At 44.8% G+C, this 121896-nt stretch overlaps 3 protein-coding genes across 3 annotated transcripts; all 3 read right to left on the reverse strand.

The window, feature by feature from the left end:
* Nucleotides 1-22125: 22125 nt before the first annotated feature.
* KBTBD13 (kelch repeat and BTB domain containing 13) lies at nt 22126-23768 on the reverse strand. The gene has a single exon (XM_044283174.1). The coding sequence runs from the start codon at nt 23716-23718 to the stop codon at nt 22192-22194; it is 1527 nt and encodes a 508-aa protein (XP_044139109.1). The 5' UTR covers nt 23719-23768; the 3' UTR covers nt 22126-22191.
* Nucleotides 23769-79035: 55267 nt separating this feature from the next.
* On the reverse strand, nt 79036-101695 carry UBAP1L (ubiquitin associated protein 1 like). Its single transcript, XM_044277538.1, has 5 exons — nt 101564-101695; nt 97608-98342; nt 95580-95762; nt 86560-86661; nt 79036-79243 (listed from the first exon to the last, which is right to left on the reverse strand). Exons 1-5 carry the CDS (start codon nt 101693-101695, stop codon nt 79109-79111), a joined length of 1287 nt encoding a protein of 428 aa, XP_044133473.1. The 3' UTR covers nt 79036-79108.
* Nucleotides 101696-114305: 12610 nt separating this feature from the next.
* PDCD7 (programmed cell death 7) lies at nt 114306-121058 on the reverse strand. The gene is made up of 5 exons (XM_044283175.1): nt 119198-121058; nt 117382-117520; nt 116047-116283; nt 115069-115156; nt 114306-114582 (listed from the first exon to the last, which is right to left on the reverse strand). The coding sequence occupies exons 1-5, from the start codon at nt 121043-121045 to the stop codon at nt 114456-114458; spliced, it is 2439 nt and encodes an 812-aa protein (XP_044139110.1). The 5' UTR covers nt 121046-121058; the 3' UTR covers nt 114306-114455.
* Nucleotides 121059-121896: the final 838 nt, after the last annotated feature.

The raw sequence follows: 121896 nt of genomic DNA on the forward strand, positions 1-121896 counted from the left end.
TGTACAGATTTCTTTAGCTTTTTACTATAGAATTATGCATGAAAACACATAAAACTGTATATTTTAGCTCAGCTTCTCTCCCTCTACCATATTTTGTTCTTAGATAGGCAGAAATCTTCTTTTTATTAGAGATTTGTAAATCATTGGTAGGAGGAGCTTAGTGGCGTTCCTAGGGGGGCGGTCCACCCCTGGTGTCAGGATGTCAGCTATACAGGGGGGTCCTGCCGTGCCTGCCTGTGAGAGAAATTCAGAAACTCAGAGTTCAGAAATCAGAGGCAGGCGGCAGCCTCTGACTGAGAGTCTAGCAGCGCTAGCGCATCCTGCCATTGCCATTCATTGAATCATTTAATGAATGGCTCAGTCAGGATGAGCAGCGCCCGGCCCAATGTCTCTGCAAGAAAGGAGAGCTGTGATTCTCTTAGGAGAAAGGACCTTTGATGACATCATCACCATGTGACCAGTAACATATCGATATTACTTGTCACATGGCTATGAGATAATCAAGGGTCCTTTCTCTCTACCAGGAGTGTTGCTGCAGAAGTTTGCCATAATTGTGGAGCTTTTTTTTTTTGTGTGAAGATTACATCAGGAAAAGGTGACAGGAGCTGTTATGCTATTATACTCTAAGCTACTGTATAGTGTGGGGTGCTGTATATTGTGGAGTGCTATACTGTTCTACTATATACTGTGGGGTACTGTATACTGTGGGGTGCCATATACTGTATACTGTGGGGTGCTGTAAACTGTATACTGTGGGGTGCTGTATACTGAGGGGTACTGTATACAGTGGGGTGCTGTATACTGTGGAGTGCTGTATATTGTGTGGTGCTATACTGCTCTACTGTATACTGTGGGGTGCTATATTATGTGTATGTATTAGGTACTGCGCGACATGTACCCCCTTTTGTTCTCCCTGCAGGGAGAACAAAAGGGGGTACATGTCACGCAGTACCTAATACATACAGATTACACATCATTCACTTGATCTTCAACGGGGGCGATACCATTGCGGTACCGCTGCGTCAGTTCATTTTTAGTGCAAGCGCCGGTGTATCACTAGTGTGTTATATTATGTATTGCATACTGTGGGGTACTATATACCGTGGGGTACTATATACTGTGGGGCGCTGTGTACTGTAGAGTGATTGACTGCTCTACTATATACTGTGGGGTGCTGTATACTGTGGGTTGCTGTATACTGTGGAGTACCGTATACTGTATACTGGAACTGTATACTGTGGGGTGCTGTATACTGTGGGGTACTGTATATTGTGGGGTGCTGTATACTGTGGGCTGCTATACTGCTCTACTGTATAATGTGGGGTGCTATACTGTATGCTATAGGATGCTATACTGCATACTGTGGGGTGTTATATTATGTATTGCATACTGTGGGGTACTATATACAGTGGGGTACTATATACTGTGGGGCGCTGTATACTGTGGGGTGCTGTATATTGTAGGGTGCTATACTGCTCTACTGTATACTGTGGGGTGCTATACTGCATTGTGTGGGGTGCTGTATACTGGGTGATGTTATATACTGTATAATGTGAGGTATTACACTGTATACTGCGAAGTGTTGTACGCTATACACTATGAGGGGCTGGGGGTGTTATATGATAGACGTCAATTCAACAAATCTGACCTAGATAAATGAAGGGTATTAGGTTCTCCTAAATAAAAACTGCCCCCCCCCTTCCACAGCTGACAGCGCCCAATTTACATTCATCCTATAATCTGTAAGAATAATTCCACTCTATTTAATTAAAAAAGTCCTCCGACCACTAAACACTGGCGAGCTATCGTAGTGTATTATTCTGTGTTCACTCCTGCACCAGGGATGTGGTTCTGTCACCACTCGTCCCTCTATTGCTACCTTTTTATTGATTAATCGCATTGATTATATGGTTTAGGGTCAGCACTGACGATAGCCATCTCTAAAATCGCTTGGTACGCTGCTCCCATAATGTTTGCCAGATTCCTGGGATCCTCAGGGGTAATGGGCAACGACACTATAAACGTGGCATCGTTTTCTTTAATATTTAACAGAAAAAAATTAAAATGGGGCACAACGCGAAAGAGGGGACGGTCAGGGCAAAAGGACAGAGGAGGCCCAAGATGGGTAAACAGCCCCCGGCCTATGATATACTTAATCCGCCCCTGCGTGCGCGCTCTCACGCCTATCTCACTTGTATGCTCTCTACCGGCCGCCGCTCACCTTCCAGGCGGGAAAACCTTATAGCCGCTTGCTCCAGTGCTCCTGTGTGGCAGTTAGGAGTGGTGCAGACAGTGGCACTGTGGCAGAACAGTGTGCAGGCAAGAGGCAGCAGACTAGACAGACTAGAGAGGTATTTTTTCAGTTAAGGCTCTTGCTGCGTTGTATTTTCAATGGGGGGGGGGGGGGTTGAGGAGTCACAAGGCTGCTGCCAGCCAGTGCCAGTGCAGAAATTTACAAGGGGCCCAAATATGGATGGGAAAGGACCAGGCTTATTAACCTGTAGGATACCAATGTCGTACCTATACGGCGCTGCAGGACGTGACTTGAGTCCCAGCGCTGTACAGGTATGGCGGGCTGATCGGGCAGGAGCTGTGCCCGTCCGATCAGCGGCACAGGTCCTGCTGTCACTGACAGCTGAGCCCCTACTATCAGAGCAGTGAAAACTCTAGCCCGCTCTATAAAATATAACATGATCAGGCCCTATCAGGTGAACCTGTAAAAAAAAATATATAAAAGCTGTGCAAAAACAGGAGTTTTTTTCTTCACCTTCCCTCACAAAATGTGTAATACCAAGCTTACGTTGTATGTTCATGGTGACAGATTCCCTTAAAATTTTCATTTACGAGCAATTTTCTGTTTACGAGTGCTAACATTTTTTATTTCAAACAAAATAAATATTTCAGTATATTTAAATGTAAAAAATAAAGTTTCTTATGGTTTTGGCAGGGGGAAGGGGGGTGCCAAATACCCTAGGCACGCCACTGCTTAGAAGTACATTGCAAACTGTTGCATCTTCCTTCTCTGGATATAAAGGATATGTGGAACACTGTGGCAGAAAAAGTCAAGCTCTAAACACTATAAAGATATCAGAATAGAATTATGGACCTAAAAATAACACACTAAAATGTATTTAGCTATATTTTTGCCTATAATAACAAGCAAGAAGGCACATATAAAAGAATGCATATACTGTAGCTAAGAGAACAATATAAAACCCAAGGAGAGTGGGTGCTTTCTCAGGTTGGTACCTTACCCATGGGCCATGCTGGTACCTCACACATGGGTTCCATCTGTACATATGCACTATGGAGAGTTGGGATCGTCCTGTGAAAGCCCAGACGTCCACATTTCCTACAAAGGAACACCAAGGAGATGGGTTCAACAAACACAAGACCCTGCTTCCTGCTATGTGTGCCTCTGGTCAACATCTACCAGTGCCCCATGGTCTAGGTATTTTAAGTATCATGTAAATCTCCCCAAGCACCACATCCAAAAGCAGGAAGGTTGAATTCAGGCTCGGACTGGCCCACAGGGGTACAGGGGAATCTCCCGGTGGGCCCCTAAGCAAGGTGGGCCCCTAGTCTTCCACCCCCTGCACAAGTGGCACATAACACATTAGATTTACTGAACTACATACATATATTCAATGTACAGCACCTCAACCAGCCTATGCTTATATAAAAAACTTAAATTATTTATTATATTCAAATGTATCCGTATAGTGGGCTCCCAAAATAAATTTTGCTGGTGGGCCCTAGGTACCCCAGTCCGACACTGGTTGAGTTTATACATGTAGCGCTAGGTTTATGTCTTTACGTGTCTTATAGGAACTGCATATGTTTTTAAGTGCGTGTCAGTAATCCTGCATCTGTGCCTGAGCGTCTGTGTATTTGAGCATGTCAGACAGCGAATGTGATAGAATGCAAAGTAATAATTAGCGGCGGATAAATTTAGCATTTGTCATTAATCACTGGAACAAGTAGCTGCAGATGTGGCTCAATCAGCAGAGACTTGCGTTCCTAATGACTTTTGTACTGGACGGAAAAGCAGAGCAGCCCTGAGAGAGGAGAAAGTATGTAAATGTTTATATCGTTTAAGTGTTTCTCATAAACAGCTCTTAAAAAATCCGAGCCAGGGTGTTCTGGGCATGTCCGCGGCCTTTATTTGGGTACCTCGATGCACCCTGGGAATTTATCAGTAGAAGGCACTAAGTTACTATGCCTGACATGTGGAAGCAACAATCTCAACAGTTTGGGTCAATATACGTCATACGTGGCAGTAGGGGTTCATTCACACTCAGATTTTTTGCAAAAATGTCAGCAACTCTCCCATTTAGCTGAATGGGCCTGCAAAAATCCACGTGCGTTCCACCAAAGCAATCCCATTACCATTACACGACCTATGTGACTGATTTCATTGCTGTCAACAGTCCTGAATTTGAGGGGACTGTCCCTAAATTTCAGAGGCAGTCCCTGCAAATTTGGGCTGTCCAAGCCTGAAAATGGGTGGGGCTTTGGCAAGTCCTGTTTATAAATGGGAATTCTTGGGTGGATTTGGGCATTCCCAGGTGGGTCTAATATGCAACTACAATGTTGGTAAGTATATGATTTACAGTCACAGGCACCTCTGTAACAAATCTGAATATACATTATATACAGGTAACACTCGAAAAATTGTGCAAAGTTCATTTATTTCAGTAATCCAACTTAAAAGGTGAAACTAACATATGAGACTCATTACATGCAAAGCGAGATATTTCAAGCCTTTATTTGTTATGATTTGGATGATTATGGCTTACAGCTTATGAAACCCCAAAGTCACACTTTTGAGGTACCCTTTGCTCAGGAGGTATGGATTAATTACCTGACTACTGTGTGACACTTTGAGCTTAGAATATTGAGCCTTTTCACAAAATTCTAATTTTAAGCTGCATTAATGCAATTCCTTTTCATTTGCATTACTGAAATACAGTAAATGGACTTTTGCACAATATTCAAATTTTTCGAGTTTCACCTGTATAGTGTTGAGTAAACTTCAATCCGAATTTCATGGAAAATTTGATTCGCTGTGTGGAGACTGCTTAATGGCACCTAGTACATGTGGTACACCCTCTAGCACTGCCACATCTATCCCAATGGGTTCCCTCAGCTGTGTGCCCTCAACATTTATCAGCATTTTTACATCAGACACATTTTTACCAACATGGAGAGCTTCTTCCCCAATCACAGCCTACAATGGAAAAGGGTTGGCATCATCATCACACATTTAACAGAAATCTACATTGTCATTATGCCTTTCCGATACCTTGGCATATTCACTTTGCACCTTATCGGCACTATTGTTTCCAATAGTCACTGTGGCAGGCTCAGCACTATGAAGTGCCTTTTGCGCTGTGGCATTAGAAGAATGTTGATATCTCTAACCTTTTAGTCTAACCAGACTGTCTATTACTCTGTAATTCCTCTAGCGCCGTTCTATGTAAACAGTAGGTTTAAAGAACACACCAAATGCTTGAAATAACTTATTTATTAACTTCAACTTTTCTTTATATATAACACTGCCCCCTCCGCAGCAGATAATCCATTTACAAAAAACTTGTTGAATAAAGTATCATAAAATGGCGGCATGTATAAAATGGGGTTCAATCTTGTCATTCAACATAAAATGGTGGATATATTTCTCTCTTTAGTATCTATACTCTCACTTTAAGTGATTTAAGCACTTTATGATCTCTCTGAGAGATATATCTGAGGTTAACCAATAGTTCACTTGCTCTACTTGGTTTGCAGTTTGCTTTATACAATTGCTTATGATCTGGTATGAGCAGTTCGCATTTGTATGCAATTTGTTTGGATTGTATGATTGTATGGTTGTGATTTGTATGCAATTGGTGGAACTGTAAGTAAACACACACACACATATAACTGGTTCAGTATACAGTTCTAATCACTATATTAACAGTAGGAACATTATATAATTGTTTTAAATACCTATTTTGGCCTCTTGCTTCCATAAAACACAGCCCTTAGTGGAGTGAATGTCTGTTCAGCTTCTCTCTCTGGTGAATAATAATTTCTAGCAGCTGCTGCTAGGAAATTTCCCACCCAGGCTGTGTGTGAGGCAGGCTGTGATTGGTCTAGACTCCTGCCCAGCAACAACTGTTTAACTCTATGCTTTCTGTTGTTTTTGCTGTGTCATTGAGCTTACTTCACATCCATATAATGAATCTTAAAGTTATATTATCTTTTCTGCTTCTGTAAACACAATATATATAACAGTTATATGAAATCCAAACATAAAGTCACTGTAAATAACTCTGCTTTTGTCTTTAACACACAAACATAGGAACTGTATTAAGGTTATTGGCAGGTCTAGCTGTATAAACATATAAGCTATGTTAGTAACCTAGGACAGGTCTTAGCTGGCCAGCTACACTCCCACCAAAATTACCTATAATTCTATGTTCTTAGCGGTAGGACTTGAACATGAATTTGAGGAATTTTCCATCAGGTTCTCAACTTCCAGTGTCTTTTATGACTCTCAAGTAGAACAACTAACTTCTGTATAGGACGTTCCAACTTGAGTGGCGTAGTGAGCCGTTTTCCTTTTTTGTCAAGTTTTGAGTCTCCTATCCAACTCTCCTACCTTGGCCTCAAATTTTCTGATATGGCCTTGTCCCATCCTAACTTCTGTCTGCATAATTCTTGTAGTATTTATTTTGCTCTGAGGATTACTTGGGCCAAGAATCTCAATGGATCATATATGGAAGCCACTGCGGAAAGAATGGTGCATCTAATTGCAACTTTCTCTTCAATTAGATACTTCAAAGAAGAACCTTTTATTCTCTACAGTTTTGAACTTGAAGATGATCATAATTGAGAGCTACGTTCTTCATTGTTGATGCACGTTCAGAGTCACTGATGGATTCCAGTACCTTTCTGTTGTTTGAGATAAATTTCTGAAGGTGCAGGTTTCCTCTTGCGCATAACTCTTGGCTTTCTTTCACTAGTTTGATTGCAGATTATGTGGATTCTAGACTTCATCTACACAAAAGTTTTTCTTCAGAAAATTTGCTGCTGATGGGCAATCCTTTTCATTCTGATTGGCCAGGTACTTCATACCATAATTTGCGCAACCTGGAGATGATTATGCTCCAAACAAGTGTACTTTCATTCTGTATTCTGCTGGCTCTGAATCTGTATCTCCGTCCTCCCACCAGAGGAACCTCAGGAAGTCTCTATCTTCATTCTTCACATGAAACTGGTGGAACATCTTTTCAACGTCACACATGACCGCTATGGGATACTTTCTGAATGCACTTGGGCACACAAATTATCAAGATCCACTGATGCAATTGCTGTCCAATGATGTACCTGATGTGCACAAGAGAAGACCAATCCAGAGACGATGCAGACTATGATAGCCTTTGAGAGTGTTGACATGAGGTCAGTGGAACACCTGTAGCTGGACTTCTGGCTTGTAGCCCAATGTCCTACAAATGTCTTCTGATGGTTTGTGTAGACACTATTTGCCGCCCTAGGCTTGGGATTTGATGTCCAAATTCACTTACAGTACAAAATGGATCACTATGCGCCATTTTTCTAATCAGACGACCGTCCATGCAGAAGTTCGCCTCTGTACACCTCTTCCTGACATTCAAATTTGTTGTTCTTCCAACCACCAGGATACGTAACATTGAGCAGTGCTCACATCTTAACCTAGGTGTGTACCAATCTGCCAGAGCGATAAACCAAGGTCTCTCAGTTCAAGTATTCTGTCCCTATCATTTTGTGACAAGTGGCGATAACTTGAAATTCAACGAACAAGAGGCATTGAACAATCATCCCACATGACTTGATCTGATTTTTGAGGTTTCATTGGCTAAAAAACTTTCAATTGGATTTTATTTATTGAAAGCTTTCAATCTGGATTTTATGCCCCTCCCACATGCCACAGATTGTAGCTAGGTGCTTTAAAATTTGATCATTTTCAGATCTTAGTAACTCCTGCTACTTCTTTGATTTCCATAAACTTACGGCTTGTCCTTCTTGGCTGCAGTTTCAGTGTTGAGGAGTATATTATTTCTTCATATAAATACACAATAAAAAACCTCTGTATGTCGTAGGAAATCGAAGGTACAGAGCACTACAGTATTGCCCATGCTGTATATGAGCACACATTTATTAAGAGTCTTTACACCCGCAAGATCCCGTTTTGTGACTTTTGAAACACCTGTGCAACAAATGTTGTCGTATATGGCATTTTTAGACTGTTCCCACAACTGGGGAGTGGTGGAGGCTGGACCATCGTTCCCAGCAAATTCACTACCATTTATGTCTTGAAACAGGTGTGACAATTGAAAACTACTATCAATCTAAGTGCACGGACTGCTGGAGGATGTGCCTAATTTATGGCGAGGCATCCTGCAGCAGCGAAGAGACTATCAAACACTGGCGTAAAATGCCAGGCTTTGATAAATGACCTCCAATGTCTTGTAGGGCTAGCTCAGCTGAATGTAGTATCGTTCACTCAGTGATCCGTTGCTTCATTCTGGGGAAAAAGTACTTGTAATCCATTTTCAAATGTGCAGTTAAATGCACTGCGGGTGCAGCCAAATCCACTCTGTGCACCCATGCTCCTCCTGCTATCCTCTCCATTTCTGTTTTTAATTGACAGGGCCAAGTTCCTGCATAGTCATCTTGTCTGGTCCAGTCAATCAAGAAGGAGGGGGAGTGATTGGCAGAGGAAGTAGGAGGAGCAAGGGTGCACAGAGTGGCTTTGGCCCGCATTTACGTTACTGTAGCCAACCAAACCCATGATGCGTTTCTCTTTTCTCTGCCACAGCTCCACCAGAACGGGAGCTCGGAGCAATCAAGTTAAAAGAAATACATTACAAAATTACAGCTACCTTCATAAATTATTATTTTAAGGATGTTGATGGAAACCCCCTTTAAAGGGAACCTATCACAAAATCTTTTATTTAAAAAAAAATTATAGGTTTTAGTAAAAAACTTACTTATGTAAGTGATCTGACAGGAAGCCTCACGGGCAGCTCCAGGTATTCTTAGTGCTAAGAGGTCATTCCCTACCCCCGCTGCACTGTATGATGAAGTTCGGAGTAGGACCGCTGGATGACTGCTATAGAGCCTCATACGGAAAGGTTAAAAATTCAGCCACCCAGGATCCTACCCTAAACTTCACTACATAATGCATGCCTCCCAACTTTTGAAAATGACAAAGAGGGACAACGGCGGTGGCAAATGTTATAATACTAAGCCATGCCTCTAACTCCGTCCAATGCATATCTATACACACCCAATCCCACCTAGTCCCCTTAGTGCCCCCACACAGAAGTTATATCTACATTGTTCCCCCTCATGGTAGTTCTGCCCACACTGTGCCCCTAGACAGTAGTAATACCTACATTGTGCCCCCTCACAGTAGTTATGCCCACATTGTACCCCCTTTTCAGTAGTTATGTCCAAATCTTTCCCCCGTTATGCCCACATTGTGTCCCCCTTTCATTAGTTATGCCCACATTGTGCCCCCTCACAGTAGTAATGCCCACATTGTGAGAGGTCTGGACCCTGGCTGTCCAGAGGCCAGGTGTGCATATCTGCATGACCTCCCTCACCTCAACAGATAACTTCAGCATGCCCCCAACCATCAATTTAGAGCCACTAACAATGATAAGTACTGTATATACAGTATGTCTTTCATGGCTATGTATATACAGAATGGCTGTTTGTGTGCATAAGTGTTAATATGGATGTACAGCTGTGTATGTATATGGGTGCATATATAGATGTGTCTGTGTGTATCTATCTATATGTGTATATCTAGCTCATGGTGCCATAACCCCTTAAACACATCACTATGCCTCCTTAATATATGTTTGGTGCCAGGGCTGCATACCATTGAAGTGCATGGAGTGCTGTTTTCTGGGATAAAGCAGTTCTCCATGCAAAGCCTGGGAGATTTGCCAGCTCTTCCGGGAATCCGGTGGGTCTCTGCTTTTTTAACGAGTCTCACAGAGATTCCGGGAGAGCTGGCAATTGTGATGTGTGTATGGATGCATACATGTGTTTGTATATGAAAACATTCCCAAAGTGCGGGGTTATTTTGCTATTTCCACATTTTTGAATGTGCTCTTGCTGATAAGATGAGAAGCAGCATTAGCAGCTTTAAAATATGGCAGGTAGAATCACAAAAAAGCCATATTTACAGATCGCTGTAGAGTGAGGGAATCCCCCAGTGTTAGTCTACAGCTTAGGAGTCCCTGCTCTGACTCCATATATAGCTATGTCCACATATGGAGTCAGTGCTTGGGGACACTCAGTGTATTTAAATCTAATTTAGCCTCTATTTCTGAAAAGTTTCTGCTGGGATTTGAACTCACAACCTTCTACATTAGAGACAAGAATCTTAACCACTACACTATACAACTACATGTTAACCTGCAGTGAAATATGAAATAATACTTCTGCTGTATAGGAATACTTACTACATGACAAACTACTCTGAGGTTTTTCTGACACAGTATATCATTCAGCTTTATAGCTGAGTGGTTAAAGTCCTTGCCTCTAATGTAGAAGGTTGTGAGTTCAAATCCTGGTAGAAACTTTTCAGAAATAGAGTCTAAATTGGATTTAAATACAATGAGTCGATCATCGCGCTCGGGCACACAAGGTATTCCGCCTAGAATCGCGATGCTCGAGCCGAACTAGTGTTTGGTGGAGCATGCTCGCTCAACACTACTATAGACGTGTGTTACTTATAATTATCATTCATTATGGTTTTCCAATTTGCCTGTAAAAACAATGTTGGCTGTCTGTGATTTTGGGATAAGTTGTCCAGTAAAAAGAAAAATTCTAGTTAGCCACCCCGATCTCATCCATAGCATCATTACAGGTCCTTTTACACAGACCAAGGTTGCAGGTAATTATTGGGAGCCAATTAAACATTCCTAATATTTGCCTGATCATCAATGGAGCTGATCACCTCCACTGTATGGGGGCAGGCGATCCATACAGTAATCGCTTGTCCTCATAGAAAATTATTGTTCCTGGGCAGCGGATCACTGATTAGACAGCATGATCTGCTACACAGAAACAATGATTTTTGGTGGCCTTTTTACACAGGCCAATTATCGGGAATGAGCGTTTATACAAATGCTGATCCCCGATAATTGGCCTGATTATCGTTCTGTGTAAAATAATCAGATTATCTTTATAGTAAAGGTTAGGCTACGTTTACATCTGCGTATAGTATTCCAGTATTGTGTTCTGGCAAAATTCACTGTCGGGTTTTCAGCATGAATGCTGGCTTTCTGACAGAAAAATACTGCATAGTATCGACTTAAAGAGGTATTCCAGTTTTAATGGTTACATTTATTTTTTTAGATAATAGACATTTATACAATTTTCTAATCTATATGTATTTGCTTGCAGGCCTTTATTATATCCGCACAATAGCCTGTGTCTCTAAGAAATGGTATGACCCATTTTAGTTCTATAAAATCCTTCTGCAGAAGTTTGAATAGGTCAGTCATGTGACCCTCAACCATGTCATGTGACGCACCTAGGGTTTAGAGAAGGAAAAAAATTAAAAAGGTGTGCTAAAATATGTGCAGTACATGTTCCCTGGACAATTACAGTACAATCCCTGGACAGTGCTTTCCCACACTGGTGCGCTCCTGGTTTTCAGCCAGCAATGTGCCTCCAGCCTGCCTGCCATCTTTTTCAACAGTGGGCCAGGCACCGCCTCTTGATATGTGCGGTGCAGTGCCTGCGAGTCCTCACTCAGCCCGTCCATACTGCAGCTATGTTTCTGGGCAGGTTCGCTGTTATGCAAGCGGGTGTGGACCCACTGCGCCACTGACTGGCTATACTCTGGAGGGGCGTCACTAAGCAACTACCTGGTCTTCATTTCTTTTACACAGTGGGCCAGGCACCGCCTCTTGATATGTGCGGTGCAGTGCCTGCGAGTCCTCACTCAGCCCGTCCATACTGCAGCCATGTTTCTGGGCAGGTTCGTTGTTATGCAAGCGGGTGTGGACCCACTGCACCACTGACTGGCTATAATCTGTAGGGGCGTGACTAAGCAACTACCTGGTCTTCACTAGAGCCTCTGATGGTGAGGATAGGATTGGGCTGTTAGGGTACTTGTCAGGTTCTACTCCAGAGCAGTTTCCGAGGCAATGGCAGCTGGCCGGGGGGTCAGAGATACAGGTGCGAGCACCGTGGGGAAGGACGTGGTCAGGAAGTCCGAGGTCAGGGCAGGCAGCGATCAAGAAAGGTCCGTAAACGAAGTCCAAGGTCAGGGGCAGGCTGCAAACAAGCAAAGTCTGATAATTCCAAAGCAGCGTCCAGTACACAGCAAAGCAGAACTTCAAAAACACCTCTACACTTGGAACTAGACAAGCTAGTGACTATGAGTTGCTCAGACATCTTCCTGGGGTAGGAAGCGCCTTTAAATACTTCCTGCAATCCATCTATACGCTGGGGTGACAGAGGGCGTGTATGTGCTACCTCACAAGGGAGGATAGACACACCCATGCAAGCCCTAACAAACAGTTCAGATCTCCAGCAGGAAGTAAACTCTGGCATGGAGCACAGATGCAACCAGGGCCGGCGCCACCTGTAAGGCAACCTAGGCAGCCGCCTAGGGTGCAATTTAGCAGGGGGCGCCGGAACTGTGCGGTTAAAAAAAAAACTAAAAACGTTGGTTATAACTTAAGTGGTGGCCGGCCGGCGGCGCCCCTCATGCTGCACCGCCTGAGCGGCTGAAGGCTCTAAAGAATACCAGCCTCAGGCGACACAGCACAGCACTGAGCCGGCGGCCGGAGATCATGAATGATGTATGACCGACTCCAGTCTCCAGAGGGCAGAGGCTGAGCCTCAGTGAAGCCGTGGGGGTGGGGGCGCACTGGCGCAGCAGCAAACCAGAGAGACTGACACCGCTGTCTCTCTGGTCTCTGACTGAGTGACTAAACTTACCTTCAGGCCGCTGAGGGTGGAGCGGACGCGGAGCTCTGCCGACTTGAAGAAGGCTGGCCGGGTTGGTACTTGGCAGCTTAAGCTCAAGGGCGCCCTGATGATCCTGATCTGAACTCTACGTTTACCCCTCCCACCCTGCCCTGACCCCTCCCACCCTTGAGCACGTGACACAGAGAGAGGGGTAGAGCGAAGAACTTAGGAAGGGAAGGCCGCACACTGAGCAGCCAAGCAGCCAGCCACCACCAGCAATTTGCCTCCCAGTGCCTAGAAGTTCTGAATTTCTGCGACAGAAGTGGGCTCCTGGATTGGAGTGCAGCCTGCAGGTGCAGCTGCTTTCTTCTTCCCCAGGGCGACATTGGTGAATGGTGTACCGTATTTGTCTCCAGTCCCCAGAGCCAGACTGCAGGGAGCCAGAGACCAGATCATCTTATTGTCCTGGTGGTAAGTAGACAATGCAATATGTTTATTATTTACTGTATTTTTTGCTTTATAAGACGCACTTTTCCCCCCCAAAAGTGGAGGGGGGAAATGGCCGTGCGTCTTATAAAGCGGATACTTCGCTGGCCGCTATGCTGCACAGCTCAGCCAGCGAAGTATCAATGTGGAGGGAGGAGGCGGAGACACTCATGGTGGGGCCCGGTGCAGTGACTCTACTCTAATACACCGAGCCCCGCAGGTGTTAAGTACATTCAATCCGAATGGGTCTGCAATTACTGTACTGTACTTAATATAGCACCTTATGTATAGCATTAAGACAGCGCAGACCGGCAACTCCCTCGGTCATGCTCCGCCTGCCACAGCTCCCTCCTCATGCGCCGCCTGCCCTGTCTGCCTTTTTATTCATAAAGTGAGATAAGCAGGCAGGCGGCGCATGAGGAGGGAGCTGCGGCAGGCGGCGCATGTGCCATCTTAATGCTAAGGTACTACAGTAAGTACAGTACAGTAATTGCGGACCCATTCGGATTGAATGTACTTAACAGCTGCGGCGGGGCCCGGTGTATTAGAGTAGAATCACTGCACTGGGCCCCACCATGAGTGTCTCCGCCTCCTCCCTCCACACTGATGCATCTGATGGGGGATCTGTAGATGACACTTATGGGGATCTATGGATGACATAAGTGTCATCCACAGAGCCCCATAAGTGTCATCCACAGAGTACCATAAGTGTCATCCACAGAGCCCCATAAGTGTCATCCACAGAGCCCCCATCAGTGTAATCCACAGATCCTCCCATAACAGTGCGTCATCCACAGATCCTCCCATAACAGTGTGTCATCCACAGATCCTCCCATAATAGTGCATCATCCACAGATCCTCCCATAACAGTGCGTCATCCACAGATCCTCCCATAACAGTGCAGTCTTTTAATTTAAATGCTGAGAAAGGGGTGGAACATATGTCATGTCATGATATGGGCAGATCATCTGATAAGGGGGGGGGGGGTGTCAATTTTTATCTTGCCTAGGGCGGCAAAAATCCTTGCACTGGCCCTGGATGCAACAGTTAAGCTACCTGCTGCCCGCGCTTGTCAGCACGGCGCATGGCAGCAGGAGGCCAGGCTGAGGTGATGTATAAAGTTGGTGGTGATCACAACCCAGAGCAGAAAACCACCCGGGACCTTAAAAATACATTAAAGAATTTACTCCACCGACGTACAAAAATTTGGTGAAATAAAATATCTATGGAACAATATTTGGCACAAGATATGATACCCAGGGGACTGCGCATCCAAGTGTTCCCATCCTTTGGTCTGGACTCCAGACTCGGAGAACCTCAAGAAAAAATGGGAGCAGTCCTGCCAAATGTGCTCAATTTTTTTTATACCGATACTGATTACTGAAAGTCAAACCACATTGATGGGGATAGTGGAATAAATAACTGATGTACAGACTCGGCTGGAGCAGGTCATGACCCAAATAGAGAAGGAGATATTTAAAAAGGAATTGGACAATGCATACAATAATTGGGTCAAATCGATTGGTGAACGTAAACAGCATAAGTACCAACGGGATAGACGTGATATGGAGACAAATCAGATGTATAAATGGCAAAGATCGGGATTGAGACCTCGTGGTAGGACTTTGTCGATGTCTTCACAATCCTCGGTAAATACGGAACACAGGAATTCTGATGTTGAGCACAGTGCTTACCCTATCAGGAACTGGAAGAGAAAGAACGATCATGCAAAGAAACCTAGCATTCACAAATACTCAAGATTTACAGGTAATAAATATAGCAACACGCCATTTAATACTCCAGAGGAACAGGAAGCTTTATCTATACTTCAGCAATTGCTTGATGAACAAGAAACCAGGCCAAGTAAATTGCCACAACAATTAATCCCTAAGTTCAAAAGATTTCCCCCTTTGTTTATTTTTTCTAACATTGAAATTTTTGTGAACTTAAGAAAGTACCAAGTAGTATCCAGCAGGATAACCTCACATATACACAGCGGCGGGCCCTGAAAGAGCTGACGCAACTGGAGGGGGTTGTCATCAAGCCCTCTGACAAGGGAGGAAATGTAGTTGCTAATTATTTGGCAGGGCACTGTGGGCGAGTTGAGAACATTCATGGACACCCTGAATTACAATAATTTGAACATCAGATTGACTTATAAGATGGGCAGGACGGAAATGGACTTCCTTGACCTTCTCCTGGATATTGATGATAAAGGTTTTATACAGACCAATCTATACCGGAAGAAAACCTCAGTTAATAGCTTATTACAAGCTCAGTCGGCACACTCCAAAAAGTTAATTTCAAGTATTCCCATGGGGTAGTTCCTGTGTGTTTGCAGGATATGCTCAAGAGAAGATTTCCAAGTACAGGCAAGTGACTTAGGTAACCGGTTTAGAAGCAGAGGATATCAAGAACACTCCATTAGACAGGGATACTTAAGGGTCAATAACACTAAACAAGAACATCTAATCTATACCCTGGGCAAACAGCAAACAGGGGTGGAGAGGAATCTAATGAGGTTTATCACCACCTATTCCCAAGGCCATCAGGACGTTAGGAGGGCCCTGACTAAATATTGGAGTATTCTTAATATGGACACCACTCTTCAGAGCTATCTATCAAAGACACCTAGAATTACATTCAGGAAAAACAAAAGTTTGAAGGATCTACTGACCAAGAGTCACTATGTGGGAATAAAACCCGAAAGAGCCTTCGGCTCTAAGGGACCTAAGTGGGGTTGCCGACCATGTGGTGACTGTGTGGGGTCAAATCATGATTTGTCAAATCATGTATTAACACAATCAGAACAGGAAGTCCTGGGTTTGGGTCTAACATTCGTGCCACAATCTAAATTTGATTTGTTTTCAACAGTAAAGGATGTCCACCTGTTCGCACGGCATCTGATGTTTAAGAAATTCCATAATAAAAATAGCAACTCGCCATTTAATACTCCAGAGGAACAGGAAACTTTATCTATACTTCAGCAATTGCTTGATGAACAAGAAACCAGGCCAAGTAAGTTGCCACAACAATTAATCCCTAGGTCCAAAAGATTTCCCACTTTGTCTATTTTTTCTAACATTGAAATTTTTGTGAAATTGGTAAAGAACTTAAGAAAGTACCAAGTAGTATCCAGCAGAATAACCTCACATATACACAGCAGCGGGCCCTAAAAGAGCTGACACAACTGGAGGGGGTTGTCATCAAGCCCTCTGACAAGGGAGGAAATGTAGTAGTCTGGCCAACAGCAATGTATGAGAGGGAGGCATTTAAGCAGCTGCGGGACAATGAGTGCTATCGGCGACTAACATACAATCCTTTGACATCTTTTCAGTCTTCTCTTTAGACGATTGTACAGAGAGCAGTGGAAACTCGGATCATTACGAATAAAAAATGGAGTATTTGATCGAGAAAAACCCTACAGTGCCCACATTTTACCCATTACCTAAAGTTCCCAAAAATGATAAAATTCCTCCCGGACGTCCAATAGTTTCCGGAATTAATGGTATGTGTGCACCGGTGGGCAAATTGATAGCTCTTGTCCTAAGCTTTCTAGTTACCAGCTTTCCTTCATATTTGAAGGATACTGGTGACGTCTTGAGGAAGATTGACGGCATAAATTTGGAAAATGACATGATGTTAGTGACATGTGATGTCGAATCTCTTTATATGTCTATTCGTCATCAAGACGATTGGAGGCAGCACGTTTCTTTTTACCAACTTCAAGGTGGCATGGTGAGTTTGGAGATTTAATATTGGAGTTATTACATTTTGTCCTACACCATAATTTCTTTATCTTCAAGGAGACCTTCTACCTGCAGCTCCAGGGAACTGCTATGGGGGCAGCCTGTGCACCCTCATATGCTAATTTGTTCCTGGGGCTGTGGGAGAGAGGGATCTTCTTGACAGAACCTGTGAAATTGTGCAAACGAGTTTAATCATGGTATCGTTACATCGACGATATTCAAATTATTTGGCAGGGCACTATGGGCGAGTTGAGAACATTCATGGACACCCTGAATTACAATAATTTGAACATCAGATTGACATATAAGATGGGCAGGACATATAGAATGGACTTCCTTGACCTTCTCCTGGATATTGATGATAAAGGTTTTATACAGACTAATCTATACTGGAAGAAAACCTCCGTTAATAGCTTATTACAAGCTCAGTCGGCACACTCCAAAAAGTTAATCTCAAGTATTCCATGGGGCAGTTCCTGTGTGTTCGCAGGATATGCTCAAGAGAAGATTTCCAAGTACAGGCAAGGGACTTAGGTAACCGTTTTAGAAGCAGAGGATATCAAGAACACTCCATTAGACAGGGATACTTAAGGGCCAATAACACTAAACAAGAACATCTAATCTATACCCCGGGCAAACAGCAAACAGGGGTGGAGAGGAATCTAGTGAAGTTTATCACGACCTATTCCCAAGGACATCAGGACATTAGGAGGGCCCTGACTAAATATTGGAGTATTCTTAATATGGACACCACTCTTCAGAGCTATCTATCAGACACCTAGAATTACATTCAGGAAAAACAAAAGTTTGAAGGATCTACTGACCAAGAGTCACTATGTGGGAATAAAACCCGAAAGATCCTTCGGCTCTAAGGGACCTAAGTGGGGTTTCCGACCATGTGGTGACTGTGTGGGGTGTCCCAACGTGGTCAGAACCACGGTTTTCACTAACTCAAGAGGAGACAAGCAGTACACAATCGCACAGTCCATCACATGTAACACCATCCGAGTTATTTATGTGGCAAGTTGCCCATGTGATCTCCTATATATGGGTCTAACGACACGAGAAATAAAAAGAAGAGTATGGGAACATGTGCTGGGTATACAGGCAGCAAAAGAAGAACAAGATGTCTACATACTGAAGACCATCCCCAGGCATTTCATACAATACCATAACAGTGATGGCTGTCTACTGCAGGTGAGAGGGATTGATATTCCTTTTTTAATGACGGGGGAAGGGGGGGGGCAATTGGAAGTGCTTTCTGGCACAACGAGAAGCACACTGGATATTCAGTAGCTTCTTCCTGAAGTAAAAAATAATGATATGGCCCATTTTCATCCTGTCAAAAGCATCCATGGGAGAGCTGGATAGGACTAAATACAGTGTCAGTCATGTGATCCTCATAAGTATCATGTGACCTGACTTGCAGTTAACTGGCCAGGTAACTAACAAGTGAATAGTAGTATATTGAGAAGCAGAACATATACAGTACTACTACTTGCAGCATCTCATCATTTTTTACCAACATGACAACATCAGCACATGTATGCCATTTAACACTGTTGCTTACCGAATTTCAGGGGTTATATGATGAGAAGGACTGATACGTGGGCTATACCATTCTACTGCATATAGGGGTCACCTGCCTAATATTAGAAAGGTATGTATGAATATACACATATATATTTATTTTATATATATATATATATATATATATATATATATATATAATATACACATGTATATTAGAAAACTATGTTTTCCTACTATATAAACAAATAAAAAGTAAAATTTGGAATACCCCTTTAACTGTCCAGCTATCTAGTCTAGTATTGAGATGCAGGACATATGTATACAGTATATACGTATATACATTATTACTGCCTGCAGCAGCACTTCATCATATCTGTTAGTGTCAAAGCACATCTAAAGGAGAGTTAACATCACCGTTATTTTTCCATTCTTCTGATCTGTCAGAAGAACATAAAAAAAAAGAAAAAACGTATCCTGTAAAAAATGAATCCTGTGCATTAGTTATGCACATCCGTTGGAGCCATTTCCATTAGAGATCCGTTTATTTAGACTGCATGCAGTACTTTTTTCTGTCTAAAAACAACAGATCTCATACAGAAATGGCTCAAACTGATGCCAAATGTGCATAACTGATGCACAGGATCCGTTTTTACAGGATCTGTTTTTTGTTCTTCTGACGGATCAGAAGAACAGAAAAATAACGATGAGGTGAACTCTCCCTAACATTGTTCTCCCTGTCTTTCTTGTATGTGTTATGTTTTATTAGATTTTTTTGCAGGTAACTTTATTAACAACATCACCTAGAGACAGGCAGTCATTTAACAAAATCACCTGGAAACAGGCAGCCATGTAAACACACATACCACCACCATTAGTCCTATGTAGTTACACCATGGAAGTATCCTATGTGCTGACCCAGTACATATACAGTATGTCATGTAACACTGTTGCTTACTGAATGTCAGTGGGGTGTCACATGATTGATGCCATGTTTCAGTTAGGCCATGGATGCATTACACAGGACTAACTGATTCATGGGCTATACCATTCTACTGTGCAGATAGGGGTCAACTTGACATAAGAAAGGTATAATTTCAAACACATGTATATTTGAAAATTTGAAAATTTCCTATTATATACAGAAATAAAATTAAAAAATGCAAAACCCCTTTAAATGGATAGGATTTTTACAGGATGCACCTGGATAGCACTCTGCTACACTATTTCATTCAGAAAAAGAAACAACAGCTCTGACCTATACCAACCAAACAGGGAATGGGTGGTTCATCAGTTCATTTCATGTATGTGGTGCATATGGTAAATGTCACTGCTGGCGATGCAGTTTGAAAAGACCCTTGATGATTTTAGGGAAATAATTATATGTATTGAGGTTTCCTAACTGGACAGCATATATACTATATATAGTACCGTATTTTTCGCCGTATAAGACGCACTTTTTCTTCCCCCAAAATGGGGGAGAAATGCCCCTGCGTCTTATACGGGGAATGCAGTCAGTTTTACATCGCTGGCAGCGATGTAAAGAGAGCGAGGACTCGGGGAGGGACTGGGAGGAGGAGCTGGGGCCGGCATTAGCGGCGGGGCGGTGCAGTCACTGTACTAAAGGCCCGCCCCGCCGCTCCGGTGTACTAATAAAATATGTCATATTCAATGAATGGTTATTAAATATGCCCCTTTATGCCTAATAGTACCTTAAATCCTAAGCTCATCCGTACAATGCAGGCCGGGCGGGCAGCAGCGTAACTCCCTGATGTCACGTGCCTGCGCCGCCTACTTTATGAATGAAGCAGGCGGCGCAGGCAAGTGACATCAGTGAGTGACGCGCCGCGCCGGCTGCCCGGCCTGCCGGCATTGTACTGAAGCGCTTAGGATTTAAGGTACTTTTAGGAATAAAGAGGCATATTTAATAACTATTAATTGAATAAGACATATTATATTAGTATACAGGAGCGGCGGGGGATCTGTGGATGGCACAGTTATGGGCTGGGAGGGTCTGTGGATGACACATGTATAACAGTGCCATCCACAGATCCCCCCCTGTAACAGTGCCAGCCACAGATCCCCCTGTAACAGTGAAAGCCACAGATCCCCCCATAACAGTGTCTGTCATCCACAGTTCCCCCCTAACAGTGTCCGTCATCCACAGTTCCCCCCATAATAGTGTCCGTCATCCACAGATCCCCCCATAAGTGTCCGTCATCCACAGATCCCCCCATAACAGTGTCAGTCATCCACAGATCCCCCCATAACAGTGTCCGTCATCTACAGATCCCCCCATAACAGTGTCCGTCATCCACAGATCCCCCCATAACAGTGTCCGTCATCCACAGATCCCCAGTAATAGTGCCATCCACAGACCACCTAGTTCCAAACCCACCAAACCCACAGCACACCTTTTGGTTAAAAATATTTTTTTTCTTATTTTCCTCCCCAAAAACCTAGGTGCGTCTTATACGCCGGTGCGTCTTATACGGCGAAAAATACGGTATATATCATTTTTTTCTGAGTAAGATATATATATATATATATATATATACACACACACACACAGTATATATAGTGGCATCTATGCAGACACATGAATATGCATGATTACTACTATGTGGTTATGTGATTATGCAAACTATGTGGCTTTGTGAAGTAATTAGCACAATGTATGTAACATATATACACAGAAATTGGAGACATATACAGTTTATTCCCAAAACCGCACAGAAATGAACCGAATGGAGCCAGAACAGACCCTATTGAATATAATGAGGTCCATTTGGGAGTCACTTTTGGCATAATCTGTTATGGGTTGGTTTACCATGCGGGAAACTACACATAGACAATAGGCACTGATGCAATAGAGTATCTGCTGTGCTATATGTATTACTAAATCATTGATTGCACTAATATGTACATTACATATACAACATCATTTTCCAGAATCTCCATCTGTTTTAAAACATTATTCCCACAATGCTCAGCCAGTCTACAGCCCTCCCGGTGTGCTGGAAGTTGTACGTTTGTACTGGTGACTAGCCACAAGTTGAGGGAGAATAATGCTGTAAAATACTAGGGTATTTTTAATTAGATGTACCTCTTTCCTACTGTAATATAACTAATGCTAGGCAATAAGGAGACTGAGACCTCAAAATGTAACAGGGGATATATGCTAAATAATGTGTTTAAAGCACTATGGAATATGTCAGCGCTATAGAGGTGAGTAAAATAAATCTATACAATTAAAAAGGAAAAAATAGCACTGTATTACTTTGGAAGCTGTATGCTTATACATAGTGACACTATAGAAATGTCTTACAGAGAGGCTATTTTTATACATTCTGCCCTTAATATTACTTTTGGACAAATACAAGAATCATAATGCCAAAATTAAGAAACATTGTATTTAAGAATGTGATAACGTATAAAATAAGACCCCTAGAAACAATTATAAATAGCTCTGGTAAGGATTCTTGTACAATTTGCAGGCCATTAGCTTTGTCTTGGTAGGAATTCTCAGGAAGAATGTATGCATAGACCCTCCTTTATTGAATCCACACTTCTCTTTCATGGGCTTCCAGGTGCAAGTATCGATCTTGTAGAGCAAGGTCGTCACCCTGTTGAGAGTAAAGACGGTGTCTCCTCGGATAACAGCAGTGAAAAGGGCTCCCTTGCTGTTGACATATTGTCCAGAGAGGGTTGTCCACTGCTGAGTGCTGAGGTTAAAGTTCTCAATTGTGCAACGCAAAAAGTCATCAGATGGGCCATTTCTCATGATGTACAGGTTATCTCTGTGTCCCACCATGCAGTGACCATAGCTCTGGGGTCGCCTTATTGACGAGATAGGAATTAGCTCTTCTTTGTCAGTATCATATTCATAAATTATAGTTGTATCTTGTGGCTTCCAGAGGGAGACGAAAATTCTTCCCATGGCCTTTGTAGCAGGAGGGCCTGCCATAGGTTGTGGTAACTCCTTCCCAAAGGACCAAATCTGGGAGGATAAAGAATATTTCTCCACATAAGCCACAGGAACCCTCTCATACTCCCCCCCAAAGGCGTATAAATATCCTTCATGTCCTACTAGTGTCAATTCATAGCGGAGCTGTTGTGGGCAGGCAAACTCACTCCAGGTGTGGTTGTCTGGATCGTAACAGAAGCTTTTGTCCACTACTTGCTTGTTTGCTCCTCGAGCTCCACCTACAATGAAAACTTTATTGTTTAGAGTGGTAACACCAGCCAGAAATGTGCTGGCATTTTCTGGGATACACCCAAGACTCACCCATTGATTATCTTTCTCATTTAAGAAGCACATTGTTCTTGATGAATCTTCAAGGAACTCTATGGTAGGAGTGTGAGCACCCACTGCAACAAAGGTGCTGGGCATAAGAGAATCAATGTATTGAATGAGGTCTTTGGGCAAGCACTGTATCTCTTTTTCCAAAAGCTCATAAATATCTCTGATGTACAAGGCAGCTTCATGGAACAGGTCGAGCAGTCCATAGGTGGCAGCTGCTTCAAACATTACCAGACAATTGTCAGAGTCAATCAGATTGACCAAATGCTTCATAAGAAGTTCAACCTGTAAGAAGGCTGCACACTCCACAGCTTCCAAGATCTCGTCACAACTCAAGAGAGGCCTCTCACCTTCCAATATCCTTAATGTTATCAAGAAGCCCATTGCACCTAAATTGCATAATTGGATTTCATCTTGGGAACTCTCCCGCATTCCAGACTGGAAGAGAGCACGAAAATATTCACTGTGCCTTATCAACAATTCCTTGTCTGCGGTAAAAACCGTCCCATCTACGATAACACGAAGCGTGGCCATTATAACATCCGATAAAAAGCATAGGTATCCCAAGGCCGCTGTGTCTTTCTCCTCCTGATGGGTTTCTGTATGAATCTGTGCTGTGAAGGAGCTAACATGTCTTTTGCTAAAGATAGCATTGCCCATGTGATGGTATGCGCCAAGCATAGCAGACCTCCTGTTACTTCTGACAAAGCAGTTAATAGTGCCAGCTTTCTCTTAGCAGAGATCTGCCCTGTAATTCACATACATGATTACAAAGGTAAGACAAAACCTTCATACAATATAAATGTATGTATAGTGGTCATCTAACCGCACTGTGCTGTCATAGGATCTGGCCACGACATAACTGTATAATTTCTATTAAGAAGCCATATTCTGTTCCCTACTCTTAAATAAATTAGAACAAAAGTTTGTAAACGTTTTCCTAGTCCTATCTGCTGAAATATATTCCTATTTTGGTTTAAATAAGTATATAAGAGCCTAATTCTAAAATCATGGTTGCCAAACTTCAATAGTTTTCAGAAGAGATTAGGCATAAAAGCCCCACATTTAAGTAATGACCACAACAACCAGAAAACAACCTATTAATAATAACCAGATCCCCACATTTAGGCCCCATTCACACGTCCCCAATTCCGTTCCGCATTTTGCGGAACAGAATTGCGGACCCATACATTTCTATGGTGCCGCACGATGTGCGGCCCAGCTCCGGAAATGCGGACCTGCACTTCCGGGTCCGCATTTCTGTTCCCGAAAAAAATAGAACATGTCCTATTCTTGTCCGCAATAGGCATATTCTATTATTGCCGGCGGTGTGCGGTCCGCAAAATGTGGAACGCACATTGCTGTGTCCGTGCTTTGCGGATCCGTGGATCCGCAAAACACGTTACGGACGTGTGAATGGACCCTTACAGTGTCAGGATGTCCCCATACAAAGCAGTAAAACAAATAAAAGAGACAACACCCATGATGGTCCCCCTATTTTGCCACCAGTAGAGTCAGGCCTGGTATTAGTTTCCCCGTCCGTGCCCTTTTCTATGCCCTTGGGTGAGTTCCTAGGAAGAGGGATATTCTCACCACTCAATAATAATCCTATCTCAAAGGGCTCGACCTGAAGCACACAGCCAGGATAACCAAGGAGTGGCTCCGTAAGAAGCATATCAAGGTTCTGGAGTGGCCTAGCCAGTCTCCAGACCTAAATCCAATAGAACATCTTTGGAGGAAGCTGAAACTCTGTGTTGCTCAGGGACAGCCCCGAAACCTGACAGATCTAGAGGAGATCTGTGTGGAGGAGTGGGCCAAAATCCCTGTTGCAGTGTGTGCAAACCTGGTCAAGAACTACAGGAAACGTTTGACCTCTGTAATTGCAAACAAAGGCTTCTGTACCAAATATTAACATTGATTTTCTTAGGTGGTCAAACAATGCCACATTGGACAAATACCTGTACTGAGAACAAAGTAATTAATTTTTGAAAGTTGCGGGAAATATTGATTTCTATGACTTGCCTAAGGGTACTTTCACACTTGCGGCAGGACAGATCCGACAGGCTATTCACCATGTCGGATCCGTCCTGCGGCTATTTCGCCGTGCCCGCGGACCGCCGCTCCGTCCCCATTGACTATAATAGGCATGGGGCGGAGCTCCGGCGCAGCACGGCGGTGCACGGAGAAAGGGTGCCGGACTAAAATTACTGCATGTCAGGCTTTTTAGTCCAGCGGCTTTCTCCGTGCACCGCCGTGCTGCGCCGGAGCTCCACCCCCGTCCCCATTATAGTCAATGGGGAGGGAGCGGCGGTCCGCGTGCACGGCGAAATAGCCGCAGGACGGATCCGACATAGTGAACAGCCTGTCGGATCCGTCCTGCTGCAAGTGTGAAAGTAGCCTTAAAGGAGTTTTCTGGAATTAATATAGTGTCATGTAGTTGTTTAACTCATGTACTGTACATCTTTTTTCTAATTTGGACTCTCCTGACTCGTTTTCACTACATAAACTAATCCTTGTGGTTTGTTTCCATCCTGTATGTAGCACTTCCTGTTGCTGTATTCAACCAAACCCATGATGCACTTCTCCTATCTCTGCCACAACTTTACTACTGCCCCTAAGACCACCCAATTAGTTTATAGCTCCTCCCACCCAGCTAGTTACATAGCCTCTCCCCTATCACTGCCCCTTGTTGCTGCTTTGAAACGCCCCTGGACATAACATCACAGGAAATAAGAATGAGTTGCATGGACAAGGTCATGTGACCACAGCCCAGAACGGAAGATAGGAACAATAAAGGTAAAATAAATACATTACCAGATTACATCTACCTTCATAAATAATTTTATTATTTTAAAGGATTTTGAGCGTTTAGGTTTCCTCATGGAGTTTTCGAAGCCAAAATCAAGAGCGGATCAAAGCGGAGAAAGTATTAAGGACAGATACAACTTCTCCTCTTTTTTTTTCAATTCACCTCTGATTTTGGCTTTCAAAACTGCATCAGGAAAACTGATCCCGAGGCCGTACCCTTAAACATGTAAAAAAAAACGTCTGGCTTGTGTCATTGACTGGCAGAGAAAGCTGAGAGAGGTGAAGAGTTTTTGGGTAACCAGTTGACTGATAAGGTACCTCTGAGAGCTAATATAGGTGATAATTGTAGTGTCCCCTGCTACATGATGGCAGAAGAAGTCTGGAGGGCAAAGAGCTAACCTACAGGTGAGAGCCTGCACAGCTTTAATAAAGATTTAGGTGGACAGTGAAATTAATGTACTTTGCATGTCTTACTTTCTGCATAATTTTTATTTTATTTTTTTGCTCTGATAACTATGTGTGTGCTTGTATTATTCATACACCCTATGTTATCTAGGGGTGCCTTCACAGATTTTTATTTGCTGCAAAAAAGGCAAGCAGTGAAAACATCATCAACGCCTGGCCCTGTCAATCAAAGTGTAGAGTGTTTGGAAGTTGCAGAGAGAGCAGAGCGTCTAGGTGTAACGGCAACGCCCCCGTTGCTCCTCTGGGCTCATTTGCATATAGTATAATATAATTGTTCTCAGCAATGCGGGCACATATGAACATGGGGCCAAGTGCACATGTAACAGGTCAGCCAGTTTCATAGGTACAAATCTGCTGATAGATGGGGGCATATCACTAGGATTTGCCCCCATTGTCTAATAGGTGCGGATCCCACCTCTAGGACCTGCACCTACACCGAGAATGGAGCGGGGAAGGTGGTGGCCGGAGTACCCTGGGTTTTCCAGGGTCCAGCCACCTCCAAGCACTCTCCCTATAGAAGTTAATGGGAGCACACCGCGCTTGCGCAGCCACCGCTCCCATTCATTTCCATAGGGCTAATGAAAATAGCCGAGCTAGTGCTCAGCTATTTCCAGAGGCCCCATAGAAATGAATGGAGGGCGGCTGCGCATGCGCAGTGCGCACTCTACAACCTCCATTCTGGATGTAGGTGCGGGTCCCAGAGGTGGGACCCGCAACCTTTCAGACAATGGGGGCATATCCTAGCGATATGCCCACATTGTATCAGATGGGAATACCCCTTTAAAGTTTAGCACTTACTGTATATCTGTAATAAAAAGCAAAACTACACTGTGGGAACAAGAAAACCCAAAAAGTAGAACCACACATGTAGTATAGAAAATTATCTCTGGTTCCCCTCTGTATATTAGAGCCAGTCTTTTATATTATTTTATTATTTGATGCAATTTGTATTTTTAGAAATTTTTATATTGAGGTAATTTTTGCACTATTGTGCGCTAAGAAAATTATTAAAGTGTAAGAGTAACAAGAAAAATTGACTTTTACTTAATTAATCATAAGTGTCCCTCTTTAACCGTCTAAAAGGTTTGGAGGTATGTGCATTGTAGTCTATAGGAGCTATGGAAAGAGCTGAGTGGCGCTGAGTTTATGACCGCAATACCGCTTTAAAAGGGTTTACTATTACAGATGCCATCTCTTTCCCCCTCTTACAACTTGATCCCATAGAGCTCCTTGGATTCGGCCATCAAGGTCACTACTCTGAGTGCTGGATTCCTTACTACAGCGTATGAAATCTAATATCACGCGTTCAGAAGGAAGTGTCGGACATCATCCCTCTACAAACAGACTGTAAACTCGCACGTGACAGTGCCTCACTCTGCTCATAACCTATAAGTCAGATTACTGGCAACCATCGTGTGAGTTTGTATTACTGCAGGCAGCTCATGAAGAGGTCACCACCTGCTTTCCATTTGCGCTGGTACGGCGCATGCGCGGTGCGTCCGATCATGTGACCGGTCACATGAGGTGTGATGTGACAGGGTCATGTGGCCGGAACTGTGCGTTCGGCTGGTGCCGCGTCCCTTGCGCCCCATTAATGGATACCGTGTGCTCTGTCGGTGCTGCGCCTCCCGCATTCAGGGGTATACACATGGTGAGTTAAGTGGGCGGGATGATAGCGATGGGAGGTCTGGTCCGCTGGGCACACCCCCTTTTTTTTCCTCTCCTGGACGGTTATTGATTGGAGTATACTAATTACTGTTGAATGATCCCAGCTGGGTACCTGGTTTATACTGTGGGTAGGAACTCAGTGATTTCATTCCCTTGGACAAAGCTAAGTCGAAACGTACGTCAGGGAGTTGTCCCCTTCCTCCCTCCCCACGGATAGTAGGGTCAGAATACTGTTTGTCTGTGTCGGTCAGTGATTGTCCATATCACTTTAACTGCTGCCAGTTACACTTATCGGGATGTCCCTGAGTTGGAGCCACCGGAGTTTGGACTATACTTAGGGGGGAACCTGGGTGTGTTCTGACTATGTGAGAGGAGTTCTGGATTCTCTTTTGTTGTACCGGCTAAAGATGATTACACTATATTTTATAGTAGGTAGAAGCACTTTACATGTGCCACTCATTGATGTGGTTCAACTTTTTGGGTTTTCTTGTTCCCTTGTAGTTTTGCTTTTTATTACAGATATACAGTAAGTGCTTAAAAAAAAAAAAAAAAAAAAAAAAAAAAAAAAGGGTTACACTTTAAAGGTATGTCCACATGGGGTATACAAACAGTGGATTTGCATGCAAGACAATAAATCTGCATAGTTTTAGAGTACCAGCAAAGTGGATTTTAATAAATCTCATCCACAACCGGTGAAAAAAGCTGTAGATGTCAATTTATGCTGCTGATTTCCACTGCAGATTTCACAGGTTGAAATCCGATACAAAGCATTCAGGTTTTTCAGCAGCTTTGTCACAGATTTTTTTTTTACTTTTATCCAGCAATTCTTCCGCTAAAAGTCCATCAGCAGGTGGCTGCACTTGTGTCACTAGTAGAGTTGAACGGACACCTGGATGTTCGGATTCGGCAGGTTCGGCCAAACTTAAAAAAAAAAGTTTGGGTTCGGGACCCGAACTTGACCCCGAACCCTATTAAAGTCAATGGGGACCCAAACTTTTGGCCACTAAAATGGCTCTAAAATAGCCCTGGAAAGAGCTAGAGTGCTGCAAAAGGCAGCAAAATGTGCTTAAGAGCATGGCAAATGCTCTGCAAACAAATGTGGATAGGGAAATTAATTAAAATAGCATAAAAGACCTTAAAAAAAAGTAAAAATTAGGAATAATCTAGGAGTAGGAGGTTGAGGAGACGGTGAATGGGTGGATGTGGCGGTGTAGGCTCACGTGGCGGTCTTGGTGGAAGCGGCGGAGAAGGAGGAATAGGTAGCCAACACAGATGTGTGTTATTTTGCATTTTTACTAAGGAATATCCCCCAAAATATTGGGACATATAAAAAAAAAAGGAATAAGTGCACTTGAGTACAAGCATGGATGGATGAGTCTGTTAGAACTGTCTATTCTGCACAAGATACAGACAAGTCATTTGGGACCCAGGCCTGGTTCATTTTAATGAACGTCAGCTTGTCCACATTGGCTGTGATCAGGCGGCTGCGTCTGTCTGTAATGACGCCTCCTGCCGTGCTAAATACACGTTCAGAGAGTACACTGGCTGCAGGGCAGGCCAGCACCTCCAAAGCATACAGGGCAAGCTCTGGCCATGTGGACAATTTGGAGACCCAGAAGTTGAATGGGGCAGAACCATCAGTCCGTATGTGTAGTCGTGTGCACAGGTACTGTTCCACCATGTTGGTCAAATGCTGCATCCTGCTAACACGCTCCATATCAGCAGTTGGAGCCGGTTGTTGCAGCCAGGTGACAAAGCTTTTCCACATGTCGGCCATGCTAACCCTGCCTTCTGAGGTGCTGGCGCTGACACAGCTGTGTTGGCGACCTCTTCCTCCTCCCCAGCCTTCACCTTGTGCTTCCACTTGTCCCCCGGCGTCAGTCGGGAATGCTCTCAGGAGCGCCTCTACCAGCGTGCGCCTGTAGTCGCGCATCTTCCGATCACGCTCCAGTGTGGGAACTAAGCACGGCACATTGTCTTTGTAACTGGGATCCAGCAGGGTGGCCACCCAGTAGTCAGCACACGTTAAAATGTGGGCAACTCTGCAGTCGTTGCGCAGGCACTGCAGCACGTATTCACTCATGTGTGCCAGGCTGCCAAGAGGTAAGGACAAGCTGTCCTCTGTGGGAGGCGTATCATCTGCGTCCTCCGTTTCCCCCAGCCACGCACCAGTGATAGGCACGAGCTGCGTTGGGTGCCACCCTGCTTGTGAATATGCTTCATCCTCCTCCTCCTTGTCCCCCAGTAGTGGGCCCTGGCTGGCCAAATTTGTACCTGGCCTCTGCTGTTGCAAAAAAACTCCCTCTGAGGCACTTCTAAAAGACTGGCCTGAAAGTCTTAGAAATGACTCCACTTCTTCCTCCTCCACCTGGCCCACATCCTTTTCCATCATCGCTCTAAGTGTTTTCTTAAGGAGACATAGAAGTGGTATTGTAACGCTGATAACGGTGTCATCGCCACTGGCCATGTTGGTGGAGTACTCGAAACAGCGCAACAGGGCACACAGGTCTCGCATAGAGGCCCAGTCATTGGTGGTGAAGTGGTGCTGTTCCGCAGTGCGACTCACCAGTGCGTGCTGCAGCTGAAACTCAACTATGGCCCGCTGCTGCTCGCACAGTCTCTCCAGCATGTGCAAGGTGGAGTTCCACCTGGTGGGCACGTCGCATATGAGGCGGTGAGCGGGAAGGCCGAAGTTACGCTGTAGCACAGACAGGCGAGCGGCGGCAGGATGAGAACGCCGGAAACGCGCACAGATGGCCCGCACTTTATGCAGCAGCTCAAACATCTCGGGGTAGTTGTGAATGAATTTCTGCACCACCAAATTCAGCACATGCCCGAGGCAAGGGATGTGTGTCAAACCGGCTAGTCCCAGAGCTGCAACGAGATTTCGCCCATTATCGCACACCACCAGGCCGGGCTTGAGGCTCACTGGCAGCAACCACTCGTCAGTCTGTTGTTCTATACCCCGCCACAACTCCTGCGCGGTGTGGGGCCTGTCCCCTAAACACATCAGTTTCAGAACAGCCTGATGACGTTTACCCCTGGCTGTGCTGAAGTTGGTGGTGAAGGTCTGTCGCTGACTGGATGAGGAGGTGGTAGAAGAGGAGGAGGAAGCCGAGTAGCAGGCAACAGGAGGCAAAGAATGATGCCCTGCGATCCTTGGCGGCAGAAGGACGTGGGCCAAACAGCTCTCCGCCTGGGGTCCAGCCGCCACTACCTTTACCCAGTGTGCAGTTAGGGAGATAAAGCGTCCCTGACCGTGCTTACTGGTCTATGTATCTGTGGTCAGGTGGACCTTGCCACAGATGGAGTTGTGCAGTGCACACTTGATTTTATCCGATACTTGGTTGTGCAAGGAAGGCACGGCTCTCCTGGAGAAGTAGTGGCGGCTGGGAACGACGTACTGTGGGACAGCAAGCGACATGAGCTGTTTGAAGCTGTCCATCTCCACCAGCCTGAATGACAGCATTTTAAAGGCCAGTAGTTTAGAAATGCTGTCATTCAGGGCAAGAGATCGGGGGTGGCTAGGTGGAAATTTACGCTTTCTCGCCAAGGTTTGGGAGATGCTGAACGCTTCCGTGTGACATGGTGAAGATGATTGGTGACGGAGGTGGTGGTGTTGGTGGCACACCCTCTGTTTGCTGGGTGGCAGGTGCCAACGTTCCTCCAGAGGTGGAGGAAGAGGCCGAGGCAGCAGCAGAAGAGGGAGCAGGAGGAGCCTGAGCCCTTTCTTGGTTTTGAAGGTGCTTACTCCACAGCCATGTCTCGCATGAAGATGCCTGGTCATGCAGGTTGTGCTAAGGTTAAGAACGTTAATGCCTTCCTTCAGGCTCTGATGGCACAGCGTGCAAACCACTCGGGTCTTGTTCTAAGCACATTGTGTGAAGAAGTGCCATGCCAGGGAACTCCTTGAAGCTGCCTTTGGTGTGATCGGTCCCTGGTGGCGGCGGTGGCCAGTGGCAAGCGAACTGTCTTTGCCACGGCTGCTCTGCTTTTGGACCCTGCTCCCTCTTTTGCTACGCTGTTGGCTTGGTCTCACCACTGCCTCTTCCTCCGAACTCTTAAAGTCAGTGGCACGACCTTCATTCCATATGGGGTCTGGGACCTCATCGTCCCCTGCATCGTCTTACACCCAGTCTTCCTTCCCGACCTCCTTTTCGGTCTGCACACTGCAGAAAGACGCAGCAGTTGGCACCTGTGTTTCGTCATCATCAGAGACGTGCTGAGGTGGTATTCCCATGCCTCATCAGGAAACATAAGTGGTTGTGCGTCAGTGCATTCTATGTCTTTCACCCCTGGGGAAGGGCTAGGTGGATGCCCTTGGGAAACCCTGCCAGCAGAGTCTTCAAACAGCATAAGAGACTGCTGCATGACTTGAGGCTCAGACAGGTTCCCTAATATGCACGGGGTGATGTGACAGACTGATGGGCATGGGTTTCAGGCGCCACCTGTGTGCTTTCTGCAGAAGACTAGGTGGGAGATAATGTTGACGTGCTGGATCCACTGTCGGCCACCCAATCGACTATCGCCTGTACTTGCTCAGGCCTTACCATCCTTTGAACGGCATTAGGCCCGACCAAATATCTCTGGAGATTCTGGCGCCTACTGGGACCCAAAATAATTGGTTCACTAGGACGTGTAGCTGGGCTCGAACGGCCACGTCCTCTCCCTGCAGCAGTGGCTCCACCAACACCACGACCATGACCGCGTCCCTTATTAGAATTTTTCCTCATGGTTAGCGTTCCGCCAAGAAATAAAAAAATAAAGGGAACGGTATATATGGGCTGGTTAATATGACAGATTCCCAGCAAAATAGATTTATTTCAGCTACTTCTAAATGGGTTCAGTCACACACAGATAGTGTCACAGCGGTGTATATGGGATGGTTAATATGACAGATTCTCAGCAAAATAGCTTTAGTTCAGCTACTTCTAAATAGGTTCGGTGACACACAGATAGTGTCACAGCGGTGTATATGGGCTGGTAATTATGACAGATTCTCAGCAAAATAGCTTTAGTTCAGCTAATTCTAAATGGGCTCGGTCACACACAGATAGTGTCACAGCGGTGTATATGGGCTGGTTAATATGACAGATTCCCAGCAAAAAAGATTTATTTCAGCTACTTCTAAATAGGTTCGATCACAGACAGATAGTGTCACAGCGGTGTATATGGGCTGGTAATTATGACAGATTCTCAGCAAAATAGCTTTAGTTCAGCTAATTCTAAATGGGCTCGGTCACACACAGATAGTGTCACAGCGGTGTATATGGGCTGGTTAAAATGACAGATTCCCAGCAAAATAGCTTTAGTTCAGCTACTTCAAAATTGGTTCTGTTACACACAGATTGGGTCAGAGCGGTATGGCCTGAAGACAAGCGTAAGATCATGCAATGCTGTGCTGGTGCCGTCGATGACCACTGAAAAAAGTGTCTGAAAAAAACGCTCAGGGCAGGCACAAAACCTGTGTGCGCTGCACCCACAAAAGATCGATGATTCTCAGCTGTAGATGTGCAGAATTTCAGGACTTCGTTGTATTTCTCCCTGCCTAATCTCTCCCTTACAGCAGCAGCAACCTATCCCTACACTAGTGAAGAGCAGAGTAACGTGCAGTGCTACGTGACTCCAGCTTTTAAGGAGGCTAGGTCACATGGTGCACTTGGCCAATCACAGCCATGCCAATAGTAGGCATGGCTGTGATGGCCTCTTGGGGCAAGTAGTATGACGCTTGTTGATTGGCTGCTTTGCAGCCTTTCAAAAAGCGCCATAGAAATCGCCGAACACCGAACCCAAACCGGAACTTTTATGTAAATGTTCGGGTTTGGGTGGAAAAAATCGTACAGTTCGGGTTCGCTCAACTCTAGTCACTAGGCATTCAGATCTCCGAAGTGTCCCTCTTTTGGAGGGACAGTCCCTATTTTTGACCCAAGTCTCTCTGTCCCTCTTTTCTTCTTAAATGTCCCTCTTTTTGATCTGAGGGATAAATCTGCATTATTACATTCACAATATTGATTCAGAAAGTGTTTCTCTGGTCCCCCTCTGTATATTAGAGCCAGTCTTTTATATTATTTTATTATTTGATGCAATTTGGATTTTAGAAATTTTTATATTCAGGTCATTTTTGCACTATTGTGCGCTAAGAAAATTGTTAAAGTGTATGAGTAACAAGAAAAATTGACTTTTACTTAATCATAAGTGTCCCTCTTTAACAGTCTAAAGGGTTTGGAGGTATGTGCATTGTAGTCTATAGAGGCTATGGAAAGAGCTGAGTGGCGCACCTATAAAGAGTTTATGACGGCAATACTGCTTTAAAACGGTTTACTATTACAGATGCCATCTCTTTTCCCCTCTTACAACTTGATCCCATAGAGCTCCTTGGATTCGGCCATCAAGGTCACTACTCTGAGTGCTGGATTCCTTACTACAGCGTACGAAATCTAATATCACGCGTTCACAAGGAAGTGTCGGACATCAACCCTCTACAAACAGACTGTAAACTCGCACGTGACAGTGCCTCACTCTGCTCATAACCTATAAGTCAGATTACTGGCAACCATCGTGTGAGTTTGTATTACTGCAGGCAGCTCATGAAGAGGTCACCACCTGCTTTCCATTTGCGCTGGTACGGCGCATGCGCGGTGCGTCCGATCATGTGACCGGTCACATGAGGTGTGATGTGACAGGGTCATGTGGCCGGAACTGTGCGTTCGGCTGGTGCCGCGTCCCTTGCGCCCCATTAATGGATACCGTGTGCTCTGTCGGTGCTGCGCCTCCCGCATTCAGGGGTATACACATGGTGAGTTAAGTGGGCGGGATGATAGCGATGGGAGGTCTGGTCCGCTGGGCACACCCCCTTTTTTTTCCTCTCCTGGACGGTTATTGATTGGAGTATACTAATTACTGTTGAATGATCCCAGCTGGGTACCTGGTTTATACTGTGGGTAGGAACTCAGTGATTTCATTCCCTTGGACAAAGCTAAGTCGAAACGTACGTCAGGGAGTTGTCCCCTTCCTCCCTCCCCACGGATAGTAGGGTCAGAATACTGTTTGTCTGTGTCGGTCAGTGATTGTCCATATCACTTTAACTGCTGCCAGTTACACTTATCGGGATGTCCCTGAGTTGGAGCCACCGAGTTTGGACTATACTTAGGGGGGAACCTGGGTGTGTTCTGACTATGTGAGAGGAGTTCTGGATTCTCTTTTGTTGTACCGGCTAAAGATGATTACACTATATTTTATAGTAGGTAGAAGCACTTTACATGTGCCACTCATTGATGTGGTTCAACTTTTTGGGTTTTCTTGTTCCCTTGTAGTTTTGCTTTTTATTACAGATATACAGTAAGTGCTAAAAAAAAAAAAAAAAAAAAAAAAAAAAAAAAGGGTTACACTTTAAAGGTATGTCCACATGGGGTATACAAACAGTGGATTTGCATGCAAGACAATAAATCTGCATAGTTTTAGAGTACCAGCAAAGTGGATTTTAATAAATCTCATCCACAACCGGTGAAAAAAGCTGTAGATGTCAATTTATGCTGCTGATTTCCACTGCAGATTTCACAGGTTGAAATCCGATACAAAGCATTCAGGTTTTTCAGCAGCTTTGTCACAGATTTTTTTTTTACTTTTATCCAGCAATTCTTCCGCTAAAAGTCCATCAGCAGGTGGCTGCACTTGTGTCACTAGTAGAGTTGAACGGACACCTGGATGTTCGGATTCGGCAGGTTCGGCCAAACTTAAAAAAAAAAGTTTGGGTTCGGGACCCGAACTTGACCCCGAACCCTATTAAAGTCAATGGGGACCCAAACTTTTGGCCACTAAAATGGCTCTAAAATAGCCCTGGAAAGAGCTAGAGTGCTGCAAAAGGCAGCAAAATGTGCTTAAGAGCATGGCAAATGCTCTGCAAACAAATGTGGATAGGGAAATTAATTAAAATAGCATAAAAGACCTTAAAAAAAAGTAAAAATTAGGAATAATCTAGGAGTAGGAGGTTGAGGAGACGGTGAATGGGTGGATGTGGCGGTGTAGGCTCACGTGGCGGTCTTGGTGGAAGCGGCGGAGAAGGAGGAATAGGTAGCCAACACAGATGTGTGTTATTTTGCATTTTTACTAAGGAATATCCCCCAAAATATTGGGACATATAAAAAAAAAAGGAATAAGTGCACTTGAGTACAAGCATGGATGGATGAGTCTGTTAGAACTGTCTATTCTGCACAAGATACAGACAAGTCATTTGGGACCCAGGCCTGGTTCATTTTAATGAACGTCAGCTTGTCCACATTGGCTGTGATCAGGCGGCTGCGTCTGTCTGTAATGACGCCTCCTGCCGTGCTAAATACACGTTCAGAGAGTACACTGGCTGCAGGGCAGGCCAGCACCTCCAAAGCATACAGGGCAAGCTCTGGCCATGTGGACAATTTGGAGACCCAGAAGTTGAATGGGGCAGAACCATCAGTCCGTATGTGTAGTCGTGTGCACAGGTACTGTTCCACCATGTTGGTCAAATGCTGCATCCTGCTAACACGCTCCATATCAGCAGTTGGAGCCGGTTGTTGCAGCCAGGTGACAAAGCTTTTCCACATGTCGGCCATGCTAACCCTGCCTTCTGAGGTGCTGGCGCTGACACAGCTGTGTTGGCGACCTCTTCCTCCTCCCCAGCCTTCACCTTGTGCTTCCACTTGTCCCCCGGCGTCAGTCGGGAATGCTCTCAGGAGCGCCTCTACCAGCGTGCGCCTGTAGTCGCGCATCTTCCGATCACGCTCCAGTGTGGGAACTAAGCACGGCACATTGTCTTTGTAACTGGGATCCAGCAGGGTGGCCACCCAGTAGTCAGCACACGTTAAAATGTGGGCAACTCTGCAGTCGTTGCGCAGGCACTGCAGCACGTATTCACTCATGTGTGCCAGGCTGCCAAGAGGTAAGGACAAGCTGTCCTCTGTGGGAGGCGTATCATCTGCGTCCTCCGTTTCCCCCAGCCACGCACCAGTGATAGGCACGAGCTGCGTTGGGTGCCACCCTGCTTGTGAATATGCTTCATCCTCCTCCTCCTTGTCCCCCAGTAGTGGGCCCTGGCTGGCCAAATTTGTACCTGGCCTCTGCTGTTGCAAAAAAACTCCCTCTGAGGCACTTCTAAAAGACTGGCCTGAAAGTCTTAGAAATGACTCCACTTCTTCCTCCTCCACCTGGCCCACATCCTTTTCCATCATCGCTCTAAGTGTTTTCTTAAGGAGACATAGAAGTGGTATTGTAACGCTGATAACGGTGTCATCGCCACTGGCCATGTTGGTGGAGTACTCGAAACAGCGCAACAGGGCACACAGGTCTCGCATAGAGGCCCAGTCATTGGTGGTGAAGTGGTGCTGTTCCGCAGTGCGACTCACCAGTGCGTGCTGCAGCTGAAACTCAACTATGGCCCGCTGCTGCTCGCACAGTCTCTCCAGCATGTGCAAGGTGGAGTTCCACCTGGTGGGCACGTCGCATATGAGGCGGTGAGCGGGAAGGCCGAAGTTACGCTGTAGCACAGACAGGCGAGCGGCGGCAGGATGAGAACGCCGGAAACGCGCACAGATGGCCCGCACTTTATGCAGCAGCTCAAACATCTCGGGGTAGTTGTGAATGAATTTCTGCACCACCAAATTCAGCACATGCCCGAGGCAAGGGATGTGTGTCAAACCGGCTAGTCCCAGAGCTGCAACGAGATTTCGCCCATTATCGCACACCACCAGGCCGGGCTTGAGGCTCACTGGCAGCAACCACTCGTCAGTCTGTTGTTCTATACCCCGCCACAACTCCTGCGCGGTGTGGGGCCTGTCCCCTAAACACATCAGTTTCAGAACAGCCTGATGACGTTTACCCCTGGCTGTGCTGAAGTTGGTGGTGAAGGTCTGTCGCTGACTGGATGAGGAGGTGGTAGAAGAGGAGGAGGAAGCCGAGTAGCAGGCAACAGGAGGCAAAGAATGATGCCCTGCGATCCTTGGCGGCAGAAGGACGTGGGCCAAACAGCTCTCCGCCTGGGGTCCAGCCGCCACTACCTTTACCCAGTGTGCAGTTAGGGAGATAAAGCGTCCCTGACCGTGCTTACTGGTCTATGTATCTGTGGTCAGGTGGACCTTGCCACAGATGGAGTTGTGCAGTGCACACTTGATTTTATCCGATACTTGGTTGTGCAAGGAAGGCACGGCTCTCCTGGAGAAGTAGTGGCGGCTGGGAACGACGTACTGTGGGACAGCAAGCGACATGAGCTGTTTGAAGCTGTCCATCTCCACCAGCCTGAATGACAGCATTTTAAAGGCCAGTAGTTTAGAAATGCTGTCATTCAGGGCAAGAGATCGGGGGTGGCTAGGTGGAAATTTACGCTTTCTCGCCAAGGTTTGGGAGATGCTGAACGCTTCCGTGTGACATGGTGAAGATGATTGGTGACGGAGGTGGTGGTGTTGGTGGCACACCCTCTGTTTGCTGGGTGGCAGGTGCCAACGTTCCTCCAGAGGTGGAGGAAGAGGCCGAGGCAGCAGCAGAAGAGGGAGCAGGAGGAGCCTGAGCCCTTTCTTGGTTTTGAAGGTGCTTACTCCACAGCCATGTCTCGCATGAAGATGCCTGGTCATGCAGGTTGTGCTAAGGTTAAGAACGTTAATGCCTTCCTTCAGGCTCTGATGGCACAGCGTGCAAACCACTCGGGTCTTGTTCTAAGCACATTGTGTGAAGAAGTGCCATGCCAGGGAACTCCTTGAAGCTGCCTTTGGTGTGATCGGTCCCTGGTGGCGGCGGTGGCCAGTGGCAAGCGAACTGTCTTTGCCACGGCTGCTCTGCTTTTGGACCCTGCTCCCTCTTTTGCTACGCTGTTGGCTTGGTCTCACCACTGCCTCTTCCTCCGAACTCTTAAAGTCAGTGGCACGACCTTCATTCCATATGGGGTCTGGGACCTCATCGTCCCCTGCATCGTCTTACACCCAGTCTTCCTTCCCGACCTCCTTTTCGGTCTGCACACTGCAGAAAGACGCAGCAGTTGGCACCTGTGTTTCGTCATCATCAGAGACGTGCTGAGGTGGTATTCCCATGCCTCATCAGGAAACATAAGTGGTTGTGCGTCAGTGCATTCTATGTCTTTCACCCCTGGGGAAGGGCTAGGTGGATGCCCTTGGGAAACCCTGCCAGCAGAGTCTTCAAACAGCATAAGAGACTGCTGCATGACTTGAGGCTCAGACAGGTTCCCTAATATGCACGGGGTGATGTGACAGACTGATGGGCATGGGTTTCAGGCGCCACCTGTGTGCTTTCTGCAGAAGACTAGGTGGGAGATAATGTTGACGTGCTGGATCCACTGTCGGCCACCCAATCGACTATCGCCTGTACTTGCTCAGGCCTTACCATCCTTTGAACGGCATTAGGCCCGACCAAATATCTCTGGAGATTCTGGCGCCTACTGGGACCCAAAATAATTGGTTCACTAGGACGTGTAGCTGGGCTCGAACGGCCACGTCCTCTCCCTGCAGCAGTGGCTCCACCAACACCACGACCATGACCGCGTCCCTTATTAGAATTTTTCCTCATGGTTAGCGTTCCGCCAAGAAATAAAAAAATAAAGGGAACGGTATATATGGGCTGGTTAATATGACAGATTCCCAGCAAAATAGATTTATTTCAGCTACTTCTAAATGGGTTCAGTCACACACAGATAGTGTCACAGCGGTGTATATGGGATGGTTAATATGACAGATTCTCAGCAAAATAGCTTTAGTTCAGCTACTTCTAAATAGGTTCGGTGACACACAGATAGTGTCACAGCGGTGTATATGGGCTGGTAATTATGACAGATTCTCAGCAAAATAGCTTTAGTTCAGCTAATTCTAAATGGGCTCGGTCACACACAGATAGTGTCACAGCGGTGTATATGGGCTGGTTAATATGACAGATTCCCAGCAAAAAAGATTTATTTCAGCTACTTCTAAATAGGTTCGATCACAGACAGATAGTGTCACAGCGGTGTATATGGGCTGGTAATTATGACAGATTCTCAGCAAAATAGCTTTAGTTCAGCTAATTCTAAATGGGCTCGGTCACACACAGATAGTGTCACAGCGGTGTATATGGGCTGGTTAAAATGACAGATTCCCAGCAAAATAGCTTTAGTTCAGCTACTTCAAAATTGGTTCTGTTACACACAGATTGGGTCAGAGCGGTATGGCCTGAAGACAAGCGTAAGATCATGCAATGCTGTGCTGGTGCCGTCGATGACCACTGAAAAAAGTGTCTGAAAAAAACGCTCAGGGCAGGCACAAAACCTGTGTGCGCTGCACCCACAAAAGATCGATGATTCTCAGCTGTAGATGTGCAGAATTTCAGGACTTCGTTGTATTTCTCCCTGCCTAATCTCTCCCTTACAGCAGCAGCAACCTATCCCTACACTAGTGAAGAGCAGAGTAACGTGCAGTGCTACGTGACTCCAGCTTTTAAGGAGGCTAGGTCACATGGTGCACTTGGCCAATCACAGCCATGCCAATAGTAGGCATGGCTGTGATGGCCTCTTGGGGCAAGTAGTATGACGCTTGTTGATTGGCTGCTTTGCAGCCTTTCAAAAAGCGCCATAGAAATCGCCGAACACCGAACCCAAACCGGAACTTTTATGTAAATGTTCGGGTTTGGGTGGAAAAAATCGTACAGTTCGGGTTCGCTCAACTCTAGTCACTAGGCATTCAGATCTCCGAAGTGTCCCTCTTTTGGAGGGACAGTCCCTATTTTTGACCCAAGTCTCTCTGTCCCTCTTTTCTTCTTAAATGTCCCTCTTTTTGATCTGAGGGATAAATCTGCATTATTACATTCACAATATTGATTCAGAAAGTGTTTCTCTGGTCCCCCTCTGTATATTAGAGCCAGTCTTTTATATTATTTTATTATTTGATGCAATTTGGATTTTAGAAATTTTTATATTCAGGTCATTTTTGCACTATTGTGCGCTAAGAAAATTGTTAAAGTGTATGAGTAACAAGAAAAATTGACTTTTACTTAATCATAAGTGTCCCTCTTTAACAGTCTAAAGGGTTTGGAGGTATGTGCATTGTAGTCTATAGAGGCTATGGAAAGAGCTGAGTGGCGCACCTATAAAGAGTTTATGACGGCAATACTGCTTTAAAACGGTTTACTATTACAGATGCCATCTCTTTTCCCCTCTTACAACTTGATCCCATAGAGCTCCTTGGATTCGGCCATCAAGGTCACTACTCTGAGTGCTGGATTCCTTACTACAGCGTACGAAATCTAATATCACGCGTTCACAAGGAAGTGTCGGACATCAACCCTCTACAAACAGACTGTAAACTCGCACGTGACAGTGCCTCACTCTGCTCATAACCTATAAGTCAGATTACTGGCAACCATCGTGTGAGTTTGTATTACTGCAGGCAGCTCGTGAAGAGGTCACCATCTGCTTTCCATTAAACAGTGGGGACTGCATGCTTGCGAAGGGTTAATGAGTATAATGTCAGTGATACGGGTTTCCCAGGCTCCCAGTGCACATAACAAACAAACCATATCTAAGGACACCCCATGTGACGCCATCACTCACCCAGTGGTGCACACATGTTGTAGGTTAGATGACATTTCCTATCTGCAATGCTTACTGTACCAATACTAAATGTGTATATTATTAAGCCGATATTTGAATTATAATGTGTGGGTACTGAGACTTTATTCCATTGTGCATAGATGGAGATCTGTGCTTGTGACATTGCTATCCTCAAACCCCTGGATGTAAAAACAGCAAATGTTGGGAAGAAATTACTGGTGGGTCAGTCCGCAGGATGGAGGTCATGGGAATTATCTTCTGGATACCATCTTTGTTTAACTTTGAGAAGCATGAGCATATATTGTAATCACAGTTGAATAATACACGAGGACATCTCATTTTCCCCCCCAAAAAATCCAAGACAGCATTTAACATAGGCTCCAATGTAATTATCAAGGACTCTTGATATAGTAACATAATAGTTACTTTACATACGAGTTTAAAACGACCCTTCGGTTCAAGAAAGAAATTCTCATGAACTAGGGAACGAACAGAACATGTCCCTGGTGCCCTCCTTTTCATCTATTCAGCTGCAGATCTGCCGATTCCCAGGCTCCTCTTCTGTCATTCAAGATGGCCGCACCGCATCTCACACTTCCTGATGTATACTGTGCATTTGGTAGTCCAAGACACCTCCTGCTGCTCTTGGATTGGCCAGCACTGCTGATGTGAATAGTGCTGGCCAATCCAAGAGCAGGGCTGGACAAGTAGGAAGTGTCTTGGACTACCGATGTAGAGTGTCTATCAGGTAGTGAGAGAAGCGGGCCATTTTGGATGACAGAAGAAGAGTCTAAGAACTGGCAGATCTGCAGCTGAAAAGAAAGTGTTCTATTCGTTCCCAGCTGATATGATATTTTTTTGCTTAAAGTGTAACTGTCATTCATTTTTTATTTTTTTTTGTAATGTATAGGGGCAGTGGTACTGACCATTTTTGTAATATAATAACAATACAGATAAGGAAGCTCATAGGAATATAGCTCAGCCTGCTATACCACCTAGCTGTTATAATTAAATTTTCAATAATTGGCCGGCTCTAAAGTACTGTATAATACCTTTTAATCCCTTACAAAACAGTATACATATAGTTATACAACATACATAAACTGCGATGAATCCCTATATCATAAAACACCATAAGCTAATAAAAATGATAAAAAAATAATAATATTAACTTTGTGTGTATTGACACTTATTATACCATAAAATATAGTCACTGTCCCACTACTCGCTATTAGTGCGGAGCTCACGCACTAACAGAAAACGTTTGTCTTCCACAGCAAAACTATAAATGTAGGCAAAAATGTCTTATTGATGTTGATTCATTTAAGGTAATAGTCACAGTTAGTTAAAGGGAACTTGTCACCGGGATTTTGTGTATAGAGCTGAGGACATGGGCTGCTGGATCGCCTCTAGCACATCCGCAATACCCAGTCCCCATAGCTCTGTGTGCTTTTATTGTGTATAAAAACCGATTTGATACATATGCAAATTAGCCTGAGATGAGTCAGGGACAGGACTCATCTCAAGTTAATTTGCATATGTATTAAATCGATTTTGTTTAACACAATAAAAGCACACAGAGCTATGGGGACTGGGTATTGCGGATGTGTTAGCGGCCATCTAGCAGCCCATGTCCTCAGCTCTATACACAAAATCCTGGTGACAGGTTCCCTTTAAGTCTAATCTTATTGTGGCCACTTTGTATCTTACACAGTCAAGGTTAATTTGATCCTGGGATTGTCGCTCAATGGTTAATATCCATATAGATCACACGGTTGTTATTGCAAATTCGTATGGTTGTTACTTAATAACCCGAGTCCATAAATAGTGCAAACGATGACGCATAGTGGTTTGATGAATAGTATTACTGTCCGCTTACCGGGTTTCCACTGTCGGTATGAGTAACAGTTAATACATACGTGACTTGGTTTGTCCGAATCGCTCTGCTGATTAGATTGCTTGTGTTCGAGCTCTGTATGCGCGTTGGTGCCAGCACCTAGTTTTGGCGCATGCGAGTTGTAAGTCTTTGGAAAGCAGATCGTGCTCCGTGGTCACAAGATTGCTGCTTGTTATAGAGCCTTGTCTTTACTAGTTTTTTTTTTGTTAAACTCGTTTTATTGAAGCTTAACAACAAGCATGGTTCATCACATTCCGGAGCAGTGGCCGCCCACGCAGGGGAGCCACCAACTCCACACAATACAGTCATGATACATAGTGCGTTAGGTAAGTACCGACAATATTACCACAACGTAGCATCCATAAGTGCTACTGACCTGCAGACCAGTATTCAGACACCCGGCGCATTGGGATCCTCCGATACGGAATGCAAATGCATAGACTGTAAGGAGTGATTCGAAGAACACCACTCCCCCCACACTTTCTGGAATTTCCCTGGACACTTTCTATGTATATACACTATTTTTTCCATATTCATTGCATGGTTCATCAGGGTCTTCCATTGGCCCACCGTCGGAAGTCTTTCCGCCATCCACCTCATCGCTACCGCCTTCCTAGCCAAGAAGAGAGCCTCCCCCAAAAATATTCTCTGGTAATGAGTCCACTGTTCCTCCTCCAATATCCCCAGGATACATATTTTAGGGCAGACTCCTATCGAGACAGGCACCATTGCGGAGAAAATTTCTAGAACATTACCCCAAAAAACTTGCAAATATCTGCACCCCCACATTAAATGCCAGAAATCGGCACCCTCCTCTTGACATCTATGGCACCTGCTGCTGGGCAATCTCCCCATCCTGTACAACCTAAGAGGGGACAGATAGCTCCTATGCAATATGAACAATTGTATCAGTTTATTATTTACCGATGGAGAAACCTTTGTGGGTACCAACATAGCCTCCTTCCATTCCTCAGCATCAAGAGTTGGAATATTGACCTTCCATTTCGCTTCTACCTCCAATGGTTGAAGAATCATGCGATCACCCAATAAGTATGTATACAGTATAGAAATAATGCCCTTGGGTCCCTGTGATCTCAGCACCCCTATCAAAGGGTATTTAGAAATACTGCGGCCCGTCCCCCTAAACTGAGCATTCAGGGCGTGCCGCAATTGAAGGTACCTATAAAACATAGAGTGGGGAATCTCAAATTTCTCCTGTAGTTGCTGCAAAGTCCGCAGTACCCCCCGTCATACAGCTCAGCGAGTGTCCGCACCCCGCATCCCTTCCATGTCTCGGCCCCCCCCAAGGATATCAAGTGCGGCATCGTGGGATTATCCCAGAGCGGAGTTGCATCTGGAATATCTACATACGAGTTGAATTTGGCTGCTTTCCATACTTGGTTAGCCAATCTATGAGCAGGAAGTAACCTCCCGGGGACTAAACCTGGAGACTCCAGTACAGGCCATAGAGTAGAAAGGTTAAGATGTTCCCTCAGCCAATATTCCGGCCCTGGCAGTTCTCCCTGCCTAACCCATGCCGCTACATACTTCAACTGGCCAGCCAAATAATACAGAAAAAAATCCGGTAAAGCCGCCCCCCCCCCCCCCCCCCCCTTGTCTTAGACCTCTGTAGCACTTTCTATGAAAGCTTCCTCCTAGCTTTACCCCACACAAAAGCCGTAACCAGGGAATGCAACCTATCAAAAAAGGCCTTAGGAACCGGGGCGCATGCATGCGACAGGAGATACAGACCCTTGGGGAGCAAAATCATTTTAACCAAATTCAGTCTCCCCATTACCGATATCGGCAATGCCTTCCATGTTCTAAATTTATCAAGAGTCTTTACTAGTTTTTGCTGCGTTTTTTCTTGGTCAGACGCGTTTCGAAACCTTTATAGGTTTCTTCCTCAGTGGTCAGAAAGGTAATGAAAGGATTACCTACCTACAAAGATCTACCTACATGTTTTGCCAAGTTACAATGTATTTTTTCCTGATGTGATTTTACAGGAAGCCATACTCATTCATTTCCTCTATTAGGATGCTCAGTCTACTTTCATCCCTAATTGTGTAATTCCACGATGAGTCCACACAAGGCGGACATTTTGCTGTTTCATTAATAAGTTATGTTATTGTTAGGAACAATATCAAGCTCAGATTTAAGACCATAAAAAATACTTATAGGTGGCAACTGCACGAATTATAGTATTAGTACATGCTGGCCCAGAAACTGAAGTCTGCAACAGCCAGGGGCTGGAGTATACTTCAGCAGTAACTTACAATTTTTTATTTAACTTTACCTTTTTAATTTTTGGCAAAAATTATAGTAAATCTGGTGGGCACTTCTAACCCCCGCACCTCCAGCTAAGGCTACTTTCACATTGGCGTTTTCAATTCCGTTATTGAGATCCATCATAGAATCTCAATAGCGGAAGAAAACGCTTCAGTTTTGTCGCCTTTCATTGTCAATGGGGACAAAACTGAACTGAACGAAACGGAATGCACCAAAATGCATTCCGTTACATTTGGTTGTGTCCCCATCACGGACAGAAAAACGATGCAAGTGTAACACCCCAGAGTGGTGTTACCAATTCTGCACCTTGCTACTGTCTTTATTGGTGTAACCTCATATCATCTTGTGTATTTATTCCAGGTCCTCCACAATGTGCATTACTATTTTGTTATGCAACTGTTATGTTCACATGTAATGTGCCTGGTTCACCAGCAGGTGGCAGAAAACACGGCAGAGCTGTATATAGGCTCTGCAGGCCATGGAGTTCAAAGCTTAAAGCCTCAGGAGCCAGGAGGAAAGTTCCCTGACATAACCTAGAGTCAGACTGCAGAGAAGGAGTGCAGCATACAGAAGAAGCTGAGTTATACAGTCAGCCTGTCAGTACAGCAGAGAGAAAGATATAGCAGAGTTGAGTTTGCCTGCCAGTTTAATGCTAAAGCCTGCTGGAACCAAGACAAAGCCTGAAACTATTTGGAGAAACGTTTATTTAAATAAAGCTGCCATTGAACTTCATCTCAAGGTCTGGACTCAAGTTCTTTAAAATCACTCAATTATTCCCCCTATTTATTGCTTCGGAGCCAAAGTCTGGGGTCCATCCATATCCAGGTAGGAGCACCGTGACACACATAAAGAGACATTTTAGGCCGCAACATACCACTCTGAATTTCCTACACCTGGGACAAGGGCCAGCTCCAGGTTCACGTGGACCCTTGAGCGATAAAGTCTCAGTGGGCCCCCTTATGGCATTTTGCACGGCGCTTACAGCAATGAAACTGCATGTATTATACAGTACATTAAATACCTTACACAGGGTATGCTACAGAGCGAATATATGTGAATCAGTCCTATATGTGAATCAGTTTGACACCTTGCTATTTAGTATGGCTGTAAATAGCTGATCCGGGATGGCTCTTACTGGGAGTATTCAAAGTGCTGGGTGGGTGACTACTCCCCACGGTCCAGACCGGGTTTTGACAGGCATATAAAAAACAGCCAGCAGTGTCAGGTGGGTGGATTACTCCTCTCTGACACTGGAGCTGTGTGAAACTCTGCTGAGGTGTGGATTAAACACCCAGGATCAAAGGTGAATGTTTTTTCTGTATGAACTGTTTTGGGTGTGAGCTAACACCAATACTGAAAATGGACTGTCATACTGTGAACCTGCAACTAGTGTGAATAAACACTGCAGTTTTTGAGTTACAAACATGTCTTTGCACCCGCTTATCCTGTCTACCAGAGCGAATCCTAACAATTGGTGGAGGATGCGGGCAAAGCAGTGAGGCTGGCGTGAACGCCGATATTTTTGGTTTCTGCATTTTTTCAGGCACGGTTGTATGTCGTACATTAAACCAGCTGTATTACAACCTGTGCTCAACGACAACATGGAGGCTGTTGTGAAGGCTATCATAAAGGTTAATCTGCAGCAGCGGGAGACAAACCTGCACCAACACGAGGCTAATAAGCAGCAGCAAGAGACCAACCAGGAAGGCAGTTTGTGCAGCGATTCCTAAGATAACACCCGCAGACGACATCGAAACCTACCTGGCGATGTACGAGAAAGTAGCCATAAGGGATAAGCTACCCCGAGACCAGTGGGCCGAGGTCGTCGCTCCGTTCCTGGCATCCGATTCCCAGCAGGTGTATTTCGACTCGCCGGACGATCAAGCGGCCAACTACCAAAAAGTAAAGGGTGAGATTTTGGCCAGACTGGGGGTGATTCTGTAGGTCCGGGCCCAGCGGGTAAATCAGTGGGGGGTTTAAGCCGGCTGAGCCCCCGAGACCCCAATATTATGACTTACTCCACCTTTTGCAAAAGTGGCTACAGCCTGATGTGCTGAGTCCCACGGCTATGCTGGATAGACTATTGCCCGATATCTTCTGGAGGGGTCTTCCACCCCCTCTCCAGCACTGGATCGGCCAGGTGTCTCCCGGCAATGCCCTGGAGATGGTGGACTTGGTGGATAGCTACAAGGCTACTAAGAATCTTAAGGGGGGTTCTTTCGGGAGGGGGGATGTCAAACCCCATAAATCTCCACCCCAGATCCGAGGACTTGTGCCAATCAAGCCCACCCGAGATGTACCCCCTATGGACCCGGCTCCGATAGTCTGCTGCGGGGTCGGGAGCCTGGCCATGTACGAGCTGACTGTCCACATCAGGTGGAACCCATGGACACGAACTATGGCTTCCGTCAGTCGTTATATGCCAAGAAGCTGTGTGCAGCAGGTACTCCAGAAACTCTAAACCACTTGTGCAGGGTGGAAGTGGGAGACACTCCAGCGGAGGCCCTGCTAGACTGGTGTCCCGAGAATACTGGCTGGAAAGTCGGGGTCATGTGCATTGATGGGGACTTAAAAGACTATCCTACTGCCCTGGTGTCTCTAACCACGGGGGCCGGCAGGTGAACTCACGAGGTGGCAGTTGACACAAACTTACACTACGAACTTAGGGGGAGACTTCCCGGCACTGTGGCCTGGCTCGAGAGTGACTGATACACATGAGACAGGGGTAACCCCTGCAGAGTGGCCTTGCTCCGGGGGGAAGCCAGAACCCTGGGAACCCGAGGCCAAAGGGCCAGCGGTAGGGGTGACCACCACTTTGGTGGAAGAGAGGGAGACAACCCCACTGAGTGCCAGGTGGGTGGATTACTCCTCTCTGACACTGGAGCTGTGTGAAACTTTGCTGAGATCTGAGGCCTGTGTGTGGGCTGAAAGCTGAAGACAGTGTGTCAGGCGAGCAGGCCGCCTAAAGCCTGCAGGTGGACTTTCTGAGGCTGAGCATTCAGCCGGGTGTGGATTAAACACACAGTATCAAAGGTGAATGTTTTTTCTGTATGAACTGTTTTGGGTGTGAACTAACACTAATACTGAAAATGGACTGTCATACTGTGAACCTGCAACTAGTGTGAATAAACACTGCAGTTTTTGAGTTACAAACATGTCTTTGCCTCTATACTGCACCCGCTTGTCTTGTCTACCAGAGCGAATCCCCACAGTGCCTACTTTTATTTTCTACCCAGGGTTTTAGTCCCTCAGGTCTACTCACAGATATGTGCCCCTTCATAGTAGATATGCCAAGATATGCCCCCTTCATAGTAGATATGCCAAGATATGTGCCCCCTCACAGTAGATATGCCAAAATATGTGCCCCCCTCACAGTAAATATACCAAGATATGTGCCCCTCACAGTAGATATGCCAAAAGATGCCCCCTTCATAGTAAATATGCCAAGATATGTGTCCCCTCACAGTAGATATGCCAAGATATGTGCCCCTCACAGTAGATATGCCAAGATATGTGCCCCTTCACAGTAGATATGCCAAGATATGTGCACCCTTCACAGTAGATATCCCAAAATATGTGCTCCCTCACAGTTGATATGCCAAGATATGTGCCCCTTTACAGTAGATATGCCAAGATATGTGCCCCCTCACAGTAGATATGCCAAGATATGTTCCCCTCACAGTACATATATCAAGATATATATCCCCTTCACAGTAGATATCCCAAAATATATGCCCCCTTACAGTTGATATGCCAAGATGTATGCTGCCTTCACAGTAGATATGCCAAGATATATGCCCTCTTACGGTGAATGTGCCAAGATATGTGCCCAGTGCCCCCTTCACAGTGGTTATGCCTAGATGTGCCCCCTCCATAGGAAGTGAAAAAAAAAAAACAATAAATACTCCTCGCTTCAATCACCTGGCTTCTCCCATGACCTGCGCTCCCCAGCAGCAGCAGCAGCAGCAGGATACTGTGACACTTCGTGCTGCTGTGTAAGAGGAGCAGAGGCTGATTCCCAGTCTGCCCCACTCCTCCTCCTACACAGATCAGCAGGATGATGTGTGAGAACATTGTGCTGCTGCTGCTGCTGTGGAGCGCTAGCGGCTCAATGGGGGAGCGGGGAGCAAATAGTTCCCTGCTTACTTTTTCTGGCAGTCCACCCCCCCCCCCCCCCCCAATACTTTAAAAAAAATTGTACCCCCTCACAGTAGTATTGCCCTCATTGTACAACATTCACAGTAGTTTTGGACAGAAGTGTGCCCCCTTCACAGTAATAATTCCTATTGTGCCCCCTTCACAGTAATAATCCCCATTGTGCCCCCTTCACAGTAATAGTCCTTATTGTGCTCCCTTCATAGTAATAATCCCCATTGTGCCCCCTTTATAGTAGAAATACCTATTGTGCCCCCTTCACAGTAATAATGCCCACTGTGCCTCCTTCATTGTAGTAATGCCCTCTGGCTCTCTGCCCCCTCCATAGTAGAAATGCCTATTGTGCCCCTTCACATTAGTAATGCCCTCTGTGCCCCCTCCATAGTAATAAAGACCTCTGTGCCCCCTCCATAGTGATAAAGTCCTCTGTGCCCCCTGCATGGTAATAAAGACCTATGTGCACCGTCCATAGTAATAAAGTCCTCTGTACTCCCTCCATAGTAATAAAGTCCTCTGTAACTCCTCCATAGTAATAAAGTCCTTTGTACCCCCTCCATAGTAATAAAGTCCTGTGTAACCCCTCCATAGTAATAAAGTCCTCTGTGACCTCTCCATAGTAATAAAGTCCTTTGTGACCCCTCTGTATTAAAAAAAAAAAAAACACAATAACTACTCATCTTGTTCCGCTCTTGAAGCTCACTTCCCTGCAGGCACACATCGCTGTGCAGCACGGTGTGGGCGGAGCCTATGCAGATTACCAGGCTGCCGGCTCCTCCCACACAGGCCAGCAGTGTGATCCGTGCCTGCAGGCTGAATATTGGAGCAGGGAGAAGTCTTCCTGCTTCACCATTCAGGGTGTGGCTGGCCTGAAGGAGGGGAGGAGCGCTGGGAACTGAGTGGTGAATGACAGGACCCAGCTCCCTGCGCTCCAGCAATGAGTGTTTCCATCAGTAATGATGGAATCGCTCATTGCTTCTGGCCTCTGGCAGCTGTGCTGTGGGCCCCTGCAGGAGCTGTGGGCCCTGGTACTTGCCCGGGTATGCCAGGTGCTGAATCCGGCCTTGCCTGGGATGCGTTATAGAGAGGGCCCTGGGGGGAGGTGCCCATTGCAAATTGTGGCGTCACGAACAGGATTTACCTTTGTGTCTTTATACTACAAGGCCTAAAACCCCCTAAAACTATGTATTGCAGAGCGAAAGGCATAGGAGGGGTTTATCCGCCATCTTTCCCAGTGATGGGGTATGTTCTTCTTGTACCACAAGAGCGGGAAAACGGGGAACCGCCCATCCCAAGAGCGGGAAACGGTAGCCCTGCCCACCGGGAACTGCCCAATGCTCCTCCAAGAGTACGCCCTTTTTACCAGTGTGTGCCGGAGAGACAGAGGAAGACAAAATGGAGCGACCTCTGCGGGCCAACTGGGGTGAAATGGTCTGCGGTAGTGACCCTGAAGTACAAGTTGCCCCAGAGACAATCTTGCTGTTGCAAGTACAGCGAAATCCAAAGCGTGGATCGGAGGTGCCCGCTACTCCGGCTGGCGTGCTGGAGGCGCCTGGAGTGTTCACTCCACCGCCCAGGAAGAGCGATTTGTTCTCCCAGTTGAACCCGTTGGTCCCGCCGGAAGTTACAGCCCATGCCCAGACGATGTGGGACTACAAAAAAAGCATCGAGGACTGGATGATCCACATCCTTGACCACCCACGGCCGGGGGATCCGAGGCTGGAGCAGCACCAATGGAACATCTTGTGGTTCTCTGTGGCACGCGGCTCCTGTTTCCTGGTGGATGACAAGAGCATCGAAGAAATCTTTGTGCAACGCAGGTCGGTGAAACGCCCCTACCTGCCCCAGGCCCGTCATAGCTTATATGCGGGGGACCAGATGGAATGTACCACCACAAACTCCCTCAAGGGACCATTTGCCACCAGGGTGATCCTCCTGTCCAAACCCATTGTCCCCCTGCCAGTAGCTGAGTGCTGGCAGGAGGATCCAGCCGCTGCGTGTGCTGCCCCCAAGAGACCGCAGAGGGAGTCCTCTGCTTCCAAGAAAAGGCACAGCCCCAGCCGGACATTCTGATCCGGGGTCTACCCCCGCCTCCAACTTTCCAGCTGGGATGCTTGTCAACCGCCGCCTTCTCCTATAATCTGACGGTGGTTAACTACCTGCTGCCCTGGAAAATGGCGTCCGCTGCAGCAGGAGGTTCCAGGGGCTTCATCACCACCGTTGGAGATTCCTTGGCCACAGCCCCTACAGCCGGAGATCCCAAGCTCCCCTGCCCCGGCAGGAGGTTCCGGCACTTCAAATGAAAATGTGGCTGCCACCATAGCCAGCGTGACCACCCGGTCACTACCGAAGTCCTCCACTAGAGGTCAGCGGAGCACCACCATGGCAGTGAGTTTTTTGGCCTACAAGAGGCAGGAGTGCCCTCTAATGTCATTCAGCAGCTCCAGCAGCAAGGAGGATTTTAAGTACCTCTTTTATAGACTAAGCCCTCTTGCACACGACCGTATGTATTTTGCGGTCCGCAAAAACAAAACGGATCCGCAAAAAATACAGATGACATCCATGTGCATTCCATATTTTGAGGAACAGAACAGCTGGCCCCTAATAGAGCAGTACTATCCTTGTCCATAATGCGGACAATAATAGGACATGTTCTATTTTTTTGCGGAACGGAAATATGGACATACGGAAACGGAATGCACGGAGAATCTTCAGTTTTTTATTTGCGGACCCATTGAAGTGAATGGTTCCACATACGGTCTGCAAAAAAAACGGAAAGAAAATACGTTTGTGTGCAAGAGGCCTAAGGCCAACTAATTGGTTGGAACAGAAAGCAATCTACTCCAGGGATTCACCTTGGTCCTGTTGGTCTAGTCATCTGTATGGCTGTGGCCACTGTTGGCTTGTCTGACAGCCCGTGCTGCATGATATGTGGACAGTGAAGATATAAAATGTATGGATCCTAAATGCAAAGTGATGGTCAATAAAACCTCCAGATCTGCAGTTGAAACTCTGATTCCCTTCCTTGCACATATATCCTAGAAGTGACGTTCTGTCTCATGAATGTGCTACTTTGATTTTCCTCTGTATATAATCTCTCTGTCTCTGTATATATAAATCAGGACGCTATGTATACTTAGATTAGCTGAGCTGTACATGGAGGATAAGAGCTAGATTTAAGGGATTTCCTGATGTGATTTTACAGGAAGCCATACTCATTCATTTCCTCTATTAGGATGCTCAGTCTACTTTCATCCCTATTTGTGTAATTCCACGATGAGTCCACACAAGACTGACATTTTGCTGTTTCATTAATAAATTATGTTATTGTGAGGATTTGGGGTTGTGGGTCGTATTAATCACATAGGCAGGATAACAATGCAACTGGCTTTATTCTTTCGTCCACAATTATACAGCAAATGAGCTGTGCTCGACTCTCGGGCAGACATCCCCTGAGACCCAGTCCACGATATCCCAAGCTGGAACCAATAGTTCCAGAGATTCAGCACTGGAGAATTCAGTTTGTGTGACCCTACCCTTACCCTGGGTTCACACCTAAGCGTTCCTCAAACGCGCGTTTTACGCGCGTTTTTGTCGCGCGTTTTTATGCGCGTTTTTTGTAATAGTAAACGCGCGTTTGACGCGCGTTTGTGTCATTGACTGCAGTGTCCTATGGCCACAAACGCGCGTCAAAACGCCCCAAAGAAGCTCAAGTACTTGTTTGAGCGTCGGGCGTTTTACAGCGCGTTCGTACGCGCTGTAAAACGCCCAGGTGTGAACCCTTCCCATAGGGAAGCATTGGTTTTCATGTCTTAAGCGTTTTACAGCGCGTTTGAACGCGCTGTAAAACGCTCAGGTGTGAACCCAGGGTTAATGTTCCATTGTCTGCATTTTGATGTTTTAACCCCTTAGGGACCGGGCTCATTTTCACCTTAAGGATCAGGCCATTTTTTGCTAATTTGACCAGTGTCACTTTATGTGGCGATAACTTTAAACCGCTTTGACTTATCCAGGCCGTTCTGAGATTGTTTTTTCGTCACATATTGTACTTCATGACACTGGTAAAATGGAGTCATAAAAAAATACCAAATTTAAATACTTGTATAATACATAGTAATAACTCCAAAAATAGTTATTACTTTACATTCCCCATATGTCTACTTCATGTTTGGATCATTTGGGAATGACATTTTATTTTTTGGGGATGTTACAAGGCTTAGAAGTTTAGAAGCAAATCTTAAAATTTTTCCGAAATGTTCAAAAACCCACTTTTTAGGACCAGTTCAGGTCTGAAGTCACTTTGTGAGGCTTATATAATACAAACCACCCAAAAATGACCTCATTCTAGAAACTACACCCCTCAAGGTTTTCAAAACTGATTTTACAAACTTTGTTAACCCTTTAGGTGTTCCACAAGAATTAATGGAAAATAGAGATACAATTTCAAAATTTCACTTTTTTGGCAGATTTTACATTTTAATATTTTTTTTCCAGTTACAAAGCAAGGGTTAATAGCCAAACAAAACTCAATATTTATGGCCCTGATTCTATAGTTTACAGAAGCACCCCATATGTGGTCGTAAACTGCTGTACGGGGCACAGAAGGAAAGGAATGCCATACGGTTTTTGGAAGGCTGATTTTGCTGGACTGGTTTTTTGACACCATGTTCCATTTGAAGCCCCCCTGATGCACCCCTAGAGTAGAAAATCCAAAAAAGTGACCCCATTTTAGAAACTACGGGATAGGGTGGCAGTTTTGTTGGTACTAGTTTAGGGTACATATGATTTTTGGTTGCTCTATATTACACTTTTTGTGAGGCAAGGTAACAAGAAAAAGCTGTTTTGGCACCGTTTGGCACAGGTTAGATCATGTGGTATTTTTATAGAGCATGTTGTCACGGACGCGGCGATACCTAATATGTATACTATTTTTTTATTTATGTAAGTTTTACACAATGATTTCATTTTTGAAACTAAAAAAATCATGTTTTAGTGTCTCCATAGTCTGAGAGCCATAGTTTTTTCAGTTTTTGGGTGATTATCTTGGGTAGGGTATGATTTTTGCGGGATGAGATGACAGTTTGATTGGCACTATTTTTGATCGCTTGCTATTACACGTTTTTATTTTTGTGTGTTCACCTGAGGTCATGTGATATTTTTATAGAGCAGGCTATTACGGATGCGGCGATACCTAATATGTATACTTTTTTAAATTTACTTAAGTTTTACAAAATAACAGCTTTTTTAAAACAATAAAAATTATGTTTTAATGTCTCCATATTCTGAGCCATAGTTTTTTTGGGGGCGATTGTCTTAGGTAGGGGCTCATTTTTTGTGGGATGAGGTGATACATAATATGCCTACTTTTTTTCCCTATTTTTTACCATTTTTTTTACTTTATTTGGGGGGAAATTACGTTTTGTTTTTTACGTGAAACTTTTAATTTGGGTCAGCGGTAAACAGTGAGAAGGCCGCGGCGCTACTGGAGAGCTGCTTCCTTCTCAAACAGCTGATCGGCAGGGGTCCTGGGTGTCGGACCCCCACCGGTCAGATGTTGATGATCTATCCACTGGATAGATCATCAGTTAAAACAAACTGCAGAACCCCTTTAAGCTTAAGGTACCTTCTTGGAAGTTGGGCCCAAGATTTATTGGTCCATATAAGATCACTGTGATTGTTAACCCTGTAGCCTTCCATCTTGAACTTCCTCAGGCTTTGAAAATGTATAATGTATTTCATAAGTCGTTGGAAAAATGTGTCGAACCTGTTGAGCCGTCCTCCTGCTCCTGTCATGGTGGACGGTAATTTAGAATTTCAAATCAGCAGGATTGTGGACTCCCGAGTTCTCTGTAGATCCCTCCAGTATCTCGTACACTGGAAGGGTTACTGTCTCTGTAGGAGAGGGAAGGGAAACAAACCAAATATAACAAAAGCAACAACACACCAGGCTAGGCCCCAAAGCTAGGGAATAGGGAAAGGTCACCACCTGACAAACCCTGAGCCTTTCCCTGACTGCTGACAACATGAGCAAATCCTTAGGGTGGAAGTGCTCATGCGCTGAAAGAAGACAACCGGTTCATAGCGCAAGGTGCAGGTACCAGCGTCTTCCTGAGGCCTAGCCAGAACACACAACAAAAGGGAAGGAGTAGAACTTAGCTTAAGACGGAGGAGAGCAGGAGATCCACCAAACACCAGCTGAGAACTCCAAATATAAACCGCAAGAACTATAGTGAGAGGCGGGTATAATTAGCACCACTAAATAGCTAATGAGCAGAACCTGTGGGGAGGTGGGATCCTGCCCAAAACCACAACAAAGAGAAACAAAACAATCTGTCAGATAGACTCATTTGTAGCAAGTCTGTCAGATCTTTTTAGGCTTGTCACAGGGCAGGGCCTGACAGTTACGGACCAGAGGAGAGGATGTGGTCTCCAGCGGCCGATGTTAATGCAAATCGTCTGGTGAAGGCCTTTCACAGAGCCCACCCTGATAAGGTCGGTCCTGGGTGCCCAGAGGTCACCCGTAGAAGGGGGGGGGGGGGTAGTACTGTCACAGTCCCTCAGGTGACTGATGTCAGGAATTAAAGGAGATTGGCTGAGCGTGGAGGAATCTAAAAGCCTCCTTGATTTCTCTTGATTCAGTGTTGATAGGGTTAATGACCGCTTCCCTTTTCTCAGCTGTTGCTCAGTGGTCATCACTTATACTCTTTATAGTCTCACCCCACCCTTCCAACTATGCGGTTGATAGCTTAATTTGGGTTTGGCTGAGCCGATGTTCTGGTGTTCCTGTTCTTCCATCTGTACAGAAGTTAAGCGTCGCGTTTGTTTGTATTTGTAATATTCCCTGTTGTTGTATCTGGGCCTGAGACAGAGACTTCCATTCGTCCATCTGGGGAGGAATGGGTTGTCTCTGGTCCTATACTTATTCCAGGGCCTTATAGGAAAATTAGGGCCTAGGTATACTACTTATGAATATTTCTACCTTTAGGGTCTATTCATATTGATAGGTAGTCAAGGCCCGGATTACGGTTGTCTAGAAGGTGACCTGTTTCTTCCCTAGTTTCTAGGCCCAGTTACTGTTCCCCTTTCCTCCTATGTTCAGTGTGGAGTTTCCCCCCCCCCCCCCCCACACTGATCGTGACAATGTGTCAGGGAGGTCTATTTTTTTTGGACCTGCACCCCTTTTTATTACATTTCTGATCTATAGATAAAGCCATCCAATCTGCCTGGACAACATCTCATGTTACTATACTGTAAGCAACCATGAATATATTACAGCAAGGGGCATGTCATGCCCTGCTCGGGCTATGTGTGGAGGTCTGCCAGGTTAGCAGCATGTGAGTAGCCTTTTTGTTTTGGAATTGAGCTATATCCGCCTCCCTTCAGGTGCACTGGGTGGGGTGGTTGTTTTGAGTTTACATTACGCCCACTCCCACTGTCCTGTGCGGGTTATAGCTTCTGTCTGGCTCAGAGGAAGGAAGGATTTGCTGTTCCTGCTCAGTAAAGATAAGTTGGTATTGTTTTCTTGTGGTTGTCTGTCTAGGCCGTTAGAAAGACGCCTGCCCCCTCCAGGTCCTGAGGGAGCAGGCTGCCTCTTTCCCCCTTTCACCATCTTAGGGATTCTAGGGAATCTTCAGCCTAGGCATGAGGACACGTTTTTCCCCACCTTCAGGGTCTGAACGTGGGTATAGAAGTCTAGAGAGAGCTGGTAGGGATTTGTCAGGAGGTGACCTCTATTCCCAGCTTGTTGCCTAGACACTTGTTTGTTTATATCCTGTGTATCTTGTATCCTGTCTGCCGTGACATTATAACCCGCCAATACTTTGACTGTCATTTCTCAGCTGTTTTGAGATGGAGTCAATTGATGCGCTAGTTGATCGCATGCAGGGATTATCCCTAGAGATTGCGGATCTGCGTAATTCGGACACACGGTGTCAGAATGCTATGGCATCAGGTGCAATAGGAGGAAGTCAAATTTATGGGGAGCCTGAAGTCGCTCTCCCTGATAGATTTGCAGGGGGTGTGGATGACTTTATCCGCTTTAAAGAGTCATGCAAGTTGTATTTTTGGCTGCGTCTATCTTTGTCTGGTGATGAGAGTCAGAGGGTAGGTATAATCATTTCCCTGCTTGAAGGGGACGTGCAATCCTGGGCCTTTTCTCTGTCGTCCGGTTCTCTGGCCCTCCGGTCGGTGGAAGAATTTTTTAAAGCCTTGGGATTAATTTATGATGATCCAGATCGGGTCTCGATGGTGGAATCTAAATTGCGTAATTTACTACAAGGTGAACATACTGCAGAGGCTTACTCCGTTGAGTTTAGGAGATGGGCTACCGAGTCAGAGTGGAATGACCCCGCGTTACGTAGTCAGTTTTGTCAGGGGTTATCTGAGAGATTGAAAGATGCCCTAGCTTTTCATGAGTATCCGGATACATTGGAGAATGCTATGTCTTTGGCAGTACGGTTAGATAGACGTATTAGACAGAGGTGTAAGGTTCCCTCCGAGCAAGGGATCCCTTCTGTGAGTGGTTTTGTCTCACCTGCTCCCCAGGGTGATATGATATGTAACTCTGGGGAAGGGGTGGAACCCATGCAGTTGGGTCAGGTATCTATCCATTCTGGTAGTAGGAACTTTAGGAGGTTGCATAAACTATGTTATTACTGTGGAAAAAGTGGTCATTTTATTTTTGCTTGTCCTTTTGTTAAACCGCATGTTGATGAGAAAGAATTACAAAGAGGTTTACTTAAAGAGAAAAAAGAAACATCCCTAACTCTTGGTAGTGTGAATGGGGTGGTGGAGCAAGCAGGTATGCAAGCTCCCTGTAATACTCGTTTTCTCCTTCCAGCTATGGTGGCGCTAGACTCAAGATTTTTTTTGGTTGAAGTGTTCATTGACTGCGGTGCTGGGGTAAACCTTATTGATTTTCTTTTTCTTCAAAATATGGGTCTAAGTACTTGCACTTTAGAAAGAGAGATTCTGGTTTTCGCAATTGATTCTTCCCCTCTTTCTCAAAGGAGTCTCACTCATATTGCTCATGGTATTCTGTTAAGGGTGGGTGATTCACATGCTGAGATCATGTCTTGTTTTGTCATGAAGGACTTGCCCGCTCCTATAGTCTTAGGGTTACCGTGGTTGACAAAACATAACCCAATTATAGATTGGCAAGCAAGACAGATCATTGGTTGGAGTGAATTTTGTTCGGACAATTTTCTTGGCACTTCTATCTCTGGTGTGTCTACTACGGCTTTACCTCAGTATCTCTCAGATTTTGCAGTCATCGTGACTATGATTGTCATCCCAGGGGTTAAGTTGCCAAAGTCTCGACTTTACAATCTTTCTCAACCTGAAAGAGAGGTCATGCGGAAGTATATTGCCGAGAGTTTGGCAAAAGGTCATATTAGGCCATCTAAGTCTCCGGTGGCAGTGGGTTTATTCTTTGTAAAGAAAAAGGATGGATCACTGAGACCTTGTTCGGATTTCCGGGAATTGAACCGTATTACGGTCCGTGATCCATATCCCCTTCTTTTGATCTCTGATCTTTTTGATTAGATTGTTGGAGCCAAGGTGTTCTCCAAGTTGGATTTAAGAGGGGCCTACAATCTGATCAGAATCAAGGAAGAGGATGAATTTAAAACGGCCTTCAACACGCACGAGGGTCATTTCGAGAATCTGATTATGCCTTTTGGGTTAACTAACGCGCCAGCGGTATTTCAGCGATTCGTCAATGACATTTTCCATCATTTTGTGGGGAGGTTCGTGGTAGTTTACTTGGATGACATTGTAATTTACTCTCCTGATCTGAAGACCCATCGGGATCACGTGAGACAGGTTTTGACGATCCTTCGGGAGAATAAATTATATGCCAAATTGGAGAAATGTGTGTTTTCTGTGCAGGAGCTTCCGTTTCTGGGATATCTGCTTTCGGACTCTGGTTTTCGTATGGATCCCGAAAAGGTCCGGGTGGTTCTGGAATGGGACCGACCGGAGAATCAGAAAGCTTTGATGCGGTTTTTGGGGTTTACTAATTATTATAGAAAATTTATCTTGAACTATTCTACCATTGTGAAACCTCTGACCGATATGACTAAGAAGGGGGCCAATGTCTTTGTCTGGTCGGATGAGGCATTGCAGGCCTTTTCGTCTATTAAGGAATGTTTTGCGTCTGCTCCCATTCTGGTGCAGCCCGATGTGTCTCAGCCATTCGTGGTGGAGGTTGATGCATCAGAGGTGGGGGTTGGAGTAGTGCTGTCGCAGGGTTCATCCCCTGGCAAATGGGTTCTGTGTGCTTTTTTTTCCCAAGAAGCTCTCGGTCACCGAGAGGAATTATGATGTAGGAGATAGGGAATTGCTGGCCATTAAATTGGCCTTTGAGGAATGGCGTCACTGGTTGGAGGGGGCGTCTCATCCCGTTACAGTATATACGGATCATAAGAATTTGGCTTACCTGCAATCTGCCAAGCGTCTGAATCCTAGACAGGCCAGATGGTCACTGTTCTTTACTAGGTTCAATTTTGTGGTTACTTTTCGCCCGGGGGTTAAAAACGTCAAGGCTGATGCGTTGTCTCGCAGTTTTCCTGAGGGATGTGATTCAGAGGATCCTGCTCCGATTTTGGCTGATGGGGTGGTGGTCTCCGCTCTGTATCCCGAATTGGAGATGGAGGTGTTGGGAGCCCAGGAGGGGGCTCCTGGTTCTTGTCAACAGGGAGGTTGTTTGTTCCTGATGGACTGCGATACAAGGTATTCAAGGAACATCACAATACTGTCCTTGCTGGACATCCTGCTGGTAAGTCCACCTTTGATCTTGTGTCCCGGAGGTTCTGGTGGCCCGGGTTACATAAGAATGTTGAGGATTACATAGCAGCTTGTGAAACCTGTGCACGGTCAAAGGTTGCTCATACTCGTCCTGCTGGTTCACTTCTTCCTTTGTCTATTCCGTCTCATCCTTGGACACACCTGTCTATGGACTTTATTACGGATCTGCAGAGTTCCTCCGGGAAAACAGTAATTTTGGTGGTTGTTGATCATTTTCGTAAAATGGCTCACTTTGTATCGTTAGTCAGTCTGCCCAATGCCAAGACTCTTGCTCGGATTTTTGTTGATAATATCGTGAAATTGCATGGCATTCCCTCGGATGTGGTTTCTGATAGGGGCACGCAGTTTGTCTCCAGGTTTTGGAGGGCGTTTTGCTCTCGGCTTGGCATTCAAATTTCATCCGCAGTCGAATGGGCAGACAGAGCATACTAATCAAAACCTGGAGACCTACTTGAGGTGCTTTGTGGCTGAGAATCAGGAGGACTGATCCTCATTCTTGTCCCTAGCAGAGTTTGCTTTGAATAACCGTAGGCAGGAGTCCACGGGTAAGTCGCCATTTTTTGGCGCATAGGGTTTTCATCCGCAGTTTGGTACCTTTTCTGGGACTAGTTCCTCTGGGATGCCAGAGGAGGAGAGATTTTCCTCTGCCCTGTCTTCTATCTGGCGGAGGATCCAGGTGAATTTGAAGAAGATGGGTGAGAGGTATAAGCGAATCGCTGACAAGAGACGTATGACTGGTCCGGACCTGTGTGTGGGTGATCTGGTGTGGTTATCTACTAAAAATATTAAACTGAGAGTACCATCTTGGAAACAAGATTTATTGGACCTTACAAAATATCTGTGGTGGTCAATCCAGTAGCATTTCCTCTGGATCGTTCCACAAGTCTTTACTAAATAAATATGTGAAACCGGTGGAACCATCGCCATTGCCTCCTCCCCCTGTTCTGGTTGATGGAAATTTAGAGTTCGAGATCTCCAGGGTTCTCGACTCAAGAGTTATTCGGGGCTCCCTTCAGTATCTGGTACACTGGAGGGGATACGGCCCTGAGGAGAGGATGTGGGTTCCGGCTGTGGATGTTAGTGCCAGCCGACTGGTGAGGGCTTTTTACAGATCCCACCTGGATAAAGTTGGGCCAGGGTGTCCGGAGGTCACCCGTAGAAGGGGGGTACTGTCATGCCCTGCTCAGGCTATGTGCGGAGGTCTGCCAGGTTAGCAGCATGTGTGTAGCCTTTTTGATTTTGTTTTGAAATTGAGCTATATCTGCCTCCCTTCAGGTGCACTGGGTGGGGTCGTTGGGTTGAGTTTAAATTACGCCCACTCCCAGTGTCCTGTGCGGGTTATAGCTTCTGTCTGGCTCAGAGGAAGGAAGGAAGGATTTGCTGTTCCTGCTCAGTAAAGAAAAATTGGTTTTGTTTTCTTGTGGTTGTCTGTCTAGGCTGTTAGAGAGACGCCTGCCCCCTCCAGGTCCTGAGGGAGCAGGCTGCCTTTTTTCCCCTTTCATCATCTTAGGGATTCTAGGGAATCTTCAGCCTAGGCACGAGGACATGTTTTTCCCATCTTCAGGGTCTGAACGTGGGCATAGAAGTCTAGGGAGAGCTGGTAGGGATTTGTCAGGAGGTGACCTCTATCCCCAGCTTGTTGCCTAGACACTTGTTTGTTTATATCCTGTGTATCTTGTATCCTGTCTGCTGTGACAGGGCATCTGTCAACAGATTTGTACTTATGACACTGGCTGACCTGTTGCATGTGCGCTTGGCAGCTGAAAGCATCTGCGTTGATCCTATGTTCATATGTGCCCGCATCGCTGAGAAAAATTATGTTTTAATATATGGAAATGAGCCTCTAGGAGCAAGGAGGGGCGTTTCCATTACACTTAAATGCTCTGCTCTCTTTGCAACTGCCGCACCCTCTGCACTTTGATTGACAGGGCCAGGCAGTGTAAATATCATGATACCTGGCCCTGTCAATCAAAGTGCAGAGGGCGCGGCAGTTGCAAAGAAAGCAGAGTCTCTAGGTGTAACAGCAACGCCCCCGTTGCTCCTAGAGGCTCAATTAAAACATCATTTTTCTCAGCAATGCGGACACATATGAACATGGGACCAACACAGATGCCTTCAGCAGCCAAGAGCACATGTAACAGGTAAGCCAGTTTCATAGCTACAAATCCTACAGATGTCCTTTAATGATTAGAGATAGCATACCACATAGACTATTCAGAGGAATGTATTTCAAAATGAGCCATGTACATTTTCGGAAGATCTATACAACATTTTTTGTGAATTAATACTTTAGGTGATCACTGGAAAATAGTGCATGGGACATCTGGTGACCCGCAGATGTTATCGCTGCTCTGGGACTTCCTCTCAGCCCTGGGAATCGCTTATGTTAACCCCTGAATGACTGCCGATATGTGTTTTTATGGCGGTCATTGACGGGAACCTGTCACCATGAAAATGCAATGTAAGCTACAGGTGCCAGTGTCCAGAGCAGGAGTAGCTGAGCAGACTGGTATATAGTATTGCTGGAAGAGATTCAGTAAAACTTGTCTTTTATGGGCAGGAATTTAAATGAATGAAATACACTTTAAAAAAAATAGCCCAGATCTGCCGAAGCCCCGATCCAGGCCGTTTAACCCCTTAGATGCCATGGTCAATAGCAAGCATGGCAACTAAGTAGTTAAGAAGTAGGGAGCTCCTACTCTCATGCATCGGCATCCCCACAAATAAGATTGCGGGATGCCTATGTACAGTCGTGGCCAAAAGTTTTGAGAATTACATAAATATTGGAAATTGGAAAAGTTGATGCTTAAGTTTTTATAATAGCAATTTGCATATACTCCAGAATGTTATGAAGAGTGATCAGATGAATTGCATAGTTCTTCTTTGCCATGAAAATTAACTTAATCCCAAAAAAAAACTTTCCACTGCATTTCATTGCTGTCATTAAAGGACCTGCTGAGATCATTTCAGTAATCGTCTTGTTAACTCAGGTAAGAATGTTGACGAGCACAAGGCTGGAGATCATTATGTCAGGCTGATTGGGTTAAAATGGCAGACTTGACCTGTTAAAAGGAGGGTGATGCTTGAAATCATTGTTCTTCCATTGTTAACCATGGTGACCTGCAAAGAAAGCATTCAGCCATCATTGTGTTGCATAAAAATAGCTTCACAGGCAAGGATATTGTGGCTACTAAGATTGCACCTCAATCAACAATTTATAGGATCATCAAGAACTTCAAGGAAAGAGGTTCAATTCTTGTTAAGAAGGCTTCAGGGCATCCAAGCAAGCGCCAGGATCGTCTCCTAAAGAGGATTCAGCGACGGGATCAGAGTGCCACCAGTGCAGCAGGCAGATGTGAGCGCATCTGCACGCACAGTGAGGCGAAGACTTTTGGAAGATGGCCTGGTGTCAAGAAGGGCAGCAAAGAAGCCACTTCTCTCAAAAAAAAACATTAGGGACAGATTGATCTTCTGCAGAAAATATGGTGAATGGACTGCTGAGGACTGGGGCAAAGTCATATTCTCAGATGAAAGCGTTTCTTGTGATTGGACCGCGCTGCCTCAGAAGTCACAGGAGATCCACAATCGAAGCCAGCAAGATAATCACGGACATGGGGAAGCAAACAGGCCAGTCAAAGCCTCTCCTCTCCTTTCCAAGCTTCTATGGAACACCAAAATTGCATCCAATAGTGAAGTACCAATAAAATGGTTTTATTATACTCACAATGTACAAGTATATACAGGCAGTATACAATGGATCAATGGATCAATCACCCGACCCGGGTTTTGATCAGTCGAGCTTCGTCAGGGGTATTCGAATACCCCTGACGAAGCTCGACTGAGCGAAACCCGGGTCGGGTGATTGATCCATTGTATACTGCCTGTATATACTTGTACATTGTGAGTATAATAAAACCATTTTCTACTCCAATCTGTATGACGGTACTTCACTATTGGATGCAATTTTGGTGTTCCATAGAAGCTTGGAAAGGAGAGGAGAGGCTTTGACTGGCTGTTTGCTTCCCCATGTCCGTGATTATCTTGCTGGCTTAGATTGTGGATCTCCTGTGACTTCTGAGGCAGCGCGGTCCAATCACAAGAAACGCTTTCACCTGTGTGAACTGTACCCACTTCACCATTGGGACCTGCGACGCCACTAAGCAACGTACTTTTTTGAGGCTTATTTATTATTTATAAATATTCTCAGATGAAGCCTCTTTCCGATTTTTTGGGGCATCAGGAAAAAGGCTTGTCCGGAGAAGAAAAGGTGAGCGCTACCATCAGTCCTGTGTCATGCCAACAGTAAAGCATCCTGAGACCATTCATGTGTGGGGTTGCTTCTCATCCAAGGGAGTGGGCTCACTCACAATTTTGCCCCAAAACACAGCCATGAATAAAGAATGGTACCAAAACACCCTCCAACAGCAACTTCTTCCAACAATCCAACAACAGTTTGGTGAAGAACAATGCATTTTCCAGCACGATGGAGCAGCATGCCATAAGGCAAAAGTGATAACTAAGTGGCTCGGGGACCAAAACGTTGACATTTTGGGTCCATGGCCTGGAAACTCCCCAAAACGTAATCCCATTGAGAACTTGTGGTCAATCCTCAAGAGGCGGGTGGACAAACAAAAACCCACTAATTCTGACAAACTCCAAGAAGTGATTATGAAAGAATAGGTTGCTATCAGTCAGGAATTGGCCCAGAAGTTGATTTAGAGCATGCCCAGTCAAATTGCAGAGGTCCTGAAAAAGAAGGGCCAACACTGCAAATACTGACTCTTTGCATAAATGTCATGTAATTGTCGATAAAAGCCTTTGAAACGTATCAAGTGCGTGTAATTATATTTCACTACATCACAGAAACAACTGAAACAAAGATCTAAAAGCAGTTTAGCAGCAAACTTTGTGAAAACTAATATTTGTGTCATTCTCAAAACTTTTGGCCACGACCGTATATACACTGCAGCCCAGGGCCTAATGAAGGCCTCAGGCATGCTTACAGTGTATGCATGCTACTGAAGAAGCCTGATAGTTCCTTTTAGTATGCTACTGAGAGTATAATACACTGTACTACATAAGTAGTACAGTGTGTTATAGAAGCAATCAAAGGATCACACGTCCAAGTCCCATTGTGGGACTAATAAGTGGTTAAAAAAAGAGTTAAAGTTTTATGGGGAAAACTCTCCAAATTAAAAGCACACCTTTTCTTTTGAAATAACTTATTTTCAATGGAAAAATTGGAAAAAATAACATTGTTAAACATATTTGGTATTGCTGCCTCTGAAACACTGCAAAATTATAATTTTATAGACTTTTTTTTAGTGAAATAACTATTACCATATATATAATGCTACGTACAGAAATGGATGGTGTGATTTCATGATTGATCCATTACTTCTTTAGCTCTTTGGTCTGCAGTTAGTATATTTGATTGGACTTGTTCAGCCTAAGTTATCACATTTTACTTTTCTGGTTTATCTTATTGTAATTCCTAATTATTATTTCTCATCCTCTTGTTTTATTTATTTATTTGTCTTACTTGACATACAATTGGCCTTACCTTTTCCCTTTCCTTCAGGTCCCTGTTTTTTGCCCGGCGGCACCAGACTGGTAAGTGCACTAGACATACACTCACATAAAGAATTATTAGGAACACCATACTAATACGGTGTTGAACCCCCTTTTGCCTTCAGAACTGCCTTAATTCTATGTGGCATTGATTCAACAAGGTGCTGATAGCATTTTTTAGAAATGTTGGCCCATATTGATAGGATAGCATCTTGCAGTTGATGGAGATTTGAGGGATGCACATCCAGGGCACGAAGCTCCCGTTCCACCACATCCCAAAGATGCTCTATTGGGTTGAGATCTGTTGACTGTGGGGGCCATTTTAGTACAGTGAACTCATTGTCATGTTCAAGAAACCAATTTGAAATGATTCGAGCTTTGAGACATGGTGCATTATCCTGCTGGAAGTAGCCATCAGAGGATGGGTACATGGTGGTCATGAAGGGATGGACATGGTCAGAAACAATGCTCAGGTAGCCCGTGGTATTTAAACAATGGCCAATTGGCACTAAGGGGCCTAAAGTGTGCCCAGAAAACATCCCCCAAACCATTGCACCACCACCACCAGCCTGCACAGTGGTAACAAGGCATGATGGATACATGTTCTCATTCTGTTTACACCAAATTCCGACTCTACCATTTGAATGTCTCAACAGAAATCGAGACTCATCAGACCAGGCAACATTTTTCCAGTCTTCAACAGTCCAATTTTGGTGAGCTCGTGCAAATTGTAGCCTCTTTTTCCTATTTGTAGTGGAGATGAGTGGTACCCGGTGGGGTCTTCTGCTGTTGTAGCCCACCTTTCTTTCCCATTCTGACATTCAGTTTGGAGTTCAGGAGATTGTCTTGACCAGGACCACAACCCTACATGGATTGAAGCAACTGCCATGTGATTGGTTGACTAGATAATCGCATTAATGAGAAATAGAACAGGTGTTCCTAATAATTCTTTAGGTGAGTGTATATTGATCTACAGGGTGGGCCATTTATATGGATACACCTTAATAAAATGGGAATGGCATATGCTGTGAAGATACGAGATGTGCAGCACCTAAAACTACGGATACTGGAAGCCTGTGCTAGCATTTCTCCTGCGGTGTTGCTATCAGTGTGTGAAGAGTGGGAGAAGAGGGTTGCATTGACAATCCAACACAATGGGCAGCACATTGAACACATTTTAGAAGTGGTCAGAAACTTGTAAATAACTCATGAAAGAATAAAGTTACGTTAAAACCAAGCACGCCATTGTTTTTCTTGTGAAATTCCCAATAAGTTTGATGTGTCACATGACCCTCTTCTTATTGAAAAAACAAAAGTTGGATTCAAAATGTCCGACTTCAAAATGGCCGCCATGGTCACCACCCATCTTCAAAAGTTTCCCCCCTCACATATACTAATGTGCCACAAACACGAAGTTTATATCACCAACCATTCCCATTTTATTAAGGTGTATCCATATAAATGGCCGACCATGTATATTTTTTACATCCATTCATACTGTAATTTATCCTGCACGGTAAACGCTGTAAAAAAGAAAAAAAAAAAGCTGGAATTGCTGTTTTTTGTGTATTAAACACCCAAAAAATTGAGTGAAAGACAATCAAAAAATGTGATGTACCCCCAAAATGATACCAATAGAAATTGTCAGTCGTCCATCAAAAATCAAGCCTTCACACAGCTCTACAGAATTCTCAGTTTCCAAACCTTGGTTGGGTAGGCTTAGCAGAACTAGGACACGCTATAGTTATACACCATAGACTGAATGATGTTTATAATACAGGATTATCACATAAGGTATCATTAATGGCATGTCTAATAACACGTTACTGAACTACTTTTATTTATTTTTTTAACTCGTTTTATTGAGAAAAGCAACCAAAATTGGTACATTTATACATATGCCAGTATCTTGAATCATACATATTATCAAACATACAACGCCATGAATTTGTGCAATACAATCGGAATGCAATACAGTTCCATCTTGAGGACAATAAAAGCAGCCAAAATAAAACATGTGGCATCACTTGGCAAAGTACATATCATGCATCGTGACATATTGAAACATGCATTACTATGTATTTTGCACTGAGTGCATGTGGGATGGCATTTCAGTGGTTGGTGAGGAGCACCAAGAACCCCATACTTTTTCAAATTTCTGAGGACATTTGCTATTACCATACATCACTTTTTCATAGGGTAAAATTTGGTTCACCAGCGCCTTCCACTGGCCTATTGTCGGCGGTCTGTCCGCCATCCATCGCAAAGCTATAGCTTTCCTTGCCAGGAATACTGAACTACTTTAAATATAATATTGTATTATTAGCAATATTGGCAATAAGCAGTAAGCAGATAGAGGACATCATTATCAATATAACTATTTTCATGAAGATTTATGCCCTTTCTGGACCAGGATACACCGAATCTGATATTATAACTGTGTTTTCTGGTGCTGCGTATAATAGTTTTTTTTATATATTTCTGGGTAGTATAGCTCCAGTGTAGGTGAGTGGATGGGAGAGGGCATTTAAGGTGTCTTACATATAGACTACAACACAGGGATCATTGTGGGGAATGTATCACTTACTATATACTGCAGCTATACAGAGGCGGCTTCCATTGTAGAGACACATGCAGTGAAGTTCTGAAAATGGCATCTCTATATTTAGACTGAGAGACTGTGCCAGGGTGGGGGAAAATCTCTTCTGAATTGAATAATCCCTTAACCCTATCACTGGTGCAAAGTACTGTGTGATACACAAGGCTGTGTGCACCAGGTTTACCATCTTATATAGGCAGAATACGTGAGCCTTGTATACAAAGGGGGTGTTTATGGTTACTGCTAGAGACCACGGACCATAACGCAATTCTATGACGGAATGCCTTTAAAGGCATTCCGTTATTCATTCCGTGATAATAGAAGTCTATGGCCTGCATAATGGATCCTTCCCGGACTCCCCTGCATCACGAAAATAGGACGGATCCATTTTGCAGCCAATAGACTTCTATTATGATGGAATGAATAACGGAATGCCTTTAAAGGCATTCCGTTATGCATTCCGCCATAGAATTGCGTTACGGTCCGTGGTAACGGAATCCATAACGCAATTCTGCTTTTACCACCAAATGAAGTGTGAACGAATTTCATAATATGAAATTCGCTCATCTCTAGTTACTGCACATAAAATCCTGTGATGTATGATTTTTTTTTATCTATAGAAAACTTTCATAATACTTTGTGTAGACATAGTGGCCCAGATTTACTAATCCTATAAATGAAGTAAATTTAGAGCGGCTGTCTAGACCTGCACCAGATTTATCACAAGGCCTGTGGCTGGATGATAATGTGGTTCTGCTGTATACCAACTAATGTTCGGTTTAGGGCTCATGCACACGACCGTATGTATTTTATGGCCCGCAAAAAATACGGATGACGTCGGTGTGCATTCTGTATTTTGTGGAACGGAACAGCCGCCCCTAATAGAACATCCCTATCTTAGTCCGTAATGTGGACAATAATAGGACATGTTCTACTTTTTTTGCGGAACGAACATATGGAAATAGAATGCACACAGAGTAACTTCCGTTTTTTTGAGGACCCATTAAAATAAATAGTTCGGCATACGGTCTGCAAAAAAACAGAACGGAAAGAAAATACATTCATGTGCATAAGCCCTTACTTTGAGATATTTTTATGCCAGAATTGCAGCGCAGTTTTGGTAAAAAATGGCCCATTTTAAATCACACCCCTTTCCCATAAAGCTTTGCCCCCCTTCAGTTAAACCCCACCCCTTTTTTTAGCAAGTCGGGAAAAGTGTGCCCCAGTTGCACCAAATTGCACTAAAATTGCACCAATTTGTGTCTCTTTTTTTTGGATAGATTTCAGGCGCAGGCACATTAGTAAATCTGGGCCACTGTAGGCTTGTTATAAATGCTCTGATGCTGCCAGTAAAACTGGCCAAACACATCATTGATAGATTAAAACTGATGGGATTGGGGGTGGGGAGATTCTGGAGTATCTTCCAGAATCTCCCCACCTCCAAAATAGTGCATATTCAGCTCAGCTAAATGTTCATTTTAAACTGTATAGGGCAAGAAGAGAAACCAGTTGTGTAATTGACACAACAATAAGGATTGTCTCCTTTAAAGGAACACTAAACACAAAAAATTCACACAAAAAAATAAAAAAATTCTACCACTTCATCCCTTAATCTCCTCCCTTCTTTTTATCCAAATTTGTCTGATATTGCAATTAAAACTGAGAAATATCGTATATAAAGAAATGTTTGCTTTATCCCATGAGATCAGCAATGTCACCCTCCTCCTCCTCACTGTCCTGTGTATGGCTGTAAAACAACTGGCTGGAGCAGGAGACTCCCCGTCCTGTCCTCTCTAAAGTATTGAAGTAAGACAAAAAGATTAAGGTCCACTCCCTCAGTCAGTCCCCAACCAAACACATACGGTCGTGTGAATGTACCCTAAGGCCTCCTGCACACGACAGTATTTTTTAACGTCCTGCAAAACGTGGTTTCGTTGTACCGTGATCCGTGCCCGTTTTTTCTTCCGTGGGTCTTCCGTGATTTTTGGAGGATCCATGGACATGAAAAATGAAAAAAAAATCTAAGTCAAGTTTGCCATTGAAATGATAGGAAAAAACGGACACGGATCACGGACGCGGATGACAATCTTGTGTGCATCCGTGATTTTTCACGGACCCATTGACTTGAATGGGTCCGTGAACCGTTGGCCGTAAAAAAAATAGGACAGGTCATATTTTTTTCACGCCCAGGAAACATGGATCATGCGGCTGCCAAACGGTGCATTTTCCGATTTTTCCACTGACCCATTGAAAGTCAATGGGACCGCAGAAAAACACCTTAAACGGGACAACGGCCACGGGTGCACACAACGGTCGTGTGCAGGAGGCCTAACCCTGTTCTCTGCAGGATTTCTACAAACCTGTCTGTTGCAGGAACATGCAGAAAATTCTACCGACTACACAAAACAATGTGGGCAATATTAGGTTTTGGCTATTTTATAATGAATTTATACACTCACCTAAAGAATTATTAGGAACACCTGTTCTATTTCTCATTAATGCGATTATCTAGTCAACCAATCACATGGCAGTTGCTTCAATGCATGTAGGGTTGTGGTCCTGGTCAAGACAATCTCCTGAACTCCAAACTGAATGTCAGAATGGGAAAGAAAGGTGGGCTACAACAGCAGAAGACCCCACCGGGTACCACTCGTCTCCACTACAAATAGGAAAAAGAGGCTACAATTTGCACGAGCTCACCAAAATTGGACTGTTGAAGACTGGAAAAATGTTGCCTGGTCTGATGAGTCTCAATTTCTGTTGAGACATTCAAATGGTAGAGTCCGAATTTGGCGTAAACAGAATGAGAACAAATATCCATCATGACTTGTTACCACTGTGCAGGCTGGTGGTGTAATGGTGTGGGGATGTTTTCTGGGCACACTTTAGGCCTCTAAGTGCCAATTGGCCATCGTTTAAATGCCACGGGCTACCTGAGCATTGTTTCTGACCATGTCCATCCCTTCATGACCACCATGTACCCATCCTCTAAAGGCTACTTCCATCAGGATAATGCACCATGTCACAAAGCTCGAATCATTTCAAATTGGTTTCTTGAACATGACAATGAGTTCACTGTACTAAAATGGCCCCCACAGTCACCAGATCTCAACCCAATAGAGCATCTTTGGGATGTGGTGGAACGGGAGCTTCGTCCCCTGGATGTGCATCCCTCAAATCTCCATCAACTGCAAGATGCTATCCTATCAATATGGGCCAACATTTCTAAAGAATGCTATCAGCACCTTGTTGAATCAATGCCACGTAGAATTAAGGCAGTTCTGAAGGCAAAAGGGGGTCCAACACCGTATTAGTATGATGTTCCTAAAAATTCTTTAGGTGAGTGTATTTACATTGGGTCCCATTTACATTGGCTGAAACAAATGCCAGAATCTTTCAGCTGCAGTAGAGTTGCACTGACATTCAAACTCCAGTATTAAGATCCCAGATTAAACCCCTTTAATTACTCACCTCTCCTCGCTTTCGGAAGGAGAGGTGAAGCAGGCTGGCCTCTTGTCAAATCTTGGCAGCACCACACATGACATCCTGATGTTACCCAATGCCAAGGCATTGTGTGAATAGAACATCCTAACATGTGTCATCATATATGGCAGTATGGATATTACCACACAGTGCGGTCGTGATCCATTTGGGTTGTGGCCAGCTGCGGTCAAAGGCCGCGCAGGCAATTAGGCTGCATTTAACTAATGAAGACCACAATGTATAGGCGGTATGAATTCTTAATGGCTGCGCGGCACCTTCAATACTGCGTGGCCATTAAGAATTCAGACTGCCTATACAGTGTGGTCTTCATTACTTAAATATCAGACAGCTGCAGCCTAATTTGCTGTGCGGATCCTGACTGCGGCTCACCGCGACCGAACAGATCACGGCCGTGCTGTGTGGTTGTAAGTAGAGCCAAGGAGTGAGGAGAGGTTAGTAATTATTCCCATAGATAAATGGCCAACCTGCCGTCCCATGCACTTGCAGGACAAACCTTTGCCGGAATATCAAATACAGTGTAAGTAGGTTACAGATTCCCTTTGCTTTACCCATCTTTGCAAAGGGATTATTACAGCCATTCTTTTTCCAGAAAGTTATGTTCCGCACGTGTATGCATGATATGTAGAAATGAGCGAATTTCATGTTATGAAATTCGTTCATGCTTCGTTTGGTGGTAAAAGCAGAATTGCGTTATGAATTCTGTTACCACGGACCATAACGCAATTCTATGACGGAATGCATAACGGAATGCCTTTAGAGGAATTCCGTCATAATAGAAGTCTATGGCCTGCATAACGGATCCATCCCGTTTCCATTATGCAGGAGAGGACTCCCCTGGATAACGGAAACGGGACGGATCCGATTTGCAGCCCATAGACTTCTATTAAGACGGAATGAATAACGGAATGCCTCTAAAGGCATTCCATTATAGAATTGCGTCATGGTCCGTTGTAACGGAATCCATAACGCAGATCTGCTTTTACCACCAAACGAAGTGTGAATGAATTTCCAAATATGAAATTCGCTCATCTCTAATGATATGTATTAAAGGGGTAATATTTTTTAGATAAGGGGTGGAATGGTTTAATAAAATATTCCGTTTACATGCTTACCGAGCCCTGGATGGACTATGCTTCCTGGTCTGGGCTCAACGCACAGGAAATGGCAGATGTTCACTCTGCCAATCACTGACTTTGGTTCGCCAATGCGGTTAGTTATCATCTCCTGCATTTCCTGTGTGTCAAGCCCGAACCAGGAAGCGGAGACAAAGAGGGACTCGGTAAAGTTTGGAACGGCAGCAGCAGGGAATCAGTGAGGTGAGTAATGCTGCCTTTATTTTTTTTACACCCCTTGGCCTCTTATCAGAAGAAAAGTCTGGTTTGGTTACAGGGGACCTATCCTACATGGCAGTATACTGCTTTGAGACCCTTGTCGCGCCCAAGTATCGCAGTGCAGCAGGACAGCCATAGGAATGAATAAAGTCACAGAGCAACTCGCATGCTTGCTGCAACCGTAACACTTGAAAGACAAAAAACCCAGCACTTTTGTGTTTTTTTTTTTGCAAATGTGCGAGTAACGCTGTGACCCCATTCATTCCTATAGCAGCCATGCTACACTGAGACGCTTCCCAAAATTATTGTGTAGCCATTCCTTTAATCATATGCTTTGTAGCAAGCTACACCAGCACATGGGCTATAATAATCAGCATCTGATCAGATTCCATTTGGACTGATGACAAATATGGTCTCTTACCAGGGGCAGACTGGGAACTTAAAGTGGCTCTGGAAAAAATACTAAAACTGGCCCCGTTTTGTAGTCGGGTCCAAACTGATGGAAGACAGAGCCAGCCATACCATATTGTGATGCATTATATCAAACCAACAGAGCCAAATACCATAGTCCATCATAAAATACTGCCAGCAGCACAAAATACAGCCCCAAAAACTTCCACTGGCCAGCCATGAGGAGGCCGCAGGCAGAAATCCCAAATACAAGTGATAACAGAACCTTACCACTGCCCTTTATTTCAATCTGTCCAGTTGTATATTTCTTTTTTTTTTATAATAAAGATGTCTATACTCATGGGACACATTTACTAATAGACTTGGGACACTTTTAGACGTAAAATGTGTCGCAAGTCCCCTTTTCTCTTTGGCCATGCGACACGATTTTGGTGCAGGGCCGGTTTTGCGCCTTGCATGGCAGTTGGGAGTGACAGGGCCCGGGTAAATTTACTTACAGTTGCAGGCGCAAATGTAAGCCAAAAAACTACAGACTGTCACAGATGCGCCTAATTTATGACAAGACGCACGCATCTATGACGTATCTAGCAGCAGCCCACAGGGGGAAACCAAGACCAGCGTAAAAAGCTGGTCTTAGTAAATGTGCCCCAATGTGGTTTCAACCCTGCAGCACAGGTAGTATTAGCAGACAAGCCTGAGGGTGGTCACATTGATGTCTGCTCTACATCTGGTTTGCACAGGAGATGTTGGTAGGACATTGCCGGCTGTTTTACTGGAGACTCTTGGGCTGTAGGAAGAAGTTAATGTGCCGGTAAATAGGTCAGACTGTGCTGCCGTGTAGAGCTGGCTACCTCCAACCTGCCGGCTACTTTTATCTTGTAGCTCAAACACTGGAAGTATAAAGCAGTGACCTCATCTTGGCCAGAGGTATGAGGAGGCTTTACTGGCCATATAAGGTGCCATTCAATTCAGACATGGAGGAAGATAAACAGTCTTATCTGGGATAGTAGAGTGTATATAGTAGCAGCTATGGTGAAGACCCAGTTATATCACTATAGTCCTCCGGCTTTCACGATAGCGCTCAGATGTGGCTGCCTGCTGTAATTGTAGTGACTGCTGTTACATTCTGTATGACTAAGGTCCATTTTATCTAAATTAGTACAAGAATCAGCAACCTCCAGCACTCCATCTGTTCTGAAACTACAACCCCCATTCACTTGTATGGGAGTTACAAGAACAGCAAAGCAAGTTTTCATGCTGGGAGTTGTAGTTTCTCAGCGGCTGGAGGGCCAAAGGTTGCTGACCCCTGCACTAGTACAAGAAGAAAGGGGGGGGGGATTATAAAAACTGGTGTAAAGGAAAACTGGCTTAGTTTCTCCTAGCAACCAATCAGATTCCACCTTTCATTTTCCAAAGAAGCTCTGAAAAATGAAAGGTGAAATCTGATTGGTTGCTATGGGCAACTAAGGCAGTTTTCCTTTACACCGGTTTTGATAACTCTCCCCCAAAGAGTTGTTAGAGGGCATCATCTTTGTATATTAGCACTAGGCCCCTGTGACTCTAAGGGTCCATTCACACGTCCGTTGTTTCTTTCCTGATCTGTTCCGTTTTTTGCGGAACAGATCTGGACCAGTTCTGTACCCATTCATTTTCAATGGGTCCTGAAAAAAAATCAGACATTGAGCTTTCCGATTTTTTTCAGGACCCATTGAAAATGAATGGGTACAGAACTGGTCCAGATCTGTTCTGCAAAAAACGGAACAGATCAGGAAAGAAACAATGGACGTGTGAATGGACCCTTATTAAATGTATTACTAAAACATCATACATAAATGACTATGTTGGTAAAATCAGGGCATACAAAACCCTGCCCACGGACTACCCACGTGTGGGTGGGGTTATCATTAGTCACGCCCATTATAGTAGCCAGGACAGCCTGAATTTGCCGGGACTGTCTCAGGGACGCTCCCTGCAAATTCAGGACAGTTGACAACTATGCTGATGACGAGCTTGGAACATGTCCTTTTGTCTCTTTTTAGCATTGAGATGTCACCCTAAGAGTATTTTGGGGCATCCACGAATAAGACCCACTTCTTCCCCTTCTGTACTAGTCATAGTGCTGAGTGACTGTACTCAGGACATAAGAAGAAGTGTAATATGAAGTCACTGGGCCCCAGTGCAAAATCTCCTTTCCTTCGAATATCAAATGCCATTAAAAGCCCTGGTCTCCTCTTATCGGGTAGTAGGACCTTTTGAGCCCCCACAAACTTGAGGGCCCAAATGCAGCCTCAACATCTGCATCCCAGGGGTGTAGCTAAAGGCTCATGGGCCCTGGTGCAAGAGTTCAGCTTGGGCCCCCCTTCCCTCAGTGCTTTGTGGCCAGGGGCAGGGAAGCACATAGCCTTTCTACTGGCTGAGGCAAACATTGAAACGGCAACACCTTCTCCGCCAAATTCTTGACCCTAACCCCAGCAAGAGGGGTAACTTGACCAGAATGCACTTTCTCTAATACCAGTGTCTTCTTATGTGGCACCTCAGGCTTCTGGGCCCGGTAACGACTGCTACCTCTGCACCCCCTATAGCTACGCCCCTGTTGCACCCCCTAAAGTTTTGTGATTATTTTAGTTAGCATCGGACTGCACCTGACAGGCACAATATCACTGTGATTCAGGAAATGGAACCACAGACAAGGTGAAACATGAAACCTTTGAAAAAGAATGAAAATGTGTTGCTGAATCCTTAGGGTGTATTCACATGGCCGTGGATCTGCAACTCTACCTACACAGACACTGGCTGTGCGCACCCCACATCGTGGTGCGGACCCATTGACTTCACTGGATCTGGATCTGCATGTTACTGCCAAATATAGGACATGTCCTATCTGCAGAATGGACGCACGGACCCAGAAGCACACATAAGTGTTTCCACGTGTTTCTGGTTCCTTTAAAGTCAATAGGTCTGCACTGCAATGTGGGGTGAACGCGGCCAGTGTCTGTGTTTTGTGGTCTGCGGTCTGCAAAATGGACACAGCGTGTGACTACACCCTTATTACACTACCACAGTCAGCCATATTTGCAGTCATGACGTTATTTTCTATCACCTAGTCACTGAAAGGGTCCGTCTTCCTCCAACCCTCAGCAATTACCGTGGGGCACTCTCACATCTCCGTAGTGCATGAAACATGGTATTAGTGGCTAAACGTTCATTAGTGGCCAACTGTTTATTTGTCCACCACAGATGTGCCATAAAGACCTTACCCCAATTTATTACCAAAGGTATATTCGTTTTTAAATGGAATGCCTCAGCAGTTTTGACTCCCTCAAAATTGCTGACAGCACTAGGTTTTGGTCCGCATCCGATCTGACGTGGACCCATTCAACAGAATAGAAACCCGGCAGCTATCCTTAAAGACCCGACTTTCGCTGTACATGTACTGAGGAGATCGGGAAGGGGTTATTTCAGTAAAAATGTTGTGGAAGGACCTGAAGTGAGTTTTGTATGGAGGAATGGGCTAAAAATCCTCCGAGTTAAAGTGTAGGACTAATCAAAGGTGACCATGAACATTTAACTGCAGTTATTGCTGCACAAGGGGGGGGTCACTTCAGATACTGAAAGCAAAGGGCCACATACTTTTGTGATATTGCATCGTTTTCTTCAATAAGCAAAGTATAATAATTTTGACTTGTTTGTTTGATTTGGTTCTTTATCTACTTTTAGGACTTGTGTGATGTAGTTTTAAGTCAATCAAGAGAAAGACCAAACCAGGGCCAGAGAACAGTGCAGGAGAAGAGATAAGTACTGTCTGGTCCACTCTTAAGTCTCATGCACACGGCCATTGCTTGTCCGTTTTATGCATTGGGGACAACGGGCAATGTCCGTGCAGCTGCCGCAGACGGATCCAGACCCATTCAACTCGTTCTATTTTTTTGAAGGGTGGAGGCACGGAGAGAAACCCCACGAAAGCACTCCGTAGTGCTTCTGTGCCTCCATTCCGCACCACACCTTCCCGATTGCGGACCCATTCGAATAAATGGGTCCGCATCCGTGATGCAGTGTGCACACGGCCAGTGCCCGTATATAGTGAACCCACTGTTTGCGGGCTGCAATATGCCGTGTGCACGAGGCCTTAGTCAGATGAGTATCTTAGCTGATAAGATCACGCATTCTTCATACCACACAGTATGTTGTAAGAATATGTTCACACATAGAGTATGAGGCAAGGTTAAGACCACATCAAACAAAATGCTATGCAGTTTTGGATGTGATTGTGGTTTTTACAGGTTAAACGCATTAATTTAACATTTTACATGTAAAAAAATAAAAAATAAAATGTGTATTAAAAACCACTTGAAAATTGCATTGCGGTTTTCCCAACGTGCTGCGAATTTAACCACACCACAAGGTGTGACCCCTTACAATTTCATTCCTATTAACTTCACTTTTACCATTTCCCCTCCAGTTTTCAGTTCACGGAATTGTCTTTTTACTGACATCTGTTTTGAATATGGAAAGCTCATAAAAGTTTGTCTAAAGCGCAAACTAAATATTCATACTTTTAATAAAAACAGGCATCTGAAAATAATAAATGGATCATCCATAATTGTATCCTTTGCCTAAGGGAAACTGTCATTCTGATCTCTCAGAGTTGTGAAGAAAATAAAAGACTTAACACTCATTACTTACTATAGAGACATTTACACCTGCTATATCCTCAGCACAGCCCTTCTGTAACTGAATCACCACCATGTAGCATCCCAGGACTGGGCTGGGCATGGTGTTAGGCTATATAGACTCCACTCCAGATGAAGGACAAAGTGCTCTACAGCTGATCTATGACACGTCTGTTTTTGGTGCAGGCAGTTTCTGAGCACTCCTCTCCCAAGTGTCTGCTAATAAGTCAATACATATGAATGAGGATCTAAAAGCCATATATATTCATTATGACAAATGTATCAGAGTTATGAGTCTCTCCTCTCAGCTCATGGCTAGCAGTCAACAGGTTGGATGCTTGGCGGTTACTGAGCCCTCATCATGAGTTCCTCCAGGGATTGATCCCTATGATTGTCATAAATTAGGAGAACTTCTTTGATGTCATCTTGTTGGAAACCCATGTCGTTGAACTGAAGTGAGAGACGGAGATATTCTGCGGCCTGGACAAGACGGAGAACAAAAGTTAAGGATACTTGAGCGTTTACCCAGATACATTCTTACAAATGTCACTTATATTCATGTGGCACTGTATGCATTTGGTGACATGCAGGGCAGGTGGATTCCTTGGTCTCCACTTCCACAATTGGTTTATGTAGCTTGGTGTCACATACTCCAAGTCTGCTGAGATTATATCTTGTTTATATTTATTTCTATTACTCCACCCAATTGTATATCACCATCATCTTCTGTGGCACTGTGCACCATAGTACAAAACAGGGGAGCACAAACGTATCAAACATACCAGTAATAAAATAGAGGAGACATGCTGGTTTAGGACAAGAGGTAGGTGTTGAATAAACTGTATTTAGCTTTTCGGTGATAGTTCTGGGATAAAGCAAATTCTATATCTCAGGATGTGCGCTTTAGCTTCAGTTTGAACACTACTGGATCTATAGTCTCTATTGTCACTTACCTTACAAATTGTGTATAAATCAATAGTACAAGTATATATACGAAACTTTGTAATATATCATATCAAAGAAAATGGCCTCTTATTCCACTTATCAGGTTTCCCTACAAACTAAACATTTCTGTCTTGAGAGAGCAAGACAGACTTAACTCACAAAAGGATCAGGTTGTGTGCTACCAATAGATGTCTAAGGTGCAGAAAGACACATTTTTTTCTTACAACATTTCTTAGGCTACTTTCACACCTGCGTTCGGGGTTCCGCTTGTGAGTTCCGTTTGAAGGCTCTCACAAGCGGCCCCGAACGCATCCGTACGGCCCCAATGCATTCTGAGTGGATGCGGATCCGCTCCGAACGCAGGCGGATGCCCGAACGCTGCTTGCAGCTTGGGCGTTCGGATGTCCGCCTGGCCGTGCAGAGCCAAACGGATCCGTCCAGACTTACAATGTAAGTCAATGGGGACGGATCCGTTTGAAGTTGACACAATATGGCTCAATTTCAAACGGATCAGTCCCCCATTGACTCCAGACACCAGATGGATCAGCTCTGAACGCAAGTGTGAAAGTAGCCTTATATTTGCTTGTACTACTGAATTATGCAAAGTTGTGCGAAAACCTAGTGACCATTTAAGTGCTGGCATTAAATTATCCCAGACATTTAAGTAGATAGTACGTATTACAACATTCCCTCAGCAGGGACCACTGCAATGGAAATGTGCACCATACCACAGCTTCTCCTGGCAATAAATGATGGCCTGGGCAGCTTGCTTTGGAAAAGGAGTTGTCCAGTTAGGAGAACCTGTTTAACACGGATGTAGTGTTGCTGTTATGTGCACGTTTACTATGGAACCTAGTAAAGTGAATGCTTATAACTAGGGATGGGCACCATTTCAGATTCTGGGTTCCTTTGCCAGATACAGTATTAATACAATAAGGGGAGTGAAAAGTGGCCCCCTGTTATGATAAAAGGATTGCTAAATTCGTAAGCTAACAATTTATGCCTCATAGGTTCAAGCATATTAAACTTGCGAAATGTTCTTGAAATCAACCGGTTCAGATAGCAAACACTGCACTCTAGGGAACCATGCTCTAATATATCCTCGCTTATTTCCATCTTAAGACATTAGACTCTTAGATGGGAGCTTTGCTTCATAGTTGAACATGGCCCAAACTACCCCCTCCACCCCCTACTCTCGTGCACTATTTTAAGGCACCCTGTTAAAAGCCTGGTCTGGAAGGATTTCAGAGAAATTATCCGCTTTCTTGTGGAATTTATTAAATCAAGATGAGGACAAAGAACTTCAGTATTAACTCCTTCCAGGCAGGGGTACCAGAACTCGCAGATACCAGCGAGCAATTTCCTGTAAGGGTTAATCTCTTTGGTTATGATTTAACCCTCTAGTGTTTGGATGACCTTCAACAACGAATGGTGCCAGTATTGCCAGACCGCTCTAACCCTGACAGATGAGGATAGAGTAGGTCCCCCCTGGATAATGTTCTTGGTATTAGCTGTAATGATTTTCCTGATTGATGGCGTCTTTATAATATGTTAAATCCAGTTCTAATAACAGCGCCCTAACGGAGGAATGCCAAATGTATGACTCACCCCCCAACGCTGTTCACTCACAGCCTACAAAATCCCAATTATCTCAGTGGTATTATGCAAAGAAGTAATTAGAAAGTTTTCCCATAAATCTAGACGTTTGTGGTGTATGAAAACACCAAATGTTCACAGGGGGACAGCAGCCTATCATTTCATCGATCAGAGATACTGGGCCATATTAGCATATAGGTTAATTTGGCACGTTCCATGTCTACGTGCAGGAATACAATGCCAAGGGCAACATGGGGTGATGGGAATTGCAATGTCCAGCAACTCTATATAGGAGGACACAACTATCTTTAGTTTAGTTTAGTATCACTGTACTTTCACACAATTTCATTTCATTTAAGAGAATGGTGTAACTAGCAAATTTCTAAATTACGTCATTTAAAAATTCTGCCTGCATCCACCTGAAAAAAAGCTCATGGCCGCTAGGACTATCTAGAGCTGGCCACCTCACTAAACTATTTGAGGGAGAAGGGCCCAAGAACCCAAAAGCTGAGCTTCAAAGATCCAGTGTGCAGAAACTTCCACAAGGTCAACCACCACTGTAGCACTCCACCAATCTGTGCTTTATAGGAGAGTGGCCAGAAAGAAGCCACTCTCCACCCAGTAACACATGAAAGCCTGGAGTTTGCCAAAAAGCACCTAAAGGACTCGCAGACTGTGAGAAACAAGATTCCCCGGTCTCATAAAAACAATTTTAAACTTCTTGGCCTCAATTCTAATCATTATTTTTGGAGGAAACCAGATACTGCTCATCACCTGCCCAATACCATACCTACAATGAAGCATGGGGGTGGCAGCATCATACTGTTGGGGTGTTTTTGGGTGGCTGGAAAAGGGAGACTGGTCAGGGCTGAGGGCAGGGCGTTGCTAGGGTCTGAAAACACCCGGGGCACAAGCCCACTGTGTTGAAATTGCACATTAAAGGCATGCTTAAAGGGGTGTTCTGGTTTACGCAAATGAAGTGAAGTACTGCAGACTGCAGTCATTATATAATACAACAATCGATAACTTTCCAATATCTATTATGTTTCATTTCCTCACCACTGCAGAAATCTTTGCTTGGGCCCTTTAATATTGATGGGAGTGGACCTTGGGCAACCCCACAGATCATCTGCCCACCCCCCTTGTACTTGTTCCGCTACTTGCGGGCTGCGCGGGCATGAGTTCAGTGGCGAGTGATCCCGCGAGACCCATGACCTCCCGTGGTGGGTCTCGCGGGATTACGCGCCGCAGGACGGGATTGCGCACCGAAGTGGCTGAACTCATGCCCGCGCAGCCCACAAGTAGCGGATCAGCGGGACAAGTACAAGGGGGGTGGGGGGATGATCTGTGGTGGGTTGCCCAGGTCCAATCAATATTAAAGGGCCCTGGGATAGCCAAATAAAAAAAAAATCCTACTAGACCAGCATAACATTCGGGGCACTGGACAAAACATCCAGGGCTCCCGAATGTTTTGACCTAACGACGCCCCTGGCTGAGGGAAAGCTGAATGGAGCAAAGTACAGAGATACTCATAATGAAAATCTGATCCAGAGCACTCTGGACCTCAGATTGGGCTGAAGGTTCATATTCCAACAAGACATTGACCCTAAGCACACAATGGCTTGGGACAACGCTGTGAATGTCCTTAAGTGGCCCAGCCAGAGCCCTGAATGAACAAAATGGCTGTCCTCCGACCTGACACAGCTTGAGAGGGTTTGCAGAGAAGAATTGCAGAAAGTCCCCAAATAAAGGTGTGCAAACCTTGTGGTATCATACCTAAGACTGGAGGCTTCAACTAAGTAATGAGTAAAGGGTCTGAATACTTAATGTCAATGCAAGATTTTAGTTTTTTCTTTTCAATAAATTAACAAAGATTTCTAACATTCTATTTTCACCTTCTCATTATGATATAATGAGTGCAGAATGATGGGGGAAAACTTAAAGGGGTTGTCCGGGTTCAGAGCTGAACCCGGACATATCTCTATTTTCACCCAGGCAGCCCCCCTGACTTGAGCATCGGAGCAGTTCATGCCGTACCTGAGGGGCTAACTGCCGCTGATCGCAGCTCCCTGTCAGAGGCAGGGTGTCGGCTATGTGAGTCTGCTGCTGGCACCTGCCTCTTGTATTAAAAGTTAAAGACAACCTTTCATGGGTCCAGACTTTGTTAAGTTATCAGGCTACATAGAGCGGCGCCCAGGGATCTCCCTGCACTTACTATTATTCCTGGGCGCCGCCCCGTTCGCCTGCTGTGGCCCAGTTACCATCTCCTGCTCCATATGCTAATTACTACTATTGGAGCGATGGGGAGGAGACATCAGCTTCTCTCCTAGGCGTTCCTTCTCCCTGGGCCGCCGTTCCTTCTCCGTTCTGCGCTGCGATTGGACAGCACTACAGCCAGGGAGAAGGAATGCCCAGGAGAAAAGCTGATGTCTCCACCCCATAGGTCCGATAGTAGTAATTAGCATACGGAGAAGGAGACGGTAACTGGGCCACAGCGGGCAAACGGAGCGGCGCCCAGGAATAATTGTAAGTGGAGGGAGATCCCTGGGCGCCGCTCTATGTTGCCTGCTAACTTAACAAAGTCCGGACCCATGAAAGGTCCTCCTATCATTGGTGGCGCAGTGCGTCCGCCCCTCTCTCCTCATTGGTGGCAGCAGCACAGGGGGGAGGGAGAGACTGCTTCCTTCTCCCCTGTGCTGCTGAAGGAACATGAGCGCGCTGACAGCAGCGCGCTTATGTTCTGTGATACTAGACCGCGCAGCAGCGTAGCCCAGTATCGAAAAAAAGGAAATCCTGTTATCATATCGATACCGGGACAAACGTATCGATTGGGTAACGAAATTTCGATACCCGCAACAATCCTACTAAGCATAGAGCCCAAGCACAGCAAACAGATTCATCTCTGCAATAGCAGGGTAAATAGGATGCAGGTATAAGTTCTATAATACTTAGCAAATCATAAATTATACATATAAGAATTATTCTTTAGGGAAACGGAAGCAGTCCATTATGTATAACTATGAATAGCAACTCTAAAACTCCCTGTTGTGAGCACCACACAAAATAACCCTACATTTATTCATCACACTTCAAACCAGGACGTGAAATTCAGTTTCAGCTGAAAGTCCATCTTTTAGGTCAGATGCATGTTGTACAGAGTAGTAAGTATATTTCACAGGGTTACACCCTGAGCGAGGCCCATGTGATACTCTGACCTTATGACGAGGGCTCTCAGGAGCTGGCTGGAGACTTTCTCACAGTCTCTGTCTGATCTCTGATTTGGCGTCCTACAAACAGGATATGAACAGTTTTCCCAGACAAGTCATTGTACAGAACTGCTATGAAGAATTGGGACACCGCTGCCTATTGACACCAACCACCGGAAGAATGACTATAATCTCAGAGGGCCCCATTAACATTATATACATTTTATTATTTACTTGCATTTTCTTCAAATATCAGTCTTTTAATGATATTTTCTGCAATATAAAGTTAACTATCTGATGGAATAAGGCAAGCACCATTGTAACACTTGTCATCATGTTATTTTTGTTGCAGAGGTTGCATTTTAGGGTACATACACACGACCGTATGTGTTTTGTGGCATTTTGCAGAACGGAACAGCTGGCCTATAATAGAACAGTGCTATCCTTGTCCGTAATGTGGACAATAACAAGACATGTTCTATCTTTTGCAGAACGGACATGCGCACAAGGAATTCGCATTTTTTGCAGCCCTATTGAAGAGAATGGTTCCGCATACGGGCCACTAAAAAACGGAACAGACACAGACTAATAATACGTTCATGTGCATGAGCCCTAAATGGGTTTTCCAAGATTCAGATATTGATGGCTTATCCTCAGGACAAGTTATTAATATCAGAGCAGTCCTCAGCTGTTAGAGGAGGCCGTAGCTTTCCACTGAGCCAGTGACCTCATGTTCATTGGTCACATGGCTAAGGCGCAGCTTCCATTGAAGTGAATGGGGATGAACAGCGATACCAAGCACAGCCGCTATACAATGAATGGCGCTGTGCTTGGTAATCTGCAAAAAGGCTGTAGTGCTCCCATGAGCCTCAAACATCTGATCAGCGGGGGTACTGTGGGTCAGACCCAAGTCAATATGATATTGATGACCTATATCTGAGGATAGATCATCAACTATCAGTTTCTGAGAAGCTACGTCAAGAGTGACAACTAATATGGCGGCACAACAAAATAGAAAGATGCTGAAATGTTAAAAAAAAAATCATTAAAAGGAGGATTCCAGACAGAAGCATTTATCACCAATCTAGCAGATTATAAATACTGTAACAGCAGCTGCTGTGCGCCGCTGTCCCCCTGCTTACCGCCGCGGTCCCGAGCGCCGCGTTCAGCGGTGATCTGCTGCCAGTGTTTCCTTTCAGCCCTGGCCACAGCAGGCTCGCTGCTTGTTTCCTGCAGCATTTCCTTAAGGGCTGGCGCGCGTTACTTCCTGTGCTTTTTGGGTTGGATCATGTGACCTCGCTGACCAATCCTAGCCCTCCTGCACATATATAAGTGGCTTAGCCCCCTTCCCAGATGCCTCAGTGTCAAGGTCCTTGTGTCCTGTTAAGGTTCCTGATAGCTGCTTGTGTTCCTGACTCGTGCTTGTATTCCTGAACTCTACTACCTGTTTGATCCCTGCCTGCTTGCCTTGACTCTCCTGCTGCCGACCCGGATTGCCTGACCTGTACCTGTGCCACCTGCCCTGACCTGTTTGACGACACCTGTACCTCTGGTACCTCGCTCAGGTACCTCCTGGTCTGCCTGGGCCAGCTGCCTTGTGTGCCAATCCTCCTCAAGAGGTAGCAACCTGGTGTTCCCCTTGGGAAAGTCTATCCCCAACATCAAAAGATTGAGGGGTTCACTTAGACAACACCCTTAGAGGAGGTAGGACACGTGGCACAGTGGGTACACACCCGCTGGTTCGTGACAAATACTAGATTGGTAAGGGCCCAACTGCTGGGACCTACACCAATTACCAGCTTATGTCAGTGCCATAGACTCTTAATAGAGAAGCAGGATGCTTGCTCAACAACATCCCCATTCAAACTCCTCCTAACTGTGGTTCTGCAGCTAGGTGGGGCTGTAATCCCTCATTCCAGTGATTGGTAGAGTCCCAGCATTTGGACCCCCAACGATCTAGCACGTATGGTATCAGTATGGGCAAGTGTATGGGGGGCTGGCAGAACAGCTGTCAGCTATCTAAAGTGGATGGCCAGATTTACTCTTTACCTTTATCTCAGAATTCTGGAACATTTCCATTGCTTCTTCCACTTGTGCTTCCTCATACCCAAGTTTACAGAGGTGATCTGTGGCTCCGAGGTAAGCCAGAACCTATTAAAGTAAAAAATATGATGAGCAAGTATTTACTTATTACTGGATTAACTAGGTACACTGGTTTTCTCTCACTATCCAAAAAACATATAGGGAGTTATTTATTAAGACCGGTGTTTTAGACGCCGGTCTTAATAACTCCTGCGCTGCTGGTGGATCACCGGAGTTATGAAGAAGCGTCGGCCTCTATATAACACCACTGCTTCTAAATCTATACCAGCTCCCTCTCTAGTGTGTGTTTAAGACATTGGGGACAGGGACTAATGTGAAAAGTAATGATTACTGTACAGCATCTCGGAATATGTTACATAGCTTGAAAAAGGCACATTTCTATCAAGCTAAACCCTTGTCAGATCAATCATACACAATAACGGCTAACCCTCAATGCCATTAGATAAGCATCTAGCCTTTTTCTTTCTTTTTAATATGACATAGTATCTGCCATAACTACCTCTTTGGGTAGGGCATTCCACAATGTGACTACTGTTACTGTAAAGAATCCTTTCCTGTATTGATATGTAATTCACCTTCCCTCCACATGTAATGAATGTCCCTAGTAGGATAAAACATATTTCTGAAGTCACACACATTATTTGAATATTAAATTAAGAAATGGTAACATTTAAGAGTTGTATACTAGCAATTCAGTTCTGTTACTAGGAAACCCCCCAAACCCCTTACATGTCCCTATTTTTGTACCACAGCATTAAAGGAAGTCTTTTCTAATACAATTGTCTGGCCAAATGGAAGAAGAAAACAATGATATCTTCACAGGAAAATCTATTATGTCTGCATTAGGCTTGTTCACGTCACCGTTCAGACTTTCCGTTCTCCTGCTCTGTTTAGTAGAAGGAGAATGGAAAAGACGGATTCGGCACATAACTGAGCCGAACGGAACCTAAGGACCGCATAGACTGTAATGGAGTCCGTTAGGTTTCCGCTCAGAGAAAGATTTTTGAAGCGGCGACAAAAGTCCTGCATGCACGACTTTTGTCTCTGCCCCATAATCATCTTCTGAGCAGAAAAATAACGGACCCCATTATAGTCTATGGGGTCCATAGGATCCGTCCTTTCAGAGCGGAAAGGCTGAACGGTAATGTGAACGAAGCCTTTACGGCACTGTTCTCAGAATAAGACCTGCATGGAAATATCCACAAGTTTACGTATGCCTTACAGATAAAACAACAATAGCGTAGAAGTTCTCTAAATCAAGGGTCCACAACCCACAGTCTGCAATGCCATTCTATCTTCTCACAACCTTTGGGGGCACAGACCTGCTTGTATAGAAAGCTGCAGCTGTCAAAACTTTAATTTGATGGCAGCGCCACTCTTTCTTCGCTAAAGTGATCAGTGCAGGACTTGGGAGACGTATGTGAGCTGAGAAAGGGTCTTCCAGGCCCCGCAATTCTTTGGTTGGAGGAGCAGTGCATACTGATGGAGGGCACTGTAACTGGCACTACATGTACTCTTACAATGCAGGCCTCAGATGTAGCAGAATGTGGGCCTTGGACCAGAAAAGATTGTGTGTCCATGTTCTAAACTGTTCACAGTTCATTTATCAACACAGAGAGTCAACAGTGGGTGTCAGCAGCCCGAGCCAGGTTTATTTTTGGAGTTTCTTGCGGTGCTGACAGACGAGATCTCATAGTCATAATTCATTATCTAAAAACCTCATTCTAACAGAGTAGAATACACACCAGCACTGGTTAATGGAATATCAAATTTAGGAAAGATTTTTAAAGCAATTCATATGTAAAGGTCTAAAAGGAAAGCTCGGAGAAGGTAATGGCATCAGGAGCAGAAACTGAAGACAGACAACGCTATAAAAGTTGAAAAACAAAGTGGGTTGTCCGGGATTTTTTTTTTTCCCAACACCCAGCCAGACCTGTGAAAATATCTATACTTATCTGCTCCCCACTGGATGTCATTAGGGGAACTGTGGATGGCACATGGGGGCACTGTGGATGGCACTGTTGTGGGGAACTGTAGATAACATCTAGAGTGACCCCATAAAAGTGATACTGTTATGGGGGGGCTGTGGATGTCCCAGTTATGGGTGCACTGTGGATGTCACTGTTATGGGGGCACTGTGGATGTCACTGTTATGGGGGCCTGTGGATGTCATTGTTATGGGGGCCTGTGGATGTCACTGTTATGGGGGATCTGTCGATGTCACTGTTATGGGGGCACTGTGGATGTCACTGTTATGGGGGCCTGTGGATGTCATTGTTATGGGGGCCTGTGGATGTCACTGTTATGGGGGATCTGTCGATGTCACTGTTATGGATACACTGTGGATGACACTGTTGTGGGGCACTGTAGATAACATCTAGAGTAACCCCATAACAGTGATATCCACAGTGCTCCCATAACAGTGACACTGTTATGGGGGCACTGTGGATGTCACTGTTATGGGGGCCCTGTGGATGTCACTGTTATGGGGGCCCTGTGGATGTCACTGTTATGGGGGCCCTGTGGATGTCACTGTTATGGGGGCCCTGTGGATGTCACTGTTATGGGGGCCCTGTGGATGTCACTGTTATGGGGGCACTGTGGATGTCACTGTTATAGGGGCCCTGTGGATGTCACTGTTATGGGGGCACTGTGGATGTCACTGTTATAGGGGCCCTGTGGATGTCACTGTTATGGGGGCCCTGTGGATGTCACTGTTATGGGGGCCCTGTGGATGTCACTGTTATGGTTATGGGAGCACTGTGCATGTCACTGTTATGGGGGTGCTCTAGATGTCACTGTTATGGGGACACTGTGGATGTAACTGTAATGGGGGGCACTGTGGATGACACTGTTATGGCAGCTCAGTATGAGTGATAGGGATCATGCAAACTACTGTGATCGACCCAGGAATCCATGGCTCAGTCCATGTATCAGCCACAATTTCCAGGCCAACCTCGGCTCCCCTGACCAGATAAGAGACTGGCTGTATCATACATTACTGTCATATCGTCAGTTCGGTCAGGAGAGTGCGTTCGGCCTGGGAGATGTGGCGACACGCAGACCGTGTTTCCCAGGCTGATCATGGTCTTATCTCACGTGTATCACACATGTTGGCCCAAGAAAAACCCTTCAGCAGTCAGGCCCAAAAAAGATTAAATTAGGCCTCATGCACAGGACCGTATCTGTTCTGCTTTCTATAAGTAGCAGATCTGTTAAATAAGGATACTGCCTGTGTGAGATGTGCATTTTTTTTTCCAGAGCCTTTGAGTTCTATGGGTTTTAGATCTGCATTATGAGGACCAGAATAAGACATCTTCTATCTTTTGCTGTACTGATATATGGATGTGGAAACCACACTGATGAAGTCCATGTGTTTTCCACATCTGTATGTCAGTTTTAAAAAAAAAAAAGGGTCCTATTCTGGTCCTCATAATGCAGACCTGAAATCCATAGAAAGCAATGGGACTGCGAAAAAAAAGTGGGTCGCACACGGACAGTATCCTTATTTAGCGGATAAATGGATACGGTCGTGCGCATAAGGGTTTAGATACACAGCTCAGCAGGTTGTATCATACAAAATGGAATTAGATATACAGCTCAGCAGGCTGTATCATACAAAATGGGATTAGATACACAGCTCAGCAGACTGTATCAAAGAAGATGGGATTAGATACACAGCTCAGCAGGCTGTATCAAAGAAGATGGGATTAGATACACAGCTCAGCAGGCTGTATCATACAAAATGGGATTAGATACACAGCTCAGCAGGCTGTATCATACTAAATGGGATTAGATACACAGCTCAGCGGGCTATATCATACAAAATGGGATTAGATACACAGCTCAGCAGGCTGTATCATAGAAGATGGGATTAGATACACACTTCAGCAGGCTGTATCGCACACATACATGTTAGGATTAGATACAGATGTGTTTGGACAGGCTTGCCGATTCCAGCTGTTTATTACACTCTGGAGGTGGTGAGGGAAGAGCCTGTGGACGGTCAGTGATGGGATTAGACACTGAGTTAGAAGTAGATTCCTGTCTGGGTGTAGAAAGATAGACGCAGGAGTTATAGATGGAGTAGCTTCTGCAGGCAGAGAAGAGTGGGGGGGGGGGGGTCCAGCCTGTGACTCAACTCTGTGCAGTGCAGCCAGGCTTGTGTATCAATAAAGTTATGTATTCAACAAAACAAGAAGGGGAGAAAGTAACCAGATCTGCCAGGACAATCTAATGTCTTCCAGGGGGGAAGGAAAGCTCAGAAATGAAAAACAGGTATTGGGGGCCTATGTAGGCATGGAGAGGGGTGTTAGGAGCACATAAAAAGAATTTTGATTTTGGGACTGGACAACCTCCTTAACCACTTCAGCCCCGCTAGGTGAAACCCCCTTCATGACCAGAGCACTTTTTACACTTCGGCACTACACTCCTTTCACCGTTTATCGCTCGGTCATGCAACTTACCACCCAAATGAATTTTACCTCCTTTTCTTCTCACTAATGGAGCTTTCATTTGGTGGTATTTTATTGCTGCTGACATTTTTACTTTTTTTGTTATTAATCAAAATGTAACGATTTTTTGCAAAAAAATGACATTTTTCACTTTCAGCTGTAAAATTTTGCAAAAAAAACGACATCCATATATAAATTTTTCGCCAAATTTATTGTTCTACATGTCTTTGATAAAAAAAAAATGTTTGGGCAAAAAAAAAATGGTTTGGGTAAAAGTTATAGCGTTTACAAACTATGGTACAAAAATGTGAATTTCCGCTTTTTGAAGCAGCTCTGACTTTCTGAGCACCTGTCATGATTCCTGAGGTTCTACAATGCCCAGACAGTAGAAAACCCCCACAAATGACCCATTTCGGAAAGTAGACACCCTAAGGTATTCGCTGATGGGCATAGTGAGTTCATAGAACTTTTTATTTTTTGTCACAAGTTAGCGGAAAATGATGATGATTTTATTTATTTATTTATTTCTTACAAAGTCTCATATTCCACTAACTTGCGACAAAAAATAAAAAATTCTAGGAACTCGCCATGCCCCTCACGGAATACCTTGGGGTGTCTTCTTTCCAAAATGGGGTCACTTGTGGGGTAGTTATACTGCCCTGGCAATTTAGGGGCCCAAATGTGTGAGAAGAACTTGTGTAAATGTGTAAAAAATGTGTAAAAAATGACCGGTGAAATCCAAAAGGTGCACTTTGGAATATGTGCCCCTTTGCCCACCTTGGCAGCAAAAAAGTGTGACACATCTGGTATCGCCGTACTCAGGAGAAGTTGGGGAATGTGTTTTGGGGTGTCATTTTACATATACCCATGCTGGGTGAGAGAAATATCTTGGCAAAAGACAACTTTTCCCATTTTTTTATACAAAGTTGGCATTTGACCAAGATATTTTTCTCACCCAGCATGGGTATATGTAAAATTACATCCCAAAACACATTCCCCAACTTTCCCTGAGTACGGTGATACCAGATGTGTCACACTTTTTTGCAGCCTAGATGCGCAAAGGGGCCCAAATTCCTTTTAGGAGGGCATTTTTAGACATTTGGATCCCAGACTTCTTCTCACACTTTCGGGCCCCTAAAAATCCAGGGCAGTATAAATACCCCACATGTGACCCCACTTTGGAAAGAAGACACCCCAAGGTATTCAATGAGGGGCCTGGCGAGTTCCTAGAAATTTTTTATTTTTTGCATAAGTTAGCGGAAATTGATTTTTTTTGTTTTTTTCTCACAAAGTCTCACTTTCCGCTAACTTAGGACAAAAATTTCAATCTTTCATGGACTCAATATGCCCCTCAGCGAATACCTTGGGGTGTCTTCTTTCCGAAATGGGGTCACATGTGGGGTATTTATACTGCCCTGGCTTTTTAGGGGCCCTAAAGCGTGAGAAGAAGTCTGGAATATAAATGTCTAAAAATGTTTACGCATTTGGATTCCGTGAGGGGTATGGTGAGTTCATGTGAGATTTTATTTTTTGACACAAGTTAGTAGAATATGAGACTTTGTAAGAAAAAACAAAAACAAAAACAAACAAAAATTTTTCGCTAACTTGTGCCAAAAAAAATGTCTGAATGGAGCCTTACAGGGGGGGTGATCAATGACAGGGGGGTGATCAATGACAGGGGAGTAATCACCCATATAGACTCCCGGATCACCCCCCTGTCATTGATCACCCCCCTGGTAAGGCTCCATTCAGACGTCCGTATAATTTTTACGGATCCATGGATCGGATCCGCAAAACACATGCGGACGTCTGAATGGAGCCTTACAGGGGGGTTATCATTGACAGGGGGTGATCAGGGTGATCACCCCCCTGTCACTGATCACCCCCCCTGTAAGGCTCCATTCAGACATCCGCATGATTTTTTACGGATCCATGGATACATGGATCAGATCCACAAAACACATGCGGACGTCTGAATGGAGCCTTACAGGGGGGTTATCAATGACAGGGGGTGATCAGGGTGATCACCCCCCTGTCACTGATCACCCCCCCTGTAAGGCTCCATTCAGACATCCGCATAATTTTTTACGGATCCATGGATACATGGATCGGATCCACAAAACACATGCGGACGTCTGAATGGAGCCTTACAGGGGGGTTATCAATGACAGGGGGTGTTCAGTGTGATCACCCCCCTGTAACTGATCACCCCCCCTGTAAGGCTCCATTCAGACATCCGCATGATTTTTTACGGATCCATGGATACATGGATCGGATCCACAAAACACATGCGGACGTCTGAATGGAGCCTTACAGGGGGGTTATCAATGACAGGGAGTGATCAGGGTGATCACCCCCCTGTCACTGATCACCCCCCCTGTAAGGCTCCATTCAGACATCCGCATGATTTTTTACGGATCCATGGATACATGGATCGGATCCACAAAGCACATGCGGACGTCTGAATGGAGCCTTACAGGGGGGTTATCAATGACAGGGGGTGATCAGGGTGATCACCCCCCTGTCACTGATCACCCCCCCTGTAAGGCTCCATTCAGACATCCGCATGATTTTTTACGGATCCATGGATACATGGATCGGATCCACAAAACACATGCGGACGTCTGAATGGAGCCTTACAGGGGGGTTATCAATGACAGGGGGTGATCAGGGTGATCACCCCCCTGTCACTGATCACCCCCCCTGTAAGGCTCCATTCAGACATCCGCATGATTTTTTACGGATACATGGATACATGGATCGGATCCACAAAACACATGCGGACGTCTGAATGGAGCCTTACAGGGGGGGTTATCAATGACAGGGGGTGATCAGGGTGATCACCCCCCTGTCACTGATCACCCCCCCTGTAAGGCTCCATTCAGACATCCGCATGATTTTTTACGGATCCATGGATACATGGATCGGATCCACAAAACACATGCGGACGTCTGAATGGAGCCTTACAGGGGGGTTATCAATGACAGGGGGTGATCAGGGTGATCAGGGTGATCACCCCCCTGTCACTGATCACCCCCCCTGTAAGGCTCCATTCAGACATCCGCATGATTTTTTACGGATCCATGGATACATGGATCGGATCCACAAAACACATGCGGACGTCTGAATGGAGCCTTACAGGGGGGTGATCAATGACAGGGGGGTGATCAGGGAGTGTATATGGGTGATCACCCGCCTGTCATTGATCACCCCCCTGTAAGGCTCCATTTAGACGTCCGTATGCGTTTTGCAGATCCGATCCATGTATCCGTGGATCCGTAAAAATCATACGGACGTCTGAACGGAGCCTGACAGGGGGGTGATCAATGACAGGGCGGTGATCAATGACAGGGGGGTGATCAGGGAGTTTATATGGGGTGATCATGGGTTTATAAGGGGTTAATAAGTGACGGGGGGGGGGTGTAGTGTAGTGTGGTGTTTGGTGCGACTGTACTGACCTACCTGAGTCCTCTGGTGGTCGATCCTAACAAAAGGGACCACCAGAGGACCAGGTAGGAGGTATATTAGACGCTGTTATGAAAACAGCGTCTAATATACCTGTTAGGGGTTAAAAAATTCGGATCTCCAGCCTGCCAGCGAGCGATCGCCGCTGGCAGGCTGGAGATCCACTCGCTTACCTTCCGTGCCTGTGTGCGCGCGTTCACAGGAAATCCCGGCCCTCGCGAGATGACGCATATATGCGTGACTCTGCGCAGGGCCGCCACCTCCGGACCACACATCTGCGTTAGGCGGTCCGGAGGTGGTTAATGCCTGTACTGAATTCAGATATATAGGTCAGTAACTGTTTGAGAAGGCTGTAGCCAGCGCTTCTTGTAGCTTACCCTAGGCCAGCTAAGTCCATCGATCACGTAGTCTAGAAGCAGCTTAGTCTTAGGGTCCATTCACACGTCCGTAGTGCATTGCGGATCCGCAATACACCCGGTCGGCACCCCCATAGAAATGCCTATTCTTGTCCGCAATTGCGGACAAGAATAGGACATGCTCTATTTTTTTCCGGAGCTGCGGACTGGAAGATCGGGGCCGCGCTCCGGAAATGCGGATAGCACATAGTGTGCTCTCCGCATCCGTTCAGTCCCCATAGAAAATGAATGGATCCGCACCCGTTCCGCAGAATTGGGGAATGGGTGCGGACAACACTTGCGGACGTGTGAATGGAGCCTTATTCAAGTGAAGGGTGAATAACTGCAATACCAAGCACAGCCACTATACAATGTACGGCGCAGTGACGCTCACCGGAGCACCGCGGCCTCCTTGAATAGTTGATCTGCGGGGTCCTAGGTGTCGGACCTCAGCTGATCAGATACTAATAACCTATCATGAACATAGGTCATCAGTATAAAAATCTGAAAACCCCTTTATTGATCTCTTCTTAAACATATATCAACATTTTACAATCAATCACATAATAATGTCTACCTTACAATATAGACTTTTTGTACTGATATACAACATCTAAAAAAACATTCCATGTTGGGCAAACCTTGTAAATACCTGTTCTAGGCTTTGTCCACCTATTTTCTGCATTGCAATCATAGCTCTACGAAGTGGGTACCCCATAGATGTCACAGCCTCAATGACATCACGCTCTTCCTGACTAAGGGCTAGCAGGACGTCGCCTGAGCAGTCAGAGTGGCTCCTTCTTGTAGGTGGGAGACAGGAATATGGATTCAGAGACTGGAGGAACACAAGCAAAAATGCATTTCACAAAACGGTGCGGAACATGAAAATTGGCACCTTTTAAGCATAATAGGGACTCGGACTGCATTGGGAATTGGGCATCTTTAAAGTGTATGGTCTTATACACATGTGGTATGGATCTGTAATACATGTAAATAGATGATGCAGTCCTGTACCTCTCTTTGCCTTCAATGTTCCACGTGCTGCCACATGGAGTCAATGCAGATGGCATGTACAGGCTGAACTACCGTATTAGATCTGTAACATCATCAATGGTCTCTAACTCAAGAGGTACACTCTTCAAATATATGAAATCACACAAACAAAGGAGTGCAACCACATCAATTTTTTAGAATTAAAAAATAACATTTTATTTATATCATGGTAAAACAACATATATTATAGTACATAATTATGTGTACACGGGGACAAATCACAGATGTAAATCACCTTTTCAACAGACCCATAGCACTAGATTATGCCGAGATCTACCCCCTTGCATAGTACTCTCCGGAAACTCCCAGAAAAAAAATGGATCACACTGGGGGGATCTGGATCAAGGCAAATAATTGAACTGCACGCATGCTATCTATGTGGACTTGTGCCTCACTTATACAGCTCTAATCTACAGATTTAACAAAGCCGAAAAGGTGCACTACATAACTAAATTACATACCACAATGCAGGGGCTGCTGGCAAGGTGAAGTTACTCCTCAACGCGCGTTTCGCGTATAGTTTGCTTCCTCAGGAGGAGTTGAAAGTCAGGGGACAGAGAACAGATTAAAAAGCGGCCGCTCACCAATCAAGCGCTAGGCTTGCTATTGATATTGGTTACTTGTGCGCATGGCCGTTCGGTCTGCCGGTCCGCTTCGGCCCTTTCTCTCAAGTGTAGGTTTGGTGGAGGCGATGGCGATCAATTTGACCGCCCTCTCCTCTATCGGCCTCAGGGGAAGGGCGGAAGCTCTGTGACGCGGCGGATGCAGATTGGCCATGCGCCGTTGTAGTGACGTGGGGGTCATGTGATACATCACATGATCGCAAGCCTAGCGCTTGATTGGTGAGCGGCCGCTTTTTAATCTGTTCTCTGTCCCCTGACTTTCAACTCCTCCTGAGGAAGCAAACTATACGCGAAACGCGCGTTGAGGAGTAACTTCACCTTGCCAGCAGCCCCTGCATTGTGGTATGTAATTTAGTTATGTAGTGCACCTTTTCGGCTTTGTTAAATCTGTAGATTAGAGCTGTATAAGTGAGGCACAAGTCCACATAGATAGCATGCGTGCAGTTCAATTATTTGCCTTGATCCAGATCCCCCCAGTGTGATCCATTTTTTTTCTGGGAGTTTCCGGAGAGTACTATGCAAGGGGGTAGATCTCGGCATAATCTAGTGCTATGGGTCTGTTGAAAAGGTGATTTACATCTGTGATTTGTCCCCGTGTACACATAATTATGTACTATAATATATGTTGTTTTACCATGATATAAATAAAATGTTATTTTTTAATTCTAAAAAATTGATGTGGTTGCACTCCTTTGTTTGTGTGATTTCGTATTAGATCTGACAATGTCTGTAAAATGCTGTGGAATATGTCAGCGCTATATAAGTAAGTAAAATAAATAAATGAGTAAAATAATGAGGGCCAATCCTTAGGAGAAGCCTTCAGCACCTGACATGTGGGGGGTCCAATTCTCAGGAAAGCCACAGTATAGGTATGGTACTGTGCCTGTGTAAGGGGGCCACACAGATCACATATTGATGTCTCCAATAACCAATTAAAAAATGTGTAGTGTTATCAGGAGGATCTTTGTCAGAGGTTCACAAGTCACCAGAAGCACATATTTTACCATGTGGGTGGGTTTGTAGCAGCGTATTGGAGGAATGCTGCCAGCACTGTAGGGTCTCTTGGAGCAGCAACAGCCGTTAGGACTTGGAGGGGGTGTTGGGTTATGAAGGTGTCCACAGCAGTTGCTCCTTTGGTGCTGACCTTGGGGGTTGCCTCTGGATTCTGAATTGCCCTTCTGCGACTGCACCAGAGCTGCAATTCTTTTATTTGCTGCCTCCAGCTCGTTCTTGGAGATATTTGATGAAGTTACTGGCTTTCTCCTCTTTATGTGGCACGGGGGAGACTCAGAATGAGAGCAGCGACATCTTGGGGTTGGACTGGGCATCACTGGAGAAGTACGTGGTCTGTTAGACCACTGTGGCTGAGGGCTCTTACACAAACGTGCCCTTGATTCTCTTTGTCGAGCCTCTTTCTCACTCTCCTCTGAGGAAGAATACTCATTATCTTCAGAGTATCCATCTTCCTCAAAGTTTCTCTCCTTCATATCCATGTTCTCTGCTCCACCCCGGTTGCTTCGTAGTCGACTGGGAATAGCATCAGATGAACTCTGGCTTCTACACCTTCTCAAGGGTAAAGAAGGCAGTTGGGGACTGCAGCGTCTGTTTGGGGATACCCCCTTCCTGTCGTGCATCATCCAGTATGGCGGTGCAGTGGGTCTGACACTAGACATGGGGGCTTGTTGCCTGTATATCTCTTCCACCCAGTCTAGAACCTTTCTCTCCACAGAGAAATCATGCTGCAGATAAAGAAAAGTATTTCTTAGCAAATAGTAATAAACAAGAATTCCCTCCAGCAACGCATTCTTCATTTTAATGGGTTCTAGCTTTTTATATTGTAACAGACAGTGGTCCAAAAACAGAACAGTATTTTCCTTTAGCCAAAACTGGCAGTTTCCTTACACAATTATGTGTACACAATTAGGACACGGGGACGAGGGACTGCCAGAAATGTCTAGCATTCCTGATCCAACACATGCCCGGGTCTCTGATTCACAGGATCCATATACATTAGACTGTTACCCCACTGAAAATGGCTGATTTAAAGGGAAGCTGTCACCATGAAAACGCTGCGTTATCTGCATTTAGCAGTTAATAGAGCAGGAGGAGCTGAGCAGATTGATATATAGTTTAATAGGAAAAGATTCAGTAAAACTTGTAATTTATGCATTTATATCAGTGCTCGTTCTGGACTTGAAGTCCAGGAGGCGGTCCTATCACTGATTGACAGCCTTCCCTCTATGACTGTGTGAACAGAGATAGCTGTCAATCACCGACAGGACCGCCCACTGATCTCCTAAGCACAGAAAGAGTAGGAATTTAAATAAATGAAAATAATTTATACTGAATCTTTCCCCATAAAACTATATACTAGTCTCCTGAGCTTCTCCTTCTCTACAGCATGATGTCTGCAGCTCAGACACCATAATCCATGTGACAGGTTCCCTTTAAGGCCTCATGCACACGATCGTATGTATTTTGCGGTCTGCTAAAAACAGATCCGCAAAAATATGGATGACATCCGTGTGCATTCCGTATTTTGCGGATCAGAACAGCTGGCCCCTAATAGAACAGCACTATCCTTGTCCTTAATGCGGAGAATAATAGGACATGTTCTATTTTTTGCGGGATGGAAATACAGGCATACGGAAACGGAACGCACATGGAAAAAAAACGTCAGTTTTTTTTGCGGACCGATTGAAATGAATGGTTCCTTATACGGTCTGCAAAATAAAACGGAACAAACAGGGGATGAAAATATGTTCGTATGCACGAGACCTAACACAGCTATGAATGGATGACTTTATATAAAGTGAATGAAGTCATAGGGAAGGACACCGCTGCTATTACACGCAGCGATGTGTTCTATGGCATGGGGAGGAGCGATCACTATGACATAGCTCGTCCCCATGCAGGGCAGCGGTGTGCCAGCAGGAGATCGCTATTATACAGCGTTATCTGACGCCGGAACCATTCTGATTTATAAGCATGCTTAAAAATCACATTTGCTCGTTCATCGGGTATTTGGGGTCAGTATTAGACTGCCAGATGATCGCTAACCAGCGTTCATAGGAACGCTCTTTATCAATCTTCTGCCAGATTATAGGAACACTCGTTAGCGATCATCTGCAGGAAAATCTGGCAGTCTAAGGACTCTTTCACATGAGCGAGTGAACGCATAGCACCCGCACTGAATCCTCACCCATTAATACATTTTTTCACGCATCAGTTCTGCGTTGCGTGAGAATCGCAGCACGTTCTATAATCTGCGTTTTTCATGCAGCCCTGGTCCCATAGAAGTAAATGAGGCTTCAGTGAAAAATGCATTGCATCCGGATGTAATCCGCATGCAGTCCGGGTCCAATACATTTTTCACTGTTGGTTGCTAGGAGATGTTGTTTGTAAACCTTCAGGGTTTTTTTCACACGCGTGAAAAACGCATCAAAACGGATTGCACCCGCGCAGAAAAAAAAAAAACTGACTGAACTTGCTTGCGAAATGGTGCGAGTTTCACTAAATGCACTCTGAACGCATCCAGACACAATCAGTATAGTTTGTGTGAGAGGAGCCTAATACACCCTTTATTCCTCATCTCCCCGTTGAGCTGGAATTTGTATCGGGGAGGCGGAAGGAATAGCTGTCGGCAAAGATCTATCTAAGGTGTATGGCCACCTTTTGGCACTGAATTCTTTTACAGGATCCATAATGGATACAACAGAAACCATTATAATGCACCATAGTCGTTGTGACCATCAAAGAGTAACAAAAACTTGCTAGAAAAAAATAAAATAACACTAGTGTGAACAGATCCTAAATAAGGTTGTTTTGTAAGGTCACAAAAAATCCTCCATAAGTGATAAACAATTAGCCTAAAAATATACCCAGACATGTATCAATCCCTGGACACCAGAAAACTGGTGCGCAAAATCTTGGAGTATGTCATGCTTGTGGAAAATGTGTAATATGTGGATATTAAAGGGGTTGTCCCACAAAAAATATTCTAGTTTTCAAACCAGCACCTGGAACTGAATTTTTTTGTAATTGGATGTAATTAGTTATTCAATAAAATGTATCTGTATAGCGCTACCTGTGTTTTTTTTTTCTTTTCTCTTTGTCCTGCTCACGGAGAAGGCCGCACATGCTCAGTTTCATCCTTCAACTGCATTCTGAGCTGTTATAGGGAGAGCATGGACACGCCCCCTGAGCTGTGATAGGGAGAGCTGCAGCAGAATTTACACGCCCCCCTGAGAAAGGACACTCCCTTTGAACTGTCAGCTTAATATAAATCTAGCAGAGCAATGAATGTGGAGATCTCTGGATCCATGTGAGGTACAGGGCTGGATCTAGCTTTGGTAGAAAGAGCTTGCCATGTACTATATCAGGAATCATCAAACTGCGTCCCTCCAGCTGTTGCAAAACTACAACTCCCAGCATGCCCGAACAGCCTACAGGTATCAGCCTACAGCAGAGCATTGAGGGAGTTGTAGTTTTACAACAGCTGGAGGGCTGCAGTTTGAGGATGCCTGTACTATATGATGTCTGATTTTCATTTTTTACATTAGTTATGGGAGAACCCCTTTAATAAATGCCCCCTTAGTTTATAAAATAATAATTTTGATGTGCTTTATAATATAACCCTGGCATTAAAATTAGTAGTGGAACAGTAAGGCCTCATGCACACTACTGTATTACAGTTCTGTGCGACCTCAGAGCCATAGTAGGGCACCTATAGAAGTCTACTTTACCATTACATGCCATTGATTGCATACGATACTTTCAGTTCTGGCATGCCCCCCTAGAAACATCGCTCCATAATGCAGCATCCTGTGCATGAGGTCTACCAGATCAACCTCAGTTTTTTGTACAACAGCTGTAGGCAAATCAATAACATCCTGTAATATTGTGGTCTAGATGGTATAGGAATGGTATGTGCAGGTAGTAACTGATCTCCATGACTCACCACAGTACACATTAATGTATCGCTGCAGTCTGGAACATTAACATTTGAGAGGTTGGATATACGTTCTTCAGGTGAGGGCACATGGGTGAATCCGTCATACAATTTGAATGGGATGTCATCCAGGACACTCATTCCAATGGCGTCTCAAAATAGGCGAGGTCTAGACAACGATAACCAAAGCTTAGAAACCACACTGGATTCACAATTTGTGTTTGAGACTAAATAATGTGTTCTAAATTATGACCGGATCTGCATTAATATCCTGTTAGCGTAGATTACTCCATATTTACTACAACTAGGCATAATACAACCGCAAATAAAGGTAGCCATAAACTAGTAATACCACCGGGAGCCATTACAGTAAAGAAAGGCTCAGGCTGCGAGTGTTGGGAGGCACGGACACATGATCAGAGCTACTGACAGCCTACCTCCTCCTTGACTTTACTGCAGTGGAGTAACGTCCCCCTCCCCACCATAGCAATGCCCACTCAGGTTAAATTACCTTTTACCGACTGTAATCAGAGTGTAACATTTCACCAGAACCAGCACTGACGGGTGTTTCCGAAGGTCTCACAGTCCATACTGTAATGAACAGTGACATTTTCTGGAAACAATACAGAACTTTATCCCTGCGTATACCTGCTCTGTAACCCCCTGAGAACTAAATGTCTCATCAGTTTTCTATCACTCACATAGGTGACCTTATATACAGATCGGGCAGCCAGATGACAAACACTTCACAGTTAGACAGCTGGTTATGGATAGTTGATACCATACAATAACACGGCCTCAATTTAAAGGGCTATGAAACTGGTTGACCGGTTGTGCACTTGGCAGCAGAAGACACCTGCGGTGGTCCCATGTTCATAGGGGTCATTTAAAAATCTCATCTACTTAACTGGTACTGTATTAAGCTGCGGATTTACCAGGCGAAAATCTGGGCGTAATACGCACTGTGTGCATATAACCGATGTTGGTAAAACTATACCAGAATGCAGGGCTATGAGGGCGACGTTTTAGGAGCTGTTACGAAATGATTATCAATAGAGATGAGCCAATTTCATGATATGAAATTCGTTCGCGCTTTGTTTGGCGGTAAAAGCAGAATTGCGTTATGGATTCCGTTACCACGGACCATAACGCAATTCTACGACGGAATGCCTTTAGAGGCATTCCGTTATTCGCTCCGTTATAATAGAAGTCTGTGGGCTGCTAAAACTGATCTGTCCCATTTCCGTTATGCAGGGGAGTCCTCTCCTGCATAACGGAAACGGGACGGATCCGTTATGCAGGCCATAGACTTCTATTATGACGGAATGAATAACGGAATGCCTCTAAAGGCATTCCGTCGTAGAATTGCGTTATGGTCCGTGGTAACGGAATCCATAACGCAATTCTGCTTTTACCACCAAACAAAGCGCGAACGAATTTCAAAATATGAATATCTCTAATTGTCAATAAACTCATTCCAAAGACCAGTGAATGCAGCTCTGGGTTATATAATACAGGTTGTTCCCACGGTCATATAAATAAAGCAGTTAAAAATAAACACTTCTATTTTTTCTGTAATATCCATATATAAAACTGTTAAATAACATCTAAATCTGACTTCTGCTGCACTGCCATGCAGCGGCCACTTCCGGGATCACGTGCCGCACATTTGGAGCCTGGAGTTAGAACCCAGAGTGCGTGCGTGAGAATGAATCTCGCCACAGCGCTAGCCAGGGGGTTCTAACTCCAGGCTAGGATCACGTTCCAAAATGTACGGCATGTGATCCTGGAAGAGGCCACCGCACGGGAGAGCAGCACACATTGGATAACCCCTTAAAGGCACTCTTGCTCTGTAATGCATGAAAAGAAATAATATTTAAAAAATATAGGGTCTCAGTGTTCATTAATGGGGTACACAGGTCATCAATATCAGAAACTTGGAAAAACCCTTCAGATCTTTTCATGGCAATACAGTGGTCCCTCTAGTTACAATATTACTTGGTTCCTGGATGACCATTGAAACCGGAGTGATCAGTTCCAAAGCCCCAAAATGTAAAATGAAAAATAGGCAGATAACTAGCGACTAATACAGCTATTTTACCAGAGAAGTGGCCTGGACACATTGTATGTTGAGTCTAATTTGAACTTATGATGGGTTGGAAAACGCCATTGTATGTTAAAAATATTGTATCATGACGGATCACTGTATGTGATTTTAGTTCTTGGTAATCAACATGGATACATGTGTATCTGATCAGCATATCTGATGGCATATCTGTCTCGGGAGGTCTTCCACTTTCATTCCATCAATCCATTCTGTTCCAACAGACACAAAGATTAGCGTGCAGAACAATGTTGCTTGTGTTGATGCCAGGCAATACCCTTTAAATTCAACCAATCGAAGGCTTTGGTATAAAAAAGGAATCATTACAACAACTAATTTACCGTATAGTATAGTAAATAAAACTTATCAGGAAGATCTATATAGCACACCATGCATTCCATGTTACAGTTCCACCTACCCCTTGAATCGTAGAACTTGCTGCTGCAGGTGGAGTATCTCCAAGCGAGCAAATATATAGAGGCCAGTCGTCTGTGGATGTTTACGAGAGGCCAGCGGGTAACCACCTCTCTGCTGATAGAGTAAGCAGCCTAAAAGCTTAATGAAGCCACGTGGAACACACGGAGGTAGTATCAGACCACACACCAGATGCCACTTAATCCCATTAAAACATAAATGGATGTAAGGTAAGGGAATGTGACTGAACTGACTGCGGGCGCAGGGATTCACGTGCTGAAAATGGTGGCTGAAGGGTCATTCTATTTATTAGCAGATTTGTTGCAGAAATCTTTGCGTATTTGCCATACACCGCTGTGCGGGACGGGGGCATGTTCAAGGCCATGCCAGGCAAATTTACTAACATTTACATCTGGCATAAAAACTGGCTGGAGTAGTTTTTACGCCAGGCACAAGGACTGACTGCCACAGAAGCGCCTAATTTATGACGAGGAGCCTGTCGTAGTTTTATTCTGGCCGCCTCTTGGCATGTTTGCCGTGCTGCGGCCGGACCTCTGGCCCGCCCTCATTATAGTGAATGGGGCTGGAGCAGATTTCCGGTAGCACGCATCTGGCAGGCTGTTACCCCGCCGGTACCGCCTGCCGGAGAAGGCTGCCGCTAGTGTGAAAGTAGCCTTCGATCAGGCATGCTCAACCTGCGGCCCTCCAGCTGTTGCAAAACAACTCCCAGCATGCCCGAACAGCTTACAGCTATCAGCCTACAGCAGGGCATGGTAGGAGTTGTAGTTTTACAACAGCTGGAGGGCCGCAGGTTGAGCATCCCTGCCATAGATGAATCTAACGGCAGCGCAGGGAGAGAACTAATACCACACGCAAAAAGCCGGTCTTCGTAAATATGCACCACTGTATTCTAAATTCTCTCAGACTTCTACTATGTGAGCCCCACTGCGCAACCACAGCAAGGAGGAGCAACGGAGCAGCAGGCAAGCATGTATGCTGCCCCTCAATTCAAAATCTATGGGGGTGCGATACAGCTGACAGCGATGATAAATGTCATTTGTGGGAAAAACTCCTTTAGGCCTCATGCACACGACCGTATTTTTTGGCGAGGATCAAATGTGGACCTATTCATTTCTGTGTGGCTGCCAAAAATGCGGACATGCCACAAACTGTAGAACATGTCCTAGTTCTGTCCGTTTTGCAGACAAGAATTGGCATTTATACAATGGGACCCACAAAAGCGCAGGATGCACATGGACCACATCCGTATCTTGCGGGCCGCAAAATGGATACAGTCATGTGCAGGGGGCCTTAATATAAGTTTTACAAAATTGACAGTAGAGGGCATCTCAAGTACATTTCTAGGTTTAGCTATACTGCTATATTTTTTAAACATCATTCCCATACAGAGCGTTTTCAGTCTTTTGCATGTATTAAACAGCATATGATCCCGCTTTAGGGTATGGCTACAGAGCGTTGTATCGCGTATCGCGTGAAACAAAAATATGCGCGACCGGTCTGCAAATTACTGAAGCTATTTTAGAACATGATTTGGGCCGGGAAAAGACAGCTAAGTCGCAGGTGAATAGCATGGTGCACGAAACTCCCATTAAAGTTAGGCCTCATGCACACGACCGTTCTCTGTTTTACGGTCCACAAAACGGCACGGACAGCCTTTAATATAACTGCCTATTCTTGTCCGCAAAGCGCGGACAAGAATAGGACAGGTTATATTTTTTTTTTGCGAACCACGGAACGGAGCAGCGGTTGATGCGGACCAAAACCACGACCGTGTGCATGAGGCCTTAATGGTAGAAACCTGCAACACAAAGTCTGACATGTCTGGATTTTTTGTGACAGCCTCGACAAACATTACATGAAATGTCGCCGTGTACACGAACCCTTAGGCCCCTTTCACACGGGCGAGTATTCCGTGCGGATGCGATGCGTGACTTGAACGCATTGCACCCGCATTGAATCCCGACCCATTCATTTCTATGGGGCTGTGCACATGAGCGGTGATTTTCACGCATCACTTATGCGTTGAGTGAAAATCGCAGCATGCTCTATATTGTCCGATTTTCACACGACGCAGGCCCCATAGAAGTGAATGGGGTGCGTGAAAATCGCATAGCATCCGCAAGCAAGTGCAGATGCGGTGCGATTTTCACGCACGGTTGCTAGGAGACGATCGGGATGGAGACCCGATCATTATTATTTTCCCTTATAACATGGTTATAAGGGAAAATAATAGCATTCTGAATACAGAATGTATAGTAAAACAGCGCTGGAGGGGTTAAAAAATAAATAAAAATTTAACTCGCCTTAGTCCACTTGATCGCGAAGCCCGGCATCTCCTTGTGTCTCCTTTGTTGAATAGGACCTGTGGTGAGCATTAAATACAGGTAAAGGACCTTTGATGACGTAACTCCGGTCATCACATGGTACGTCACATGATCTTTTACCATGGTGATTCACCATGGTAAAAGACCATGTGATTACCGGAGTGACGTCATCAAAGGTCCTTTACCTGTATTTAATGCTCACACCACAGGTCCTAATCAACAAAGGAGACACAAGGAGATGCCGGGCTTCGCGATCAAGTGAACTAAGGTGAGTTAAAAAATTTATTTTTATTTTTTTAACCCCTCCAGCTGTTTTACTATCCATTCTGTATTCAGAATGCTATTATTTTCCCTTATAACCATGTTATAAGGGAAAATAATACAATCTACAGAACACTGATCCCAAACCCAAACTTCTGTGAAGAAGTTCGGATTTGGGTACCAAACATGCGTGATTTTACTCACGCGAGTGCAAAACGCATGACAATGTTTTGCACTCGCGCGGAAAAATCATTTTTCCGCAACGCACCCGCCTCTTATCCGGGCCAAAAATAAGACGCCCGTGTGAAAGAGGCCTTAGTGAAGTAGCACACATTTATGTTTTTACTTTTGACTATGTCTCCCCCTACTGTTCACATCCATATTTACAATGTAATCAATCTGGTCAACCTGCATTTTATTTCTATGTGCACCCTGGAGGGAGCTCAAACTGCAAATTCAAGTGCATAAATTCACTCACAGGCCTAGGGGACAGTTACTAACTAGTTAGGACTGATGATCAGACAATTCTTTGTGATTTAGCACACAGCCTTTTTTGGTCTGAGGGCTGCGTTGTCACATCGCTCTATTTCAAGGGGCCGCAAATAAAATAAAAAAATGTTGATTGGCGCTCATTTGCATCAGCCTATTACACAGGCCAATGTAAAGTGACTGGGGAGGAATGATCGCTATCACAGTCATTCCTCCTTCATATAGTTATATTGATTTTTGGTAGCACATCCCCGATTACACAGAGATGTGCGGCACATTCATACAGGCATGAGCATTCCTATTAAGACTTGTTGCCAGAAATTGACCTGAATATCTTGCAGTGTAATAGGGGCTTATAGGGATTTCCCAGTAGAAAAATAAATTTTTAACACGTTCTTGCAGCATGGCCCCTGAAACTGAAGAGTTTTACCTTCTCCCTGCGCTGTTTTTACTCGGCAGTGCATGGCTATGGTAACATGCACCTCCCCAGCCAATGGTGATGTGGCCACAAGCAGCGTGTCACTGCTGAAGCCAGTCATTGAATGGAGCGGTGTATGTGACCATAGCCATGCACTAACAGGTATAAAAGTGCAGGAACCGGAAGATGGAAGCAGAGGGGGCCAGGGCGGCATGAAGCAGGGTAGTATGCATCTTCTGGTTCAGGGGCCACGCTGCAGGAACTTGTAAAAATTACTTAACAGGAAAAGTGGCAACATTTCCTTCCTGCCTCCTATTCATAAATCAGCGCTTTCCTTCACTGCAGAGGACAGCGCGCATTGGTTATTACCAGTTATGCATTGGTTATGCCAGTTACAGGCGACGTGCAATAACCAGCAAGCATTTTCCCTTACTAGTGGGGAAATCGCTTATTAGTTAACACTTTAATAACCAGGCCTAAACAGACACTTTTTTTTTGTGATTTAGCGCATGTGGTGGTTTGAACGGTTTTAACTTTTTTATGTTTAGGGACTACCAAAATAATTTTTGCAACAATTTTTCACTTGACACATAGGGCATTTTTTTGTTTTATTTGGGGGAAACTGTACAAAACATTTTTAAAAGTATATATATTTTTTTGAAACTATAGCTCCTTATTCTTTAAATATGCAAACTGACACCAAAATAAATGATAATTAGTTCCCTATTTTGTGTCGGTCGTTTTGTTATATAACGTTTGACGTGAATCGGGTGATAATTGCGACTGTTTTGGATGGAGGTTTTTCATTTATGTATTTTATAATTTTTATCATTTTAACTTAATTTTTAATATATTTCTGCTACAAAATAATATCCCCCCAAGAGGTCATAAAAAGACCTTTGGGGGACACTAGCACTTTGTTTAGTTTTAACTTTTTTCTTTTTTAGTTTTATAAAATAAAAAATAAAAATAATAAGTCATAATTTAACTTGTTTAATATTTTTTTTCCACATAATTTGTCCCAAAGAGGTCACTGAAAGACCTTTGGGGACACAGTTTTTTGCACTATTTCCACTGTAACTAGGGCATCCAAAGGAGCCCCAGTTACAGGGGAAACCAGCCTGCTGTGGGGGCATTGTACAAGGCAGAGCTGATCAGGTTCTACTCCACCCTACATAGCGCTCACCTATCTGAGGAGAAGGCAGAAGTGCTGACACTGCTTCTGCCTTCTCCTGGGCTCCTTGGAGGTCACTGACAGTCAGGGACCCGTCCTGCTCCAGTGTGGGAGCTGTAATGCTGCCTCATGCGGTGCTGCGGGCAGAAACAGCTGATCGCACGATCAGCTGTGTTTTTGCCCAGCGGGACTGGGGGCCACAAACCATGGCTCTGGGGGCTGCATGCGGCCAGCGGGTTATGCACCCCTGATCTAGTCCTTTTTACTTTTCTTTTTTTTTTCCTTTAAACGGTAACTCCGCATCCTTTAAAAAGAGTAACTAAACTTTTAGTCAACCTTTTTTTTTTTTTTTTTTAAAACATCCCAAAAAGCCACCAAAATGATTTTTCTAATATACTTTATTGATTGACTTTTTGACTAAAGAAATTTTTCACCTACACCCCCGATTTCAAATTCACTATTCTCGCACATTGCTGGCGGTGTACTAACACATTGCTGCTTCTGCCCGTGCCCCCCGGAGGTTTACTAAATGCTGGCGTAACACATCAGTACCCTCTAACAATGTACTATGCGGCTTCCAGCAATTATTTAACCTATTAACACTCATAGATTTTAATAATTTTAATCAGTTACGGACACAACTTACTGAGAGTAAGCTCAGATGATCTGTCACCAACCGCACCAAAAACAGACTAGGGGATGAGGGAATAATGTCCCTATCGTCTCACCCTGGTCTTACTCAGCCCAGGGACAATCCCTGATGGTGGGGACTCCCTGTCCTTGAACCTAGGCTAGTCTATCCCTGGCCTGTCCCTCATCAACTGATATTGGAAGATTAAAGGGTTAATAATATACAATATAGGTGCTATGTGGTAGACAGTTAAACAAAAAGTTTTAACAATGTACTATGCCAGGATTAGTTGAGCGGTATTGGTATTGCTGTAATTGTATTGACCCAGAGAATGACGTTACAGCACAAGGAACACCATATGGACAAAACCCATAAAGCTGTGGTGAACTTGTTTGTGCTAAAAGCGATACCCATACCCATAAACCCTTGGGTTTGAACAGTTGAGTGATGAAGTACTCAAATAATCCTGACTTACCTCACATTGGGATGAATTGGAATCAGACTGTAAGCAGAATCTTCTCATCTAACGTCAGTCTCCGACCTCACAAATATTCTCTTGACCAAATAGGCACAAATATCCACAGCGACACGCGACATCTCGTGGAAAGTATTCTCAAAAGAGTAAAAGAGTGGAGGCTGGTATCAAACAAAATAGGAAAAAAGGGTATCTGGAGACAATGGAGGTCCTCTTAGCTCTTCTTTATTGATTCATAAAACCGACACAGTCACTGGATCCACGGCATGGTCGCTGACGCGTTTCGGGTATGTACCCTTAGTCGTAGCACCATGCTACGTGTGACCCCACATTATAAAGGATTAGGAATGCACCTCGTCAGAAAATCCTGGGAGGAGCATCCAATCTCATAGGCTGCCACAACAGAGGCACACCTCTTGATTAGGTTCATCGATTACACATGCAATTCGAAACACACTGTGAGGATATACCTGGGTCAATTTAACCCCACAATCGCCAGATTGTGTGCTTTGCAATGGTAAAACCGCACAGTGTGAATACTTACTAATAAAAATTAATAATATAAACAATCAAAATAACGGTCTTACAACCTGAAATGTGATACAATCAAATAAGATTCGGCAAATAGTATAGAGATTTCATAGTAAATCTATATGATAGAAATAAAGCAAGCTTGTGTGTTTGCATTTTATTGCAGAGATACATTGATCTTAAAGTGTTCATTGCAGACTAGCATATCCTGTGTTGCAAGGCTAATATATCTATATATAAAAGGTATGAAAGAGAAACTAAATGAGTATGTATAAATACTGTCTCTCTGGCACAACTTTCATCTGAACAAATTGGTATTAAATTTAATAATGATGCATACTGTTGCGCATGACCAAACCGCACCGTGCAATCGCTGTCCTAAGCAGAATTTGGCTGGTACGCACAAATCCATCCCGCATTATAAATTTCACACCTTATCTCTCGGGAAGGGAGAGGATTTTTCTGCGCATGAGTCGGACCCTCGTGTTGAACTACTGGCAAATACCTATATCCTCTTTATATGCATAATCCATAGTTCAATTGTAAATATACATCAGTTCTTTTCGCAAATTGAGGCCTGCCGGAATCCTGGACCCAAGTCTAAAGATCCAGTAGGCCTCACGGAGAAGAATCTTTTTACGGTGGTCACCTCCCCTTTTGGGTGCCAAAACTTTTTCTATAGCAAAAGCTTGGAAAAACGTCACTCTACGGGCATGTTTTTGGATGAAGTGCCTCGCTATATTTGAGATGTTGAGAATATTAGGGTTGCTAATATAGTTCAAATGTTCGAGGATCCGACTCTTAAATTTACGGGCTGTGCTGCCTATGTACATCAGATCACAATCAGTGCATCTGATGGCATAGACTACACCCTCCGTATTACAGTTGATATAACTGCGGATAGGAAATTTGTCAGTATGTGTTACATTGTCAAATGTCTGAGTAGGTACAACGTAATTGCATGTCTTGCAGCGGTTGGCTCCACACTTAGTGATGCCCTGGTAGCATAACCACCTGGATTTGACATCTTGTCTAATGCTACTGGCAGTATAAAGAGACGGTGATAATGAGCAGGACAGAGTAGCTGCTCTTCTAGAGACAATTCTGCAACCAGATTTCAATGCTTGATATAAGATGTTGTCCTCAAACAATATTGGTAAACATTTTTTAATAGATGAACTGATTGCATTGAATTCTCTACTATAAGACAGGGATAAGGTAGGAATGCTGTCCTGTTCACCATCCACGCAGACTCCTACACCGCCAGGAGAGGCCCTCCTAATCCTCTTATGCTTGGACTTGCCAAATAGCATTTCCTCTCTATCTTTGAGTGAAGCAATTGTTCTCCCCCTCTTAATCATCCAGGTTGGATAATTTCTTTCTTTTAGTCTTTGAGCTACCTTATCAAACTCATCATCTAATTTATCCCCATCTCTACAGTTTCTTGCTGCATGCATAAATTTCCCCACGGGGATTGCTCTAATGGTATGCATTGGATGGTGGCTTTTTGCATTTAGAATTGAGTTACCGGACACTTCTTTTCTGTATGTGATGGTGTGCACTATTTCCCCCGGACATCCGCGGAGTGTCAAATCCAGAAAACTAGTATGGGACTCATGTGCGGAACAAATGAATCGCAAGTTGTAATCATTATTGTTTAGGTATGCCTGGAGGTCCGGGACGGCAGACACATCGCCCGCCCACACCATAAGTATGTCGTCGATGTATCTGCCTGTACCAGACCATACCAGGCCCAAACGGGTTGCTCAGACCGTAAATGTACCTCTCTTCCCAATATGACATGGTCAGATTGGCCAAAGACGGTGAGAACTTGGCCCCCATTGAGACTCCGCGGATCTGCAGGTAGTGCACACCATCAAACACAAAGTAATTGTGGGTCAGCAAAAATTTGGTGACTTCACAAATAAAATCAATATAACCCGAGCTGAAGCCAGTATATCGATGGAGGTGGAATTTCAGTGCCAGTAGAGCAACCCCGTGGGGAATAGAGGGATAGAGAGAGACCACATCTGCTGTGATCCACCTATAATTATCAGTCCACACAAATTTGTACATGGCTCGCAATACATCTGAAGTATCCTTCAAGAACCCTGGAGTGCGCCTGACCAGTGGCTGGAGAATGTTATCCAGCCAACTGCCCAGGCGCTCAGTCAGGGAACCTATACCTGAGACTATAGGACGCAGAGGGGGCGGGTGGACGATTTTGGGTAGGGCGTGCATAATAGGGGTGACGGGCACTTCCACATTGAGGTATCTATATTCACTGTCACCAAAGGCACTACACTCCTTTCCCTTTGATAGCAGCGAAACGTAGGTACCCGTATATTCTTGTAGCGGATCTCGCACTAATTTCCTATATGTGGAAGTGTCCCCCAGCATTTCCCGTAATTGCTGACCATAAGTTGCCCTATCCATAACGACCACCACCCCTCTTTGTCCGCCATTTTGATTACTATGGTGTCACATTGTTGTAATTGCTGGAGAGCAAGGGTTTGGGATGCATTGAGGTTATTACAATTACTAGTTTTATTAATATCTGATTCAATATTCCTCAATTCTTTCTCCAGGACCTCCTGGAACACATCCATGCTGCCCGTGCGTGACATAACAGGATAGAACTTAGTATTGCGAGTACAAAATTTGCTGGCCGGTTTAGGCAAATCTCTAATTCCCTGTTCATCCTGAAGACCCTCTAGACCAGTGTTTCCCAACCAGTGTGCCTCCAGCTGTTGCAAAACTACAACTCCCAGCATACCCGCACAGTCAAAGGCTGTCCAGGCATGCTGGGAGTTGTAGTTTTGCAACAGCTGGAGGCACATTGGTTGGGAAACACTGCTCTAGACAACATAAGGCTACCTGTTCTTTGAACAGGAGATCTTTATACAAATTATCCTCATAAAATTGCATGTTGTCTTGAGGGGGATCAGACGAAGATGGAATGTCATGAAAATGTCGGGATACAGTAATATTGCGTACAAATTTATTTATGTCAAGTAATGTGGAGAACATATCAAAGTGACAAGTTGGTGCAAAATTAAGACCAAGTGAAAGTACATTAATCTGTTCACTACTCAGGGCAACACTAGATAGGTTTACAACACCTAGCTGATTGGTATTCACTTTTGTTTCATCTGCAACCGAGTTGATCTTTGATACCGCTGGCCGGTGTCTCCGTCCCCCCCTAGCCCTGCGTTTTTTGAGGCACTTATCATATCATCCTTATCTTTTGCTAATTTTTGTCTTTTTATAATAAGACGCAAAATTACTGGCCTCATCAGACGCAGGGTGGAGTGCGGAAACATCGGATCCCGGCTCTAGCTCACTGGTCATATGTGAAGGTTCAGTCCCCTCCGTATCCGAGGAGAAACTGACTCTGGACACCCTTTTTGGTAATCTCTTATGTTTACGGTTGTGTTGAGGTTTTAGGATGGATTTGGGTGTTGAATAGACATTGTCCCTCCTTCCCCATTCATAAACCTGATTATGGGTGTAGTCATATAGATCACGTTGATATTTGGAATGTTTATAGTCCATTATAGTGTCTTCTAGTTTCATGATGGATGACTTCAAATCTTCGTCCATTGCGATGAACTCCTTACTGTTACTGTATTTAGCTAGAGATTCTCTAGCAGATTGAATCTCTTGTTGTAGAGTTAATAATTTTGCATTTTCAAAGTCTATGATTAATTTCATCAATTCAATCGAACAGTCCGACAGAATATTGTTCCATTTATGTACGAAATCATCCGAAAACACAGTGGTGGGTACTTTCTTGATTCTTAGACCCCGTGGAATCATGTTTTTGGAGGCTGGTATAGATGCAGAAGGGGTGGGGTGGGTATGGGGGCAACATCTTATTAACGAACAGAGATGAACCAAACACAGAACCACTTTTGAAACATAGGTTTTATTTAGAAAAATAAATAATTTCCATCATTCATTACACCCCATTCTGAAAGTTATATAGAAAAAATACAACCCTCCAATAGAATTCTTTAGAAGTCATAACGCTTGTAACATAGGTTCTTCAATCACTGCTCAATCTGATTGCTTCAATGCTGTAGCCCAGGTGTCATTTGAGGGGAGCGTGGGAACAACCCACCCACGAGGAATACTGCTGCCATCAGGATGGTCAGGTGGAACCAAGAATTGATCCCACTCGTGTCTGAAAGAAGGAATATGTAGAACATTTTATCTCTGAACTTAACATTTTTACATTATTTTACTTACAATACAGCATAAGACCCCATTCACACTACATTTTTGCAGACCCATCCATTACAATGGGGCCACAAAAAATGCAGACAGCACACCGTGGACAAGAATATGCATTGTTATAATGAGTCCGCAAAAAAATAAAATAAAATTTTATATATATATATATATATATATATATATATATATATATATATATATATATATATATATATATATATATATATATATATATACACACACACACACACACACACACACACTTGGGAATGCACCCTAAGAGTAAAGAAAAAGTTAACAGACTGCCGAGACCACGATCACAAAAACAGGGGTCTGTGCAGGTATGTCAATACTTGCAAAAAGAACAATGCAATTCTACTCTGTATGCAGGTTAGGAAGTGCAAGTATATGCTATACAAAAACGTCTTAGACTCACCGGATTTGGACGAGGGACACAACCGAGTGCTCAGCTTGCAGATAATAGTGCCGAAATGGCTGAAGAGGGTGCAGACTGGGTAAAGGGTCTAAGATGAAGGAAGACATAAAAGCTTGTTAACAGCAAGTGCAGGATGCTTTCAATACAAAAAGCAAGCAATAAAATCTACGGATTGTACATAGCATAGAAATCAGAGATATTCTGTATACTAGATTGTGGAAGAGGAAATATGACTAAATATAGTTTCTAGAAGAAAGTATCCTCCTATTTCACATCAACTCTATCCAATGTCCTAACAGCAGATTGTTTTACCCTCCTGTGCTGATACAAGTTCAATGCTGTCAATTCTTCGCTCAAAATGAGGTGTGGATCACACATGTAAAAGGAAACCATTTTCAATTATGGAGCCTGAAAGACCCTGTGATGCGAAATTTCTAAGCAGCACTGCTATCAGCAGTATGAGTGACTTTGGTACCCCTCTTGTTGGGATCAGTTATAGTCACTTACATTGAGAGGTTGGTTATATAAGGCCCACCTCCACTTCATTCATTATTTCTATGCAATTTAAATCCTTAGGGTACGGCTACACGGCGATGATTTTGGGCACGACATGTGTTGTGCTGAAGTATTGCCGTGTAGCAGAGCAGCCACAGGAATGACTGAGGACGCAGTACAACTCGCACGTTCGCTGCAATTGAGAAACACGAATCTAAAAAAAAAAAAATCCAGCAGGTCTGGATTTTTATTTCTTTTTTTGCAATTCACGTGTTGTGGTTGCAGCAAATATGCAAGTCATGCTGCGACCCCATTCAATCCGACTCTGACTAGGATTTGCGGCTGTGACACGGGCACTAAAATACGACTAGTCGGCTTCCTTCACATAACGTGCAACTTAAGGAAATGGTAAAAAAAAAAAGCCCAAATATAAAACAAAGTGGATATAAATCTGCAGAAACCTGGTTTCCACCAGTCACTGACCTGCGTCACCAAACAATATGGAGTCTAGTTCTCGCTGCTTCTGCAATGTTTTCTCCTTTTCCTTTTTCTGTCTCTTATCACTTTCTCTCTGCCGCTCCTCCTCTTGCTCCCCTTCCAGTATGACCCTCAGAGTCATCTCCTCTGCATCATACAATGCACTACGCTTGTGCACCAAGGTTCGAAGCCTCTTTATGTGATTGGAGAAGGTTTCATCGGCAGATGGTGGTGGAAAGACTCCTGCAAATAAAGCTTAGGTTAGGGTGGTCACAAAAATGTCAGTGTGTGTAACGCCCAAAAAAAGATTGCCTGTTTTTTTTTTTAAATGGCAGTATTCTCTGACATCCATGTTGTATCTTTTTTTTTTTTGCGGATTCACCAACAACGCCTATCCTTGTTTGCAAAACAGACAAGAATAGGACAATGTAGGGCATATTTTTTGTGTGTGACTACGGAATGGACATACGGATGCAGTCTGCATTTATTGCGGATCCACTGAAATTAATTGGTCCGCATACTGTCTGCAAACAATGCGGATCAAAAATATGGTCGTGTGAATGGGGCCCTACTACAAAACCATCTGAGCCCGTCTGCCAAACGTCAAGGCGATCTCTGTTAGATGGGTCCTAACACTTGCATAACAAGTAGTATTAAGTGTTAGGACCCGTCTAACAGAGATCGCCTTGACGTTTGGCAGACGGGCTCAAATGGTTTAGTACAAAATGCATTTGCCAAGCATCTCACTTTATAAATAAGCGTAGCATTAGCACTATAATATTTTTTGTGACTATGGCATTATTGTACTTTATCTGGTTTGCAGTGTGCTGCTGCATTGTCTTTTTTCTCTAGGTTTTTGCCATGGCAGCGTGCACCTGCGCACTGGGATGTGCTGACTGACCCCCTTTTCTTTGAAGACCTCTGCTCATCTGATACTGATGGCCTACCCTTAGGATAAGTCATCAATATAAAAATCCTGGAATGCCCTCCTTCCATAGGTTTCCACGGACTTTGATATTAATGGTATATTCTTATCCAATACCAAATCGGTAAAGGCACAGATCCCTCAGCCGATTACCTGGCGTACATTTTGTAGAGGCTTTGCACAGTCTGGCAGCTCAGTGAATACCAGGTAGAGGCACAGACCAAACGTATGGCGATGTGCCGTAATATTCACCCAGTATTTGCACAAGTTGTGCTTTATTTGTGAAATTTCCATACGTCATAAAGCACAAGTCACAAGGAAGGATCGCAGAGTGACACAGGTAATATTGCCAGATAAAATCCATCTTTACTACATCTTCCTGCTTGGAAGAAGACAAATAATACCGCCTCGCCTACCTTTTCTTCCTGCCGCTTCCTTTCTCAGTTTACGCAGTTTCTCTAGAGACTTTAAAACATCCAGCATTTTTTTTACGTCATTTTGCTTCTTCCTCACCTCACAAAGTACATGGTCAGCGGTGGCTTTAAGTTCTCGTTCCTACAACAGGCAAAGATTAGAACACAAAAATCACGTGAAAAAGCTATTAAACTGAGCAGCAGAAATGTTCATGCCCACATAAGACAGGCACCATATGGGCAGAGGTCTTATCATAACGGGCCATCCTGACTACTCTTGATGCACAGAATACAGGCAATATCACTTGGCTTGTAAAGGAAGGGACGGGGGGCAATTTCAGTAATGCATACATATTAGGGTATTGCTTAACATGCAATTCCCTATCGTATAAATGCGTGTTACCAAAGGTTGATAATACCGGCAATGTCAGCAAGAGCAAACCCACAGCAAAGCAAGGTTTGCACAGTATGTGCTACTTCATTTATGCCTCAGTCACACAGTCAGTGTTTGGTCAGTGATTTCCATCAGCGATTTTGAGCCAAAACCAGGTGCGGCTCTAAACAGAACAGGAGCAGATCTTTCCCTTATACCTTATGTCTGCGGAGGCTCCAATCACTGATGGAAATCACTGACCAAAACACTGATGTGTGAATGATGCTAAGGCCTCATGCACACGGCCGTTGACCACAAACAGCGGGACCGCAATATGCGGCCATCAGCCATGTGCTCCGCGCATCATGGATGCAGACCCATTCACTTGAATAGGTCCGCAATCCGGAGCTGCGGTGCGGAACGGAGGCACGGAAACCACCACAAAGTGCTTCCATGGTGTCTTTGTCCGCGCCTCTGCACTGCAAAAAAAAATAAAATAAAAAATAGAACATGTTCTATATTTTTTCAGAGCGGACGGATCACGGACCCATTCAAGTTGAATGGGTCTCAATCCGTCCGGTCCGCCACACGGACGGTGCCTGTGCACTGCAAATTGCATCCCCAATGCACGGAACGGCCGTGTGCATAAGGCATTACTTTGTGGTGATGCTGCAGGGAAACTGAACACTCAATTTAGTGTAAGGGGGGAGGAAGCACTACATCTACTGGGGCGGGAGGGGGTGCTGTTGTAAGTACTGGGCATGAGGTCAAAACTTCACGTGGGGTGTACGGCGAATCTTGAAGATCCCAGGCTCGGCCCTCCTGTGTGTCACCTTACTTATGGAGTTAGCTCCTGACAGGCATTTGTCTAAGGCTGGGTTCACAAAACGTGTTATGCCTCCGTCTGACGTATACATGGAAAAAAGGTTATTAAAACGCAGCACACCACGTTCTTGTATTTCTTACAATGGAACGCTATGGTGAACGGTTGGCACTGTATGGCATCAGTCTGAGGCATCCGTTTAATGTATATATTTCTTGTATACATTAAGCGGGTGGGAAAAATGTGATGTGAACTCTGCCCAAGGACTCATGCACACGACCGTGTGCTGGCCGTTTTGTGCATTAGGGAACGCAATTTGCGGTCCCCAATGCACGGCAACATCCGTGCGGCTGCCGCAGACAGATCCAGAACCATTCAACTTGAATGGGTCCGTGTCCGTGATCTGTCCGCACCGCAAAAAAGTAGCGTATGCCTGTGTATTGCTGACCCGCCTCATGCAGGCTGCAATACGGCCACGGCCGTGTGCATTAGCCCTAAGCCTGGCTTAGGGAGACGATGATGCTGTTCGTTACGAACTTAATAAAATTTGCAGGCGAAAAAAAAAACAACCACTTTCTGCTAAACCGGATATTTTAAATTGTATTCTCTGCAAATACACTGACCCGTTTCTTCTCTTCGACGACCTGGATACATTTCAATCTCCACAAGTCGATGCTGGCTTCCTTCTCTGCAGATCGCTCTGCCGCCAGTTTTCCTTCCTCCTCTGCTGACTGTCTCCTGCGCTGCCAGCGAAGCCTTTTTTTGCACACTCTTTCCAGTTTCCTCTTGACACCCTGGATATAGCCTGGCTTCTCCAGCTCCTTTAGTCTCTTCTCTAGATCTCCCCGTATATTGGCTGCTTTCTCATAATCACCTGTCCATGGCTCTCCTGCCTTGTCACCGCTTTCCAGAGACTGGCACAAGGAATTAAGCTGAGATACCAATCGAAGGGCACCATAGATCAACCCCCGAGCTTCTGCTATTGAGACTGCAGGAACTGCATCAGGCTTGGCTGGTGGCTTCTTTCTTCGACATGCTAAGAAGCTGGAAAGCCACTGCACAAAGATGTCTTTATCAGTATGCCTGTCCAAATGCATAGAATTGTCCTCCATGTGAGGGGTGGGCTGGGAAACAAATGGGACACCACGCTGCAGCACCAAACAGGGGTCTCTACGCCCATCTGGTACCTCGTGCTGAAGAAAACGAGCATCATCCTCAAAATGTCTACCACCTGAGGCCATAAGAGGATCCAGACCTTGTCTTCTATCCTGGTGCAGGTTCAGGAGATGGTGTGAATGATGGGGTTCTCTCTGGAGCCTGGGCACCTCCAAGTCACTCTCCTCAGCAGATCCACTAAGACCAGGGCCTACAGGTGGGGGGAGAGCATATGAAGGATTGGGGATATTTCCGTGTATTGGGGGTACATTATAGTGGCTATGCTGAGTTGCAGGCTGTGGCTGAGCAGAGAATTGCTGGAGGCCTGGAGACGGTGCCCTGTAGTTGTAAGTATCAGGTACCTGGGGGGTCTCCACATTATATATTCCAGACATACCAGGGTGGCAACCTTCATTCTGGTAGGTGTGTGGCAGATTACTTCTGTTGTGTGGAAGCTCATGCTGAAAACCTGCAGGCTGACGACCACCAAAATACTGAGAGGATGCTGGATCAGGACCTCCGAGATGAAAAAAGCCCGGCTGATATGCATCAGGATGCCCACTCCTCGGCAGTGGCCCCTCCGAATACATAGACTCTTGCCGCTCACCCGCTCTATGTTGGGGCCCTCCATGAAGCCGTGCTCCTGACTGCTGTAGGTCTTCGTGGCTGTAGAGTCGCTGACCCTCTCTTCTGTGATCAGACACATATTCTTCAGACCTTGCTGGTATCATTGGCAGGGGTCTTCCTTGGATGCCCACCTCTGGGGTCCGCTGCATCACCCCCTGGGGGGGCTCCGGTGCCCTGTGCTGGGGAAGGCTTGGGACTGAAGGATCACTTTGTACAATGGGAGACTGCAGACCTGGGAGGTCACCTGCTCTCTGCAAGTTACAGGGAGGGAGCCTGGGCGGGAAGGCGGCTGGCTGCAGAGGGCCATGGTGAGGCACGCCAGGCCTCGCACCTCCGTATGGGAATACGTCTGGCCGCTGGGGTCTGAACTGGGGCCCCCCATATTCCTGCGGTTCACGGTACCCGTGCTGTGTAACGTCTCTGTGCGGAAACCTCTGCTCGGACCCGTCCAGTGGGGAGCAGGCCGTCCGTCCGGCTTCATAAGGAGGCCTGCTCTCCCAGGGGCCTGTCCCAGGAGCACCGCCGTCCGGATAGAACACACCGGGGGGCGCCTCTCCATGAGGACCTGCACGCGATGGTGGACAGGACGGAGGCTCATGACGGAACCTCGGTGGACGCTGTGCCGAACCGTAGCCATAATCAGGCTGATCCCACGTCTCATTTACCGCAGGCCGCGGCCTCCTCTCCATGACAACAGGGAAGTGAGACGGAAGCGGGCAGGAAACGGCGACGTACAGCCCTCTATAGGACGCGACAGCGACACCTTGCGGAGAGGAGGAGGCATTACCTGCGTGTTGGGGACCTCAGACCTGTATTAACCCTTAGGATACCGGAGGTTGTTGTTTTGTTTTTTTTTTTTTCATTTTTCTTCACGAATTTTTGGCAAAACAAGTTGTACTTTATAATGCCACCATGAATTATGGCATAAAATGTAGTGGGAAGCAGGAAAAAAAAATTCCGAATTGGGAAGAAGAAGAAAAAAAACCGCAATCCCATCACCGTTTTACGGGTTTTGTAGATGGCAAAACTGACCCATGTCTTTCATTCTCTGGGTCAGTACGATTACAACGATACCACATATGTATAGTGTTTTTTGTGTAAATAATGTAAAAATAAATGTTAACTTTGAGATTTTTTTTTTTTTTTTTTACATCACCATATTCCCCCATAACCTTTTTATACTTATGTCTACTGAGCTGTTTAGGGACTCATTTTTTGCGGGACAATTCATAGTTTTTATCAATACCATTTTGGAGCGTGCATGACTTTTGGATCAAATTTTATTTCATTTCTTTGGGTAAGAGAAGCAATGAGAAAATGGCAAATTGGATTTTTTTTATTTTTTATATTATGGGCGTTTTCGGTCGCGGTGATACCCAGGATGTTTATATTTATTGTTATTTAGGTAAAAAAAAATATTATTATACGGAAAGAGGGGTGATTTAAACATATTTTTTAAACATATTTTTCATATGTTTTTTTTTAATCATCATTTTAAGGCTCATAAATGATCCTTTAACCCCTTAAGGACTCAGCCCTA

The sequence above is a fragment of the Bufo gargarizans genome, chromosome 2, assembly GCF_014858855.1.
Source record: "Bufo gargarizans isolate SCDJY-AF-19 chromosome 2, ASM1485885v1, whole genome shotgun sequence".
Taxonomy (NCBI): Eukaryota; Metazoa; Chordata; class Amphibia; order Anura; family Bufonidae; genus Bufo; species Bufo gargarizans.

Bases quoted from the DNA above. Each gene is read 5' to 3' on its own strand.
- KBTBD13 (XM_044283174.1), bottom strand. From the start codon at position 23,718: ATGCTTGGCGCATACCATCACATGGGCAATGCTATCTTTAGCAAAAGA.
- PDCD7 (XM_044283175.1), bottom strand. From the start codon at position 121,045: ATGGAGAGGAGGCCGCGGCCTGCGGTAAATGAGACGTGGGATCAGCCT. The intron at 117,521-119,197 runs GTCAGTGTATTT...TGCCTGTTGTAG, and splicing joins TCGTCGAAGAGAAGAAACGG to GAACGAGAACTTAAAGCCAC. The intron at 116,284-117,381 runs GTAGGCGAGGCG...CTTTATTTGCAG, and splicing joins GGAAGCGGCAGGAAGAAAAG to GAGTCTTTCCACCACCATCT.
- UBAP1L (XM_044277538.1), bottom strand. From the start codon at position 101,695: ATGAGTGTCCTGGATGACATCCCATTCAAATTGTATGACGGATTCACC. The intron at 95,763-97,607 runs GTAAAATATGTG...GTGTTCCTCCAG, and splicing joins GCTACAAACCCACCCACATG to TCTCTGAATCCATATTCCTG. The intron at 79,244-86,559 runs GTAAAGAGTAAA...CGTCTTGTCCAG, and splicing joins TCCAGAATTCTGAGATAAAG to GCCGCAGAATATCTCCGTCT.